This window comes from Brachycentrus maculatus, unplaced genomic scaffold (assembly GCF_059751285.1).
Source record: "Brachycentrus maculatus isolate JH-2025_06_01 unplaced genomic scaffold, ASM5975128v1 h1tg000034l, whole genome shotgun sequence".
Classification (NCBI taxonomy): Eukaryota; Metazoa; Arthropoda; class Insecta; order Trichoptera; family Brachycentridae; genus Brachycentrus; species Brachycentrus maculatus.
In genome coordinates this window covers 458787-570000 of record NW_028280788.1, presented here as the reverse complement: position 1 = coordinate 570000, position 111214 = coordinate 458787, and the positions used below count along the sequence as shown (strand labels likewise).

At 33.9% G+C, this 111214-nt stretch overlaps 6 protein-coding genes and 2 long non-coding RNA genes across 11 annotated transcripts; 5 read left to right on the top strand and 3 right to left on the bottom strand.

Moving 5' to 3' along the window:
• The first annotated feature begins 24379 nt into the window (after positions 1-24379).
• LOC148312739 (uncharacterized) lies at positions 24380-27380 on the top strand. Its single transcript, XR_015838929.1, has 2 exons — positions 24380-24554; positions 26689-27380. It is a non-coding gene; the product is annotated as an uncharacterized LOC148312739 (long non-coding RNA).
• A 1497-nt stretch (positions 27381-28877) lies between these two features.
• On the bottom strand, positions 28878-51292 carry Pep (Protein on ecdysone puffs). 2 transcript variants are annotated; one of them, XM_088274490.1, is made up of 9 exons: positions 51172-51292; positions 48648-48979; positions 45478-45629; positions 42502-42742; positions 40144-40444; positions 36683-37146; positions 35839-35983; positions 33927-34087; positions 28878-31339 (listed from the first exon to the last, which is right to left on the bottom strand). In XM_088274490.1, exons 2-9 carry the CDS (start codon positions 48969-48971, stop codon positions 31217-31219), a joined length of 1911 nt encoding a protein of 636 aa, XP_088130616.1. In that variant the 5' UTR covers positions 48972-48979; positions 51172-51292; the 3' UTR covers positions 28878-31216. The 2 variants fall into 2 exon arrangements, with proteins under 2 accessions (XP_088130616.1, XP_088130625.1); XM_088274499.1 differs by having other exon boundaries at positions 51228-51292.
• A 1503-nt stretch (positions 51293-52795) lies between these two features.
• Positions 52796-70577, top strand: LOC148312737 (erythroid differentiation-related factor 1). The gene is made up of 12 exons (XM_088274475.1): positions 52796-53058; positions 54970-55166; positions 55748-55856; positions 56474-57479; positions 58193-58581; positions 59510-60263; positions 61997-62158; positions 62932-63148; positions 64439-64610; positions 65962-66101; positions 66755-66912; positions 70038-70577. The coding sequence occupies exons 1-12, from the start codon at positions 53029-53031 to the stop codon at positions 70502-70504; spliced, it is 3801 nt and encodes a 1266-aa protein (XP_088130601.1). The 5' UTR covers positions 52796-53028; the 3' UTR covers positions 70505-70577.
• Positions 70578-70744: 167 nt separating this feature from the next.
• Mlh1 (DNA mismatch repair ATPase Mlh1) lies at positions 70745-89981 on the bottom strand. 3 transcript variants are annotated; one of them, XM_088274414.1, is made up of 11 exons: positions 89679-89957; positions 89517-89580; positions 79934-80133; positions 77977-78247; positions 77427-77583; positions 77210-77293; positions 76576-76718; positions 75306-75856; positions 74240-74376; positions 73127-73252; positions 70745-72135 (listed from the first exon to the last, which is right to left on the bottom strand). In XM_088274414.1, the coding sequence occupies exons 1-11, from the start codon at positions 89789-89791 to the stop codon at positions 71834-71836; spliced, it is 2148 nt and encodes a 715-aa protein (XP_088130540.1). In that variant the 5' UTR covers positions 89792-89957; the 3' UTR covers positions 70745-71833. The 3 variants fall into 3 exon arrangements, with proteins under 3 accessions (XP_088130540.1, XP_088130549.1, XP_088130556.1); XM_088274423.1 differs by having other exon boundaries at positions 71997-72135; positions 74205-74376; positions 89679-89933; XM_088274430.1 differs by lacking the exons at positions 70745-72135; positions 73127-73252 and adding an exon at positions 73298-73586 and having other exon boundaries at positions 89679-89981.
• LOC148312736 (uncharacterized) lies at positions 82903-87596 on the top strand. Its single transcript, XM_088274440.1, has 3 exons — positions 82903-83104; positions 84211-84882; positions 86131-87596. Exons 1-3 carry the CDS (start codon positions 82922-82924, stop codon positions 86503-86505), a joined length of 1230 nt encoding a protein of 409 aa, XP_088130566.1. The 5' UTR covers positions 82903-82921; the 3' UTR covers positions 86506-87596.
• A 1375-nt stretch (positions 89982-91356) lies between the features above and the next one.
• S (EGF receptor activation regulator Star) lies at positions 91357-100051 on the top strand. The gene is made up of 6 exons (XM_088274450.1): positions 91357-91699; positions 93944-94112; positions 95077-95303; positions 96273-96479; positions 97347-97565; positions 98599-100051. Exons 1-6 carry the CDS (start codon positions 91622-91624, stop codon positions 98740-98742), a joined length of 1044 nt encoding a protein of 347 aa, XP_088130576.1. The 5' UTR covers positions 91357-91621; the 3' UTR covers positions 98743-100051.
• Positions 100052-102484: 2433 nt separating this feature from the next.
• On the top strand, positions 102485-102831 carry LOC148312733 (uncharacterized). Its single transcript, XR_015838910.1, has 2 exons — positions 102485-102623; positions 102786-102831. It is a non-coding gene; the product is annotated as an uncharacterized LOC148312733 (long non-coding RNA).
• On the bottom strand, positions 102831-107227 carry LOC148312732 (lipid droplet-associated hydrolase-like). Its single transcript, XM_088274460.1, has 2 exons — positions 106980-107227; positions 102831-104671 (listed from the first exon to the last, which is right to left on the bottom strand). Exons 1-2 carry the CDS (start codon positions 107173-107175, stop codon positions 103962-103964), a joined length of 906 nt encoding a protein of 301 aa, XP_088130586.1. The 5' UTR covers positions 107176-107227; the 3' UTR covers positions 102831-103961.
• Positions 107228-111214: the final 3987 nt, after the last annotated feature.

The following is a 111214-nucleotide window of genomic DNA, read 5'->3' as shown; positions in this document are numbered from 1 at the left end:
TACTTGTCGCGGGCAAAAACAACTGTCGTATGTAAATACACAGTTTTAAAATTTTGTTTCAAAATTTCAAAACAACCGTGACTCACTTCAAATCACTTTAAGATAAATCACTTTAAAACACACATATGTATATTTAAAGCTTATTTGAACACTGTTTATAAAGCTTAGTCTAAATTTTCTTAGTCTAAAAATTGAGACGCTGATAGATACAAGGGGTATTAAAAAATGAGGCGGAATTCATCGAAATGCATGTCACAATAGATTTCAATAAATAGTTTTATCAACTAATTAAAAAATATTTCAAAAATGGACAGGTATTACTTATTAATGGATAGATAATCTCATTAAAGAAGAAAAAGAATATGGAAGTCTGGGCATTTATGGGGCTGACGACCGTCATAGGCTGGTTTAAGTGATCACTTTACACACGTGTAACATTCACCAATTCTACCCATTATTGACAACCACACTACTCAAATTCTTCCATATTCTTCTTCATCTTTGATGAGATGTCAAAAAAATGATATGAAAAATAACTCCTATAAATGGATCTCCATTTGTGAACAAGTATTTGGACACACTCGTTGTATATATGAATTCAATTAAATAAATGAAATAATTTATAACAACGCGTAGACAATTTCGTTTTTTTTCCCATATTACAAATAATGTTTTCACTTTCCTTTAGAAATGAAATCACTTTTGTCAAAATAAATTTATTCCCATTGTAGGAGCGGAATTTAAAACTCACACAATGTGAAACGAGTCCTTGAAAAATATGTATGTCCTCGCGGACATATTGTGTTTTTAAATTTTCAAATTTATTCCTTTTTGCAAATTTGAATTTTTAAAACATAATGGAAAAGCATGGTTCGCCAACTTTGTTCTACTAACGCCCTCAAATTATACAATGTACTAAGCCACTCGAACCCCTCAAAATTTGGCATAAAAAATATTCAGCCAAATAACTCCTTAAAATAAAATATTTTAAAATAATAATAACATAATTCCGTATATCGCGGGAACGAACCGTACATGAAAAGTGATTATATAAAGGTTTCTGCTTGATTATACTCGTATTTATTTATTTTATTTATTTATTTAATAAAGTTGCATTTTTAAGAATGATACAATTTCTAAACATTTATACATATGGTAAACTTATAGTTTTAGATTCGCTGTGCCTCTCCAAAAAGAGCTTGGAGAGGGACTTACACTCAAGGTTTAATGTTTTATATAATTAATGGTATAATAGTCTTGACTAACTAACTAACGCACAATCACGCCGCTTCTCCGCAGGGGTAGGCAGAGAGAATAGAACAGCATATTTTTTATTCGTTTTTTGAAAAATCAAGGTTCCCACTGATATATCGCCAATTATTCTTAAATATTTTCCACATTACAAATTTGTTAAAAACGATTTTTTTTATCCCGATTTTTTAGCAATGTAACTATTTTATTTATGAAGATATTGGAAAATACGGTGTTATTATCAATTATAAAATAATTTTTCACAATAAAATATCCTGTAAAAATCTGGATATATAAAAAAATAATGAATGTGGGATAATCAAAGTACATTTTACAAGTATTTATATTATACGAGTATATTCTTATATTTTTGTTAGTTTTGAACAGAAATTTCATACTGGGACTGCATTTTATTTAATAAATCAATATCTATAATTTTTTTATTTTATTATATTTTAAAGGTAACTATTCTTACCAACGTTAAGAACAATAACGGTTTTTTATTACCAACATCATCAGTCTGATGATGTCAGTAACGATGAAACTCGGTCATTGCTTAAATAAAATAAATGTGAAAAAATATTTACTTTTTATTTTATTATACAAAATGCAGCTCCACCAAGAAATGTCAAACTAAAATCTAATTAAAATAGTTTAAAAAACACGGGAATTTTGTGAATTTATTTCTGAAAATCATTTGTAATGTTCCTCCCATATTCTTGTTTTAGTTTTTTAAACAAATATTATACCATGATTGAAAATTCATAAAATCATACCAACTCTTTTTAATTAATATTTTACTTTGTTAATAAAAAATTTCACTAAGAATTAGCTTCACATACGCTGTTTGAAAATGATGCGGAATGCATCGAAACACGTGTCACAGTAGATTTTAAGAAAAAGTGATATTTACTAAGTAAAAAATTAATTTAAAATCGATAGATTTTTTACCACAAAGTGACTGCCGAATCATTCAATGAAATCATACCAACTCATTAAAAAAAACATTGACAGAATCTATTTCTCAAAATCATTTGTAATGTTCCTCTTATATTCTTTTTTAGTTTTTTTTTAAACTAATAAAATCCCATGATTAAGAATATGTTAAATCATACCAACTCATTAAAAAACATGAAAAAAAAACCTTTATAACTTTAATTAAAAACATAAAAAAAACTTTGTCAGTCTTGCAGAATGTTTACAACATAACAGTATAAATGGGCGGAAAATTCTGGTCTCAGACTAGCTGTCAAATAACAAGTTAATTAAGTGTGTTAGTACAAGTTTACGTCATTATTTATATTTAATTAAAATTCACGAAGAAAAAATACGACGAAAAATATCCTTTCACCACCTTGTTATAAATCATTCCCGCCATTTTGGCCAAAGAGAAGCAATCGTATTCCTTTGAATGGCCGACTTTGGCGGGAATAAATGCGAAAATTTATTCTCGGATAAAAGGGACACGTCCAGACTAACAAGACAACAATGTCATTAAAACATTTCATTTGGAATTCGCATAATGCATCAATGTCTTTTCCCTTTTCAAAGGGAAAAATGAACGCAGAAAAAACATCCGCTCTTTCAATGAGCCTTTCCCACTTACCCCGGGCTGTCAACTTACTGAAACGCCATTTAACATTAATCTCTATCAAGGTACCTATTAGATGTACGTAAGTAGGTACTTCCACGTACTTTTTTTTAGCATAGCAATACCCAAATTGGGAGAAAGATCGTTAGCCTGCCCATACACGTGAGTTTTCCGCCGGCGTTTTCGGCTGACGTTTTCCTCTTTCGGAATTCCGATTGCATGAATCGCACACAAAAACGTGGATTGAGCGGAAACTAATATGTACACTTTGATTAACTTATATCTATAGAACGGAAAACTGGAGCTTCCTGTTATTTCATATATTTACGTAAATGATCATATCGTAGTCGTACAGTAGAAAGTGACCAGCTACAAAACGTAAAATGTTTAGCAGGGCATTTAAGTCACTTTTGCTTGGCAAGAAAATAAACATCAATGCAGTTAGTCATTTTTAACAAGTCAATATATTAAACTTCCATGTTAAAAATCCTTTGGGATTTTTTAAAGGCTTTTAAGTAAGATATCAAATGTTTTTGTAAAAAAATGCACTTGGTCACTTTCTCCTTTATGATTACGATATGGTCAGAATACTTTTTGTATTCTTAATAGCGATATAAAACTCCCGTCAATTTTTAAGATTATTTTTTAAATATGTTGCTAAAAATTATAGAAATTTGCTAGAAAGATTTTTTTTAAATACCAGTCCGTTGTCATTATAGCTCTCATTTACCTACGTTTTCTACGATCTTGATTTTAAATTGCTTTTTCTTTTAAAAGTATGCTCCAAATAAATGAAACTCATTCATAGGTACTAACTACCCTACAGTATTGACACATCAAACTAATCATAGGTCCACAGTGTTGCCCGTCGTTCACAAATATCCCACAATCCTTTTTTAATATGCCTTTTTTTATAATTTGGTAAAGCGGTTTATTATAATGGTATTTTTTTAAATATAAATATCTTAATATAGATGAAGAAGAATACAGAAGTCCTGGTATTAACTGGGTTTACTACCTTTCATAGGCTGGATTAAGTAATCACTTTGTACACGTTTAATATTCACCACTCGGCGTAGCCGAATAATGGAACGTTTTTATATCTCATATTATTTTTTGACATCTCATCAAAGATGAAGAAGAATATGGAAGTCTGGGTAATTAAGGGGCTGACGACCGTCATAGGCTGGTTTAAGTGATCACTTTACACACGTGTAATATTCACCAATTCTGCCCATTATTGACAACCACACTACTCAAATTCTTGGAAGTTCTATATATATATATATATATATGAACCAATTTAGAAACCTTGTTCTTGAATCACTAGAACTTCACTAGAGACATCTATTGGTGAGATGTAAAGAAGCTTTTTACTAAGCAGAAACTCTTATATTAGTTTATCTGTTTTATATATGTTTAAGAATAACTCATTCTTACTTCGTTTCATTATATAATGACTTTATGAGTAATGGAAGCAAGTTAGCATATGCACCATTAGGTGCGTGTAAGGATAAGAAGAAAAGAAGAATTGATTCAATGAACCCAGACTATAAAGCAAAGCATGCATGTATATATGTATGATGTACATTCTACCCATTCCAATATATATTTCAAATATGTAGGTATAGAGCCCGAACTCAGGCACTGTGACATCGCTAACCCCCAGATCCAAGTTCAGCGTGTCTGGATGTGAAATTCAAGTGATGTGAACACGTGACCCCTACACTCGGATATCCGGAATCATACGAGTGTGACATCGAATATAGAGGTGCCTCGCATAACGTACGTAATTCGTTCCAGGAGCAAGTTCGTTTGGTGAAACGCGTTTTTAAAAAGCAAAACATGACTTTTTTAAAATCGTTCAAAAGCATAAAATATGGTACTGTATCCGCACCCAATGGTGCATAGGGCACTGCATCGTATAGAAGCAGTGTTATCTTGATCGTTAAATAGACGAAAGAAATGTGATCAGCCTTCCGCTTCAGGTTGGTCCAGGGACATATTAAATAAACATCGTAGGTATACTGGCAAAAAACGTTAACTCTAAAATCCCTTATTATAATATAATTAAAATTTAACTTTGTTTTAAAATCACTATAAATATTTTATTATAACTTAATCACAATAAAATATTTCTAGTGATTTTAAAACAAAGTACCCGCTAAGTGATCGCTGAAACTAGCCTATGACAGCCCTGTAAATATTCAGACTTCTATATTCTTCTTCATCTAAATTAAGATGTCAAAACAAAATATCATTGTTTATGAAATTCAATTCATATCGTATAATAAAAATTTTGTTAAAAAAAATACCAGGAAATCAGAAAATTCGAGGATGGTGAATGACATTTGTACGAGTATGTAAGAGTAAATGAATTTGTCGAAAGGGTGTGTGTTTTAATAGGTTATGTGCATTTCCAAGGAAAATTACTACACTCTTTATCAATAATTAAAGAAAACACTTTGTTTTTTACCACTTGTGTTTTATTATCGACTACATGTTTCAGAAGTTAAACTTCCATCATTCAGGTCTGTATAATAACTAAAATATAAAATATAAAATTTTTCTATAAATAAGGAGAGGGGAAAGTAAGGGGAAGGGGTTAGTCAAGGAACGGAGTTTGAAAACAAAGGAAAAATTTAAAGCAATGGCGAAGAATTTTGAAACAATATATTATTTAATAAATTATTATTAGAATTCAGGTTTTTTGTATTTCTAAATTTTCAAGATAATTCATAATTTGGCCTTTATATGGAACAAGGTGTAATAATTTTAATTTATGAGAGTGAAATGAGTGATTAGTATCTATTATATGATTTGCAAATTCCGAAAAATAATTACTAACAAGACCGCTATGATGTTCTTTAATTCTAATCTTCAAATTTCTCGCAGTTTGGCCAATATATTTTCTATCACAATCTCCACACGAAATTTCATAAACACCACTTTTTTGTAATAAATCAATTTTAGATTTTGAGTTATCGAGGTTTTTATGTAAATTATTATTTGTATAATATGCAGGTTGTATATGGGAGGGTAAGATTTTTTAGGGTAAGATCTTTATCATCTAAATTAAGATGTCAATAAACAATTTCCTTATTCGTGATAATTTAATTAATATCGTAAAAAAACTTCATCATAATTTAACTTTATTCTTTGACTTAATGACATTTGGTAAAAAAAAATTACCAGGAAATCAGAAAATTCGAGGATGGTAAATAATATTTGTACGAGTATGTAAGAGTAAATGAATTTGTCGAAAGGGTGTGTGTTTTAGTAGGCTGTGTGCATTCCAAAGGAAAATTACGCGAGAAACGATAATTAATCTTAATGAGAGCGAGCTGGAAATTTTCCGCCAAACATTCTCCTTGTTTTTGCGCTGATAAATTATTCTCGACATTCATTGCAGAAAACAAAAACCTTTTCTAACATCTCGACTTAGTCACTATTCTCCATCCGCGGTGACTCTGCACTTCCCGCTTATTATTTAGAAATTAAATGTAAATATAGTTTGAGTATATATTGAAAGCTGTCCCACCGCATGCCCAGATCTGATACAGAAGCATCTAAGCTTCCTGACAGATCTGCTCTTGCTAAGCAATTTTTTTTTTTAACTAAGTTGCGAAATTTATTGAAAATGTGAAACAACATAAAATTGTATCCCGATTTTACTGTGAATTTACATTTAAATGCTTTCAATATACCTGTCACTGCCAATCTAAATATATAGTTTGAGTAAAACATTATATGACTTATATGACATTCATTATATGACCGGCACCGTTGGACAGTTGGGTAGACGCTCGACTGCGAAACAGGCGTCGCGGGTTTGATTCCCGCCAATTGGAAAATAAATTCAAGAATGATTTATTTTCAATTGGCCTGGGTGTTTGTGATGTATTTTTCACATTTACCTTCCCTATCCTTACTATCCTACCTGCAGACAAGACTCTTATAGAGGCTTTGCAGCTTATTCCTTTAAAAAAATGAAATCAAGATATTGATCGCTTCATTTGGCTGTTTTTGATTGCATGTTATAAAAAATCTTTCATGTACGGATAAGGGCTAGAAGATGTTAAAAAAAAACATTTTATTAATTCAAGTCTTATCAGAATTAATTCTTTTATGTTTTTCTAAATTGTTTATGATATACCTTTGTTTGTAACTGAGTTGTATAATTTAAGTGTATTTGAGTCAAGTGAGTGGTTAATTTCTATTATGTGATTCGTGAATTCTGAAATATAATTACTAGTTAACCTATGGCAATGTTCTCTGATCCTAATTTTTTAATTTCTCGCAGTTTGGCCAGTATATTTTATCGCACTCTTCATTATTTATTTTTGTTATTATTTATATTTCTTGTATGGGTTTTCACCTATAAAGAATATACGATACTAGACACAATTTGATCACATAATTAAAAGTATATTTTTATTCTAATGTCATAGTGCACGAATAAAATGAATAAAGTACATTCACTAGCGAAGCGCTTCTAGGTGTTATTGTAACCGAAAATCTTTCGACCTATATGAATAAGATATAACATAGAGAGTCCTGTAACAGCCTCCCCACCGCCGGCAACACGGTGTTCACGTTGCACATGAATCAGTTATATCGTGAGATCACAATCTTTCCTCTCTTACAAAGCTCTTTTTCTAACTCACGAATTTTGCGTTTTAAAAATGCAAACCGGGGATTATCGAGACATGTTAAATTCTACGAGACAATTTGCATTGTGAAAGTTACGAAAATTTATAAACACGTACATCTCTGTATTGAATGTAGCGTTATGTACAAAATTTCTAAGCAGTCAGTATATTTAATTATATGGAGATTTAGGATTTTGAACAAAAAACATTGACATTTTTATTAAAATTCAACGATATGCCAAAATTTTAATGCAATCGGTGAGGAACTTTCGGAGATTAAAGTTTTTAAATTTTTGAAAACGTTGGTTTTTTTAAAGTTGAAATTTTTTATACGTAAAGATTTTCTTTTCATATTACTCATTTTCATAGAAATGCTGGGTTCATGTGTTTACAGTCTATGTGTTTTACAATTGTTTTTTTTTATCTGAGAGTTGATTTAGAAGTTAGCGATGATAATCTCGACACTATCAGCTGATTTGGTTCGTAATCCCCTCGCAGCGAGCTGCTATACAAATAAAACGCCTACCGTTTTAATATTCCTTCTCCGCACATCTCATATTCATAATTCCTACATTTGGTATTCCTACTAGAGCCGTTCCACATTCATAAACATATGAACTGAATAATTGTGCCTCACACAATCAATTGCACCAATTTCCACCCTTTTCCTACACAAACCTAAGTATAAAACATAACTGGTAAATAATTTAAACTTATCAAAATAATTAAATTTTCAATTCAAACCCTTATCCGCACCCCAATGGTGCATAGGGCACTGAGTCATATAAACACAGTGGTATTTTGATCGTTAACACATGAAGGAAAGGTGATCAGCCCTTCGCTTCATATCACTTTTAAACGGTATGAACTTTCAATTTCTTTCTACAAAAAATTGTACCTTTTTAAACAAAAAATATTTTGCAAAACCGAAATAAAAACAAAATTTTCCACAAAAAACGGACATTGAGCGCCCTTTAGGTGCTATTTTACGAAAATTGCGCTATTCAAATTGTCCATGTTTATTTTTTTTATTATTATTATTCTAATCAATTTGATGGACTAAAAGTCAAAAATTAGTTAATGAGTGTAATTATTAGTGATATGGAGCAATAAATTACAGATATTTTTTTTAAATGTCAATTAGGTCTCTACCAATGAAATTAAAAACTACTACAATTATACAAAAAGTCATTAAATAACGGAACTAAGTATAAAAGAGCTATTCATAATAGAAAATGGAGGTGGGTAGATTAGAAATAGATACACTGTTCGGTCTTTATTTATTATTTTATTTATTACTTTATTTATTGTATTTAATTGCATGTCATAAACAATTTATATATTAATTATAATCCGCCTTTTGTCAATTTTGTCCGCCTCCGTAATGTAATGGTCAGCACGCTCGGTTACCGCTCTGGAGGTCCCGGGTTCGATTCCCAAGGGGGGTAAAATAAATATAAGTGATTTTTTCACTGTAATATTTATTCAATATTACCATGGACTGGTACCTGAAGCGGAGGGCTGATCACCCTTCCTTCATGTGTAAACGATCAAGATAACACTGCGTTTATATGACACAGTGCCTTATGCACCATCGGGGTGCGGATAAGAGTTTTATTATTATTATTATTTTATTATAATCAATTATTGTAAAATGTGCTCACCGTACGGGAAAACCCAGTGAGGGTACATTATTGTACTTTTTGACATCGCGACATAGATGAAGAAGAATATGGAAGTCTAGGCAAGACTTACGACCGTCTTAGGCTTGGTTAAGTGATCACTTTACACACTAGCATTCAGTTATTCTCCCCATGATTGACAACAAAACTACTCAATTTTTGGAACTCCCTATTACTGTACATTTTTGTTAATTGTAGTTTGTTAATATGTTTTTGGTTAAAAATATATATGAAAAATTTTTATCTCAAAAGCAATTAAAATGTTTTACACTATTTATTCTACATTACCAAAGTTACAATCTGAAAATTAGTATTTTCAGTACAAATGTCTTTTCTGGGTGATTTTAGAGATAGGTGGTGTTCATATTACGCATTTCCATCACGGTTTGAATTACGCTAGTTTAGTGAGTAAATACTGCTGCCATTAATGTAAAATATTCGGTTATTGTCTGAATGTAAACAATGATTATTATAATTCACGGTTATATTCTGCTAATGGGGAATACTATATGGTGGGGCGTCGCTAATAATTACGTTACAGCACTATACAATATGTACTTAAGGGCACGGTACTTACTCTTACCTAAATAGGGACAATCTAAATTTAGATATGAGTTGCATTTATTATTTAGGTACTTACTCTTTCATACCGAAATATGACGATCTAAATTTAGGTGAGAGTTGCATTTATTATTTACCACATCGCTCACTCCTTTAAGAACGTCATTAATTAAAAAACTTGATTTTTAAGGAGAACGTTTATAAAGTTTAAAAATATAATACAATTTATCAAAAATAAATATAAAGCCACTTTTTACTGTGCAACAGATCTTTTAAGATTAAACCTGAAGGTTTTTTCTCCATTTAAAATTTTTTAGTAAATTAAAAAAAATCGTTAAGCAATACCTTTTCTTCAAAATGCAAAAACAACCCTTTCTGCCGTGCAGCGGGTAAATATTAAGTTAAAAATATGCCTCTTTTGCTGGGACATGGTACATTTTCAGGGCATTCCGAAAAAATGCACAACTGAAAATTGTTGATTTTTGATTTATGACGTTCTTAAAAGGAGTGAGCAACATGTCCAAATCATCTCAACACACCTTTCTTATATGTTATATCGTATTTTTAAATACAGGATATATCTATTAAGGATTTTTTATCTGTGTTTTAAATATATGTTAATAAGAAATGACATGAAAAAATATAAATAATTTACTACGATTACTATTACTTTATATTACACGGTTTTTCGCAAAAACGGCTCTACATAAATTCTTTAAAAGAGCCGTACTATTTTTATGTTTGTTAAAAAACGTTATTTCTTAATTTTATAAAAAATTGAAACACTCGATCTTTGACAAAAACTCACTTTGTTTTTTTTTAATGTTGTTATATCGCTCACTCTTTTCAACAACGTAAAATATCAAAAAACTTTAAAGTTTTAAAATATAATAAAATGCTTTAAAAATAAATATCAAGGCACGTTTTAAACTTTTTACTGTGCAACAGATTTTTTTACGTAAAACCTGAATGTTTTTTTTCTCCGTTTGAAAAATATTTAGTACCTATATTTAAAAAAAATAATTAAACAATACCGTTTCTTCAAAATGCTAAAACAACTTCTGCCCTGTAGCGGGTAAATATTAAGTTAAAAATATGCCGCTTTTGTTGGGGTATAGCACATTTTCTGGGTATTCCGAAAACATGCTCAACTGAAAATTGTCAACTTTTGAAATATGACGTTGTTGAAAGGAGTGAGCGATATGTTAACAGTTTTCTTAGAAATTTCAAACATTCTTCTTACTGATATCAATTTAAAATGATGTTATGTAAACCCGGCCGGGATAATAAAAAATAAGATAGGAACAACCATTTATGGGTATGTCACAAATTGCGTTAATTTTTGTTTAACAGAACTAATCATATTTACTTTTTAAAATATGAAAATTCACTCATGCTGGAATTTCCTAAAAAAATTCACTACCCTTGTTCCTTTAAAATTTGGGCAAGCTCATTATAACCTATTGAAGAATTAACGTTTGTGACTATCAGGAGAGTAAAATGTTTTATGAAGTAAGGAAATTAAAGGAATTTAAGCAAGGACGATTTGATGAAGGACCTTCGTAAGAACGCCGTTGTAGATAAAATTCCCCTGGTCTTGAATTTGGGTCAGTCCCCGATGGACTTCCAATAGCGCTACCAAGATTCCATTATACGCAGACCGACGGTATGGACGCTATTTTTGGTAGATTTGACATTGGATCATTTTTTTTAGCTTGTATTTTTCATAGAAAAAAGTCGAACGACCTGTTGGGTAATATATACAAAATTAAACAAGGTTATTGGATTGCATTCTTCTTTTATTTACATACATATGATAATATGTGACGCGTTTCGTCTTATTAAGACATTATCACAGTATTTGATTAAGAAATAAGACGAAACGCGTCACATATTATCACACATATATACGTATGCAAATAAAAGTACAATTCAACCCAATAACCTTGTTTAATTTCAGATATATTACCCAACAATTGAAAATGGAATTCTACCAACTGACTGCAATTACAATAAAAAAAATAAACTTATCATTTTAAATAAATTAAACTTAATTACGTTAACTTTTTCATGTCAGGTTCCCGTGGTCCCGTAGTTAGTGTCGCGGACTCTTCAGTCAAAGTTTCTGGGTTCGAACCCACTCTACCACAATTTGATACCTTTTTTTAATACTGAGCACCTTTGGTTTACAGAAATGGTATGAATTTGAAGCATTTTTGTAAATAATAAAAAACACAAATATTCGCACTCAATGTTGCATAGGGCACTGTAATGTATTGACGCGGTGTTATCTTGAGCGTCTATAGCATCCTGCGTTTAAAGTACTAGGATTAGTACAAGTATTGGACTCTCTCTCTTTCTCTCTCTCTCTTTCTCTCTCTCTCTCTCTCACTCTGTGTCTCTACACTACACCTCTCCTACTCTTTATTTTTTAAAGAAGTTTCACGTATTTTACGTGTTCGGTGCCAGACGCGCATTTTTAACATTCTTTCTTTTAATCCTGTACTGCCAATAACTCGTACAATGCACACAAATGGTCCCGCTACCCTAATTTCATTAAACAGAAGACGTATAAAAAAGCTTGATTAAAGACATTACAAACTGGTTCCTGCAATTACGTAAAAAGCTTTTTAACCCCGCGCGACCTAATCAAAATTGTATTAAAAGCTCATAAATTACTTTTTTTCTAATTTAGTATCCCGAAGAATACACGTACCTATAATAATTATATTAATTTTACCTCGTCACAATTTCGTAGCTGGAATTTAAGCGTCGCATCCCCCTTAATCCTCTTCATGAAGATTAATTATGACGAGCTGACAGCTTGCCAAAAGTCTGGAGTCCTATAAATGTATGTTTATTATCTAATTACTTCCCTGGAACCTTGTCGATGTATGTTTCCGGACGTGACGTCCCACTCTGAAGGTTTATTCGCTAATTACAATCTTATTCTTTGATCTCATCAAAGATGAAGAGGTATATGAAAGTCTGGGCATTTACGGGGCTGACGACCGTCATAGGCTGGTGTAACATTCACCAATTCTACTCATTATTGACAACCACACTACTCAAATTCTTGGTTCAAAATATTTTAAATATGAATCAATTCGAAACATTGTTCTTGAATCACTAGAACTTCACTAGAGACATCTATTGGTGAGATGAAAAGAAGTTTTTTATTGAGTAGGTTGGTGTAAGTGATCACTTTACACACGTGTATACATTTTCTGATTATACCCATTATTAACAACCACACTACTCAAATTCTTGGAAGTTCAATATATATATATTCATTTATTGTTTCGGCATTAACTTTGTGGTAAGACATGTTACAATAATTAAAGAAAACACTTCGTTTTTTACCACTTGAGTTTAATTATAGACTACATGTTTCAGAAGCTAAACTTCATCATCATTAGTTATTATACAGACCTGAATGATGGAAGTTTAGCTTCTGAAACATGTAGTCTATAATTAAACTCAAGTGGTAAAAAACGAAGTGTTTTCTTTAATTATTATATATATTCATATGAACGATTTTTGAAACATTGTTCTTTAATCATTAAAACTTCACTAGAGACATCTATTGGTGAGGTAAAAAGAAGCTTTTTATTGAGCTTTTTATTGAGTAGGTTGGTTTAAGTGATCACTTTACACACGTATATACATTCACCCATTATTGACAACCACACTACTCAAATTCTTGGTAGTTCTATATATATGAATCAATTAGAAACATTGAATCCTGGATTATAATCACATACATGAGAAACGCCAAAAGATATCATTATCATTTTTATCATTCATAGCTTTTATTTTTTCTTCCATATTCTTTTTCATCTTTTATGAGATAAAAAATAAAATGAAAAATAACTCCTTTAGTTGGAGATAATCCAGATTTGTGAACAAGTATTTGGACACACTCAAAATGTTGTAAATTACAATCTTTATTTCACGATCGATTTAATAATATCGTACTCCATTTTATAAATGCGTTTGCCGTCTGTTGAAATTAGAATTCAACAACAATACTGGATTTTGGAAAAGTTTCGGGCGGCATAAATTACCCTCAATTCGTTACAGAAGTTTGCTTGAATTTATTTCACAGGCTGAATATCATATAATATATTATATTTTTTGACATCTCAATATAGATGAAGAAAAATATGAAAGTCTGGGTATTAAAAGGGTTTATGATCTGTTACAGGCTGGTTATATTTGAACCGCCTCCGTGGTGTAGTAGTTAGCGTGTTTAGCTACCATGCTGGAGGTCCCGGGTTCGATTCCCAGGGGGGGTGAAAATAAATTCAGTTGTTTTTTTGTCCGCCTCCGTAGTGTAATGGTCAGCACGCTCGGCTACCGTTCTGGAGGACCCGGGTTTGATTCCCAGGGGGGGTAAGAATAAATATGAGTGATTTTTTCACTGTAATATTTATTCAATATTACCCTGGACTGGTACTTGAAGCGGAGGGCTGATCGCCTTTCCTTCATGTGCAAACGATCAAGATAACACTGCGTTTATATGACGCAGTGCCCTATGCACCATTGGGGTGCGGATAAGGGTTTTATATTATTATTATATGATTTTACACTCTGATGTTTATTTAATATTACCCTGGACTGGTCCCTGAAGCGCATGGGTGATCACCTGGCCCTCGTGTATGTAATGATCAAGATAACACTGCGTCAATATGATCCAGTGCCCTATGCACCATTGGATGCTGATAAGGGTTAGAATATGTGTAAGATTTGAGCTTAACTTTGTGCCAGTGACACAATCACACTTTAACGGTTGTAACTTGTACTAGTCTAAATTTTAGATTTTTTTAATGTGAATTCGCATAAAAAAAGACTTGAACTACGTACAAAAACAACGGATAAGTTCCATTTTTGTTGGGTAATATATCCAAAATAAAACACGGTTTTTGTTGGATTTAATTCTACATTTATTTATGTATATTTTGTTACGTGCCGCGTTTCGTCTTCTTAGGACATTATCAAACACTGACTAAAAATATTTACAAAACTTAGTCGGTGTTTGATAATGTCCTAAGAAGACGAAACGCGTCACGTATTAAAATATACATAAATAAATGTAGAATACAATCCAACAAAAACCGAGTTGTATTTTGGATATATTACCCAACAATTCAATATGGAATTCTACCAACTGTCTGCAGTTACAATAAATAAATAATAATAATAAAACCCTTATCCGCACCCCAATGGTGCATAGGGCACTGCGTCATATAAACGCAGTGTTATCTTGATGGTTTACACATGAAGGAAAGGTGATCAGCCCTCCGCTTCAGGTACCAGTCCAGGGTAATATTGAATAAATATGACAGTGAATTATATTTATATTTATTTTACCCGCCTTGAGAATCGAACCCGGGACCTTCAGAACGGTAGCTGAGCGTGCTGACCATTACTTTACGGAGGCGGACAATAAATAAGTTCCATTATATTTAAAAATCGCATAACTTCAAAATCGCATAAAAAATCCGCATAAAAACAAACCCAAGTGTACAATGTATCAACAACAATATACAATTTAATGTATATGTATAAATTTATTTGAATATTGATCTAGCGATCGTCAAATTTACGAAAGTTGTAAATGTGTCAATTACACACACTTTACGTACAATAAGCTTTTTTCGCTCTCCCGAAAATTCAGACTCTCGTAAATATTCAACTTGAAGTTCGCCCGAAGACTTGGATGCTCTGCAGATTGCCTAGCATCAGAGTGATAGGAGTAATCAATCAGGATTTGAAACTTCTGCAGATTCATTTATCACCGAAAAAAAACTTAAGTGATGTGTGCTTGTATGCATTCCGTTACTCTGTTAAATTTTACACACTTGTATTCAAATATATATATATATATATATATATATATATATATATATATATATATATATATATATATATATATATATATATATATATATATATATATATATATATATATATATATATATATATATATATATATATATATATATATATATATATATATATATATATATATATATATATATATATATATATATATATATATATATATATATATATATATATATATATATATATATATATATATATATATATATATATATATATATATATATATATATATATATATATATATATATATATATATATATATCTATATATATATATATATATATATATATATATATATATATATATATATATATATATATATATATATATATATATATATATATATATATAAGGGCCTATCTTACGCCGAACTGGGGCTCCCAGGTTCTGGCAAAATTTATATAAATAATCATCTTACCCTCTTCAATAAACAGTTGTTGAGGAGGTGCAGGGATGCAGCTCAAAAAGCAAATTTTAAGTATATTTGGGAAAAAAATGGTGAAGTATTTGCAAGAAAGAACGACACTTCTCCATTTTTTAAAATATCTTCCGAAGACGAAATTAAAAAAATATTTCGTGATCACTAAATTTCTGTATTTCTTTTTAATAGCTTTTTATTATGTATTACTATTCGCCTCAATTATTGTAATAGCATTGCAAATTCCTATCTATCCTATACACTTCCTTCCCTCTCACACAAGCTTCCCTTTCTTACACCCTGCAACCCATTTACTTTTTACCATTACACTTATTTTAATGTTAATTTGGGTGCTCAGTCTCATTCTTTTCATAACTAAATTTATTTCTGTAAAGTTATTCTGTTTTGATATAGAGTCAAAATGGAATTACTCACCTAATTCATCAATATTTTACATTTCCAGCGTCAAAGATTTCATCGACTTTGCGTATATTATTGTTTTGTATTTACCTTGCTTTTCTTCACAGGCGCGAGTGACCTAAAAATTTACTATCAAAATTCACGCGGGCTTCGAGGGAAAACTCACGAATGCCAACTAAATATTTTGAATAGTGATTATGATGTTATATGTTTCACGGAAACTTGGTTATTGGATGGTATTCATAATAGCGAACTCTTTGATTCAAGATATTGTGTATTTAGAAGAGATCGTGACTACGCTAATCTTAATTGTAAACTTGGTGGTGGTGTTCTAATCGCAACTCACAATAGACTCAACGCAACATCAAACGTTGTCTGGAATTCCGCAGCTGAAGATATTTGGGTTTCATTTGATATTAACTCCAATAAAAAAATCCACATTTGCTGTTCATATCACCCTCAGGGACGTAATTATACCTCAAGTCTTGTAGCGCATCTCAACAGTGTAGAAACTGCACTTTCTGACAAACCTTATGATATTCTTCTTTTGCTAGGTGACTATAACCTACCTAAAATTGACTGGATTTTGGATGAGGGTAGTAATTCACTCTCACCTACAAATTATGATTCGGATACTAGTAGACTACTTGTGGAATTCTTAGCTTTACACGGTTTACTACAATTTAATAATGAACGCAACAGACTTAATAGGATTTTAGATCTCGTTATGACTAATTTTATCCACTGCCTTACATCTCATTGCACGCATCCGATTGTTCCCGAAGACAGCCACCACAAATCTCTAATAATTGACTTTCAACTTTCATTCTTGAATCCCACAAGATGTCTGAAGCCAAACGCAAGAGAAGTCCAGCTATTCCACAAGGCTGATTATTCCAAAATGAAAGAGGACCTCGCTCAAGTAAATTGGGATCTTGAATTCCATGATATGAACGTAAATGATTCTACGGATAAATTCTATAACATTATTTATAATATAATTGAATTACGTGTCCCTAAAAAAATAGTTTTTAGCCCTAATCAATACCCCCCTTGGTATAGCAAAGCCCTAATAAAGATATTGAAAGAAAAATCTAAATTCCATAAAAAATGGAAGAAATTTAAACAAGTTGAAGATTTTCAAACTTTTTCCCTCTTAAGATCTCGTCAAAAAACCGTTCATAAAATATGTTACGAAAAATATATTGAAAGTGTGGAAGAAACCTTGAAAACAAACCCAAAAATTTTGTGGTCATTTTCTAAATACAAAAGATGTAACAACTCTAATCTACCGTCGTCAATGCATTTAAACAATGTATCTTCCTGTGACGGTTTATCCATATCAAATCAATTTAACGATTATTTTAAGTCCGTTTTTGTACCTGACTCTTCTGGCAGTACATCATGTATGGCGCCTCCTCAAACTAATGATAACGAAACAAGCACTTCATTGAATATAATTGACTTTGATCGACCTACTGTCCTTAAATACCTTAGTAATATTGATGTAAATAAGGGTCCTGGTTCAGACAGTATTCACCCTTTGCTTATTAAACATTGTGCTGTGGAACTTTCCATTCCGCTCTCCAAGTTGTATACACAATCTTTTAGAGAGGGATGTTTTCCCTCCGTGTGGAAGAGAGCACTCATTACTCCTATCCACAAAGGTGGTGACCGATCCGATATCAGTAATTATAGACCGATATCCAAACTTCCACTTTTTGGAAAAACTATGGAAAAAATTGTCACGGATAAAATCAACCCAGTAATAAGAAATGACATTATATTGAACCAACACGGATTCTTAAGAGGCAGGTCGATTGAGTCAAATTTGCTTGAGTTCAATCATTTCATACTATCGGCCATGGAAGAGGGCTACCAGGTGGACGCCATATATACTGATTTTGCCAAGGCCTTCGACAAAATAAATCACAATGTCTTGATTCGTAAGATTCGCGAAATGGGTATTCATGGTGATCTTCTTAGATGGCTCATTTCTTATGTTGAAAATAGAAGCCAAGCGGTAGCGGTTCTAGGATTTACTTCTAATTACATTATGATTCCTTCTGGGGTTCCCCAAGGATCCCACCTGGGCCCATTATTATTTTTAATATACATAAACGATATTAACAAATATATCAATCAAAATTTTCTCATGTTTGCTGACGATACCAAGTTATTTATACGAGTCAAGTCTTTAGACGATTGTTCAATGTTGCAAAACGATCTCGATAATCTAGTGTCTTATTGTAATCTTAATCAGCTTTTTCTGAATGTCAATAAATGTTTTAGCATTACGTTCACAAGAAAAAAAAATAAAATTATGTTTGATTATGAAATTAACAATAGTCGGCTGACCAGGAAAACTGAATTAAGAGACCTTGGTGTTATAATGGACGAGAAACTTTTGTTTTCTTCACATATTGAAGCCTGCGTTAATAAGGCCTACAGAAACTTAGGTTTTATTTTTCGAACCACTAAACCATTTAAAAATACATCATCTCTTGTAACTTTATATAACGCTTATGTTCGTAGTCACCTCGAATTCGCCTCAGTCGTTTGGAACCCTCAGTACGCTATATATATAGCTCAACTTGATCGTATTCAAAATAAATTTCTAAAAATGATGGATGGTAAGCTTCATTTAAGTTTCAACTCTTATGAAGAATCTTTAGCCTTCCATAAATTATCTTCACTTAGTAAACGTAGGAATATATCAGATTTATGTTTTTTGTATAAAGTTATAAATAATATGACTGAGAGCCCTTATCTTCTTGCGCAGATACCTTTTCACTGTCCAATTAGAATCAATAGGCATAGTCATACCTTTTATAATCCAGCACCAACAAAGAACTATACAAAAAATTCCTTTATTTATCGAAGTTGTGGAAAATTTAATGAATGTTGTACCGACCTTGATATGTTCTACTCCAATCTTTTAAAATTTAAAGCTAAATTGTTCGAAATCTTATAAACCTAAAAAAGTAATTCTATTCCCTGTCCTTTCCTTTTCTTTCTTTCCTATCACTGCCATCTCCTTTTCTCTTTATCCCATCCTTGTCTCATGTCTCTTCCTTTATATAGACCTCTCTTATGTATAGTTGTGAAGAACTATAATTGGTACTCATGATTTTATTTTTTGTATTCTGTATGTATCATATATTGTAACTGTTGTTCTTCCTTCCAATAAAATAAAATAAAAAATAAAATAAAAAATATATATATATATATTTATAAATATTTTTTTGTATATTCAAAGCATTACATATCGCTCACTCCTTTCTACAACGTCATATATCAAAAATCGTCAAGTTTAGTTGTGCATGTTGTGTGCCTAGCATCAGAGTGATAGGAGTAATCAATCAGGATTTGAAACTTCTGCAGATTCATTTATCACCGAAAAAAAACTTAAGTGATGTGTGCTTGTATGCATTCCGTTACTCTGTTAAATTTTACACACTTGTATTCAAATATATATATATATATATATATATATATATATATATATATATATATATATATATATATATATATATATATATATATATATATATATATATATATATATATATATATATTTATATATATATATATATATATATATATATATATATATATATATATATATATATATATATATATATATAATATATATATATATATATATATATATATATATATATATATATATATATATATATATATATATATATATATATATATATATATATATATATATATATATATATATATATATATTTATAAATATTTTTTTGTATATTCAAAGCATTACATATCGCTCACTCCTTTCTACAACGTCATATATCAAAAATCGTCAAGTTTAGTTGTGCATGTTTTCAGAATGCCCAGAAAATGTACTATATCCCAGCAAAAGTGGCATATTTTTAACATAATATTTACCCGCTACAGGACAGAAAGTGTTGTTTTTGCATTTTGAAGAAATGGTATTGTTTAATTTCGACTGCATTCAGCTGAATGCAGTCGAAATGCGATATCTCAGAAGAATGTGCGACAAAACGATGTATGATAGATGTGCGAATAGTGAAATAAGGAAGGAATGCAAAGCTGAGATAAGCATTATCGATAAAATTAAGAAAGGTGTATTGAGATGGTTTGGACATGTAGAACGAATGAGTGAGGAAAGAACGGTAAAACAAATTTATGAGGCGAATGTTAGTGGAAAAAGAAGCAGAGGAAGACCAAGAAAAACATGGCACGATCAGGTATGCCAAATACTTGAAAGTGGTCAGGTTAGGAGTCGTAACAATCGGCGGGTATGTATGAGGAGATGCATGAACGTGGAAGAGGCGAAGAATGTTTGCAAGGACAAAGTGGTGTGGCGCTCTATTCTCTCTGCCTACTCCTGCGGGGAAGCGGCGTGATGGTTAGTTAGTATTGTTTAATTATTTTTTTCAATATAATAAATATTTTTGAATTAGAGAAAAAACCTTCAGGTTTTACCTAAAAAGATCTGTTGCATAGTAAAAAGTTCAATAAGTGGCTTGATATTTATTTTTCTAATACATTTTATTATATTCTTTATCTTTAAAAACGATCTTCTGAAAATCAAGATTTTTTATTTATGACGTTGTTGAAAGGAGCGAGCGATATATGCAGGGCATTTTTTCGTGCAACGTGGTGGAACGGCGTTCCGGCACATTTTTCAACGATATTTTTTTAAATTTTCTAAATCAATTAGACGAAACAATATTTGCGCTTATGTAATTACAATCTTTATTTATATAATTTGTCAATATATTAAAATATGGTATGTTAATAAATATTTAAATGATATTGAAATAAATAAAAATTTGTTAGTTCCGGGACCTTTTCCGGGATTTTATAAATGAGTTTCGCGACTTTTTTTGTCAAAAAAAAAGTCCTGCATATATGTGTGTAATATCATTTTATTTCAATAGTATGTTGTTATTTCTTTTTAACCTATAATTCGTCAACAGATTGCATTTAATTTGATTGTAAATTGACTGAATGAGGGTTGCATTTGTGAGTTTTTTGTTAGAATGTGAATTTTAACACGATGCAGTAGGTACTTACTTATTCCTCATCTGGCAACATCAAAGGTGGCAATAGCAAGGGTGGGTAAAAATATCATGGGCATTGAATCATCCTCCAGTGATAGGCGATCGAAATAATAATTTTAAAAATATAAATATTGTTCCTTGCTCCATCTCAACTTATCGTCTTTGTAGGCTGTTGGGATCAGATCTCCTCGTCCTCAGGATGTAGATCATTCTATCATATACAACGTCACCTAGATCATGCCTTCGAATCATGTTATTTTTCTGTCACTTCCATGAATTTTTTGGTCTTCCTCTAGATATTTTTCAAGAAAGATCCATGGCGATCGCCTGTATTACAATTTTTTTAGGTTCTCTGCGTCCTATGTGTCCATACCATCTCAATTGTCTTTCCTTACTTTACTATTAATGTCGTTTACACCCAGGCTTCCGTGAATGCATCATCTCATTATTTTTGTCTCCAAGGGACACTACCTAAATAATAATTTTTTTTAAAAACTAACGAATGAAATACGAATTCTTTAAAATATGGCAGTACTTAATTTTCATTCGATCACTCGATACAAATTGGGCCAATCGGTGTATAAATTCGATTTCTTATTGCGTATTTCCAATGGGTCAACGACAACCGTACAGAGTTCACGTAGGCACCTAAAATGGAACGGATTATACAAAATTACTCAAACATTATCGCGATCATGTTTAATTATGTATTTTGTCTATGGATTGGCCCTTTCCCGCGCCATGACAAATGTTCAGAGGCCCTTACAAATGAGGGTTTGGCTGACCCTCGGATGGCGGATATCTATAAATCTAATACCGCGCCAGACTTTTAGCCATTTTTTCCTTACACGTTATATTCAGACACTTGTATTCTTCCCATTCGGCGAAATGAAACACAGCAAAAAATAATGGCCCCGGAAAAAATACATCATATGAGATATTCGCATTTAGCGTAATGTTTTATACTCGGTTGCGAGTTTTTATCTCATTTTTTGTGTTAGAATAAAACAGGGATTCTAAAAGCTCAGAAGTAAAAGTCACATAAAATGTTGAATTCCATTATTTTTATTGAAAGTGATAGGTAATTTTCTCTGTGTATATAGTTTACACCTTTTATAATATCATCGTGATATTAAGGAATACAAAAAAAATCTTTACGCACGGCGACAGTCATGTTAGATTCTTTTATAAATAAAATAAATTTTTTAATCAATTGTTATGTACCATTTAATACAAGAATTAAGTGTGGTTACACGAAATTTTAGATATTTGTTAGAATCCAAGGAGTTATACAATCGATTTCGAATGTCAATTAGAGCTCACTAAGTACTATCCAATAGGGTTTTTTTTAACAAAAAAGGTCTACTCACTTCATGTTAAGCTTTTTACTGAACAAAATATATTCAAATATGATTTAAATAAAATTCAAAGCTACTTTTCCTATCATTTTGACGAATTATATAAAAGAAGATTGTAATTACTTAAGCGCAAATATTGTTTCGTCTAACTGATATTACAATTTTTTTTATAATATTTTTTATTACAAAAAAGATGCCGGAACGTCGTTCAACCGCGTTACATGGAAAAAATCCCTGCTATCCAATCATTGACTGCGTAGATACGATACAGTGCCCTATGTACGATTGAGTGACATAAGGGTAAGAAGAAGAAGAATTTTGCTTATTTGTTAAGTTAAAATTGATATCTGAAATGAGGGCTGTGCCGAATGAGCCGTTCCATAACTTTGAAACTTTCCTGCATAATTAGCCGTTACTATCATCAGATTAGCAACTGCTATTTCACTAATGAATTTATCCACGATTCAACTAATTAGGTTATATCAAATTCCATTAAAAATTCGGTTGAAACTTTTCACTTAAACATTAAATTTATGTGTATAATTTTATTTTCCTAAAGTTTACAAGAGAATGAAAATGAGCGGGAGTGTCATAACCATTTGGATCTTGAGATTAGTGGTAATTATCACTTAGAGAGGGTTTTTTGTTGTACAGTTCTCGCCTGTATAATGCTCATCCCACACGTCAGTTTACAAAGTCGGATTTCCGAATACACGGAACTACTAAAATCATTTTAGTAATTAACAGATAAAAATTACAATCTGAAAAAAAAACATTTAAGTATATATCGACGTATTTGACGTTCGATTTGTTTAATTTGGAATAGGAAATAAGGTGAATATATTGTCTATAATAATAATAATAATAATAAATAAAAAGATCTTTTTCGATATGCAAATTTTGTTATCGATAATAATGAATGAAATTATTGATATCAAGGTATAGATTCTACGAATTATGTGTGGAATACGTGAATCTTAATACCTCTTCCGGTTTAATATTTATTTCCTGTAAAGAATTTGGAAATAGAATTTCGAAAACTAATGTGTACTACCGGTATACTTATATGAAACGTATTTTTCAAAAAACAGTGATTTCGAAATTTACTTTAAAAGGCGGACATGTTCATTTTAAATTTTTATAAAATAAAGGAAAACATTATGCAAGGCTCTCCGAGTTTACCCAGAATTAAATTTACGTTCACAGAGTAAAAAAAACGGTTTTGTTGTTTTCTGAAGTAATACATAAAAATTCTTGTCAGCGAAGGAAGAGTAATTTAATTTTTTATCGCTGTCATTATATCAAAATAATTGATGGAGTAGTGAATAAAGAATTCGAATTATCTTCCTCGTTTTAAAATTAATTCAAATAAATTTTGAAATTTGGTTAGGTTGTATTTTTTCATTCAATTAATATTTGGTAGGAACCTACCTGACAAAAAAAATCAACTACTAATGGCAACACCGATCACCATTTTGACACTAAACAAAAATTAAAATTGTATCAATTTGAGGTTATATTCCGTTTCCTCGATTGTTAAGAAATACTTATAGGTGCAAATTTTAATAAATTTGTAACAATAAAAGTTTTGAACCTGCAAGCTGACTTGACTATCGCTTCATCCAGACCTTATTAAATTTAACAATATGTAAGTGATTCTTTATTATAAAAAAATATTTATTTACACTACGTTTACATATATTCAATAATTAATTATAACAACTTAAGTATTACGGATTTAAATCCGAAACAAAAATTATGTCAGTAACGAAGTAATCAATGATATTGTTACATCAATATTGTTTCCAATGTAGTATTTGGCAAAGGAAAAATAAATTAAGAATCCATAATTTATCTAGAATGCGAGTTCTTTTCAGGGAAGTTTGCTCTTTGATCGAACTGACCAGAAATTAGTAAAGTAAATCTGATCGAAGCTAAACAAACATATTGTAAATATTATTTGAAAAACAAAATTTGAATTTTTGCTTTGAAAATTTAAATGCGTTGGCAAGCTCATTTCTATGGAGCAAAATTTTCAAAGCAACCAAAATAGTATTCAATGAATAATCATATAATTATAAAAACACATTTTACAGTATATTTTCTGCCTCTGTAGTGTAGTGATTTGTGCATTTGGCTACCATGCTGTAGGTCCCAATTTCAATTGCCAGAGGGCTCAAAATTAATATCAGTGATTTTTAACTTTAACATTTATTTAATGTAACCCTTAACTGACTGATCATCTTATCTTCATGTTAATAATGATCAAGGAAACAATGCATGGATATGATGCACTATCTGCTGTGGATAAAAATAGAAGCAAAGTGACATAGAAGCATATTTATAATATTATAATGAAAGCCTGAAGAGGTAAACGAAATAGGATAGGGAAAGAAGTTGCAATTAGGGAAGTGAAAAAGTATAATTTATATTTGAAGCACTAACTTTGTGATTTTCCATTTTATAATTATACTGATTAACCAGTCTTGATAAAGAAGCGGTTAGCTTCGAAACCGGTAGACATTATAATTAAGTTATAATAAAATATTTATAGTGATTTTAAAACAAAGTTACATTAAAATTATAAAGTGAAAAAGTGTTTAGAAGGCCTGTTAGGAATCTCCGATGTTTCTTGAAGGTTAACACATTGTTGTCGGGCAATTTTTTCATCAACGCTGACCCTAATTATTATACTAATTGGGGTCATAATAACTAGTAACCGCAAACCCAATTCCGATCAGTACAATGTTTTCGGCGTCTCTCGCGTTCTAGTAAGATAATAGAATGCTTATAAGTGTCTCCCGCTTTCTACCCACAATATATAAAAGACACTTTAAAGCGTTTCCCGCAAACAATGTGTTAATAAAGTTGTATCTTTCATAGGGAAAGGTAGTTCACTCCGTAGTCTAGCAGACTGTACAGAAAATGAGATACTAAATAATTAATAGATTTATATTATCCACTGACACTTCGTGATGGAATTGCATTTTTAATTTATTATTAGATTAAAACCAATATTTTTAGCTTTTCCACTTTTTTATAATATAATAACCTAACATGTCCAAAGTTGGAGAAATAAAAAAGGAAACTCCACTTTTGCAAACCACTTGATAGAGTCAAATCATGATTTCGATAAAAATGTTAATGTAAAAATCTTACACAAATGTAGTAAAGGTAAAAAATTAGATAGGCTCGAAATTTTGGAAATAAATAGATTAAAAAATTGTCATTATAAAGACATATTAAATGATCAAGTAACATACATTCACTCTCCCTTACTTTACCCATTAGAAAAGAAACAATAGATGTAATGTCTTGTCGATAAGAAATGACTGCCGGGAAATTTACATTTCAGAGAACTTCGGACTCCCCCCGGACAACCACAGCGTAGTGGAAGGAGCCGTCAACCAGCATTTCCTGATACTTCGTTACATAATTTAAATTCATTTACAAAAAATGCAAATCTATTATAACTTTATATAAAATCGTGCTTTTAATACAAAAAAACCTTTATAAAAAATATTTTTAATATCATACAATACAATGAAATTAAATTCACTCAAATTAAATTAATTTCTCATAAAATTATATCGAATCATGGTTATCAACTCCTGCCTTCTTTTATATATAACATAACAATTTGTATAGCCTCTCACCAGTCTGATGATGTCGGTAACGACGAAACCCGGTCGCTGGTCAAATAAAAAAAGGGAAAAGCTAAAAATATTGGTTTTAATCTAATAATAAAATACTAAATAATTGTTTGATGTTTATTATTTCAGATTATGGGGAAACTCAAGAAACTCCGCGCAAAAAGTAGCACAGCAAGTTCCAGTGGAGAAGTTGCAGCAAAACCCGTCCCAGAAATGGTCCCATCTTTAATGTCACAAATGTTACCTAAAGACTTTGATGTGGCGAGTGTGCGGTCATTTAAATCCATCAAAAATAAATTTGGCATCAAGAAACAAATTAAAAAGACAGACAAAGTGAAACTGAAGAAAGAAATACTGAAGCAGAAAATAGATATCATTAAAGATATGGAATTAACGAGGAAAAAGAAGAAAGGTAAGAAGAAGGATGGCAATTTTTCTAAACCTGACAATCTCTTCTACAGCGCGAATGCAGACAAAAAATTTGAACCTGACGAACAAGAAGAATATGTTAAATTAGGAAAGAAGCCGAAAGGCATTCCGAAAAAAGAGCAAAGAAAAAAACAGAAACAAAAAGATATCAACTCTTTAAAAATGTTAATGTCTAGAAAAATTAAACATTGACTTAATGTTTTAGTGACATTTCTTATTGGAATTCTTAAGCTTAAATAAAAACAATGTTTTTTTGACCAGTGAAATAACAATTTTACCATTAAAAAAATATATAACTTTAATTGACTTGTAAATATGCAGATACTTAAAAAAAATATCATCCTGGGACAGTTCCCAATGAGACAGAAGAATAAAATATTTTAATAAATTAAGTACTTTTATTTTCCATTTTATACCTTTTAAAATTATTTTGCGTGAAATAATTCAATACTTCAGCGGTTCAGTTGATAATCTTTTTTTTTAAACAAACAATACTAGTTCATTTTATTTTCCACGCAAAGACAATATTATAAATCAAAAATTACCTTTTATTATAATAATATCAATATTTTATATTTATCAGGCGAAACACTCTCAAAATACAAGGATTGCTTTAAAGTGTATGATTTTTTTTATGAAATCATATGTGTATTGGAGTTTATTTATTAAAACCAAATGACCGGCGTATACAATGTTTTGCCCATTTACCAATGCTTTGACTCTTTGATTTCAATTAACCAGTTGCCAGTTTATCCCGAGCGTTACTCGTGCAAGGCGTTTGTTTTGCATTGATGAGTCCGAGTGCTGCTTGGGCAAATCGCATTCCAACTTGGTGATATTGATTTGCCTGACCCAAATATATTTATGTATTTGTTTTTATTGACTAACCCGAGCGGTGTTCGGGTTTGGTTCTGTTTTGAGTTGTTTGGTGATGATTTCCTGCACCGACCAATTTTCGTGCCAAAATTCGACTATTAAGTGGTCATTAAATATATTGTTTTCTGGTTGAACTGATGAGCCGAATAATTAGCTGACTTACAACAACTAGATGGTACTCAGTGAGTTCGACTTTCATGATGTTGTGTTTATGTTAAACAGACAGATACCTTCCATCAAATACTTTGTTTTCTGGTTGAACTGATGAGCCGAATAATTAGCTGACTTACAACAACTAGATGGTACTCAGTGAGTTCGACTTTCATGATGTTGTGTTTATGTTAAACAGACAGATACCTTCCATCAAATACATTGTTTTCTGGTTGAACTGATGAGCCAAATAATTAGCTGACTTACAACAACTAGATGGTACTCAGTGAGTTCGACTTTCATGATGTTGTGTTTATGTTAAACAGACAGATACCTTCCATCAAATACATTGTTTTCTGGTTGAACTGATGAGCCGAATAATTAGCTGACTTACAACAACTAGATGGTACTCAGTGAGTTCGACTTTCATGATGTTGTGTTTATGTTAAACAGTCAGATACCTTCCATTAAATATTGTTTTCTGGTTGAACGGATTAGCCGAATAATTGGCTGACATAGGGCGACTGTCCACTACCCGGAATTTGACCGTCCGGCAGTCCGGTTTTGAAAAATGAAAGCGACTACGACAGTTTAGCGTGATCGAATTTACGCGCAACGTGTTCACGCACCAATCCGAAAAGAGATGGACAAAAGCACAAGTCAATCGTCGTTTTAAAACGTTAACTGACGTGCCGGATGGTAAAATTCTGTGTAATTTCGTGTAGTGGACAAACGCCCTTACGCTAACTAGATGCTACTTGGCGGGTATGACTTTTTACAAGATCATCAAATGTCAAGACAATATTGTTAAATTAAGACACAAAAGGGGGAAAAATGGTCTGCTCATGGAAATAAAATTCAAATAAGTGTGCAAGATACGTTTATTGAAATACCTTTTATAAAAGAAACATACATATTGTTATTGATATTACAAATATATAATTGTAAGCTCTCAGGATATTTATATTACAAATAAAGAATTTTTATTCGAACTGCTAGAAATACTAAATTCAAGAAGGAAACAAGATTACTTGTAACTTCAATAAAAAGTAGCTTTGGATACTCCAAAGGCATCATTTAATGCTAAGGCAAAATCGTTTGAGCTACTTAATAGAAAATAAATGAAAATGTGATAATTTCACAATTTTTTTTTTTTAAATTAATAATTTCATTTTAGCCATGAGGTTTCGGGTTTAATTCCCGGGGTGTCAAAATAAACAAGGTGTTTTCATTCTCGATATTGATTTAATACACCCTGTGAATCACCAAAACTGCAGGACTTTGCCTTCATGACCAAGTTATAGCATCAATTGGATGCAATTCCCAATGCACCATTGTGTGTGTACCACCAAGGTTCATCTATTTTAAATGCTAATTTATATTAAAACCTTAACCAATAATTAAAACGGAGGTCTTTAGTCCTTTAAGTATGTTTTCTTTAATTTAGTCGTCATATTTTCCTTTAATAGCAAAGAACTTTTAAAAACAGTGTACTGTTCTTATGTTTATAAACTTAAGACTACACATTTTACAGATCACTATTTGGTAATTAGATTCAGTAAACAATTGTTGCTAGACAAATTACGATCTGATTTTAAGATAGTAAAGATAGAAAACTCGTTAACGTGTAATATTGACAGTAAATGGTAATTTCCACACTATTAGTTAGAAATTCATTATATTTACTTCAGTGCTAAGATCTATAAAACATACTGCGTAATGTGCAAGGTATTTATGCTGTGATTTAACTCATTTAAAAAATATGCAACAGTATATTTGTGGTACATATCGGCACACAATCAAAAGTATACTCTCTTATATGATAAAATTATAATAACAGTGAACATGGCACAAATCCAAATATTCTTTACGAATGTCAAATTGGACCGTAAAAAAATTATCATCGTAACATTTTTGGTGCAAATGAATGCCATCAACCTTACAAAGTATCAGATGTGGTTAAAGACAGCTGTCTGACCATTCAAAAATGTCCTAAGAACACACAATGAAATATGAGTTATGGTTTTTTTTCATGTTCAACTGTATGCAAAAATAATAAATCCCAGACACAGTCAATAAAGGATGTCAGTCTGTTTCCGTAATTGACTCTTTTATTGAAACGTAATCCAGGAATAGAAACATTCAAAATTATCCAATCACATGATTGATCTCGTAATATTATCACACCCCAAAATTAATAATTTGTTTAAAATCCGAAAAGTATACAATAAAGAATAATCTACCATGTCAATTTGCTTAAATTCAAAACTTTATCATTTTCCATCAATGAAAAATCACCTTTATGATAATCGATTTATCACATCAATGGGCAGTGTTCACAAAAACATTAACAGTCATATTGACTATTCCAGGGGCAAATAAGCTTTTAAATCATCTCTGAAGTCATATGCTCCAATAAAACAATCATACCATTTATTGCAAAATCATTTAATCTCGTTTATTTGTTTTACTTATCATTTAGCTTTGTTTGTAATCCCCTAAAACCTTTTTTAATTCAAATTTGACAAAAGAGCTATTTTGGATATATTTTTAAGCGAAAATATATATATTTTTCAAGGTCACCAAAACTATTTTTGATGCACCGTTCGCATTTTAAAATTGCACAACCCTGATTTATTCATAGACCCACAAATGCAAATTTGTACTACTCACCAAAGATAAATATATGGCTCAATGAACTTTTTTTTCATTATGAGATGATCATAAAGTGCTGAATTGGATATCAAAAAAAGAAATTTTAAAAAAGGCACTGGAAAGCAATTTAAGCAAAACTTAACACAAAGAGGTGTTAATTTTCATTTTACTTTAAAAAGACTAATTTGATCCGTTTAATGATAATTCAATAAAAAATTTATCAGATTTTGAAGAAAAATGGTACGTATTCAGTATATGGTTGATAAAATTTGGATCGCAAGAAGTCATCAGCGTCACACGAAACTGTGCATTCGATACAAAAACGCCAGCTCGATCAAAACTATAAATGATTATTTAGCCTAAATGTCACTACGGGCCACTGATTGTCAGATTGCCTGACTATAAAACTGGATTGGATTCCGCACACTGTGGATATTTGATCTAAAAAAACTATTTATAAAAAGCTTCCCAGTGATGATCTATTTAAGGTAAATTATTACATATTAGGGTTTTCTATCTGTGCCGAGAGATGGTGGCTTCGTCAGGGTTAGATCCTGTTGCGGGCCGAGCCGCGGCCCCTGCCGCGCCCGCGGCCCCTAGCTCCGCCCCTGTTCTGGACAGGCGAGGCCTTCGGGGTGGTCTGGACTACTTCTGGTTCCACCGTCGGAGGCTGATAAATAAAATAAAACATATTATATTAGATTACTTACTGTTCAGAGGAAGACCGAGAAAAACATGGCAATTAATATATACATTTCAAACTATAAAAAATTTAAATTATATATATTAAAAAAACAAAATAAAATATGCGCAAGAACTATTGCTAGAGGTGTAGAAGAATCCCGCTTCAGAAAACTCCTTCAGACACATGGAACTGATCAATATCCAATGAGATATTGTTTAATCCAATGAGATATTGTTTGGACATGTAGAACGAATGAGTGAGGAAAGAACGGTAAAACAAATTTATGATCGAATGTAATTGGAAAAAGGAGCAGAGGAAGACCGAGAAAACCATGGCACGATCAGGTATGCCAAATACTTGAAAGTGGTCTGGTTAGGAGTCGTAACAATCGGCGGGTATGTATGAGGAGATGCATGAACGTGGAAGAGGCGAAGAATGTTTGCAAAGACAGAGTGGTGCGGCGTTCTATTCTCTCTGCCTACACCTGCGGACATGTTGATTTTTTTTCAAATAATTAAACACTTGTATAATACCACTTAATGAGTTTTATTTCATTACACAAGACTAGTTTAGAAAACTAACACACATTTTCACCTGTAGATGAAAACATCTGTTGGAAACTAGGCTTGTGTAATGAAATAAAACCCATTAAATGGTATTATACAAGTGTTTAATTATAAAAAAGATTACATTAGCACATCAAGTGTGACCAAAAGTTTATGAAAACCTGTAGGCATTCAACAACTGAAATACTTTAATTATCATATAAAACAAGCCACTTTTTATATCTCAACATAGATGAAGAATATGGAAGTCTGGGTATTTACAGGGTTTATGACCATCATAGGCTGGTTTAAGCACGAACGCTGTAAAGCAAATTTACACATGTGAAACATTCCAATTCTACCCATGATTGACAACCACAACTACTCAATTTTCGGAGCCCATATTCTTCTGTCCGCCTCCATGGTGTATTGGTTAATACGTTTAGCTACCGTGCTGGAGGTCCCGGGTTCGATTCCCAGGGGGGCATGGTGAAAATAAATAAATATTAGTGATTTTAAACTCTAATATTTATTTAATATTACACTGGACTGGTACCTGAAGCGCAGGAGTGATCACCTTGCCTTCATGTAAGTAAGATCAAGATAACACTGTGTCAATACGATGCGGTGCCCTATGCACCATTAGGTACGGATAAGGGATAGAGAGATATTCTTCTACATCTATGTTGAGATTTCAAAAAATGTACAAAACTCTTAAGCGGAGAAAATCCAGCGAGTGTTTTTGCCTAGAATTTTCACTCATGAATTACATGAAATTATAGTAACTTTAAACATAAAAAGTAAATCCACTCACAAGTAGGCATAGGCTATGAAACTTATAAAGTTGCCTGAGTAGGGACATGATAAATGGTGTTGCATAAGCTGTAGCTAGATTTCAGAGTCACTTGGAGGTTAGGTAATTAAAAAAAAACACAGATTTGTGAACAAGTATTCGGACACACTCAAAATGTTGTAAAACAAGCCATATATTTCGCAAAATAAATCCTGGTTTACTTAGTTGACCGGGTGCCGCATGATAGTATAATTGGAATAATTTACGTTTTGTTATGGCCGCTTGCAAATTCCCGTTTGTCTCGTGAACATTCCCCCCTTCAAGCGCTCTGTTGCACCTAGCAATGCATTCGTTGCATTCTATCCGCAATCTGAAAATTGTAGGATCCATGTTCTACAGGCGTGGTCTATGCACTTTGAACCAATTCCCCGGGATAAATTATCCAAAATCAATCTAAACTACTGATGTGATGGGATTAGTCGATTATAAATGGATCAAATGGATGGCGTTCCTTAAACCTTCAAATGATGGGACCCTTAATATTGAGGGCCCAAGAATGATGTTTTATGGCGAGGAATGCAAAGTGTTCTTTCTTGGCAAGAAATTAAAATTCAAGATGAAACCGTTAAACAAAATCCTTTCTAAAATACTTGATAAAGGAATTTTTGATGAAAAACACAGTTTTTTTACTACACATTCAAATACTTTTTTTTTTAAATAAACCAGGATTCATTCTACTTATAAATGGCGGTATGTTTTAAAATGATGAGCTACAACATTGCGAAAAGTGCATAATTCGCTTACTCCTTTCAAGAACGTCATAAATCAAAAAACTTGATTTTTCAGAGTTTTTTAAAGTTTAAAAATATAATACAATGTATTGAAAATAAATTACTAGCCACTTATTGAACTTTTTACTGTGCAACAGATCTTTTTAGGTAAAACCTGAAGGTTTTTTCTCCATTTGAAAAATATTAAGTATGTTAAAAAAGTAATTAAACAATACCTTTTCTTCAAAATGCAAAAACAACACTTTCTGCCCTGTAGCGGGTAAATATTAAGTTAAAAATATGCCTGTTTTGATGGGATATAGTACATTTTCTGGGCATTCCGAAAACATGCACAAATGAAAATTGACAATTTTCGATTTATGACGTTCTTGAAAGAAGTGAGCGAATTAAATACATGAATGATGTGTGCGGCAATCTAAGATGATATCAAGGGAATAACAAACCTCCTCCTGCATCTGTTCCACGGGAGGTGGGTCGTCTATCACGACACTATCTACAATCTCAGGCGGATTGTCGTTCACGACGCACACCTCATCCGAAGTGCCCTTGAGAAGTTCATCTTCTTCTTGGCCGTTCATCTCATTGTCGTTCACGTGAGAGTCATCTGTTTAAAAAGTGGACAGTTGAATACACAAACATCATTAACAGTAAAACCGTTTAGCGGTTATTTTGACTGATAACATTATAACTAAAAAGAAAAAATATTATTTTGGATTAAAAAATTTCAAATTTGAATAATGATATAATTAATATTTATCAAGCACTAAATTTATGACTTTCCATTTTATAACTTAAAAATAAGATCACTGTATATCTTATAATAACTTAATTATATAGTCGACTGGTTTCTTTTATTATTTTTTGACATAGATGAAGAAGAATATGGAAGTCTGGGCGTTTACGCGGCTTACAACCGTCATAGGCTGGTTTAGGTCATAACTTTACACATGTGTAACATTCACCAATTCTACGCATGATTGGCGACCACACTATTCAAATTCTTGGAACTTTTAGATACAATGATTCAAGACCTATGTTTCTCGATACATAGCTCTTGAACTCAATAGACTTCACGAGAGACATCTATGATGGGACGAGGCAAGCTTTTTATTAAGCAGAAACTCTTTCATTTGTTAGACTGGTTTCTTTTAGTCGTTTTAGTTGAAACAGACGGCTTCTTCCTCGAAAGTTATTAAAATTATTTATTATTAATTTGTCGCGGGCTTCAAAACCGGTCCACTTTAAAATTAAATTATAATAAGATTTTTAATGATTTTTTAAAAAAAGTTTTTTTGGGTTATACAAACAATGATAAACATTTATTTTTTAATTAACGTTTTGCTTAGTAAATACCACTATTTCTTAAAATCTACTGTGACACGTGTTTCGATGCATTCCGCATCATTTTCAAACACCATTTATTTTTTATTCAATATTACAAAAAAAAAACATTCTCAAACATTTAATTAACCTTCCCTTCCCGGTGTTGTGTGCCTAGTAGACATTGCTTCAAATAACCATAATATCTCTATAAATATAATAAATACAAGGCTAAGATTTTAGGTATTCCTCCATAACATATTTACGCATTGATTTAAAAAATAATATTAATAATAATCAGAATTTATCGGGTACATCTGAGGTATTATACATATAAGTGCGGGAACCCGACACTATAGTCGCATCTCACTCTTGCATACATGCACTGTGTAAGGACCTCAAAGCTCAATGTTCTCTAGCTAGCGGTCAGTTGCTCTTTAGCTCGCGACAAGAGCACGGACGGACATATGCTTGTTTCGTGAGAGTTGTCAGATTGTTTTTTTTTATGTTTTCAGCAAATAAATATAAATTATTATAATTTTTGACTTCAATTATAATTAATTAGGGGGATTAGCTATCAATGTCCGCATTTTTCCAATTTAAAATCGCTAATTTTTTATTGTGTAGTGCAGGGGTTCCCAAAGTGTGCGCCGCGGCGCCCTGGTGCGCCGTAGAAAGTCAAGAGGGACGCCGTAAGTCGATCATCTTATCATTATCCGAAACCACAAATATTCACGGGTACCTATAAAGCAACAATTTCTATTTTGAAAGCTAGCATCTTTCTACCCAACTTCTATTATTGTAGGTACCTATTTCTTTTGACTATAATATATATACAATTGTATACAGTCACATTATCTATTCCAAATAGCTTACTAAAGTAGGGCGCCGTGACAAAATACTAAACTTGGAAGTGCGCTGCGGGCTGAAAAAGATCGGGAACCCCTGGTGTAGTGACTACCCAATACCAGAACGCGCGTTTTATTTTAACACAGGAGGGGAAAAGTTAAGAATATAAATAAAGCGAGCAATTACTTCCGCCAGCATCCCCATTCTGGTAGTCGGCTCCATCGTCTTCTCCTTCACCGGCGGAGTTGACCTTGCGCCTCTTCCAGTTGCCCACTTCCTGTTCCTGTTCCTCTTCCTCTTCTTCCTTGAGCGCCCCACGTTTCAACGAGTCCTAAACAAATAACGCAACAATATAAATATTACTATCAAGATATGGAATTAAGTCTTGGGGACATTCGACGAAAACAAATTTTAAAATGGTTCAAAATCTGCAATATTCTATAATCAAAAAAATTGTGCCCAGTCATATATATAATCAAAGGGACAATCCAATCTTGATATATAAACATTTAAAATTACTGCCGGTACGTGGAATAATGTGGATGCGTATCATCGTTGAACAACAAAGTAGATAAAAATATCGAAATCCTTTAGTACACAACCATGATACACGATTTACACACAACAAAGGTTTGATAGTCCCAAGAATAAACAGTAAATATGGGAGTCAAACACTGCAATATTTCGTTCCGAACATTTTTAATTTGTTGCCGACGGATGTTAGAGGTCAAAATAAAATATGGAACAAAGGCAAAATAAAGGAATGGGTAAATGATCGAGAGTTAATTTTATGAAAATTGTAAAATGTTTTTAATCTTAATTTTTTTCTCTTTTTTGTGTCTATATTAGGTTAAAATCGTTAAAAACAATAAAAAAACATATTAAAAAAAAACTCCACCGACTAGACCCACAAGGTGGCTTGGTGGGTCTCTGCAAAAAAAAAAAAAAAAGTTCTAAATATTTACAAATTGTGATTTAAATAAATGTATAGAAATAAAATTTAAAAAAAATTAATTAAACTAAAACTGACCTTAGACTTGAAATTCCCCTTGGCATGCAGCACCCCCATGAAGGCCTTGAAGTGCTTGTAGGTGCGCGTGTGCACCTCGGCTGTCTCCTCCGAGTCAAACAGCTTCCTGCACAGCGTGCACTGCTTGCACGTGAAGTCGGTTATATAGCTGGCGCCCAGCTGCCGCTCCGGCTGGTACCGGGGCAGGTTGTCCCGCGTCATCTCCGTCAGGTCGTCGCCCTCCTGGTAGTCCAGGATCACCACGGGCCCGTCCAGCACCGGCATCTCCTCCCCCTCCGGCTTGACGTCAGCTCCCTCGGTCTTGATGTCGATCACCTCGCCGCCTTCGGTCTTGCCCTCGCCGTCGGCCCCCTCCGCACCCTCCTCTTCGGTCTTGAGGCCCGCCGTCTGGTGGTTCCTCTTGGTCCGGTTGCGGTATGCGCGCACCAGGGCCAGCTCTTCGTTCAGAGTGGACATCTGCATCACTGAAAATACATTTTGGATTGTTAACACACTATCTGCGGGCAGATTCGCACTCATAATAGAGATAAACATCTCTGAAAAGAAGTGATAACATTTAGCCATACTGTATACATTGATATGAGCTCAAAAGATGCCGAAAAAGTCACGCGTAAAAATAACTTACACGCAATTTACAATGAGTCGAGTGAAAAGGTAAAATTACCCATCCTGCCGAACACCACCAGTCGAGTGAAACGGTAAAATTACCCTTCCCGCAGATAGTGTGTAACACAGTTCGAGCAGGAAAGGTATTTCTACCCGTTGCACGGTGCGTTATATTGGCAATCTAGCGGAACTTTATTATTTTTTTCGATGGCTTATATTTTGAAAAAAATATTTTATTCCAATAGAAAACAAACCATTTTACAAAACTGTTTCATTATTTTTAAATTAAGTCATTCCGAAAAATACATAATCGTATCGGAAACCCGAGCTTCAGCGCGCCGTTGGGGGTGAGCGGTTTTAAACGAATGTGCATCAGTCGCTTGAGTCATCATATTATAAATTTGTGTTATGTATGTGTAATATTTGTTTATATTTTTATAGTATTAATTTATCAAGGTATACTGTACGTGTTTTTATTTGAGTAAATATTATTTCATTAGCCTGCAAAGTCTTGTTGAACTTATAGCTCGTAAATATAAATTATAATTGGTTTATTCCAATTATAACTAGGCTTTTAGTATGCCATACCCTAAAATACCGTACTATGACAGTATTTTTATAAAAGCTTAACTTATATTCTTATTAGCATATATAATAACTTTTTGCTTTACTTGCCATACCCATACATTTTTTTCTCAATTTCAGAATGACTACGTAAATTTCTCGTCAGGCTATTTTTGACATATGGGTCGTAGATTCGAAACGCGTGAGAGTTGAAGCCATAATTGCATATATTTTGGAGCAATTTAGTATGTTTTCAGTGTTATTTAAGATTTTGACTAGTTTTAAAACAAAAATCAGAAGTGTTTGTCAAAAAAATGGGCAAAAGTGGAATAAATCGGGTAGATCTCGAAAACAATTCTTGAGTTCAAATTCTTTATAGATTATTCAAGGAAATCTTATGTTTTCTAATATTTTTACTCAAGTTCTATCAAGTACTTTGAAAAGTAGCTCAATTTGTAAGCCTTGTAGGCCTTGAAAGGTTTTTGAATCGTGTGCATCGAAGGTCAAAAAACGAAAAATGCAAAATCATGTTAAATTAACAACCCAACAAGAGTTGTCCTTGGCCACAGTAATCAAACTGAGAAAAACTGGAAAAAGAGATTCTGCCGCCTTCATCAGAGAGTTATCTTCTGCCTTCCTAACAATAAAAAAATATTTCAATAAAAAATAAGCCGAATTATCTGCGGATTAAGCACTACCTATAAAATAATCTAAAAACCCATCAGTATGATATCATAAGGCAACAAATGATAGATATAAATAGGAAACAATATCCACCTTACTAAGCGAAAGAATCTGTGAAATTCTCCAGCAATCACCATCAACGAAATTTCAGCTGAAATTCCGCTTTAGTCACTTAACGATCATACTGGGGCGCGATTATCCAAGGTTCAAGAAGAAGTGCTTGAAACTCTTTGTTACTCGAAAAACATTAGTTAAAATAAAATTTTAAAGTAGGTCTGTCATGGTGCCGACAAAATAGGTACCGACAAAATTTTCAGAAGACCATCATACAGACAAAAAATTGTTTAGTATTACTATGATGTCAATACAAATATGTATACTTATAGTGGAACTGTTAAACACAACAAAAAATATATTTGGCAAAATCGTGCACCATTGTCGACTAGATATTGGCACCCCATTTAATTGGTTTTTATTAAAGAAACGGTGAACACAATGACTACAGAAGTTGATGAAAGAAAAAAATTTGGATGAAATTACGACACTTTCTCCAACAAAAATACTTGTGAATGAAATAAAAATGCACGTGAAGCTTACGATGAATTTTGTATGATAGACGGTAAAGTATCCGATGCCATGTGATCATGTTTATCTATTCAAACAGAACTTAAAATATGAGTTTAATGAATCAGAAGAATATTTAAATAATAGTGATTCTGAATAAAACATAACTTGAATATTCTCCATTTTCAAATAATTCCTGGCCTCATATACGAATATATACCTTTCTTTTACAAACATTGGTGATGACGTTTTATGCATATATGCATCTACAACAAATATTTAAATAATATTAATATCTGCCAAAACATTTAAGTGTAATACAAACACATTTAACTGTGACCTCTTTTCATAAAGCATGAAAGTTGTTTTAATACCCATTTTATCATATCTTTCTAGAAATACCATAAGATAAATACAAAATGTTCACTCAATCATGTATTTTATAAGTGATAGTATCCAAAAACCTACTAAAACCGGTATATTTTAAGCGTAATAATAAAGTACCCCTAGATTGCCAAAATAACGCACTGTGCGTTGGGTCGATTGATGCTTAAGGACGGGAAGGGTATTTTTACCTTCTGCGCCGGCCTCATTTCAAAATCAGAAAAGAAGAAATTACATGTTTTTATTTGAATATTGTGTACCATTCTCTTTGTTGAGGTCTTAACTATATGTACATAATTATCAAATACGTGTCGGGTCTTGAGTCAGAATTTCTCGGTTCGAATCCACTCTACCACAATTTGATACCTATTTCTAATAATGAGCTGCTTAGGCTCACAGAAATAGTATGAAATTGAGGTAAATCACAGGCGTAAAAAAAACACTCATCCGAAATGCATTGAAACACTTTAAAGGGCGAGTTGTCGGGAATGTTTTAGGCATTTTCCCGCGTTTTAAGTCTAACATCGCGGAGAGTAGGTGGGTTGGGGGTAAGTACCTTCAGGGCGGACTTCGCGGACAGTATAGACAGTAAGTATGGCGAGCTGGGGGTAGGTAGGACCTCGCGGAGAGTATAGACAAGGTGAGCTGGGGGTGGGTACCTTCGGGGTGGACCTCGGTGTCGGCGTCCTTGTGGCGCTCCTGCAGCACGCGCATGTGCTGGGGCGTGAGGCGGTGCTCCTCGAACTCGATGCGCGTGGGCATCTCCTGGCGGCAGGTGTTGCAGGCGGGGTGCAGGTAGCGCTTGAGCTTCTGGTGGCCGGCCGAGCGCCGATGCGCGCCCTCGGCCGCCACGTACAGGTCGCACATGGCGCAGAACACCTTGCGCTGCGCCTGGAACCCGCGCCGGTCCTTGCGCAGCTCCGAAATGCGCTGCTCCTGACGCATGGCGTCCGCCGTCATCTGCACATTCCATTAAAGGTGTCTCAACTTGATATCAAACAAGTATCATTCTTACTCTTTCCTTCCCGGTAATATGTATTTACTACGCTTAAACTAAATCCGGGACCTCCAGTGCGGTAGCTAAACACACTAACCATTAAACTTTTACTAACAAACTAACTAACTTACTAACCATCACCACGCCTCCCGCAGGGGTAGGCAGAGAGAATAGAACGCCACACCACTCTGTCTTTGCAAACATTCTTCGCCTCTTCCACGTTCATGCATCTCCTCATACATACCCGCCGATTGTTACAACTCCTAACCTGACCACTTTCAAGTATTTGGCATACCTGATCGTGCCATGTTTTTACATTGTTAATTTCAAATCCAATGTAGAATGGTCAATTTATATAGGAATAGGTTAAAAATACAAAAAATACAAACGTGAATAATTTGTTGGCCCGAATAGTCTTCGCGTAGGGTCTTTTGCCACTTTCCCTACAAAAGTATTTGCTTTGATTTTACTTGAATACAGTGACAGTAAACGTAACTTAAATTTTCTAAATAGAGTCAATGCGTATAGCGCAGTTACTCTTAAGTGTAAACTCGTGTCCCATCAGGAACAATTAAATGTAGAATCAGTAGAAAAACAAAAAAAAAAATTTTTGGTCCGCATAGTTAATAGTATATCAGTCATAGGTACAAATACTATAATACGTCAAGAAATCATTATATCATGATACTTGTATGGAGCTGTAATACGTACAATATACTAGCCCTTAGTTAAATCTCACACTGTTTCAAACCAATATAACCAGCGATAACATTGTCACTCATAAAACATCAAAATAATTTTAGCTTATCAATGACTTCCCGGTCAGTCGTTTTGCATTGTATATTATAAAGCTATCTCTTTCTTAGTCTATTGGATTATTAGATACGAATGATGAAAAGAGACAACTAAAATTGTCAATGTCAGTCATGGCGTGTTAAATATCACTCGGCTCAGGACTCGCTGGGTTCGGAAGTACGCAGAGATACAAAGTATCACAGATATTCCGATATCGTTTAGTAAACATCATCATCATCATCATCAAACCCTTATCCGCACCCCAATGGTGCATAGGGCAGTGTATTATATAAACACAGTGTTATCTTGATCGTTCACATGAAGGAAAGGTGATCAGCTCTCCGCTTCAGGTACCAGTCCAGGTTACCAGGTAAATAAATATTAGAGTGAAAAAATCACTTACATTTATTTGACCCCCCTGGGAATCGAACCCGGGATCTCCAGAACGGTAACCAAGCGTGCTGACCATTACACTACGGAGGCGGACAGATAATCCTTAGTAAACAGATATTGTTTTATACATTACCGTTTATTTACCGCTCTGTCAAAACCTCAAAATGAAGCGTGTATTAAGTTTGGAGATATTTTTATGTGCTTTCTGAAGCAAACAAATTAGCAGTGAACATAATGCAATGCAAACAAAAACTATCCTTCAAAACAAGCGTTTCTAATTTAAAGAAACATTTGAAATGTAAGCATTTTGAAACGGTATGCAAAATAATTTAGCGTACCGCGGCGCAAAGTACGAGATACGAGGAGCATGGTTAGCAGACTAGTATCTGGTAACAGGTAGGGTATCCTAGTATCTTGACATGGTGATATCGGTAATAGCGATATCGCTAAGTAGCAGTCTACACTGCGGACTGAGGAAACACATGACAAAAATCTCACTTCATGACTTCCCAGTATGCAGATTTTGTATGGAGGATAGCAAAACGCCAATCCACATTCTTTACAATTGTGACGCACTCGCTCACAAACGAAGTCACATCCCTGGAGGACCTCTACTGGACTCCGAGAAGGTGAAGCTCCTGCCACCAAGACAGGTTGTGAGTTACATGACTCATGTAGGTCTTGGCAGTGAGCTGTAATACAGAGGGAAGTCACAATAGACCTAATATGGTCGCAGTGACATAAGGGATGCAAGATCCCTTAACCCCCAAAGGAAAAAAAAAAAGTAGCAGTCTAATCACACCACTTGCATTGATTAGGGGCATTGCCATACCTTATAGCTCTCGCGGATCTTCTCCATCATAGCGAAGTGCGCGCGGCCCTTGATGTGGTTCTCAAAGGAGCGGCCGTCCCACATCTTCTTCTCGCAGATGTGGCAGACCAGGAAGGCGGGGCGGATGCCGTCGTAGGCCGTCGCGGCCTCCTTCTTGGTCGCGTTGCCACCCTCCTCGTCAGCGGCAGCCTCCGTCTCCTCGCCGCCCTCCTTGGGCTCGCCGTCGCCCTCCGCCGGAGCGCTAACCGCGGAAATTGATCGCAAATTAACAAATATATTCCGTGCACATCAAATGAATTTCAACCATTATCAGCAGAAAAGCTAATTGACATTGAGTTTTTGATAAACTATAATTTATATCGAAATGGCAATGTTTTACATGCAAGTATTTTATTTATTTTATATAATTTGGGCTCGCCGTCGCCCTCCGCCGGAGCGCTAACCGCGGAAATCGATCGCAAATTAACAAATATATTCCATGCACATCAAATGACTTTCAACCAATCAGCAGAAAAGCTAATTGACATGGACTTTTTGATGAACTATAATTTATATCAAAATGGCTATGTTTTACTTGCAAGTGTTATTTATTTTATATAATTCATATTTGGAGCAGTAACTTTGTGATTTTCCATTTTATAATTAAAATGTAACTTTGTTTTAAAATCACTATAAATATTTTATTTTAACTTACTTATTGTGTCTACCGGTTAGCTTCGAAACCGGTAGACATTATATTTATAGTGATTTTATAACGAAGTTACATTTTAATTATATTTATTTACTTTATTTGTTTATTTTATTTATTTAATTTTATTTGCAGGTATTTGAACACATTGTAGTAGGTCGGTTTTTTAATCAACATCAAACCTAATTAATACTACTTATATATAAATTCAGTGGGAGTATCAAATGACTTCAAACTATTATCAGCAGAAAAGCATTAATTGACATATAGGGATTTTGATGAACTATCATTTATATTGAAATGACAATGTCGTGCTTGCAAGTATGCAGGTATTTTAACACATTGTTGGCGGATGGTTTTTTTCATCAACCCCGACCCTAATTATTATACTTATTCGAATCGTATATGTATCACAAGTAACCTAAGCACAAGTAACCGCAAACCCAATTCCGATCTGTAAAATGTTTTTTGGAGTCTCTTCAGGCTACCAAAATTAAGCAAATAGAATGCTTATAAGCGTCTCCCGCTCTCTGCCAACAGTATGTAAAAGACGCTTTTAACCAGTACGAGAGTATGGACGTAAATGAACGTCAGTGCGAATTTTCCTTAAAGGAGTGTGGACGTTGATGAACGTCGAAGTCCGTCTGTCGAGTTAATATGATGTAACTTGTATAGCAATGTTATCTGTGGATATTTGTGTGTAATTTTGACATAATTGAAAAATATTTTGAATAGGCGTTTTTTTTTAAATGTTCTAACATAATTTCTATTTTCATAATAGATTGATTAAATGAAAAAAATATATATTTCATGTAAAAAGAACCTACTCCCCAGAGAAAGTCGGACATCAATTTTGTACTTCCGGAAAGGTTAAGAAAGCGTTTCCCGCAAACAATGTGTAAGTATCAATCTCTGCATCATCACAATTGTAGTTTTGACTAATATAGCAGGGGAATTATGAGAAATACAGTAATTACCCCAATCATAAAAAGTGGGTCTTGAGTGGAAAGTGCCTAATGTTTAACAAATGGTAAAATCCAGCATTATCAGCATATCATATAACAGTATTGAAGAACCGATGAAATGTATTAAAAGATGATGGTATTAAATGGTGAAATGACAGAAATTAACATTTTTTGAAATTTGTGATTACATCAATTAGCTTTTCTCCTGGCGATGACTTTAAGATTGTAAAAACGTATTCAAAAGAATTCAAAATAATCATTTCAAATTGTACAGCATCTCTTAGTTATTTTTAATACAATTACTCCATTTAAATAAAACCAAATGACTTTAAAAAAAATATTGTCTCCTGGTAAACTTTTCGCTTTTCAGTTTTGAGATTGAAGTGTTTTTTTTTTACCTTTTGATTTTAATTGATTTACTTAGATTCTAACTATTCATACATAATTTGAAAAAAAAAATTAATTTAGTTGGAGAATATGTCAGTGCGTACCAACAAAAGAATTATGAATTTTTATTATTAAAAAGTCAAGAGTCAGTGACACATCATCTTATTTTTATTACAAAATCAATATTTGTTTTATTAGTTCACGAATGACAAAATATCGAAAATAATATTTTCTCTGGGAATTAATGAATAAAAAGAAAGGTCACAGGTCTGTGACAAATGTAGTATTGAAATATTGATTTTCAAAATCTCCAAAATGTCAGATAATTAAACAAAAATAAATGCTGCAGAACCGAAAAAAAATAAGTATCCGAATGTGTTGAAAAAATTTCATGCGAGAATTTTTACGAAATTTGGAGATGTTAATTATTGAAAACATTTTTTTATTAAATGTATTGTACTGTTGTACAAAGTGCAACACTAAGTTGTTTTTTGCTTAGTACTGATTTCAAGCGACTATTTTACCTCGTAGAAACAAAAAACATCAGGTAGACTGTGAATGGGTGAAAAATCATTTCCCAACAGTTCTCAATATTTTATTTTATGAAATTACACTTTATTAGTGGAAAAATAAAATGAGAATTGTAATCGCATAAAAATCATTAATTTATCCATTTGAAATTAAATTTAATTTGGCAGAAATGCACAGCGGATAACCGTGCTGGAGAAATAGTTTGCGGCATCGATTGTAAAGTTGGTAATGCTGCGGTCGACAGTGCAGTACTTGGCAGTCGGGTTTGCACGATACGAGATGTCGGAAAAGCTGTCATTCGGACGAGTTCGGACAGTACACAGCGTGGTGATGTGAAACAGAACTCGGCGGGAATGAAGGCGACGAGGAATTTCCGGAGAGCGGAGTTACTTGATTGAAGCTTACCTCTGGGAGTCAGTTTGCTCCTCCTTAAGGACCTGCTTGTTGGCCGGCTTGGGCTTGTTATCCTGGAATTTGCGGCGGGGGGAGCCGGAAAGAGGGTGACGCATCGGCACCGGGCGTCGGTTCATACCGGGGCCTTGCCCCAAGCCGCGCATCTGCGGGGATCACACATGACATGAGGGGCCGGCCTCGCCCGAGAAGGAAACATCGCCACTCCGACACCCGCGGAAATGCGAGAAGGAAATGTTCACTCGGCTCGGGAAGCGATACAGTGGGATTACATACACTAGTGTTTATATACTTTACGAAGGGGGACATTGGGAGAGTACAATACCGCCAACTTCCGCAATGGGAACCTAACGTCTAACAGACTGTTTCAAACGTAAACTGCTGCAAACAAAACAAAAACTAACAGAACTGTTCTCACCTGACTTTCAGATTGTTTTCACATATATTTACAGTCTGTATGCAAATATGTATAATAATTTATAGATCTGGCGTTCAATTTCAAGAACTCCATTTTAATTCATATCGCTCACTCCTTTCAAGAACGTTAAAAATTTGTAAATTTTCAGTTGTGCATGGTTTCGGAATGCCTGGTAAATGCAAAAGCGGCATATTTTCAACTTAATATTTACCCGCTGCAGGGCAGAAAGCGTCGCATTTGCATTTTGAAGAAAAGGTATTGTTTAATTATTTTTTTGAAATATATTGTTTAAGTATTTTTCAAATGGAGAAAGAACCTTCAGGTTTTACCTAAAAAGATCTGTTGCACAATAAAAAGTTCAATAGGTGGCTTGATATTTTTTTTTAATACATTGTATTATATTTTTAAACTTTAAAAACGGTCTCCTGAAAAATCAAGTTTTTTGATTTATGGCGTTCTTGAAAGGAGTGAGAGATATATTAAATATTAAAATCAAACACTGATTTTTATGTCTACTAAATCATATTTTATAATTAAAAACAAATAATAATAAAAAAATTGACAATTGTTTCGCCTTATAATGGCATTTTCTTGGCCTTGTTATGACAACAATTTGAAAATGCCATAACAAGGCGAAACAATTGTCAATTGACAAATTTTATTATGTGTTTTCAATAACAAAATACAATTTAGTAGATTCTAAAAATCAGTGCTTGATTTTGATATTTAATATGTAAATGTATGGTGATCTTTTAAATTGTCAATGATTTTTGTTATAGAAGCGTAAATTTCACATTTTCGAAACCATCATTGCATACAGACTGTGCGTAAGATTAAAAGCAATAAAGAACATAAAAAATATGAACATGGAATATTTTATAATACGAAATATTAAAAATAGACTATATTAAAATATTCCTTGTCCATGGGGAAATATTAATTCCAAATAAACGGGTGGAAAGTGAATGACACTGTGAATGTGAACAGTGTCCCGTTCAAAAGGTAACTTACTACTTGCATAAACCGATTCAAATAAAAATTGACTGCACATAAGCTTTCCTAATGAGCATTTCCATGTATATTTTTTAATAGAAATAGCTTCGAAAGTATAAAAGTAATAATTACTGCATTCAGCTTAATAATTAGATTGATAGACTTTCCCCCATATGCCTAAAATGACTCGTGAGTATATTGCCAGATGAAGATCGAATAGCCGTAAAAGGCAAATCATAACTGGCGATACTCCCGGCAACAACAGTTGGCGCCCGTGAGGTGCAGTGACTGGACTAGAGATGTCGGGCAGCTTCCCGTCTACCATGCGGGCAGCACCAATCAGAGAAGAGAAGGCTAATAACCTGGGGAGATCGCCATGTCTGGAATGATCACAATCTGAGGCCATGTGTACAAAGAAGAAAGTCTATTAAAACTGGACAGTCACATATTAGGCACTTGGCAAATTTGAAAACGTTCATTCAAATTGAATGCTCATGTTTGGGAGAGATATTGATAAATATTAAAATTGCATTTACTGGTGATTTTGGATGATATTAACAATGTTAAAAAAATATACTATTATTATTGAATATTTAATTACTTAAAAACAAAAGTTATTAAAAAGCAAATCCTTCCACCTGGAATTAAATTGTTAGTTACATAATTAGTGTTTCAGATCAAATAATTCCGGAAACGTCGTGTCATTTTCTCGGTGAAAATTCCCCCTATAGTTTCACCATTGATTGCCTCCTTATATGTCCAGTAGTGAAAAATTTAAACACAAAAAACAAGACGGTCCCAAGTGCTTGAGGTTTTTTTTTAATACAAATGTTGTTTCAACTATAAAATTGTAATAAATACAACAAAAAAACTAATTTTATATGGAAACTAATAATATTATTACCCAAAAAAAACAACTAAACAAATCAAAGTTAAAAAATTAAAATGATCGGGTTCAATTCCCAGGGTGGGTGAAAAGAAATATTTGCGATTTTACACTCAAATATTTATATTATTCTCAATATTATTAATATTTAAAGCATTTACTTTGTGGTTAGTCATTTTTACTTATTTATTTAACATTACCCTGGACTGCTCACTGCCTTTGTGTTACGATAAAGATAACACAGCATCAATACGATGCATTGCCCAATGCACCATTGAGGGCGGATAAGGGTTAGAAGAAGATATATACAGGTTTAAAAAAATAATGCAATATGGATGTTCAATAATGGGCAGAACAGTGAATGTGCATAATGTGATCGCTTAAGCCAGCAGGCTTCCATCTTCTTTCATATAAGATAGATGTTTCATATCAAGTTGAGACACCGATGCACCATTGGGTGTTGATAAGGGGTAGAAGAAGAAGACATCTATCATAAATCGTTTTGCCGGACATAAGTCTGAGGGATCTTTTTTTTTTTAATTACCTAACGTCCAAGTGACTCTGAAATCTAGCTACGGCTTATGCAACACCGCTTATCATGTCCCTACTCAGGCTTCAACTTTATAAGTTTCATAGCCTATGTCTACTTGTGAGTGGATTTACTCTTTATGTTTAAAGTCACTATAATTTCATGTAATTCATGAGTGAAAATCCTAGGCAAAAACACTCGCAATTGTCTGAGGGATCACATTTCGATCGTGAAAATACACCGAGATAAAAGGGTGTCAACGGACTTTGACTTTCCGGAATCGTTTGATCTCCCTACGGCGGGCCGTGGACGGCGAGATGTGGGCGCGACCGACTCACCCGGTTGGGCCCGCGCCGGTCGGGCTGGAACCCGCCCTGGTTGAAGCCGCCGAAGTCCCGGCGCACGTTGATGTCGAGCAGCGACGGCACGGCGCCGCGCGACTGCAGCAGGTTGCTGATCAGGTTGCTGGCCAGCGCGATGGTGGTCTCGGTGGAGGCCTGGCCGGTGGGCGCGGCACCCTGCCAGGGGTTGACGCCCCCGAACTGGCCCGGGCCGCGCGGGGGCGCGCCGCCGCCGTAGCCGTCGTGCTGGAAGCGCCCGAAGTCCCCGAAGTTGCTGCGGCGGTTCTGAAACCCGCCCGACAGACGATTCCGGTTGGCCATGATTTAAACTGAAAACAAAAGATTTATTAATTGATTTGGTAGTCTTCTTCTTCTTATTATAGGCCTTGTGGCCTGTTTTAAGAGGGATTAGCTTCCTGCGACGTCGATGCCCAGCTATCAACCCATCTCTTTGGTAGTCTGCCCGGGAGTTGTCTACCATGGGGTTGGCCGTACAGTGCGATGTGCGGGAGTCTGGATGGTTCCATTCTCCTCACATGCGCATACCATTGTCTCCTTCTTTGCCTTCCCCACCTGACGACATCTTCGATCTCGCATATTTCCCTGATCCTGGCGTTTCTTATTCTATCTCAAAGACTCTTGCCTGTTTGCTTCTTAGAGTCTTCATTTCTGGCACTCTAAGCGGCAGTCACTTTGTGGTAAAATCTATTCATTTTTAATTCAGTTTTACTAGGTAAATACCATTATTTCTTAAAATCTACTGTGAAACATGTTTCGATGCATTCCGTCATTTTTAAACACTGTATATGAAGCTAAGTCTAAATTTAAGAGTTGTGTCCTTGGGACAAAGGTTGAAGAGGGGGTTGGAGTTGTTTTTTATTTTTATTTATTTTTTATTTTTAGACTAAAGCCTCCCCCCTATTGTCTTTGTTTCCACTGATAAGAAATAAAATATTTAAATCAAATAAATAAATAAAAATAAGAAACAGCTTCTACCCTCTCTTCAACCTTCAATGTCCCAAGGACCCATCTGTAGAATTATCTTCACATATGGTGTTTGAAAATGATGCGGAATGCATTGAAACACGTGTCACGGTAGATTTTAAGAAATAGTGGTATTTACTGAGTAAAACTGTAAATAAAAATGAAAACAAAATAAAAATGTGTAAGAAAACATAAGTAAATACTGCTCAATTCCTATACCGTGTCGGGTTGTGGTCCCGTGGTTAGTGTCGCGGACTCTCGAGTCTCTGTATTCGAACCCACTCTACCACAATTTGATACCTATTTCTAATAATGAGCCGCTTAGGCTCACAGTATCAATATTTCTCTTTTTATTTAAAAAAAAAAAAAAAACAAAAACAACAAAAAATACCACATACTTCTTCTTCAAATCCTAATGAAATAAATATAAACGCAAAATTGATCAGCCCTCCGCATCAAGTCCTTCGAAGGGAATATTGAATAAATATTAAGAGTGAAAAAATCACTTATATTTACTTGACCCCCTCTTGGAATGAACCCGGGACCTCCAGTATGTTAGCTGAGCGTGCTTACCATTACGCTACGGAGGCTTGATATAAGATATGTATTGTATTTTTTATTTATTATTTACTACATTCACTATCATTTTTAAGACATATAAACTGAATATGGTATAAATCCTTCTACATGATAGGCAAGGAAAATGTTCCTTGTAAAATATATTTCCTAATAAATCTTCCTTAAAAAATAAAAACTAAAAAAAGCTTAAAAAAAAAACAACTATCCTAATCAAAAATCATTTTCAATAATTTCAGTATATCTGCCAATTTCTATTTTAAGTCGATTACGGATATCAAAACGAGACTCAGCGTTAACAACACAATTTTTTGATTATTCGGAAAAATGGAGGGATCATTAATCGAAATCAAGTTATGAATATTAGTCGGCGCTGAAAAAACATACACATCTTAATAATTCCTTATAAACTAGCATATAAAATTTGAGCCTGTAGTTTCCATTTTGAACGCATGGAAACAACGCATCGGTATCGAGCGAAAAGTGCAACGCACTCGATGACAATGTCAAGGGGTCTTCACCTTGAACCTTGTCTAGACATTTCGAATATTAAATAAATTTAAATGTATTAAATGGGGAGCTTTTATATTAAGAGGAAAATGGATCGTGTAGAAAATAAATTTAAAAATATATAACTAAATTAAATATGCTGATAACATGACTTCAGCGTCTGTCCGCCATTGCAACGAAAATGTGACTCAGTAACCCTACAATGTGAAAGAGAAAAATATGTATTTCCTGTTATACAATAAATAAAACTAACAAAATCATAAAGAACGAAGTCCATTTTTAATACATAATCATAACATTGAGCGTCACAAAATGTATATCTCATTAAAATAAACTAGCAAGTCAGTGACTTCAATTCAGCACGTCAGCAGAGTACATAATAAATAATACGGTAATCTTATTTTTTGTCAGAAAATCAGTGGAAATAAATAGATCAGTTGAAAATTCTTACATGTAAATATGCGTTGAAAGAGAAATCGGCAAAATTTGAGAAATTATCGCACTAACACGGTCTGCGAGCCAAGAAGTACCCAAAAACCGGCGTCAACTCCGAAAATAAAATGGCTACTATCAAAGACAATATACCAGAAGCTGCCACTGCTAGAGACTACAGACCAAAACTATCCAAGGGTGCTTATGGTGCTTACGCTTACCGTAAAGCTTTTTTTCTCTTTCACAACAATAAAATACAAAACAAATTTCAAAATTACTTAGATGTTTATTTAAAGTATAAATAACAAGCACAAAAAATCGTAAAAAAATATGGTCTCGTCGCTTTGCGGATAACACTAAAAAAATGTATTGTCAAATAGAAGAGAATGATAAACTTATCGTTCTATTAAAATACACAGCTTCAAAAAATTTATTAACATTCAGACCGTCCATAACAAGATAACTCTGGGCCAGATTACATGACTTTCCCAATCCGAGGGGTGTCACTTCAAAGGGTGTAAATTTTTGGACGTGTTCTTTAATTCTGATCTTTCATTTCAGACCAAAATTAGTAAAGTACGTGTATTTTTGACCCAAGAATTTTATAATGCTACCCGTCAATCGGTTGATCTGGTACGATTTTTGTTTTAATATATATTCTGATCTAAAAAAATAATGAGAACGCCAGACTGGAATCAATTTTAAACGCTCAACAAGGATAATCAACCAGCGCACTTAATTTGATGAATATGCCTTCAGGCATAAAGGCGTGGAATGCTCTTACACTAGTATTTAGAAATGATGATCTTTACAACAACAAAAAAATAATAATGAATTTATTCGCTAAATGATATTTATTATTTTCTTTTTTCCATAATTAAATAACAACGAAGTACGCTTGAGGTAGTATTTAACAAATAACAACGCTTTATAAACTATCCTTAACTATTATTATGATTGGGAATGTCGGTTTTTTAAGTTTGTCTACAAATGTTTCTGGAATTAAGTTATTTCTATCAGCTTTATACTATAAATAAATGTTATATTGGATCCCCATTCACAGGCTAATGCCTTTGTGAGATTTTTTTTATATGTTTTTAATAAAAAGCAAATAAATCAAATCAAACCATTTTCCGCACCCCAATGGTGCATAGGGCACTGCATCATATAAACGCAATGTTATCTTGAGCGTTGTTATCACATGAAGGAAAGGTGGTCAGGCCTCTACTTCAGGTATCAGTCCAGGATAGTATTGAATATATATTAGAGTGAAAAATTCACCTACATTATTCTATCCCCCATGGGAATCGAACCCACGATCTCCAGAACGGTAGCCGAGCGTGCTGACCATTAATTACACTACGAAGGCGGAATATCATAAAATGATGATGATTTATTTTCAATATAAAAAAATGCACATCTTATTTATCCACATTCCAAAAACACTGCACTTAATTTGAATACAGACACCAATTTCAAGGCTTTGACTTTTTTTATTCTATGATGTTCGACAGCCTTCTTCAGTTTTCGAACGTTCCCGAATATTCTAGATTCTACTACACTTCAACAAACTTATCTGGAAAACCCCTGGAAGGCGCTATTGTCGCATCTTCCATACAAAACTGATTTTAACCATGCAAAAAATTACAAACTGGTATGGACATCATTATAGTTCAAACGAAAATCGTTCTACAGATAAGTTTGTAGAAGTGTATTTTGCAATGACTTTACTGTCATTTTTTCGTTAAAATCAAACGTCGTTTCCGCGACTTACTGTCAAATTCACGAGTCGAATCATTTCTGATTTCGAGACAATTGTGAGATTTTAATATTTTCAACAACCTGATATTTTAAAATTTTATTGATATAATTTAAGATGGCCGAACCAGAGGACAAGAATGAAAAGGTTTGTAATGTTACTTCGGTTACTTTCTTTATTATAGGTTATATTTTTATTATGGTTTTATTTATTCATACATTTATTATTTCCACCTTCTTTATTGTTAAATTAACCTGTTAAAATTATCTTAATTTTTTAAAATACATAAATTCACTTGACATAAGTGTTTATATAATATGGATTATGATATTGACTTCAAGATAGTGTAACTCGATGTCTACATTATATATTTTGCAATGATGGCTCTTATCAAATTATTTATTTAATATATAAAATTATTAGTACCTGATTTTGTCACGTTATTTCTGCTAATTTTCGTGACTGATTTTCTGAAACATTGCATTTTTTTTCTTATTAAGTATTTTCATAATCAAACAAAAACATCGGTTAATTCATTCATGCATAAACTGACCATTGATTTTTTGTCCTCAAAACGGGACATCTACCAATTTTTACGTAATATTCTTCAAGAAAATACATTTTTTCATAGTTTTTATGTATTTATAAAAAGAAAAGGAATGTTGATAAAGAAAAATAAGAGCAGTAAATAGTACAAATATGAAAAATTTATGTTGTTTTATATTTTTCTGATGAACAAATTTTCTTAAGTATAAGTGGGTTTGCCCTTAAGTATTTTGGGTTACCGTGTGTTGCTCTTTTTTTGAAATGGTCACATTATTCGTGCACCATATATTCAATAAGAATAATAATAATTTTGGATAACTTGCCATTCCTAAAATACCTCAAGGGCGCCAAGGTTTATTTAGCACAGTTGAATTGAGTTAGTTGAGTTTCTACACTGGCAAGATGGATGGCTTGACTCGTGCCAGTGTCTGTACACTACGGATTCTTCAGTTCTTTGGATATGTTGAGCGTGGCAATGAGGATAGCCTGGAACGATTGGCTGTGATTGTTAGCCTGAACGGGAAGACAGAGAGACGAAGATCCCCACACGATGGACCGAACAAGTTAGGACAGCAGCAGGCACCTCGGTAGTTGGAACGCTACGTGCAGCGCGGTCAAGGGATAACTGGAGAAGAGTCATTCCTTCCACAATTTAATTTTTTGTTCATTTATTAATAAATTTTCTTTAATTTATATTTGAAGCACTAACTTTGTGATTTTCCATTTTATAATTAAAATGTAACTTTGCTTTAAAATCACTAAATATTTTATTATAACTTAATTATAATGTCTACCGGTTTCGAAGCTCACCGCTTCTTTATCAAGACTGATTAATACTAAGCGGCTAGCTTGGGAACCGATAGACATTACAGTTAAGTTATAATAAAATATTTGTTGTGATTTTAAAGCAAAGTTACATTTTAATTATAATAAATTATCTGTTGATGTACGCCAGCATTGATTTTTTGTTCTCTTCCCAGAAGCCATCTATCCATATTAGCACTGATATACTAGGAATTTTATTACAGCTGCACGAATATGGCAAATAAACACAGTAGGAGATAACTCGTAGTTGATGTCCTAGCAAAGAACGCAATCTACGAGTTATCTCGTAGTTGGCAGTCAACGTGTTAACCCAGCTATAGCTACTTTGATATTTTGATTTCGTGGTATAATTCTATTCTGCATAATGTACTCCGTTGTTTTTTTTAATAATTAAAATGTAACTTTGTTTTAAAATAACTATAAATATTTTATTGTAACTTAATTATAATGTCTACTGGTTTCAAAGCTAACCGCTTCTTTATCAAGACTGATTAATACTATTAATAAGACTATTAATCAGTCTTGATAAAGAAGCAGTTAGCTTTGAAACCAGTGGACATTATAATTAAGTTATAATAAAATATTAATAGTGATTTTAAAACAAAGTTACATTTTAATTATTAAATGAAAAATTACAAAGTAAGTGCTTCAAATATATGTAATATGTTTTTTTTAAATTTATTATAGAGCCGCCACACCCGAAGTCCATCTCCCGACGTGAAATCCACTGCAGTAGTCAAGTACACATCCGTCCTTTGTCCAGTGGAATTTGCGAAACTGCAGTGTAATACCGACCTCAACATGCCGCCATCCAATTGGTTGAGCAGTGCTACAGACTCATACGGCTTGAGACATGCCTTGAGTCAGACTGTAGGCTTCTCAAGGTTTGTCACTATGAAATACTTTCTAGGATGTTAGCACTTTTATCTTCTTTCGTATAATAATGATCCTTTGAGAACCGTCATAAATGAAGGATAACGACTGACTGTCCCAAAAAATATTAGCGTATGACAAATATTCTATCGCCCAAAATGATAATCTATTTTTCCTAGATTATATCTAAGTAATGGAAAGTTATATTGAAGAAATGTTGGTTAATTCTATATGTTGCGATGATTAACCGCATTTATCTCAAATATTTTTTGGTAGAATATACTTGGGTGATAGAGAAATCAATAATTAAACTTATACCTGCACCAGGCCAGACATTGTGGCCCACGGAGCTGCCTACTAGCATCATACGGACCAGAATGTCTGGCCTACAGAGTGGTAAGAGTTAATATTTTGCACAATAGAACTACGTTTTCACCACCTCAACTGTTTTTCTCACCTTCACCATCTCAACCTTTTTATACTTTTCCTTATTTATCATTCTGATTTATGTTTAATACCGGGTCAACATTAAACAGTATTCAAAGTTAGATAAAGAAAAATGAATTGATCGCAATACGTTGTCTTATTTCAGTTTCCGCATGGCTCATATGTTTCCAGATTGTGTCGGAGAAGTGGATGTTGTTTCGGGAGCTGAATGTATTAAAACATTACTTAAACTACCCTATCACCCCAATGGAATGGTATGTTGTACAACATAATGTTTTTTACTATGTACCATGCAGGCAAATCATTGGAATATCGCTCACTTCTTTCAACAACGTCATATATAAAAAATCAACAATTTTCATTTGTGCATGTTTTCAGAATGCCCAGAAAATGTACTTTATCCCAGCAAAAGAGGCATATTTTTAACTTAATATTTACCCGCTACAGGGCAGAAAATGTTGTTTTTGCATTTTGAAGAAAAGGTATTGTTTAATTATTTTTTTAAATATACTAAATATTTTTCAAATGGAGAAAAAACGTTCAGGTTTTACCTAAAAAGATCTGTAGCACAGTTAAAAGTTCAATAATTGGCTTAATATTTATTTTTAATACATTGTGTTATATTTTCAAACCTTAAAAATGTTCTCCTGAAAAATCAAGTTTTTTTGATTTATGACGTTCTTGAAAGGAGTGAGCGATATGTGTAATTACATTTACATTAATAATACACAATAATAAGTGTAATTACTGTACACTTACATAATACATACACATGTGTTAGTGCATACCGATGATGTAGCTAGCTGTGTAGATGGTTTCATCCTAAATTTATGTTGTGCTTTTTGTAAACGTGAGGATTTTTCTCCTTCAGATCAGCATGATGGTGCACAGAGTAGAAAATACATTGCTATTGGACGATTTCGACATCTACCGTTACCTTATGAAATCCGAATGGTCATGGATGAAGAAATTCTTTTATGACAACGTCATCAAGTCGCTGAAGAGCAAAGACAAGGTTATGTATATAAAAAACAAAAGCAGATTCGCCTTGCAACAGAAAAGCCTAGTCTCCAAGTTTTTATATCATAGTTTAGTGCCGTCATCGCAAGCCAGAGAATATAAAGACAGCACTGATTTACCCAGTCTGCCCAGTGCAGGGCCGCAACTTCCCGATCCAAATGTCCAGGAAAACATTCCAGATCCCGGTTTCTCCAACCATACTTATAACAGAAACGTCGTGTGGACTTTTGAGGACATTCAAATGTTGATCGGAAGCGATATTCCCATATTCGGAGGAGTCGATCGCCCGTGCGTCAGTCTCCGCCTACGCGACGCGAGCAAACCTATAAACGTCCTAACAGGAATAGATTACTGGCTCGATAATCTCATGTGCAACGTTCCGGAAGTCGTGATGTGCTACCATCTGGATGGGATCGTTCAGAAATACGAACCGATCAAAACAGAAGACCTCCCCAATCTAGAAGATTCTAAATTTTCACCAAAAGTGATCAGAAACGTCGCGCAAAACATCTTGTCGTTTTTAAAATCTAATGCTACCAAAGCGGGTCACACTTACTGGCTATTCAAAGGAACTCACGACGATGTCGTGAAGCTGTACGATTTGACGACTCTCTGCGGAACTTCCGGCAATCCCTCTGACGAGAATCCTTTCACCATTCCGGTGGCCATGTTATTGTACCGAGTCGCTAGAAATATGAGCTTACCTTGTCAGGCGGGGCATATAAGACTGCTGTTGGAGAATTGCATCAAACTGTTACCCGTTGAAAGGTACCCGCAGATCGTGGCATCGTCACATTACATGCTGGCTAATTTATATGTCCCGGCTGATACTAATCCCGGAGATCCACATTTCAAAGGTTTGTAAAAAAAATTCTGTAGTATGTAGCTTTAAATATAGAAATATCTTAGATTTTCTTCAACCAGTTTAAATTTTACTGTCCCATCTTGTGCATTGTAAAATTTATGAGAAAAGGAAAATACTATATAACCTTTTTTATCTGTTTTCCATAAAATATCTTCCATTATCTATAATACATTCTAAAACATGCAAGATGTTCTAATCATGCACAATACAGCTGTCCAAACTCAAAACACAGTAAGGGACATTTTTTTGTAGTACGTTTTTTTTTTGGATTTTTGGACTAAGTAGATTGATTCTACTTAGTCCAAAAGTGCAAAAAAAGTACTACAAAAAAAAAGTCTCTTAGTGTGTTTTAAGTTTCTCTTCTCTCTTTAACCCTTATCACCCCAATGGTGCATAGGGCACTGCATCATATAAACGCAGTGTTATCTTGATCGTAAACACATGAAGGAAAGGTGATCAGCCCTCCGCTCCAGGTACCAGTCCAGGGTAATATTGAATAAATATTAAAGTGAAAAAATCTCTAATATTTATTTGACCCCCCTGGGAATCCAACCCGGGACCTCCAGAACAGTAGCCAAGAGTGCTGACCATTACGCTACGGAGGTGGACAAAAGGTGCTTTTAAGTTTGGACAGCCAAATATAGTAACCAGGAAAGCACATTCTACTCTGTTAAACAAAATTGAGATGACTATCTGACATTACAGAATCGTCGTCGGGAGAATGCGAATGCGGCGATCCGATAACTTGCCGGCGGCGCGACGAAGACGAGGAAGAATCCATGTCGTTCAGCGACAAGTCCCGGGACGACATGCCCACCGGTTCGTCCCTAGATAGCTCCAAGAAGCCGCAGACTCCGAAAGCTGCCAAGCCGCCGGAGCCGGTGAATGTGAAGGCCACCGAGGGGAGCTTCACCAGGCGGGTGGCCGTGGACAGCCTGATGGCCCCCAAGGTGGCTCTGCCGCCGCCAGAGGCGCCCCCGCCGTGCGTGGGGGGGAGGGTCGGAGAGAGGTGCCTCCTGGCTCTGTCGCACGTCAAGGAGGGGCTGGAAGCCCTCAATATATTCCCGGATAGCAGCAAGAAAGAAAACGACTTTGTGAGTGTTTTTTTTAAATTATTTTCTCTGATTGATTTGACAGCCACTTTGTAGTAAAATCTATCCATTTTTAATTTAAGTTTCACTTAACACTGCGTTTATTTGATGCAGTATTATCTTGCACCATTGGGGTGCGGGTGAGGGTTTGAAGATATTAACGCCTCATAGTGAAAAACGATAAATAAAAACATATATTCACATTTTTATGGATCCCTAAAAGAAGAGACATTTATTTTCATTAATTGATTCGGCAGTGATTTTGTAGTGAAATCTACACATTTTCAAATTAAGTTTTACTTATGAAATACCACTATTTCTTCAAATCTATTGTCATACGTGTTTCGATGCATTATGCATAATTTTTAAACACCGTATGTGAAGCTGAGTGACTGCTAAAACAATTAATGAAATTATATTCCTTGTGCCTATATGTACCTACTTGGGAGGATGCAAGGGAGCTGGCAGCCGACAGAAAAGCCTGGAGACAGTTTGTGGACTCCATATGCCACCTAGAGAGCGGATATGGTTTAATAATGTGCCTATACCTAAAAACCGGTTCAATCTCCATTTATATCTTGGTAAAAGAGTTCAAAAGGTTTAACCTCTATCAAGTCAAGTAACCTTTATCAGCACTCAATGGTGCATAAGGCATACATCAAATCGATGCAATGTTAATTTGATAATTTATTATATGAAGGCATGGTGATCAGTCTGCGCCTTGCACCCCAGTCAAGGGTAATATAAAATAATTAGGGTGAAAAAAATGCATATTTTAACACTAAATAACTGAACTATTAGAGCTTTTCTAAATATTTAATTTTGTTTCTATTGCATTTTAATTGTTCATATTAACATTATCCTTATTCCTATTGCTATATGATTTATTTTTCTAGGGGTCGAAATTAATGTAATCTTTTGCATTTTTCAGAGTACTAAAAAGAACAAGCAGTCTGAGCAAAAAGTCAAAGAAGAAGAAAATCCAAAGATGGCCAGACCCTTCGAGCCAATACCCATGAGTTACGAACCATTACAGACTGATGAGGTCCACAAAATGGCTACTTCCGATGTTCCCATCGCTCTCGGGTACCCTAAGAACGAAAACACAGAACCAAACAAAGATTCAAACACAAATAAACAAGAAAAACCAAACAGAAGGAGAAAGAAGAAGAGGCACTCCATAGATGCGGAATACAAGAATGTTGTCACTAAGCAGGATATAGAAAACCTCATTCAGAAACAAGACGGAGTCTTGTTGAGGAAAGACAGCTCGCTTCCGACGTGGCAGGAACCAAACGACGAAGACGATTCGTCGTGGAACGTCCATCTAAAGATATTACTCTACGAGAAAACTTGTTTGTCGTATGCCACACTAGCCGAACAGCACTACAAAGATGGACAATATGGCCTGTCATTCAAGTACATTATCCTGGCGCAAAAATGCCAGGATATTTGCAAGATCCTGAGCAATACTCGCGCCGTCGAAGACACCTGTCTGCTGGGGAGGGCTGGTGACAATCTGTTCCAGTTTTCTAAGAATTGGGAGCAGTACAACAGCTCGTTCTTGAAGCAATTGAATTCACTGTCGGAGGTGGAGTTGAGGATAATGCAAGCCGTGGATAATGATCTCGAGTTGTATGGGAAATCTGAAGAATATGTGCCCAAGAATCCCGACGCTTTGTCTTGTAAGTACCTCAATATAAAGCATATACAACTCAGGTAATTCAAATAAATATAAATCATTTTAAATTTAAGGTTTACTCAGTAAGTACCACTATTTTTAAAAATCTATTGTGTACCGTAGAACGGGGCTACTTGAACTTTGATTTGTTACTTGAGCCCAGTACAAAAAAATGATTAAAATCTGTATTTGGTCTACAATAATGAACGTATCGATATGATTCATTGTTTCCCTGACAGATGACACTTATTGTCACGATACTTGGATTGATACCACGATCTAAATATTTATTTTGTTTTTAATTAATGTTTTACTTAGTAAATACCACTATTTCTTAAAATCTACTGTGACACGTGTTTCGATGCATTCCGCATCATTTTCAAACGATGCGGAATGCATCAAAACACGTGTCACAGTAGATTTTAAGAAATAGTGGTATTTACTAAGTAAAACATTAATTAAAAATGGATAGATTTTACCACAAAGTGACTGCCGAATCAATTAATGAAATTATTTATTTTGTACTGGGCTCAAGTAACACATCAAAGTGTCAACACGTCAAATTACTTTTTGTATTCTGAGCGTGTTTCGATGGATTCCGCATCATTTTCAAATACAACTTAAATTAAAAGTTAATAGATATTACCACAAAGTGACTACTAAATCAATTAATGAAAAAATGTAAATCAATTAACGGATAACTAATCAAATTCATTCAATCATTTTAATGTTTTACTTTGTAATGAAACGTCCACAAAGGAAAGAAAAATCAGGTCAAATGTCACCGCCTTTATCCTACTCTTATCAAGTCAAAATCATTATTTTCTCTAGTGAATTACTGGTGCTCAGGACCTATTTGCCAAAAAATCCAAAGGCATCTCTACCTCTTCTTATGGTTAGTAGAATTTTCTAAAACAATGATTGTTTATTGTCTATTCACTCGCCTATTATGAATCTGTAAAAAGTAAGGTTATGGCATACATTTCAGGCGCTTTTTAAAACTGTGCGTAAAAATTATCCTTGATGGGCATGAAATCCCAGATAGAAATAGCTGTATGTATTATATTTCAATGCGGGAAACTTCACCATTCAACATTTTTTTGTAGTTTAGATACGTATAATTCTATGGTAATTTTATCTTCTTCCTGGCTACATCCCAACTTATCGTCTTTGTAGACTGCTGGGGTCAGCTCTCCTCGTCCTCAGGTTGTAGGTCCTTCTGTCATGGACAATGTCACCTTGGGCCATATCTTCGAATCATGTTTCTTTACAGCATCCGTAATTTTTTAGTCTTCCTCTAGATATATCGCTCACTCCTTTCAACAATGTCATGTATATCAAAAAACTTGATTTTTCAGGAGATCGTTTTTAAAGTTTAAAAATATAATAAAATGTATTAAAAATAATATCAAGCCACTTATTGAACTTTTTACTGTGGAACAAATCTTTTTAGGTAAAACCTGAATGTTTTTTCTACATTTGAAAAATATTTAGTATATTTAAAAAAATTATTAAACAGTACCTTTTCTTCAAAATGCAAAAACAACATTTTCTGCCCTGCAGCGGGTAAATATTATGTTATAAATATGCCGCTTTTGCTGGGATACAGTAAATCTTCTGGGCATTCCGAAAACATGCACAACTGAAAATTGAAGATTTTTGATATACGACGTTGAATGGGGTGAGCGGAGCGGTATATGGTAATTTTATAAAAAAATATATATTTATTTCTCAAAGGTATGACGCCCCCGAAAGACTTGGAAGAGGCAATGATATCCAGCTGCATGTTCTACAGCCAAGCCCTGCAGCTGTCAGCAGAGAACCAAAAAGAGGAACTGCTCCGGAGAATAGCATCTGTCAAGAATGAACTCGGAGTTAAATATATGTACAATGCTCAAGGTGAGTTTGTGTATATTCAGTAAAGCATTAGCAACTCAAAATCAACCTCTCAATATGTCTTAGTCGTGGAAAGTTTTCATTATGAACTCTTTGCCATCTTAGAATTCCATCAATAATGCATTTTTTTCTCACTAAGTCAAAGTAAATTTAATCATATTCATAATCATAGTATGTACAATCTTGTAAAATTTTTAAATTAAATTAATTTAACTCCTTATAAAATGTATATAGCCATCAAGTAGCAGAGGCATATCGCAGTATTCAGTGTTCCGTGTAATGTTTGACATTGTAATGAATAGTCCATAAAAAAATAACCAGATGCTCACCATCATAGTGTTTCTAATCAATAACCATCGCTCTACACCCCGTATGCTTAAAATAAAAATAAACACAACCCAATTTGTTATGTTTAATGAAGTTTCAAAGCCAATAAGTAGAAATTTGGGAAACTCTATAATTTTTGCACTTTCTCTATGCCTTTGTTAAATTGCTATTATCCTTTTTCGCTTTCTTAACAAAAAAATTTCAATCATTTATCACTTTAGTAGAATAGACCCAATGCACTACTGAAAATTAACTGTACATAAGAAAAATTAAGAAAAATGGTTATTGAATACCTTATTGATTTTAAAGAATGTTCAAATAACTTTTTTCTACTTTTAGGAAAATTTCCATCTTACACTAAAACACTTTTTGAATTGAATTTTATGCTTTATTTTCATTGTGAAATTATAACATATAATAGACATTCTAATAAACTTTTATTGTTCCAGAAAATTATGCAGAATATTGCCAAAAGGAAGGCCAAGAGAATGGGTCCAGTAAGGAGCCACCGCCGTTTGAAAGCTACTCCAAGAAGTCCCTCGCTTGCCTCATGGAGTCTGCCAGGATATTCGAGCAAGTCAACGACCTGCCCAACTTGGCCCTGCTTCACTGCAACACGGGGAGGTTCATGCGCTTCAAGGCGCACTGCAATCAAATCAATCACAGGTAAGAGAAAACTATGTTTTTGTCAATCATGATAGTTTTCTCTAGGTTTGTACAACTCTAGCTGCTATTTTATCTACAAACTTATTTTAGGATGAGATAAAACACCGGAAAGATCTTAGGGGGCATTTATTTACTCGGTCAACCCCTTCTTCTTCTTCTTCTTCTTCTATTTAATAGCTTTTCACCCATTTTGGGTGTTATAGCCAGTGTCGAGTTATTTTTTATTTACACATTTTACATTTGACTTTCAAGTGTTAGTATTCCCGTTAGTGGGGTCAGTTTTATTAGTAATTTGTTTAGTGAGTTATCATACACCTTTACAAATTTATACAATTAATTTCAAGATATTTACAATTTTTTTACATAAAAGTTTGTTAGGGGAGGTTAATAAGGTTAAAATGTTAGTGGGAAATGGAACGTTTATGCTGGAGAGGTCTGAAAGGAAGCTCGGGTAGCCGTCATTCAACGGGCATCCAAAGAACATGTGATCTAGATCCTCCTCTTCAAGACGACATTCACACATGGCAGTATCCCGGACATGTATTCTAAACAAGTGAGCACTGCAACAGCAGTGGCTTAATCGCATTCTGCATATAGATCGGTCAACCCCTTTATAAAACACAATTTTTTTTTTTTTGTATGGTTCTGCTTTATATATTTTTTGTTTTACACTGGTAGGTAAGATATTTATTTTCATTAATCGCCACATTTTTATAATTTTGATGGCAACACCACACATGTGCAGAGTAGGTTGTATACAAGGATATTGTTATGTGACATGGTGGTGAAGATGAGCAGTACTTTGACTTGGTTTATCCCCATATGAGTATTACTGAGTAGCTCTTGAGTGAGCGAGTGACTGGTTTCTAAGAGAGACGAATCTAGAATGCCCTTGCCAGACTACAGGGGAATTCATATGATTGCTGCTATGTTGTTGGAGACACAGTGGTAACAATACCTGCATTCCTTACAGGTCAACTTTTCGAAATGTAATCTGAGTATGCATAGAACGGAAGAGATTACATGAAAGTGAACATAACTTATGCCCATTTATACATTTGTTTACCATATTACATGATACAATTGATCAATATGAAAACGTTTTTCTCTCAATTTACAACGATATTTGGTGTTGCTTTTTTCTAAAACAATTTTTTCTGGGACTGCAGTGTATGTACGCCATTACTCAGGAAATTTTTTATGTATTCTTTGTGTGAATACCCATATTGTATTTTGGCAATCATATTTTTCCTCCTGAAGACGATTCACCGAGACTTTGAACATTTCCAGCCCGGAACAGAGGCGCCTGTACAGCCTAGCGGTGGAGCACTACGGACAGGCGCTGCGCTTGCTGCTGGGGCAGGGCTGCGACCCCGTGCGGGACCTGGTGCGCTGGGAGCTCAGCACCGCCCTCTTCACGCAGGCCTGCCTGCTGCAGGACTCCCCGCCCGACACCGCTGATGTAAGTCCAATCAGGCTATATGCATTGCATTACCTCTAATCTCCATTAACTAACTAACTGACCAAGCATCACGCCACTTCACGTCAGGTGCAGGCACAGAGAATAGAGCATCACACCACTCTGTCTTTGAAAACATTCTTCGCCTCTTACACATTCACGTGTCTCCTCGTACATACCCGCTGATTATTTGGGAAACTCCATTAAACCCTCTGTTAAAATAAACACAGTAAAAGCTCAATTATTAGAATATTCTAACAATTTCAATATATGTATTATTCTTTGATTCGGCATTAACTTTGTGGAATAACATTTTGAATATTAATAAAAAATTGCTTTAAATTATTATTATAACCTCCCCCCTCTATATATATATATTTTTTTTTTCTTGTTAGTTTTACTACTCACCTGTAGATGAAAACAACTGTGGTTTACTAAACTAGTCGTGTGTGTAATGAAATAAAACTCACTGAGTGATATTTATACAGCAGCGAGACTAATTTTTGGAATTTCCAAATTCAGTCACATCACCCCACTACTTCACAAACTCCACTGGTTACGCTTTCCTGAAAAGGTTGAGTATAAACTCTGCCTACTCATGTATAAATCAATACACAATATGGCTCCAGAGTATCTTAAGGAGCTGTGTATTCCAGATGAATTGGTTGATAGACGTCTCACGCTTCGATCGGCTACAACATCTGCAATGGGCAAAGTGATCTTACCAGCTCGCAACCAACGCACTAAATTTGGCGAGCGTGCCTTTGCTGTTGCAAGACCGACGACGTGGAATGCTCTTCCACCAATGGTTAGAAATAGTTAGAGTGAGATGATCTTTAGAAAAAGACTAAAAACACATTTGTTTGCTAAATCATTTCCACCATAATATTTTCCCCAATTCATTCACAGTGAAGCGCCCTTGAGGTATTATTTTACGAAAATGGTGCTACATAAGTTATCCAAATTTATTTATTATTATTATACACGTGTTTATTTAAAATAAAATAAAAATTTCAAAATAATAAAAAATGCATTTTTTGACTGGTTTAATTCTGAAGGACATTGGTACCATAACCAAGCTAGGACACAAAATGAGAAATCCTCTCCTAGTGGAATGGAAGGTCAATCAGTCCGGCTTCTCCTGAGGAGTTTTACGTGGTTTCCTCCCAGCAGTGAGCAAATACTGAAAAGATCCTGATTGGCCCACACTAGACGGACGAGTGTGACGTTACATCCTCTCTGCCTACTCCTGCAGGGAAACGGTGTGATAGCGGTAGTTTTTATTTCCCCGATAAAATAAAATAATAACAATAATAAGTATTGTCTCATGTGAATATTTCTCTTCATATTGCAGGCCCCCGAAGAAGCGGTGGAGGCCCTCCGGGTGGCCCTGCGCAGCTGCCCCCTCACGGCGGGCCCCCGACAGTGCCTCTACCAGTTCCGCGCGGCCGTACTGCACCACCGCTTGGCCTCTCTCTACCACAACCAGTACAGGTAACTTGGCATCCACTCTCCGTCTGGGTTCGGCTAGACACTTTCCAATTAAAACATGTCTTTGAAAATTTGACATTCAATTTTGATGTTATGTAATTTGAGAATTAAAAAAAATATTGTTGGCCTATTTAGCAGCTTGGTTGTCGATACTGATTTAGAATTGAACCATTATTTTATTTATTGATTAGGCATTAATTTTGTGGAATGACATGTTGATTTAAAATTTAACACTTATACTAGACCCTCCGTAGTGTAATGGTCAGCACGCTCGGCTACCAATCTGGAGGTCCCGGGTTCGATTCCCAGGGGGGGTCAAATAAATATCAGTGATTTTTTCACTCTAATATTTATTCCATATTACCCTGGACTGATACCCGAAGCGGAGGGATGATCACCTTTCCTTTACGTGTTAACGATTGATCGTTATCTTGAGATAACATTGTGTTTGTATGATGCCGTGCCCTATGCACCATTGGGGTGCGGATAAGGGTTTGAATGAAATGAAATAAAATACAGTATTTTCATTTTATCAATAATAATAATAATTAATTTGGATAATTTATAAAGTGCCATTTTCAAAATGTGATTCATGAAATTTCACATATAAAATTTTGTATACACCATCCTTTCTACATTTCGATCCTTTGTTACAGAGACCAGAAGTTGGAGTTAGCAAAGAGAAAGGCCATGGTTACTCTCAGCAAACTCAACTATGAACAGGCCGTGAAGCTGTTTGCACTCCTGGAGGACTCCTCCATGCTGCTCACCGTGCAACTGGAGCATGTGGCCTTGCTGGAGTTCCAGGCCAATAGTAAGTGTTAACATTATAAACCTATCACATATCCATACTATGTAACTACTTGTTATCGATCTAATCAACAGTTGTAGACACATTAATTTATGGTTATTGCTAATCTTCTTTCTTATTCCTCATTGCTTATTATTGTCTTATTCCTCATTGCTGAGGGTTGTGACCCTTGCAGAAGCAATGAGTCTTATTTTTTAAAATTTTTTATTGGAAAACCAACAAAATATTTCGACAAAAAATAACATAATATAATAAAATACAAAAAAATAACAATTCCAATTATAGGTTTCCAACTAAATAATCTAAAAATAAAACAATTTAAATAAACTGTCATAAAAGTATAACTATATAGAACATTTCTTTATCAACTGGTCAAATAGACATCAACAATATTTCTTTTAAACGTATTAAAAGAAACATTATTGATGTCTATTTCATTAAGCATTTCATTGCACATATTGCAGGCTCGATTTAAAAATGAATTTTGGTAGGACTTGGTGTGCATTCTCTTCCAGTTATCCCTTGCACTGCGCTGCATGTAACACTCCAACCATTGAGGTGCCTGCTGCTGCCTTAATTTGATCGGTTCATCGTGTGGGGATCTTCCTCTCCCTCTCTTTCCCTCCAGGCCACCGATCACAACTAGTCGTTCCAGGCTATCCTCGTTGCCATGCGCAACTTGTTCAAAGAACTGGAGAATCCGTCGAGTACAGATATTGGCCAGAGTCAAGCCATCCAAGTGTAGTTCCTGGCGAATGGACTCATTGGTGCGTCTAGCTGTCCATGGAATTCGGAGCATGCGCCTCCAACACACCATTCCACATCAATTTTTCTCCTTTCTGCTGGTCCATGTTTCAGCAGATAGAGAAAAATGGAGTGGACCAAGCTCCTGACAAGCTTCATCTTGGTTTTGTTACTCACACCTTGGTCTTTCCAGTTTTTTTTTGCTAAACATAGATACATTAAGTGGATAGATGTCATAGTTGTGTAACAAACCAGTAAAAAGTATAGAAATCCTCTAATGCACGACTATGTACCCGCTTCACGCACAACGCAGGGTTGATGGTTCCAAGAGTAAACAATAAATATGGAAGTGGAACACTTTAATACATAGTTTAAATCCCGTAATATGTATTTACTACAACTCGACTTTAAAAATGAGAATATCAATATAAAATAAAATAGATATGCGCTCAGAATTTTTGTATTCCTCCATAATATAATTAAGTATTAAATAAACATATTTTAATATAAAGTTATTCATTTGCAGCAACGGAAATAAGTAATTTGTGAAAAAATGAGGGATAAAACCACCAATACACAAACGTTACTCAGTGTGTGCGTGCATGCCGCGCTTTGCGTATACGCGCATGTCGTAGCGTGTTTAGTAGCGCCAGTAGTGCACAGGTCGTCTCCACTGTAGTCGTGTCGCTACGCCATCTATTGCGGCTACTTGCGATGTATTTTTTCTCGTTTTCAGATACTTACCAGAGCTAACATTTCAAAATTGTTACATTTCTACCTCAACTATGGTCAATAAAAGCAACATTTAGGAATATTCACATTTTTCCCGTTTTTAAATCACATTTTCATATGGTGTACTAAATACATATCACCGTTGCAAGAGAAATTTTTTAGCTTCGTAAGGGAAAAGTTAATTTGTTGCCAGCGTATGTAAGACGGCAAACCAAAATTTGGAAAAAAGGCCAAATAAAGGAATGAGTTTACGATCAAAAGTTAATATTGTAAAAATTGTATAGTTTTAATCTTTTTTTTTTCTTTTCTTGTGTGTATATTATGTTACATATAGAAAATAATAAAAAGTATGTAAAAAATAACTCCATCGATTAGATACATAAGGTGATTTGGTAGGTCTAGTAAAAAAAGTTATGCATGCATGTATGTACACATACTAAACTGTTGCATGTTGATTTTCTAATCTGTTACAAACACACTAATTTGTTTTCATTAACCTTTCCGGGAGCACAAAAATTGATGTCCGACTTTCTCTGGGGAGTGTGTTTTTTACATGGAAAAAAATATTTTTAATTCAATCGATGTATTATGAAGATAGAAATTATGTTAAAATATTTTGTTTTTTAAAAAACACCTATTCGAAATATTTTTCAATTATGATAAAATTACACACAAATATCCACAGATGTCATTACTATACATGTTACATCATACTAACTGACAGACGGACTTCGACGTTCATTAACGTCCATACTCCTTTAAGCAAAATTCACACTGACGTTCATTTACGTCCATATTCCCGGACTGGTTAATGATATTATAATTTAGTCATATGTAAATACATTCATTTATTATTATCAAAGCACTAATGTGATGTTATTTATGCACTACTTTGTTGTAATTGATAGACTCGCTTATTGTTATTATGCACTAATCTGATAAGTTGTTACCACTAATAATTGCACAGGAATATCTTTTACTTGGACCGATTATAAGTTAATGTGATATGTCTCGCATTTATTAAAATGGTGTGGTGTGAAATAAAAATGCATACATCATACGGTACGGTAAATGAGGTATTAAATCTCGTGCTTTTAAAAATGGTAAGGTATGGTAAATGAGGCAACAGTCTCAGGTTGGTTTAAATGGTACACCTCGATATGTAAGGTGATCAGTCTTGTACTTATTGAAATGTTGTGGTACTGTGTATATAAGGTGACCAGTTTCGTATTTCTCGCAATAAACAAAAATTAAACCATCCAACTCCTTATTACATTTCGACCGACAGAAATTTATTTAGCAATGAACTTATTCTTTTTTCTTTTAACCCTCATCCACACCCGATGGTGCATAGGGCACTGCATCATACAAACGCAGTGTTTTCTTGATCGTTAACACATGAAGGAAAGGTGATCAGCCCTCCGCTTCAGGTACCAGTCCAGGGTAATATTGAATAAATATTAAGAGTGAAAAAATCACTTATATTTATTTGACCCTCCCTGGAAATCGAACCCGGGACCTCTATCACGGTAGCCGAGCGTTCTGACCATTACACTATGGAGGCGGACGACTTACTCACATTCCCAATAATGACCTCATGGAAAAACATAATTCATTGCGTATAAAATGATTTATTTATATTTTTTTTACAGATAGTGCTGGGATCAAACTGAAGTGTCTCATGTCAGCGCTGGAATTACTGCAGCAAAGTGAGCCGTTTCTCAAAATAATCGCCGGCAAAGATACAAACGGGAACAATCCCCAATCAGTTGATAACGAAAAAGGAAAAACTGAAGACGTTCCGGGGAAGAAAGACAAAGGTGACGACATCCAAAGCGAAAGAGACATCGAAGATAATAATGCAGAGTTTAAACTGTTAACGCTGTTCCAACAACGACTCCAATTTGTGTTGAAAAGTTTAATTCAGCTCTGTCTCCAGAAACATTCCGGGGTCCCCAAGAGAGATTCGGACAAGATGTCCGCCACGTATAAGAATATGTACAGTCTAACTTTAAGGATAGGGAAGTTTATTCCGGAAGAAAGCAAACACTTGGCCACTGTGCTGTGTGAAACATTAACTAAGATGAAGGAGTTTGGCAATGAAAACTGTGACTTATAGTTGTATATTTTGACGTTGACTATTTTTAATTCTTGTTTACATTTTTGTAAAATAATACAACATTTTCTTTTTATCAATTAGTTTTATTTCGTCATTTCATTCGAACCCTTATCCGCACCCCAATGGTGCATAAGGCACTGCATCATATAAACGCAGTGTTATCTTGATCGTTAACACACGAAGGAAAGGTGATCAGCCCTCCGCTTCAGGTACCAGGTCCAGGGTAATATTGAATAAATATTAGAGTGAAAAAAATACATTTTTATTTATTTATTGACAAACATGATTGATTATGATTAAACTACACAAACAGTAATTATTTCAGGTACATAGATTCCACGTTAATAACATAAAACATACATTTGTATTATTAAATTTCTTGGATTATCATGGTTATTATTCAGTGTAATTGTTTCCTTCATATAAGGGATGTACATATATCTTGTACCACCTAATTTTTGGGGTTTTGCTACATATTTCTTGGACCACCCAATTTTTACATCACAGTTTAATGAAAATCTCATAATCTGCTTTGTACAACACATTGTGACATCTCGCGAGCCCTACCAACAATATGCCAATACAAAAAATACTTGTAAGTATCTTCCGCTGCCTATCAGTGCTCTTGAGGTAGTATTTTACAAAAATGGCGCTAGATAAATTGTCCAAAACCAAAACCGTTTTGACAGAGGCTGGAACGCATGCAGCCCAATATATTCAACAAAATAGAAACAATTTAAAAAAACAACTTCTTTCAGCGCGTACTCAGCTGAAATATATATATTTTTTAAATGATTTTATACAGTGCTGTGGAAGGCGTTTATTTCCATTCAAATGTTACAATAGGGTATTATTATTATTAACACATCAGACTGATGTTTATTTTACGCCTGCGGACCGCTGACGACGGGATTTGATAATTGTGTACACATAGTTAACACCTTAACAGAGAGATTGTTACATAATATTCATATTAAAACTTTAACTAAATTAAAAATGTAATTCTTCTTTTCTAACTTTGAAATGAGGCCGGCGCAGAAGGTAAAAATACCCTTCCTATCCTTAAGCATCAATCGACTGAATGGGTAGAAACACGGGATTTCACTGTCCGGCAGTTCGGTTTTAAAAAATGAAAACGACTACGACAGTTTGGCGTGATCGAATTTACGCGCAATGTGTTTACACACCGATCCGAAGAAATATGGATATGGATTTAATAAAAACACATGCCAATCATCATATTAAAACGCTAACTGACGTGCCGGACGGTAAAATTCCGTGTAATTCCGGGTAGTTGGACAAGCCCCCTCTTAATACACCCTCATAGAATCAACACCTTTCAAAGACTTTATACAAATCAGGTAGACTGGCAATCTGTAGAATAGCTCCATTTTCTGCAAACTCTTTCGGTGGAAGGAAATATTTCCTTATCGCGGAGAAGATGACATGTTCCTGCGTCCAGTGGACCGACTTGACAATCGCTTCCTCCTTGCTCGCGTTCTGCTGGGAATAGAAGATGGCCGTCTGACGGGAGATTGTTCGAAAGCATTCCTTCTCATTCTCCCAATCGACTTCCGTTGCGAGTTGCAGGATAAACATTGGCAAGGCACCCATGAATGGAGAGTAATTTTCTGAAAATAAAAAATATTAGTTGTCAGTAAAATCTATCCGTTTTAAGTTTTACATACTTAGTAAATGCTACAATTAATAATAGTGGTATTTACTATGTAAAACTTAAATTAAAAATGGATAGATTTTACCACAAAGTGACTGCCGAATCAATTAATGAAACATCTATCCGGTCTTGATCTTGCATACATCTAAATAAAGGGTCTCTGTTAAATAAAAACTTTCTCAAACTAACCATGAATGCTGCCTTGAAGCAACATGATATGTGTATGAGTTCCAAAAATTTGAGTAGTGCGATTGTCAATCATGCGTAGAGTGGTGAATGTTACACGTGTGTAAAGTGATCACTTGACTGGTCAAGTGATCACTTTACACACGTGTGTCGAAGGCTGGCCTTTAACATGTCATAATCCCTTTAAATACCCAGACTTCCATATTCTTCTTCACCATATTGAGATGTCATTATCATTTGTTCAGTAAATTGTAACATTATTCATTTCCATTGCACTGTTTTGTTATATTGGAATAAATATATTTTATTTTACCTATATATCAAATTTATTATAATTTATTAACTTATTGTTGGCGGGCGGTTTTTTCATCAACCTTGACCCTAATTAGTATACTAATTAGAGTCGTATACTAATCACAAGCAACCGTAAAACCCAACTCTGATCTGTAAAATGTTTTTTGGCATCTCGCACTGTACCAAATGTAAGCAAAAAGAACGCTTATAAGTCTCCTGCTCTCTACGAACAGTATGTTAAAGATGCTTTTAAGCATTTCCCGCAAACAATGGGTTAACATGATCATAAAAATGTTACAATTCCATATTATACTCCCTCAAATAAAAATAAGCTTCATTTGATGCCCTTCTAAAATTCCTAAAAACATAGACATCTTGCTGCTTTGTCTAATTATCTTCATAAATTTCACACTGGAGTTTTATTTAACATTTTTTTTTAAATTGTATGATAGTGCTAAACAACTTACCAAGGAGTAAAGGTAGGGATACGAGATTACCATCCGTGTCTATTTTAAGAGAGAAATACTCCAGTAACATCGCTCCTTTACTGACCAACAAATCCTTAACTTGAGTAGCCAATTCCTCTTTGTCTCCTGCAAAGTGTTCATTAATGAGGTAATAAGAAAAATCAATCCTTGTTTATTTATTTTTTCTTTATTAACGGCCGTAGCCAATTGGTACATGGTATATTGTAATGTATACATGTAATGTATACTTTATGATAAAATAATATGTTTTCTCGTTTTAAGTATATTCTTGTCTCTTCTTCCAACCCCGAGGATTCCGGCGCCCCGGAAGGCCGCTGACGACCATTCACCGACTATACTCAGCGGAACTTCGAGACGCCGGACTGACCTGGGAGGAAGCCAAGGAGATGGCGCGTGACAGAGTGACTTGGAGACGACTCGTGTTGGCCATATGCTCCACCTAGGGAGCGAACATGGAAAAAGAAGAAAAAGAAGTATATTATGGTTCGAAAAGTACTTATCTAAACAAGGATGAAAATATTTTTAAAAAAAAACAAGGAATTATGCATTAGCCGGAAATATTGTAATTATTATTGCTTTATCGTTAGGAAGTGACATATTCCAGATATGGATATGGTCTGCGAAATCATTGCCAAAGTTTTGCATTCGGTGTATAGGAGTATTGAATCCAGACACTGTCCGGCAGTTATTACAATAAAATAAATAATGATTTCTCGTGCTTTCGGTTGGGGCGTTAATATTTATCATTTCCAAGGGACAGTCTAAAATATTATTTAAAATTTACTAATGACAATATCAAAAATCTTATTACCAAGTGAGCTTTTTGATAATACATAAACTGCATTGTACAAAAAGACATACATAAGATAAAGTATCTATGAACAATTTTGTATTTGAATATCATAGATTAACTTTCATACATTCATCTGACATGTTAAACAAAAGAGAGGAAAATCAGAGTTATCTTTTTCTGTAACACAATCAACTTTTATTTGTTACATGAAGTGATTTTTTTGTTCATGTAATAAATATCACTTAATTGATATAAAAATATTACCGCATTTATCTTCGCCTTAAAAAAAGATGTCTTACCGTCTTCGGGGGTCCAGCCCGAGGTGGGCATGTTCAAAGCCAGTAATGCCAGTTCACTTATGGGCAGAGGATTGGCAAATGTCATGAAACCAAAATTCTGAAAGTCGTAAAGCAAAATCTCGTAAAACAATTCCTCCCTGAAACAAAATAAATAAGCTTTAGATTTGGAAAGTTCATGATTATATAAGTAAACCTTATTAACGAGTTAACAGTTGCTGTAAATTACCTTGCGATATCACCCTTGTACTATTTTTGAAATGTGTAATATTTAACATAATCTTACTTTTTGGAAAAACAAACTCAAAAACCTTTAACTAATTTGAAAATTATTACATGATAACTAATGATTTACTAAAACTGCCTCCATCTCATGTAGTACTTTATACACCATTCGCTCACTCCTTTCAACGTCACAAATTTAAAACACTTGATTTTACAGGAGAACGTTTTTAAAGTTTAAAAATATAACACAATGTATTAAAAATAAATATCAAGCCACTTATTGACCTTTTTACTGTGCAACAGATCTTTTTAGGTAAAACCTGAAAGTTTTTTCTCCATTTGAAAAATATTTAGTTTATTTAAAAAAATAATTAAACAATACATTTTCTTCAAAATGCAAAAACAACACATTCTGCCCTGTAGCGGGTAAATATTAAGTTTAAAATATGCTTCTTTTGCTGGGATATAGTACATTTTCTGGGCATTCCAAAAACATGCACAACTGAAAATTGAAGATTTTTGATTTATGACGTTCTTGAAAGGAGTGAGCGCATTGTGTGTAGATGAGAGTAATAAGAATAAGAATATATGTAAAAATAAATACAAATGTACACACAAATATCAGATAAACATAAGGAATAGAAAAAAAGATCTGGCATACAGACATGGAAAGAATGGAGAATGAGAGATTCGCAAATGTATAATAATGATACAGCTCAAATCCTACAACTGCCATCTAGCCAGACAACCAGCCAAAAGACGGAGGGATGCCGGAAGTCGACTAGCAGGAGGCACCATCAATTTCAAACCAAAAAAAAGAAAAAATAAACATGTTTTTGCTCACATCAGCTTGATAGAATCGACGAGGTACATTTTGGTGGAGTGTTGTATGAGTGCCTTGCTTTCATCTACCAGTCCCACAAACACCAAGTTAGCCAGGATCTCTCTCAGGTTGGAGTTGCATCTCTCTTCCACTTCGACTCTCAGCATCTTCACGCTCGTAAGTCGAGTCTCATTCCTCTGACTAGAAAACTGACGGGTCTTGAACGAATCCCTCGGATTCACGTAAGTCAAATGATCTGGGGTGCTCGCCATAACAGTTCCTTTGTAGCTCTTTTTAGGAGAATCAACCTTTTGATTGCCAGTTTCTCTTACAATGTCTACGTTTGAATCCACATCCATGGCGGGGTCTTCGTTTTTATCTATGTTGACATTTTCGTGATTATTTTCATCTTCTGTACTTTTGCTGGCCTCGTAACCAAAGAACTTATCTATCTTTTGTTCTGTGGCATCCGTTCTTACCAAGTATTTTGCGGACACTGGTTTTTCCCCATTTTTGGTAGGTTTATCTTCGAACTGAACTATGTCTGGAATATTGGATCCTGGCAATCTTGTCTGCAATATAAATTGTACATAAATGTAAATCAGTTGAGAATACAAACAGTTTGTATTCTCAACTGTTGATGAGAATATTTATACTTTTGGAAACTGGTATCTGCATAAATAAACTCAAAAGTGGTCCTTATACAAGTGTTAGAATATATTTGAATCATTGTTATTCCACAAAGTTAATTCATAATCGATAAAAAACATAAATCAGCAAAATAAATTCATATCCATTTATGAGAAAGCTTTTAACGAGAAAAATTAAAGGCAGCAAAACATTTTGTTAAATTTATGCCTGTCAAGAAATTAATTAATTATTTTTAATTGTATTGAATAAGTAAGAGATTAGATTTTATCACATTTAAGACAATTTGGTTAAAACAGGGTGATAGGATGGCAAAGATGGTTTTCATGAAAAAAAGGGTGTTAGCAGTTTTTTTTTTTACTGAACAAGAATTTATTGTTTAATATAATGAATTTTGACATATTTTCAGCGCTTGTGCACTACACGGAATTTTACAGTCTGCAATCCGATTTTGAAAAATAAAAGCGACTACGACAGTTTAACATGATCGAATTTACGCGCACCGTGATCACGCACCGATCCGAAGAAAGAAAGACAAAAGCACAAGCCAATCATCCGTTTATCATGCTAACTGAAGTGACGGATGGCAAAATTCCGTGTAATGCACAAACGCCCTTTGAGTAATTAATTGAGCGTCACAAACCTGCGTGTACAATACTCTGGACGTGTTGCACGATAAAAGTTTAGCTTCCACTATGAGCTTAATTTTCTCGATAATTTGCTCTTCATGCAGAAAGTGGACTTCATGTTTTGTAGGGTGGACATTTACATCTACATTCTGGGGTTCTATAATAAAATAAATGCATTTTTTTCATTGTATGCTTACAAATCGGGTGTGGTCCTGTGGTCAGTGTCGCGGACTTTTGAATCAGAGTTTCTCGGTTCGAACCCATTCTACCACAATTTGATACCTATTTCTAAAAATGAGCCGCTTAGGCTCACAGAAATACATAGTATGATATTGATATATTTGTGTAAATAATAAAAAAATAAAAATTCTCTTTTTTCATTCAAAAAACAATAATTAAAATAAAATACAATTATTATGTATATATTTTTTTAAATAAATATAGCGTTCATACTGATTTTAGACAGTAATATATTTTATTATTTCAGTTTATAGCCGTTTTAACAAAACGGATTTTAGTGTTTTTTAACAATAAAATACAATTTAGTAGACTCAATAAAATCAGTGTTTGATTTTTACATTAAAAATATTAATCTGAATGAAGTTCTACAAATTAAAACGCCAAATCTGTAAACAAAAGAAATATTACCTAATTCCAAACTGAGGTACAAGAATGAATGTCCGTTCTTTGGCAAATATGTGCTGTAAACGGTGTCAACTGCTTTCTTGATAGCTGGAAAAAGATTTTTTGTTGTTTTAGTAACCCAATTGACTGGCAATGACTTAAAAGAGATATTATTGGCTTTGCTGTACATGTAAATTTAAAATAAAATAAAAATAAACAAAAACGTAACAAAATAGGTAACCTGTTGATTCCACCAAGCGGTGATTTATAAACAAAAGCATAATTCCTTTCTTTGTAGAATAATTGACGTTGGTTATATAACCGTGGAGTTTTAGTTTGAGAATCTCATCCTCGTGAGTAATTTCCATCAATTCCCTCGCTATGTTGTTACCGTAGACCTAAAAATATTTCAAAACCAATTAGCCTCCCTCATCCCGCGTCTGCATCAACGGTGCATAGGGCACTACATCGAATTGGTGCAACATTAATTGTTAATTATATGAAAGGAAGATGATCAGTCTTACACTTCTTGTCTGTAATAATTAATACATTATTTGCAGGAAACGCTTAAAAGCGTCTTTTACATACTGTTGGTAGAGAGCAGGAGACGCTTATAACCATTCTATTTGCTTACTTTTGGTAGAGCGCGAGAGACACCAAAACACACTGTACAGATCAGAATAAGGTTTGCAGTTACTTATGATTGGAATACTGAGGGTCGGGCGGCAGGCTATCTGAGTAAAATTGTAGTCTTATGATCGGGGTTGAAGAAAAAACTCTTTTCAACTTACGACTCTGATGTTGTCTACGCAGTTTGATTTTACAGGTGTTCTCAGGTCCGTATTCTCTCCGAACTTCTTCAGCACAAAGCCGACACCAGAATTGTGGACCGCGTAGCAACCGACCACTTCGAGTACCTTCTGGTACTCTTCACTCGGGCTCTTCAACGCTTTCTTTCTTGTGCTGACATTATAAAACAGGTCTTCGACTGTTATCTGTGTCCCCTGATTTCCAGCACAAGGTTTTATTTGACCTTTCAACACTCCGTCTTCGTAAGATGCTCTAAAAATATATGTAAAAAAAATCAAGTGACAAAGAACTGACCCAATCATATATATAATCAAAGGGACAATCCAATCTTGATATATAAATATTTAAAATTACTGCCGGTACAGGGAATATTGTGGATGAGTATCATCGTTGAACAACAAACTAGACAAAAATATCGAAATCTTCTAGCACACAACCATGATACACGATTTACACACAACGAAGGTTTGATAGTCCCAAGAATTAAAAATAATATGGAAGTCGAACACTGCAATATATCGTTCCGAACATTTTTAATTTGTTGCCGGCGGATGTTAGAGGTCAAAATGGAATATGGAACAAAGGCAAAATAAAGGAATGTTTATATTCTTAATTTTTCTCTCTTTTTTATGTGTATATTAGGTTAAAATGGTTAAAAACAATAAAAAATGTATTCAAAAAGAACTTCCATATTCTTCTTCATCTATGTTGACATGTCAAACAAAAATAGGAAGACAAGTCTTCATCCAGTCTTCCGTATCATGCCTACTTTGGATACTTTCATTATATCACGCAAAAACTTAACATTATAACACGCGGAAATAATAGTTTTATCAGTGAAGACAAATGATTAGAGCACTAATGAGACCTGAATTTTTTACAACTAATTTAGTGGGTTTTTTGTACAGGAACGAATATGGAAGGAGTCACTCTGCTTCAAAAGTATTTGGATATAACTGGAGATGTTCAGTCTGTTAGCCTCATTGCCGCAAGAGCCTTCCAGCAAGAACTCACCTGCGTACCACAAGTTCAGGAGTGGATTTCTAGGTTAGTACTAATCTTCTTCAACGACAAAACACATAAGGTGGCTTGCAAAAAAAAAAATTATGTTTAAAATTGTGATTTAAATAAATTCATACAATTTATGTTAATAAAAAAAAGTCAATTAACAAATCACATTTTGATCAAAGCCTTAATTAAAAATTACATTTGAACTAAGCAAAAGAAAGATTTCTTATTAAAGTCGCACCAACAGGAAAAACAGTGAGTCATTCTTATGGTTCTTATGATGCCCCGCACCCAGTGTTATATAGAGCACTGCATTGGATTGACGCATTGTTAACTACACTAAGGCAAGGCAACCAATCTTGTGCTCCAGATTCTTAAATCTAGAAGTAGCGTAGGTTTGTCAAAATACAGATGGTTTAAGTGAAGCAGCTCAGAATGAAGGGTATTGGAAAGAAAACAGGTCTTGGCAAGTTTCAAAAATAGGTGCCTGAGGCGAATACTGGGTGTAAAGTGGCATGACTTCGTCAGGGATGAGGACGTGAGGAGAAGAACCCAACAGCCCCTCATACTGGAAGTCCTGAAGAGGAGAAGGTAAACATGGTTGGAACATGTCCTTAGAATGCCACCTGAGAGCATTAACCCCTCGTGTCTCTTCTTCCAACCCCGAGGATATTGGCGCCCCAGAAGGCCGCCGACAACCATTCACCGACTATATTCAGTGGAACTTCGGGATACTAGACTGACCTGGGAAGAAGCCAAGGAGATGGCGCGTGACAGAGTGACTTGAAGATGTCTTGTGTTGGCCATATACTCCACCCAGGGAGCGAACATGGGGAAAGAAGAAAAGACAAGTCTTGGGCAGTCAACAGTTGACTTGCAGCTTGCAACTAGCGCAGAAAATTAAGGAGGAAAACTTGAATTTGAACTTACTTGAATGCGCATTTCTCACACGCTGTTTTGGTCATGATAGACAGATGAGCTACGTGACTTATGCTCGCGAGGGCTTCCCCTCTGAACCCGTAGGTTTGTATAGTGCCTAAATCTTCGTACTTTGTAAGTTTAGAAGTCGTGAAACGTTCGCATACTATTTCCAAGTTATCTTTCCTTATTCCCGTGCCGTTGTCCTGTATCTAAAAAAAATAAAGGCAATTAGATTATAGAAACAGCTAAAAAATGAGAACATGAGAACATGGAAGGCATGGGCTAGGTGATGTTATCTATGACAGAAGGACCTAAAACCTGAGGGCGAGGAGAGCTGACCCCAGCAGTCTACAAAGACAATATGTTGGGATGTAGCCAACTTGGGAAGTTACTTTTTCACCTTATATGCAGCGAATGGTCAATAGTGCACCACATTGGTTTTATTACTGTTTAACACCTTGACATATCGCTCACTCCTTTCAAGAACGTCATAAATAAATAAAAAACTTGATTTTTCATGAGAACGTTTTTAAAGTTTTAAAATATAATACAATGTTTTAAAAATAAATATCAAGCCAATTATTGAACTTTTTACTTTGCAACAGATCTTTTAGGTAAAACCTGAAGGTTTTTTCTCCATTTCAAAAATATTTAGTATATTTAAAAAAATAATTAAACAATACCTTTTCTTCAAAATGCAAAAACAACACTTTCTGCCCTGTAGTGGGTGAATATTTAGTTAAAAATGTGCTACATTTGCTGGGATATAGTACATATTCAAATACTTGGTTGTGGTCAGGTCAGGAGGCAGAATAATTGGTGGGTATCTATGAGGAGACGCATGAATATAGAAGGCACTGGATTTCTCACACTCAGTGGCGTGCACTGAGTTTTTAATCAGGACACGTAGTAGGGTTGGGTAAGGATAAGACATATTAGGAACTGATCGTGTTTCTATATGGAACGCAAGTAATCCAGGGTAGCATGCAACAACTGAAAATTGACGATTTTTGATTTATGACGTTCTTGAAAGGAGTGAGCGATATACTAAGAATCTAGAAAAAAAATTAAGAACTGATTACCTAACCTAACCTAAACTAACCTAACCTCGACATATACTGGATATCTAGAAAAAAAAGTCTCAAAATTGAAGTTATCCACTATCTTCTTCATTCTTCAAACCCTTATCCGCGCCCCAATGGTGCATAGGGCACTGCATCATATATACGCAGTATTTTCTTGATTGTTAATACATAAAGGAAAGGTGATTAGCCCTCCACCTCAGGTACCAGTCCAGGGTAATATTGAATAAATATTAGTTTGAAAAAGTCACTTATATTTATTTCCCCCCCCTCCCTGGGAATAGAACCCTGGATCTCCAGAACATCCACTATAACTACTTGTAAAACAATTATTGAAAGTCAGAAAGTTTAGTCATTTTTGTTAACATTTATCCATTTTTTATTTAAATTTTACATGGTAAATACTACTTTGTCTTAAAATCTATTGTTACATATGTTTTGTTGAAATAAGCATCATTACCAAACACCATATGTGAGGTTTAGTCTAAATTTTAGAGATGTGCCCATGGGATGTTGAAGGATGGGCTGTTTCTTATTTTTTTACCAGTGGGAGCATGAACAATAAGGGGGAGGCTTTAGTCAATGTCATTTTGTTAATTATGGGTTAATTATTCATCTTGATATTCTTTTTCTAACCCTTATCCGCACCCAATAGTGCATAGGGCACTGCATAGTATGTTATCAAAGAAGTGTTATCTTGTTTGTTAAACACATAAGAAGTAAAGGTGACTAGCCGTATTATTTAGGTGCAAATCCAGGGTTAGGCTGACCAGTCCCCAATATAATGGAAATTTAAAAAAAAATATTAATAATAGGTAGGTACCTAAAAAATAATTTGTCGCCAAATACATTATGGGAAAGAGTTCACACATCTACGAATCTTATTTAATATCTATGGAAAAAGGAAAAATAAAGATTAGTTAGTCTGTGGTCTTTATATAAATTAGTTAGTCTGTGACAGGGGGGGTCGACTCGTAAACGTCAGATTGTTCAAAAAACGACCAGAAAATGACGAGACACACTAATACACTAACAAAAACACCAAAACGGGAACGAAAAATACGAGATACCAACAAGTTGTTCAAATATTTCAAATAAATATATACAGACTATGGTTATAGACAATTATCGATAGAAAAATAGAAATCCGTCTATGAAGAACTTCATAATATTGAGTATTATGCCAAAGTTAAAGTTAAATTTTGCGTATGAAAGTGTAGTTTTTCTTACTTAACACAACGCTCCCTTGAATTTCTGCAGCACCCCCCAAATGCAAAAAAATTAAAAACGCCTAGCCAGACTTCCAAAACGCCCACAAAGGGGCGCTGGCACCCCCGTTAAGAAACATAACTTCAGAAAGTGGTGGGCACTCCTTCCGCCCTTTTAAAATATTGTATTTTCTAGAATTTTAAATATAATATAGTAATTTGAAAATTCTATCGTTTTTGTTTTTGTTGAAAAGCCTTATATTTATACATAGTTTGGGATAATAATTTCAAAAAAGTTACCATTACCATTTACCATTGTAAGGCTGAGTTGAGTAACCATTATTAATCGCCTGAATTCTTTTTATAATTGTCGCGTTTTAGCCGTGACCTTTCTATTTTTGTTTACACTGAAATAAATAAATTTAGATAGTGAAATATCTTCTTTGTAATATTAATATTATAATTTTGAAAATATGTAATACAACAAATTTCAATATAAATACCATTTAACCTGAAAAATGAATGATAAATATTTCGGCGGGTGGATTTGACATTCAGCCGCGGCGAAGTCACGCCCAGCCGGGAGCTTAGTACTTCTAGCCGTTTACGTCACTTCCGGCCACTGGCGAATATCACTTCCAGCCATAAAAAATCGAGGTAGTTGGCGGTCTTTATATAAAATAGTTAGTCTGTGGTCTGTGATAAAGATGGACGTCGCGAATCGAAAATTCAAAACCGAAAGGAAAGATGAAGATTCCTCACAAGAGGATGTGAATATCTCACATAATAAACAAATTTGTCGACTGTGTCTGGGTTCCAATCCAGAATTCAGTATATTTAAGAAGGAATCAGAAGTGGTGACGAAAATACAACGCTGTTGCTCTCTAGAGGTTAGTTTCGTAAACAACTGTCAAAAATGTCATAACATTGCAGAAAAAATATAAAGTAAGAACTCGACTGGAATTGAAAATCACTTGTACAAAGAATAATTCTGCAAAGTTAATTCCAATTAATTAACTAATTTACCATTCAACAATATTAAAAAATGGCTTATTTACACGATAACATTTGTAGAGGTCCTCACCAAAAAGTACATTTCCAACATTGCGTAAAAAAATCCTCTAAATGTAAATCTGTTCTGTTTACTGTATTCTATCGAAATCTTAATTATAGTTGCTACAAAACGTGTCCAATCCCGTGTTAAACCAATATGAAATCATTAAATCTCACCAAAACCTAACAATTTTACAAGTTAAAATTCCTGATTACTTAAAATCATTTATAACGAAAATGTAACTTTTTAAAAAAAAACATTTTTACCTAATGTCCAAGTGACTCTGAAATCTAGCTACGGCTTATGCAACACCGCTTATCATGACCCTACTCAGGCTTCAACTTTTTAAGATTTATAGCCTATGCCTACCCGTGTGTGGATTTACTGTTTATGTTTAAAGTTACTATAATTTCATGTAATTCATGAGTGAAAATTCTAGGCAAAAGCACTCACTGATTTATTCATATAGGAATCGCTTCTAGCTGATTAAAATAGCCTTAAATATCTGAAATCATGAAAAAAAATCATTATGAAACTGGAACTTTATCTATGTATATTTTTAATAATATTTCCAATACCGTAGAACGGGGCTACTTGAACTTTGATGTGTTACTTGAGCCCAGTACAAAAAAAATATTTTGAACTGTATTTGGTCTACAATAATGAACGTATCGACATGATTCATTGTTTCCCTGACAGGTGACAATTATTGTCACGATACCTTCATTATTGTAGACCAAATACAGATTTAAATTTCTTTTTTGTACTGGACTCAAGTAACACATCAAAGTTCAAGCAGCCCCGTTCAACGGTACTCAGTTAAGTGGTTTGATTTTCTTCTGTTTTAACTTTTACTAACCACACTTATTGTTTCAATAATTCGAAAGGTCCATTGCTCACATTAATCTTAATTAATGTTAATCCATCCCTTTCTCCCTTCAGATATATCAAGATGATGGTTTACCCGATCGCATTTGCTCGAAATGCATCAACACTCTCGAAATTTCATCAAACTTTCGAACAAAATGCATAGAGAGTGACAAGCTATTGAGAACAAACCAATATGTAATCATAGTTTCGCGAGATGATTTTCAAATAGAGGGACGCGTCAAAAGCGAAGAGTACTCCGATACAGACGCAGTGGAGCCTCTCGACGCGGACAACGCCGCAGACGAGTTCTCTGACAATCATTTAGTCGACAGTGGCAATAAGGAGAAAAGAAAATCGGGACAAAAAGGGAAAAAACCAAAGAAGATAAAAAAGGAAATCGCAGTGACCAAACGGCCAAAGAAATTGACAAGGAACAACAGTCTTCTCTGCACAATTTGCGGGAGATCGTTTGAGAAGCGATCGGCATACCAGTATCATATCCGTACGCACGAGAACAAGGAATTGGAGTGTAACGAATGCCACAAGATATTCAAGAAGAAAGGCAAATTGAAGGAGCACCTCATTACTCACTTTGGTGTTAAGAATATTCCCTGCGTAGAATGCGGAAAGTTGTTTGCGTCGCGTGCCTACGTACAGAAACACATAGATAAAGTACATAAGAGATTACACAGTAAACAGTGTCATGTTTGCTTTAAAGAATTGTCCGATAACAACACATTAAAGGTGAGTAAGCCAATTCTAGAATTGTGGTCATAATTTTTGAAATGATAAAGCTAAATGCATATCAACTATGAAATTTTGTACTAATTGTCATTATTATTTTCTATTCTTTTTTTGTTTGTAAATAAAAATAATACTAATAATAAAACATCCTTTCACTGGATGACCGCCAAATAAATAATTTTGAAAAAGTAAGCTAAATTTACAATGTAAAAATGGTGGCTTTTTACTATTGTTATCTTTATTTAGTTATATGTATTATAAATTTAGTTTGTCCGCCTCCGTAGTGTAATGGTCAGCACGCTCGGCTACCGTTCTGGAGGTCCCGGGTTCGATTCCCAAGGGGGGTAAAATAAATATAAGTGATTTTTTCACTGTAATATTTATTCAATATTACCATGGACTGGTACCTGAAGCGGAGGGCTGATCACCTTTCCTTCATGTGTAAAACGATCAAGATAACACTGCGTTTATATGACACAGTGCCCTATGCACCATTGGGGTGCAGATAAGGGTTTAAAAAAAAAATTAGTTAAACTTTTTGTTTAAATTTATCATTGTTTTAATCCAAATTCCACATTTATCTATTTTAGTACTAAGCAGTGTTTAAATTATTTTATACAACCACATCAAATGTACAATGCCAAAAAAATGTTTTTTTTTCATGGGAACGGATTAATAATTTTCTCTTTATTTCTTATGGGATAAATATGTTTGGTATATCGCTCACTCCTTTCAAGAACGTCATAAATCAAAAAACTTGATTTTTCAATAGAACGTTTTTAAAGTTTAAAAATATAACACAATGTATTAAAAATAAATATCTAGCCACTTATTGAACTTTTTACTGTGCAACAGATCTTTTTAGGTAAATCCTAAAGGTTTTTTCTCCATTTAAAAAATACTTGGCATGTTTAAAAAAATTAATAAACAATACCTTTTCTTCAAAATGCAAAAACAACACTTTCTGCCCTGTAGCGGGTAAATATTAAGTTAAAAATATGCCGCTTTTCTGGGATATAGTACATTTTCTGGGCATTCCGAAAACATGCACAACTGAAAATTGACAATTTTTGATTTATGACGTTCTTGAAAGGAGTGAGCGATATGTCCTATTTGGTATACCAAATAGGACATATACCAAAAAGACTTATAAGTCACATGATTTAGAATTGATTAAGGATGTATACCGAGGTTCCACTGTATATTTATTTATTTGGCGTTAAATTAGTATATATTTTTTGTTGACAGTATCACATGAAGACGCACACGGGCGAGAAGGAGTATGAGTGCCAAGTCTGCCAGAAGCGGTTCACGTTCAAGCTCAGTCTGCAGTACCACACGCGCACGCACACCGGCGAGCGGCCCTACGCGTGCCAGCACTGCCACAAGCGCTTCCAGGACGCCAAGTCCCGTCAGGACCACGAGATGCTGCACACGGGTGAGACGCCCTACCACTGCCCCGTCTGCGGCAAGGCCTTCGCGCAGCTCTCCAACATGAAGAGCCACTTCCGCTACAACCACAAGGGGCTGGACATCAACGACTATCCCTCGTACAAGAGGAGGAAGGACAAGTTCCGACAGACGCTGGAGCCAAATGTATTCAATAAAATAGAAACAATTTAACCCGACGGCCATGGGCGACTCACGGGTGAGTCGCCATATGCTTACCTCGTACGCGGGCGACTCATATAGGAGCCGCGAAGTTTCTCCTGCGATATTTGAACGAAAATATACTGGCCGGTAGCGAAACTTATACTCTAAAAAATCTTGAATCATACTACTGACATCTTTTGGCATCACTCTAAAATAAGGTTCCCAGCTAACCAGAGGACACTTTAACCCATCCGCATATCAGTTTTTTTTTTTCAAAACATGTATACAAAGACAATAATTGAATGTATCCCCGCAAGTAAGAAAGTTGGGAGGTGATATGGTTCGTTAAACAATGAGGCGCTAATATTTTGCACCTGATAAAACGAGAACAAACATAGAAATAATCTTTAAATGCAGAAAATGGTACTACGCACTGCAGATTGGTTTTTGCGGTACAAATAAGCCCGACCACTCATAACGCTCGCGTGTTTGAAGCGGTGAAAGGCGTTCAAATTCAACCAAGTTATAAAAATAAACTATCTCATCAAATTATAACTTTTACTGTTTTACCAATAAATATGGTACACATAACTATTATGCACGTATTTTATCGTGTGTCTAGATCAGGAATGTGATAAATTAACAAGAAAACTTGAAAAAAAAAAATCAATAAAACATTATACCTGGGATGTAAAGTTTTGATTTCTATCTGATTTTAGTTGATATTTCAATCAAAATGATGATTCTAATCTTACAGGGACATCTTTGGTCAAGTGTCGTCAGTAAATTTGTATAAAAATTATATGAAATAATGCATTACAAAAAGCTTTCTTTACTGATTTGTAGATATCACACTAAAGTATCTTTATAATATGAACTAGCACGGATGTGGGCGTGGCTTAAATGCGGCTGTTATTCGAATGTAAAAACATACTTACCGCCAATGTTCGGCGGCTGATAGGCAGATGGGTTAAAAAAACATATAATTTATATTTGTGAAAATAATATGTTGGTTGAAGCGCTACGTGCAGCGCAGTCAAAGATAACTGGAGAAGAGTCATTGCTTCCACAAGGTTCACAACCCTCAGAAGTGAGGAGTAAGATGGAGAAGAAAAGAAAAATTTATATAAATTATATATAATTTATATTTGATTTTGTGATTTTTCATTTTATAATTAAAATATAACTTTGTTTTAAAATCACTATAAATATTTTATTTTAACTTAATTATAATAAAAATAAAGGACTCAATATATTAAACACATGTTACACAGGACTTATGTAGATTACTTAGAAATATCATTAATTAAAAAAGCAATTAACACATAAAGCCCGATGCCTTAATTATAATGTCTACCGGTTTCCAAGCTAACTGCTTCTTTTTAAAGACTGATTAATACGGAAAAAGTAGCGGTTAGCTTCAAAACTGGTAGACATTATAATTAAGTTATAATAATATATTTAAAGTGATTTTAAAACAATGTTCAGTACGTACTCTGCTGTATTATTATTTTAAGAATGATTTTATATTGTGTTGTAGAAAGCATTTACATTAAATCCTCTACTTACACGATTCATTCGTTCCATTGGTGTTCATGTAAGTCGAAAAAAATGAACAAACGAACGACATTCGTTTGAAAATGCCATAACTAGGCGAAACAACTGTCACAATATTAATTTTTATGTGTTTTTAATAAAATACAACTTAGTAGACTCCAAAAGTCTGTGTTTGATTTAAAAACTAATTCATAAATTAAAATGGAGTTCTACAAATTAAACGCCAAATCAATAAATAAATTTTAAAAAATGAGTATATAAGTGTGTTATATTTTATATTTCTTCTGAGGGATTACATTACACTACACGGCCCACCAAGTCTGGCGACTTGTCGGTGGGCCATAAATTTCTGCGACAGATATTTCCGAAACTTAAATTCAGATGAAAATTTATGTGCAATTTTATTTTATTTTTAAGTGCATTATTTTTCTGTTAAATATACATTATGAATTGGGGGCTCACTCTCCTATATTATAATTTCTCAATATAGCTATCCAACAAACACTTGGCTTCGGATGTATACAATGTGCTGTTATTATTTTACTGGCATGTTTTGTAAAAAAAAATGTAAAAATTTTACTTACCGTATTCATTATTATATATTCTATACTTTGTTAGTCAAAATAAATTTTAATAAATTTTATTTTCTACCTATCTGTTTTTTTTAAACCCTTATCCGCAACCTAATGGTGCATAGGGCACTGCTTCATACAAACGCAGTGTTATCTTGATCGTTTTACACATGAAAGAAAGGTGATCAGCCCTCCGCTTCAGGTACCAGTCCAGGGTAATATTGAATAAATATTACAGTGAAAAAATCACTTGTACTTATATATTTATTTTTTTATGTTAATAATATTAGTATATAACCACTCACAGGTGAGTGATGGTTATATACTGATATTATTAAGATTTTTGTAAAAAAATAAATAAGTAAAAATGACTTACCACAAAGTAAATGCTTTAAATATTAATCATATTGAGAATAAAATCACTTATATTTATTTGACCCCCACTGGGAATCGAACCCGGGACCTCCAGTACGGTAGCTGAGCGTGCTGACCATTATACTATGGAGGTGGACGATTAATTGTTTGTTGGTTGATAATTGTTTTTTTTTTTACCTTGCCTATTTTTTTTAAAGTACTCCAATAAGGTATTAAGTATAGAATAAATTATTTTTGGTATGTAGTGTGGAGGGATTGGTTGAGGGAAATAAATAATACAATATCTGCCTTTATGTTAGGGCGTTTGGCTGTCACTCATTAATTGGGTTCAATTTCCAGATTTGAAAGCAGTAAAAGTTACAATAGAAGAAAATCAAAGCACTTTACCAAGTATTGGAAATGTTATTAAAAATATACATAGATAAAGTTCCAGTTTTGTAATGAGTTTTTTCATGATTATATTTTAAGATATTTAGTTGGCCATTTTAATTAGCTACAAGCGATTTCTACACGAATAAATCAGTGAAAACAACTTACCTGAAGGTACTTCAATCCTCCAGCTTTAACAACAATTTGAATATTAGTAGATTTGGCATCAAGGCTAAAATAAAATAATATTTTCAGAATATAATAAATGAAGTCTATTTTTTTGTTTCTTCACAAAAGACGCATAGTGAATACCATGTAGATTAAACGAACCTATTTTCTATTAATTCTTTTAGCGCATTTGCCGGTCGCTGAATAACTTCGCCAGCTGCAATTCTGTTGACTACGACTTCCTCGAGCTTTTTAATTATCCCTGGTTCTTCCATATTCTACTGTCTTTTGCAGTTGGTTTAAAGACGATTATTATTTATTTTTCCACTTTCTCAACATACAATACACCAGACTTTCACTTATAAAACATAATATCTTTCATTGTGTTGTTTAATAACCTAACAAATAAACGTCAACGACTGACCGCCATTATTTTGAATTAAACCATAGAACGAAAAATAAAAAGAAATATTAATAATCTTCTTCTTCTTCTTTTTAATGGCTTTTCGCCATCTTGAGTATTTGGCAGTCAACCAGTGAAAGGATGTTTTTGCCAGTGACAAATATTATTTCGATTTACAAACAACATAATAATAATAATAATCACTACAAACTTTCATTGTTTAAATGCGTTTAGTTTTATCATTTTAGAATTTTGACCGCTCTTCCAAAATAAGGTTGAGAAACAAGGGTAGATACTTCAGTGGGGAGTTGGATTCCTACCTGTTTTAAGCAATTTAGAAAGCTCTCATTCTCTGTTGTGAGCGGACACTGAATGAGCGTATGGTTTGCATCTCCTATATCTTGTCCAAATTCGCAATATGGTAGTGTAACGCACTCTCTCCATAGAGATGCACAGGTAGTGAGCAGTGCCCAGACCCTAGACGACATAACATGACAAAGATAAGTTCCAGTACCATGGTTTGAATGGGATTTCAGCTAAAGCGTTGTCATCTCATCGATGTTGTTTGGACTCTTCCCAATGTTTGTCCCAGATTGATATATGTATACATTTTAATGAGGAGATTAAGTCCATTTTCAAGAACCACTTTAACGCTCTTCATTTGCCAAACTATCCTCTCTCTTATTTTATTGTATTCTTGTGTACCCGGGAAATCCATACCAGAGTGATTGTAAAAGTAGAAACGGAGCAAATTCTATCTATAAAAAAAAACAACATTTGTGTATGCTTTTAAGGTATTATGCCCCAAGAATCAATTAAAGTTCAGGCCTGTTACATTACAATTTTATTACAGGCATTGATGCAGCAGCCATTATCAAGGTGATGTTATATTTAAAAAAAATACTTTTTTTTATCAGCCATCTCTCCACTGCTAGATGTAGGCCTCTTCTATTTTTTTTATCAGACTTCTTTCGTTTGAGCTTTTTCGATCCACTCACCTGCAGCGGAGACAATGTCATCCACTCATCTTTTTTGGAGCTGGCCTATTCCTTTTTTCATATCCCACGGTCCTTACTGAAAATCTCTGGATGCCAATATAATAAAAGTTGCAAATCAAAATTAAAAAAAACTGAAAACATAAAATGGTTGAAACAGTATTTTGAAAATTTTACATAAAATAACAACTATTATTCTAATTTTTTATCATACGAAAATATTGAAATTTTACGTCCATCTTCATTAATACTTACATATAATTACACTACTACATTTGTTGAAAATATTTTGTTTTTTGTCATATATGTACCATTTGTGGCTATTTATTTCATTTTTATTTTGAGAAGGTAGATACTTTAGTTTTATATGGTACATTTGAGAAAGTAACTTTTTTTTTACTCTCAACATTTGCATTTCTACAGAAAACCCACTAGCCACGATCTTTCGTGTTCGGATATCTGTGCATTCGTGTGTTCGTGTTGTCGGTGTTGTTTTCTGTTTGCATACTAAGAAAAGAAAATTAAACGTAAAATTAATTGCTCTTTCTTAGTAATTTAGCAAACGATAAATAAATCTCAACGATCTTCTTAAAGTTTTACACGAAATAATATTAAGAAATTATCTCCTACGGGCTGAAATCGAGTGTATTTTGAAGAGTGACAGCTGCTGTTGTTTTTTATTATAGCGTGCTGTCCTTTTCCTTCGCATGGAAAAACTCAACATCCGCGCTCTTCGCGCTCTATTCTTTAAACTTAAACAATGTAGCGACACCGGAAATAAAAAGGTAAATGCTTTTCTCGGTATTTATATTTGTACAATGCATACTTAACGCGTCCGAGGGATCGTTAATATTTGTGTCTGGTCGCGGAGCATCAACGAGTCCCAGTGATACAAATCAAATACAAATTTTGAAGAGTATGAGGCGCTTGATAATCAATCTTGTGTTTACTCATGCAAAAATAACAGCTAACTTTTACTGACTTATACGCTGCACATTTTAACAATATAAAATCATTTTGGAAAATTTCCTTCCTATTACTATGTTGGCGAATCCAAAATTATGGTTTTTAAAGGACATGAATGTAGATCTGAGTGTGAAGTATTGGTAAATGGGGAAATTATGGAAGGGGTAGATGATTTAGTTTATTTTGGAAGTATGTTTTCTAAGGATGGAAATATTGATAATGGTAAAGAGAGTGAATGCCGGGAACAGAGTAAATGGTGTGCTAAATTCAATAAAAACTTATCAGCGAAAGCTAAACTGGCAGTACACAACTGAGTCCTGGTTCAACCTTTATGTATGGAAACGAAGCATGGAGTTGGCAAAAGAAGGACGGAAGCAGACTGAATTCAGTCGAAATGCGATCCCTCAGACGAATGTGTGGCAAAACGATGTATGATAGAAGTTCGAATGGTGAAATATGGAAATAATGCAAGGCGAAGATAAGCATGATCGATAAAATTATGAGAGGTGTGTTGAGATGGTTTGGTCATGTTGAACGAATGAGTGAGGTAAAACAATTTTATGAGACGAATGTAGTCGGAAAAAGGAGCAGAGCAGATAAAACCCAATTAAATAATTCCACACGCAGTGGAATCTCTTTAAATGAGTAATTCGCATAACAAGCAACAAAAAAAGCTAATCCCTTAACCTTTTAAACGCGTTAACTTTGTTCCTAAGAGACGCTCGTGCGCGGCTGTATTTCGCCGTTTTTTAAATGATTACTTTTATCATGTATTTAGTTATGAAACGATTTATTTTCCTAAACAAAAACGTTCAATGGGATTCAATGTGCCTTTTTGGTACTCTATAATACACGTGTGTCACATTATTCTTGAAATATATCGTAATATAAACAAATTAGATCGTAACATAAATAAATCAAAGCACGCATCGTGTGTCACTCTTACCCACTGGCGATGCGTAGCGTCGAGAGTGAGACAGATATAGGGCATGATTATGGGGCGGACTAATTACCGACCGCAAGAAAAATCAGGGATCTGTTGTTTTATTTATCCTTGTGATGTTACAAATTATTAGTCAGATATTTCAACAGATGTCATAAGGCCGAGGATTGACGTATTATTTTATCCAAAGTTCCACACCATGAAAAAATCCCTCCAAGTTGAACTGAGGTTCGAAACTTGGAGCAAAGTGAAAACACAAACGCTTATGTCAGCCGCGTATGGGGCATGTCTTGTAAAAACACATACGGTTATGCGAGCCGCGTGGATCCGGTTAACGAGCGACATTTTACATAACGAGTTACAGACAAAGGGCGAGCCCCCTTTTCACGACATTCACTTGTGAGCTGAGACTTCCGCGCTAGTCCAAACAAAAAATATTCGCTTAACAAGAAAGATTCTGGAACGAATTATGCTCGTTTTGAGAGGTTCCACTGTATATGTTATTTATACGTTATAAATATGTTATGAATACTGTTGAATATTAACCTGTAAGCAGGCGGGACGTATAAATACGTCAAACCTAAACAGTAGCGGGTACGGGTAGGACATATCGCTCACTCCTTTCAACGTCATATATCAAAAATTGTAAATTTTCAGTTGTGCATGTTTTCAGAATGCCCAGAAAATGTACTATATCCCAGCAGAAGCGGCATATTTTTAACTTAATATTTACCCGCTACAAGGCAGAAAGTGTTTTTTTTTGCATTTTGAAGAAAAGGTATTGTTTAATTATTATTTTAAATGTACTAAATATTTTTCAAATGGAGAAAAAACATTCAGGTTTTACCTAAAAAGATCTGTTGCACAAAAAAGTTCAGTAAGTGGCTTGATATTTATTTTTAATACATTTTATTATATTCTTAAAACTTAAACGATCTCCTGAAAAATCAAGTGTTTTGATAAATGACGTTGTTGAAAGGAGTGAGCGATGTGTTATGAATACTGTTGTTAATATGTTATGAATACTTATTTATGCTAAGAGAGAAAAGAGAGAAGAAGGAAAAATTTATGAGATATAATTGAATTATGATATGAATTGTTAATTATTTATTGATTTTAGGCTATCACCATGGGCCCAGAGGCGGAGTTACCCACTACTACAGTCCCCGATGTGGCCGTAGCGCCTGAAACCCCCTCGGAGTCCTGCAAGAGACTTCTACCAGCTTCTCTTTTCCTCCTGAGTTTCTTCTCCGTCATGATAGTCCTCTTGGTTTACATGGACACCACAGGTGAAAACAAATTTTGACAAAAAATATTTATTTTCATCAATTGATTCGGCAGTCACTTTGTGGCAAAGTCTATCCGTTTTTAATTTAAGTTTTCATTAAAAAAAATCCTCATCCACACCCGATGGTGCAAAGGGCACTGCATCATATAAACGCAGTGTTATCTTGATCGCTAACACATGAAGAAGGAAAGGTGATCAGCCCTCTGCTTCAGGTACCAGTCCAGGGTTATATTGAATAAATATTAAAATGAAAAAATCATTCACATTTATTTGACCCCCCCTGGGAATCAAACCCGGGACCTCCAGTACGGTAGCTGAGTGGCTGACCATTACACAACGGGGGTGGACAATTTATATTTTACTTGGTAAATACCACTATTTCTTAAAATCCATTGTGACACGCGTTTCAATGCAATTTTCAAACACCGTTTGTGAAACTTAGCCTTAATTTTAGAGTTGTGTCCTTGGATGATCACAAATATAACAACAATAATTTAGAAACAATATAAATTCACAAATATATAAATAATAATAAACCCTGCTGTCCAGGATATCAATTGAATATTAAAGTGAAAAAATATCAAATTTATATTAATTCATTTTTAATTAATGTTTTACTTAGTATTTTTCGTAATACGAAAAGCCATAAACCGCAACTAAAACAATAGAAATTCTTAAAAATATAAATAATAATAAACCCATAATTAACAATATGACAATGATTAAAGTCTCCCCCTATTGTCTACGTTCCCACTGATGAAAATGAAATAATATTAAATAAATATACATAAGGAACAGCTCTTACCCCTTCTTCCTTCAAATGAAAATATGTAAATCCATTTTGCATTTATCAATGAAAATGTCAAAATTGTATTATATTTTTCCGATGGCCAAAAAATTGGTCTCCACTTATGAGTAAATATCGGTTCCGTATTGTAAAATGTGAATGCTTTTCTGCGCCACAGCGATGCGTCAGCAGCAGTTCCGCCTGAACATGTCCCGCGAGTACGAGCTGTCGGGCGTGGCGCAGGACGCGGCCCTGCTGGTGGAGTACATCCGCGGCTGGCAGCTCAAGTCCTGCGCCTCCCCCTTCCCGCCGCACGCGCCTCCGCGCGCCGCGCCCGCCGCCCCCGCGCCCCCCGCGCAGCCCACGCAGACCGAGAGCCTCGTGGCTCAGCTGCTCAACTACAAGGTGAGTAACTCATGGTGCTGGTTTGCCCGTGAATACCGCTTTATTCCTTTACCATGTACGGTGAAACCACTATCCATTGTTCCTCCAATAATTGTTTTCCCAGGTGTGCTGTTTATTTCTAAGAATCTGTGCCGAATGAACACATGTGTCAATCGGCGTTAAAAGTGCTTACATCCCTTAAGGGTACGTTATGACCATAGTGTATTCATCCGAAACCCCTATCTTCTCTGGGATGACTGCAATAAAAATATGCAGTAGATAATAACGAACAACATATGCTTAAACGGTTTAATTTTATAATATCGAACTACAACCTTAAATACCTCAATTACCCCAGTTCCTATTCGTATGCAAGCGAAAGCCAAAAACCTCAGACAAAACCATCATGTTGGATCATGGAATGGCGGCTAAATTGGATAAAGCGAAGTCCTGTTTGAACTGTGCTAGTCTGGAAATTAGAAGGTGCAACAAGCTGCTTCTCAGCGGGACCATCGTTCAGGGTGGCGTCCTGCCCAACACTTTGACCATTCTCCAGCCCATAAGGATCAAGAGGAGGCGTTATACTTTGATTGCTCATACTTTCCCCGCTCCAGACACAGCCCACTTAACATCCTGAGACCAATTGACAACGTTTTATTATATTTATTTTTTGTGTATTATTATAATCATCATTTTATTATTATTATTATTATTATCCTTTTTTATAAGCGCTCTAGAAGTAGTATTTTACGAAAATGGCCCTAAACAAATTATCCAAATTTTTATTATATTTTTCTTATTCTTTCTGGAAATAATTCAAATTTCAATCTTTCTTTTTAAAAAATTGGACATACCACGCTAAATGAGGGACACTTGTGTCTCATCACATTCACAAGTAGAGTTTTGTCTAATTTTAAGATGAAAGAGGTTGGGTTAGATTACATGGAGCTCCTCTTGTGTAACTGACCGAATGTTTGCTTTGTGTTCCAGCGCAACGGGATGTTTGTGGAGGCGGGGGCGTACGGCGCGCACGGTGGCGGCGGGTCCCGCACGGAGTGGCTGGAGGAGGCCCTCGGGTGGCGCGGGCTGCTGCTGACCCCCGACGCCCGCGACTACTTCCGCCTGCGCGCACGCCGCACCAGCGCCGCCACGCAGGCCATGCACGCCTGCCTGAGCACCTCCACCCATCCCAAGGAGGTGACCTACACTCTTACTCTCGCTTATAATATTTTTTTCTTGTAACTTTTTTTTACGCTTGGATGGCTTGACTCTGGCCAATGTCTGTACCCGACAGATTCTCCAGTTCTTTGGAACGTTGCGCGTGGCAACGTGGATAGCCTGGAACGACTAGTTGTGATCGGTAGCCTAGAGGGAAAGAGAGGGAGTGGAAGATCCCCCACACGATGGACCGATCAAATTAAGGCAGCAGCAGGCACCTCAGTGGTTGGAGGGTTACGTGCAGCAACGTCAAGGGATAACTGGAGAAGAGTCATTGCTTCTGCAAGGGTCACAACCCTCAGCAATGAGGAATAAGACGGAAAAGAAAAAAGAAAAAGAACTTTTTTTCTTTAATCTTTCCCTCCCGGTGATATGTATTTACTACAACTCGATTTAAAAAATCAGAATATTCATATAAAATATGATAGATAGGGCCTCGAAAATTCCTCCGTAGTATAATTATGTATTACACGAAAGTATTATAATATAAATTTATTCATTTGCTGCAACGGAAATAAATAATTTGTAAAAAAATCGGAGATAAAATCACAAATACATAAAAGTTTCCCAGTGTGTGTGTGTGCGTACCATCCTTTGCCTATACGCGCATGTCGTAGCGTGTAGATCGTCCTAATTGGCAGTCACGTCGCTATGCTAGCTATTACTTACGCTGTATTTTTTTTCTCGTTTTCAGATACTTACCAGAGCTAACATTACAAATTTTATTTCAACTATGGTCAATAAAAGCAACATTTAGGAATATTCACCTTTTTTCCGTTTTCAATTCACATTTTCATATGGGTTACAAAATGTATGTTGAATTGAATATTGTCTCTGGTTGCGCAGATCACGTACCAGGAAAGCTACATAACGCAGGAGACATACATAGCGCAGGAGGTACGCGTGCTGGCGCTGGGCCGGGCGGGCGAGGAGTTCAGCGCGCGCGTCAAGTGCTTCCCACTGTACTCCACGCTGCTGGCGGCCGGCACGCGCCGCGTGGATTTCCTGTCACTGGCCTGCGGAGGCTGCGAGCTCGCCGTCATGGCCTCCCTGCCACACCACCAGGTACGAAGTCCTCGGCTCTTTACAGGCGGATACTGTAGCTTATACTGAATACTAGTGGCATGCACAGAGAATTGATTAGGGCAGGTTGTAAGGTAAGCTGCTACTGCTACTACTTACTAGGGTAGGCAGTAGAGGTAGGTAGTAAGTAGTAGGTGTTTGCTGTGTTTTTTCATTTTTAACGTTTTCATTTTCATTTTTATGTCCGCCCCCATAGTGTAATGGTCAGGACGCTTGGCTACCATTCCGGAGGTCCTGGGTTCGATTCCCAGGGGGGGTCAAAGAAATATATGTGATGTTTTCACTCTAATATTTATTCAATTTCACTGTGGACTGGTACCTGAAGCGGAGGACTGATCACCTTTCCTTCATGTGTTAACGATCAAGATAACACTGCGTTTATATGGAGTGCCCTATGCACCATTGGGGTGTGGATAAGGGTTGAATATATCATTCTCCATAGGTTTCTAGTTAAAACCATAGTGCAATATGTGTGCCTATGTAACAGAAATAGTGCTTGTATAGATTTCATGTTGGTATCATTGTCTTGGAGTTTATTTCAGACTATTTATTGTGGCGATGTGCACATGTCGGGATATTTATAGGTTATCTGTATCTTAGTTTATCAACTTCGTAAGGTTATTGAATGAAATAAACAAAATGACAAGTGAGTTATAGTCATAATAATATTAAAAATAAGTAGTGTAATATGTGACCTCATATTTTCAAGAATAAATGCTTTTATTTATACTTTATAAAACATGGTCTTTGTTGCTAACTACCAGGCACACAACGTGTATTTTTAATTTTGTTGAGGGATAAATATTGTATCAATCTGTGTGCACAATTTTAAGTCAATTTTCAGTTGCTGTATACACTTATTTGTAAATAATTTCTAGAAATAAAAATGTGTTAAGTAAAATATTTTTTATTCTGTCCTCAAAAGGTTAAGAGATTGATTGTGCAGAGGAATTGTCTTTCAAACTGGCGCCAAGTATTAAATGTGATGTTAAAGTTATTTTTTGTTTGATTTCAGGTCCACATCTCGGTTGTGGAGATAGTAAACAAGCAAACTCCCGAATTGGATGCTCTCATGAAGGCCAAGGGCTACAACATGGCTACCAAGACTCCCACTAGCGTTATATACGCCATGCACAACATCCCAACTCTCAAGATTTAGCCATATATCCGATCATACTAGAAATAATCACTCAGAATCTCATTACTCGATAAATATAACCATTGTTGGGTAATATATCCAAAATAAAACAAGGTTTGTTGGATTGAATTCTACATTTATTTATGTATATGTTAAATCGTGACACGTTTCGTCTTTTCCTTTCATTTTTCGTTTCGTCTTAGGACATTATCAAACACTCAAACATGTGTGCAACAAACCTTGTTTTATTTTGGATATATTACCCAACAATTCAATATGGAATTCTACCAACTGTCTGCAGTTACAATAAATAAATATAACCATGGCTTTTTTCCATGTAACGCGGTTAAACGGCGTTCCAGCACCTTTTTTTACACATTTTTTTTTTGTAATTTTCAAAATCAATTAGACCAAACAATGTTTGTGCTTACGTAATTACAATCAATTACGTAAGTACAAACAAGTAAAAAGCTTTGTCTCGCAATTGACGTAAAAGTATCTTCTCTGGCACAGGAATATCCACTTAATCAGCCGTGTTGTAAGAAGCGCGGGAGGGATGAGTGGGCGTTCGGATTACAGAGATGTTTGGATTAGCGGGTGTTCGGATTATAGAGGTCCTGCTCTATATGGAAATTAAATAGATTTTTATATGGTTATACAAATAATCCTTATTTGATATCGCAGCTTGATATATATTGTTGAAAATATAAAAAGTATAATCAAAGTTAAAAGAAAAAGCATCAACACAAAATTCATGCACAAGATAATACAAAATTTAAATTTCTTTGAAGTCTCGCTCCTATCAATTTCAAATGAATGAGCTTTTACTATATACATATGTTTATATATATATATATATATATATATATATATATATATATATATATATATATATATATATATATATATATATATTCAGCTATCCACAACAGAGTAAAAAAATCACGCACCCTTTGGTTACATATGGTGTGCATTGTTTTGAGCTCAATGCAGAGTGTGATAGCTTAAATAAGCAGAGAGAAAAGACATATTTGTTTATATTAATTTGTGACCTATAAGTATGAAATTGGTTATTATAAATTTAAAGATAAAAATATTATAACACTCTCTTTGTAATATAATCCAAAAAATTTAATTTTTCTATCAAACTTTTGAATTTTTTTTCAACTTAATGTTACTTTTCAATCAAATTGTTTTAAATCTATAGCAGGCTGTCGATTTACAGGATTGAATCAAACGGGATGTGAACTTTTTCAGAGTTTTTTTCAACTTTTTCTTTTTCTTTGTTTTTCAAAAATAAAAATCTAATAAAAATAATAAAAAACAAAAATATTCCATGGCTTTGTGGTCAAACGCGTGATCCAGTGCATGAACAATTATTGTCATGTCATTTAAAAGAAAAAAACTGCTATTTTACATTTTTATAATCATTTTGTGATACAGTTTGTTTTTCAGGCAGAATAAAACAATATTTTAATTTTTTTTTGACAATTTGCAATATCCTCGGGTTAACTGGAAAATTTATTCTCCATTCATCCAGGAAAACCGAGAGTCTGCTGTACTCCGTCATTATTTATAAATATAATTTTTCGCATTGTTTAAAATGAACGCTCTCTGCAAACAGTTAGTGATATTGTTAATTTAAAATGAATCCCTTTTTGTTAAGTATTAATTTATTATGTAAGGTTAAGAGTCATCGAGCAATAAATGTTTCAGAAAGACTAGTTTATTTACGGCGTTTACGAAATCTCGACTGATAATTGTCCCTAATTATGTGCATTTTAAAATCTCAATTATGTTTTGTATATGTTTAGTGAACATACCCTGTGTATTATTTATAAGATTGTAATTTTAGCTCAATTAAGTTATTATTAAGACAAATTGCTTCATTTTTTTAATAATTATATTGTCTACACATAATTATTATACTCATAACCAGGCCTTCTCACCATTACATTAATTCTACGAGCAATAAGCGCTCATATATAATTTTTTAATACATATAGACAGTAGTAACATTTTTCATACCCAAGAGTGGATAGGGCACCGCATCAAATCTATACAGTGTTGACTTGATTGTCAATTACATGAAGGAGTGATTTAGTCCTGTGTTTCAAGTGAAAATCAAAATTTTCCTTAAAAAATTCATCCGGGTACAATAAACAAAAGCGCTAATAACTACACTAAGAGTTTAATTTTATCAAAATTATTTACATATTTTTTTTGTTATTTAATGTCCATTTTCATTCAATTCAATGAAATAAAGTATGTTATTTGAATTTAACTTTTAATTATTAATTTTTATATAATTTTTTTCTATATCTAAACATTCCAAATCGTTAAAAATGTAACGTGTTAAAAATAAATAAAATATAATCAATTTAATTTCTAATTTGTCGCCAATATCTTTTGTGGTAATCATATTATTATCATTATTATTATTTATTTATAAATCTCAATATTTCATAATGATTATTATTATTATTATTATATTTAATTTTAATTAATAAATCTGATCAAATAATTATTTTTAAATAATTTGAACTGAAATTTCTTATGTTATACATGCATATTATATATGTAGATGAAATATTATTATGTGCCTTATTTAATATACCGAAGAATATAATTGTATAAATTTGGTACGCATTTTCAAGATTATGGATAAAATATGTATTGCTGTAAAATAATGAATTGTATATGCAGGAAAAAAATACAAAATCATATTTAAAAAAAATAGATGTATGTATTTGTATTCTTATATGTACAAATATTTCAATCCAATATTATTTTAAACTAAACCTAAGCGGCTTGTGATTGAAAATAGGAATCACGTTGTGGTAATTCTTTGGGAATCGAACCAGGGACCTCCAGCATTGTAGCCAAACGCAGTAACCACTACACTATGGAGGTAGACAAAATTAAATGCTATATTTAAAAAAAACAGGCATTTTTTCTATTACCTCTGTTTAATAAAAAAATATATATATAATTGACGTACATACATAAAACGTCTGTTTTGTATTTAAATAATAAATTTGAATGTCGCAATTATTTTTGACAAATATCCTTTTTTTATGTAATTTAAAAAAATATTGAATGAAAAAATATTAACAATATGTGATCAAAGTGCCTGAAAATTTTTGAATCTTTGCCTGGATAATACATCAATAAGCTCGTTTATTACCTAATTGTGTATGTGAGTCAATATTTATTTATCATATTGACAATTACTTTGCAGAATTTCATTATCTACTATTGTTAAAATAACTCAAAACATAATTTATGAGAACAGATTTTCGTGACAGTCGTTTGACCCTGTAACGATATTGTCAATCTGCGTTGGAAAAAAAACATTCTGACATACATATATATATATATATAAATAAATCTGATGTATTCTGAAGAAATATCTGACGAAACAGCTGTCACAAAACATTAGTAAATAAATTGTGTTTGGGTTAATTTAATGAGAATATTATGTCTAAAAAAAATACAAACAATGTATGTGTAAAAAATATATATTTGAATAAACATATTTTTCCTTAATTTTGCAATATACAAATGTAAACTGACATTGTTCATAGTCATAGCAGATACATATTATATTTAACTTATGCTTTGTAAACACCACTTCATATGAATAAATCGAATGTTTTAGCTTAAATGTAAGTTTTTCAATTCCACAAATCGCTCACTCCTTTCAAGAATGTCATAAATAAAAAATCGTCAACTTTCAGTTGTGCATGTTTTCGGAATGCCCAGAAAATGTACTATATCCCAGGAAAAGACATATTTTTAGCTTAATATTTACTCGCCACAGGACAGAAAGTGTTGTTTTTGCATTTTGAAGAAAAGGTATTGTTTAATTTAAAAAATATATATTAGTTATTTTTCAAATGGCGAAAAAACCTCTAGGTTTAATCTAAAAAGATTTGTTGCACAGTTAAAAGTTATTTAATAAGTGGCTTGATATTTATTTTTGATAAATTGTATTATATTTTTAAACTTTAAAAACATTCTCCTGAAAAATCACGTTTTTTGATTTATGACGTTCTTGAAAGGAGTGAGCGAAATGTTTAATGATATTGAATAAATAAAAAAACGGGTCACATTGCATTTTATTTTATTTTATATGTGGTGGTATTTACAAAATATAAGCTGAATATAAAATGGATAGATTTTATCACGAAATAACTTTTCAATTAATGAAACCTTTTTTTTAAATTCACCAGGAAAACAAAAAGTAAAATTAAGAATTCAAATGCTCATTTTAATAATTATGATGTTCAATTACATTATACATACGGGTATTACTTGCGAAATATGGACTCTGCAACACAGGAGCTTAGTGTGTGACAACTAGAATATTTCATAAAATAAACAATAGTATTTAATGCGTAACTAAATTTTCTTATGAATATACGATCATGACATTTATGAAAACACAATAGGGAGTCCTTAGAATCCAAAAACAAATTTAATAATTATTATACACTTGTATCGACTGTTCCTAAAATTATTATTTGCTTGATTAGGTTGCAAGCAGTTAAATTATGAATTAATAAATGAAAAATTAAAATACAAACGCTTTTTTTTTCTTCCCAGAGTGTAATGTTTTCCCTGTTCAAAATATGTTAGTAAAACACTTGATCTTTTTTCTTATATCAATGCCTAAACACATTTATTACGGCATTAGTATATTTTTTTTACATTTTTACAAAAACCAAATGTAACTTTATTAGTATTTAACAATGGAATTCTCGTATCGACCTTAAGGGTGGGGACTAACTTTCGCATTTCGTCGTAACGTAACATTCGCGGCGAGCATCTGACATCCGATGGAGCATTCGGAACGCTGTACCATACGAATACTATACGAATGCTCGCATCGTAACCTGTTACGTTACAACGAAATGACTCTGGTCGGTCCCCGCCTTATTGCATAGATTTGGCAAAAAAAGGATGAAAGTAGACTGAATGCAGTCGAAATGCGATCCCTCAGAAGAAAATGCGGCAAAACGATGTATGATAGATATTTAGAAGTAGGAAAACTTGCATGATCAAGCACTTCAAATACTTGAAAGTGGACATGGAATAATCGTGAATGTGGAGGGGCGAAGAATGTTTGCAAGGACAGAGTAGTGTGGAATTCTATCCTTTCTGCATACCCCTGTCGAGAAGTGGCATGATGGTAAGTTGGTGAGTGTTTATTGGAAATTTAGATTTTTTTAAAGATTTTATGATTTTATTTTCCCAGTGATAAGCTTCGCTGTTAATTCTGATACCTCAACTGATGACCGTAACATGTAGTGTCCGTACGGAACCATCTCGGCTTTAAGTTCTGGAATTATTTCTTGCAACTCTCTGAACACCTTTCCCGGCACCCAACGGTCAAATTCTTCATACAAAATGTTCACCTTCCCAACGTTTGCCCTCAAGTTCTCAACATCGGACTCATTTATAGTTTTGAGCGTGTCTCGAAAGAGATGCGAGAATTTTTCAAAAGCGGATGGTTTTGATACCTGGAGCGTCGCTTCGACATTGTGAGGAGAAAATTTAAACAGTTGAAATATTCCCGATATCAGAAGCTTTCTCAAAGTGAACGGAATCAAGTTGAATATCATGATAAATGCAAATATTAACCAAGACACGTGTCTCACGTAGTTGTAATACAGCGTCCCGTTTGCGGTTTGGGCCATGTTTGCTATAGCGGGATAAAGCAGCGTAACGGAGACTATGTTCCTATTGAGGTGCGGTTGCTTGAGGAGTTCCATCGCCATCCAGCCCCCGAGTGAGTGTCCCACTAGATGTATCCTGCTATAAGGACCCGTCATATTCGTGAATAACTCGATCTTCTGAGTTAGTACTCCGCTTAAATTGAAGTAATCTTCCCTTCCTCTGAGAGGGCCGATGTCTACTCCATCAATTTCTTCTATTCCACCGTGTCCTGAAATTAAAGCAAATGTTTTCACTATTTTGTTTTATTTTACTTGTTCGGGAATTGTACAGCTTTACATTTAAAAAAGTATGTAATAAACAATAGTTACATTAACAATAATAAACATTACATTACATTAATAAAAATAGTTACATAATTAAATAATTAAAATGTAACTTTGTTTTAAAATTATTATAAATATTTTATCATAACGTAATTATAATGTCTACTGGTTTCGAAGCTAACCGCTTCTTTATTAACTGATTAATACAATTTTTTTTTTTTTTTTAGTATTAATCAGTCTTGATAAAGAAGCAGTTAGCTTCGAAACCGGTAGACATTATAATTAAGTTATAATAAAATATTTATAGTGATTTTAAAACAAAGTTACATTTTAATTATAAAATGGAAAATCACAAAGTTAGTGCTTCAAATATAAATTATAAAAATAGTTACATTAATAAAAATAAATTTAATTAAACAATTCCACATTTATGTTATAATAACTATTAAAAACATTAAGAGATAAAACAAAGGGTTTGGTATAAAAAATAGATTTAGCAGGAAGGAGAAGGAAAGGAGACGAATTAATGAGATCGGTTAAAGGATTTTTTTTAGGTAAGAAGATTTGATCATCTTTAATACCTAGATATAGTAAAAACTCATTAATTCAAACAACGTATGATAAGAATGTTGTATTTTTTAATTCTGGCCCCATCAAAGATTCTTTTTACATAACTTTTGGTAATTCGGAAAAATACAAAATTTACAAAAAAAAACATTTAAAATTTAAAATTAAATTATGAATTTTTTTGTCAAATTGACATATTTTTAAGGTTTTTTTCCCATTAAATTAATTGCTTTTCTTGACAACAAAATCCATATTACTTTGAAAACATTGCTGATCATCAATATGAAAAATGGGTGAATTTATAGTTAAAACATTTTTTGGATTTTAGTTTGTTAAATTCAGAATCAAGCTTTTACCGTTTTTCCAAACTCCATGCATTTTGTGAATTAAATACAGTATGTAAGTCCTCTACTTATGCGATTTCGACTTACAAGAATTCGAACTTACACGATTTTTTTAAATGATTTTCATTCTGATGTTTTATTTAGATAAAAACTATAGTGTTGATGGGATAGTGATAGAGAGAAACTGCACTGACACCCCCCCTCCCCCCTCCGCCTTTACTATCTACAGGATGAGATTGAGGACTAAGTAATAATTTAGACTTCTTCCTTTATTAGTTACATGTTTGTTGCGCCGGGCATTATTTCCACGTTTTCATTAAAAAAGTAAACAAGCCCTTTACTTTCTTAATGAAAACATGAAAAGAATCCCCGGCGACCCCTAAAGCCTTTAAAGGCAGGTAGGATACTTAGGATTGGGAAGGTTAATGTGAAAAACACTACACAAACACCCAGACCAATTGAAAAAAACTTTCATGAATTTATTTTGCAATTGGCGGGAATCGAACCTGCGATGCCTGATTTAGAGTCGACTGTCTACGATGTCAAACAAATGTAAATTTGATTCCCGAATTGATAATAAAAGAAGACGTGCCATAACAATAATACATATTATATTGTCATTATAATTAAGTACCTACTATATATTTAAATAAATCGCAAAAACATTTGAAACAAATTAATCACGTAAGTAATCACGACTGACTCGGCTGAGAATGTTTAGTTTCAACATTTAGTTTCCCTATTCGCGATTCTTCGTAACCCCGTCAATGATGAGTGATGACCGGCTTTAAATTACTATATTTGCGGAATGAATATGAATATAAAGCAAAAAGACGGAAACATATTTATATAATTACACTTACCTATAAGGATACATATATCGTTATCATCAACGAAACTTAAGATGTTCCTACCTGAGTGGTCTGTATAAGCACTCCCCCAGCTGAGAGAATGTACGTTAAAATCACCTAGTATGAAAAATGATTTGGGCAACAATTTTACTATATTATTCCAGCCAGACAGATCAAATGGGATGTTAGGGGGAATATATACTGAAATATAGGATACATTGTTTATACAGGCTGCAACAATTTTTTTTTTCAACCAACTCTGGCCCCGCTTATTCCCCTCCCTACAGATATCCATCTCATCCTGGCGAGCAGGAACCCAATTATCTACAAACTTTAGGTTATTTTTTTTTTAATTTAACGGATTTAATTTAAAGTTTAATAATACGTCTATCATATTTTATAATTAAGTAATATTAATTAATTAACTTGACATTGGCAAAAGCAATATACATATTTTTTATATGCAACGCCATTATATGTCAAAAACTTACCTATAACCCATACGGGAAGATTAGTAGACTTGTGAAGATGTTCTGCATACAATTTATAGAATTGAATAACGCCTCCTACACCAGGTAGAATGATAATTATCTCTTCCCATAAATTAGAACCTGTTTTAGGAAGCTCCCAACAGGCAATTCGTGTCAGAACCCCATTCAGTTCAACTATTTTAAAAGTACACTCCATTTTGCAATTCAAAACACTTCTAAATAACTCTGCATGAGATGTATTATTGAACACAAATGAATAAATATTTTCATATTTATTTCCTTATCATAATAATAATATGCTGTATCATGCTATACTTTCCAGTTTTATTTATGTTTTTTTATGTGACAATGAACTCTTTCAAACCAGATATGTTTCAGCCGCAGAAAAGATGTTTTTATTGTGATTTTATTAGTGCAACTCTTGGATCCACATAAATTACTTTCCAATAATAAATACGCTTCTTCTTTGAGGATTACAATCTTTATGATAATTGGATTCCTTCTTTCATAGTCAGTCTCTTCAACTCGGCGTACCTGCTACAATGCATGTTGGAGAATTTGGTCCATAATAATAATAATAATAATTAGGATAATTTGTATAGCGTCATTTCATAAAATACTACCTCAAGGGCGCTTATTTTATTTTATTTATTTATTGGAAAACCAACAGAATATTAAAAAAATTAACATAATATAATAAAATAAAAAAATAAAAATTCCAATTACAGGTTTTCACTTAAGTAATCTAAAAATAAAAATAAACTGTCATGTACATAAAAGTATATCTATAATATGTAATAAACTTACATTACATGTTTTTATCAAATAATAGAAATTTTCTTTATCAACTAGTCAAATAGACATCAACAATATTTCTCTTAAACGTATTAAAAGAAACATTATTGATGTCTATTTCATTAAGAATTACATTGCACATATCGCAGGTTCGATTTAAAAAATAATTTTGGTAGGACTTGGTGTGCATTTTAGGGATTTTAAATAAATTTTTGTTTCTGGTCTGTGCTCCCGAGACTCTAAAATTGATGAGTGATAAAAGCTCTGGGCAATCTACATAATTATTAAAAAATGTATACAGGAAAATAAGGTCAGCAGTGTTCCTATGTGTTACGAGCTTGGGTAAATTCATAAATTCATTGCTTATAAAGTAAAGACGTGGATAGTAATAATAATAATTATAGAATGATGATGATAACAATACACAAAAAATAAATATAATAAAATGTCGTCAATCGGTCTCGGGTTGAGTCTGGAGCGGGTAAAAATAAGACGACAAATTGTAACGCCTTGCTCTCGATCCTCATGGGCTTGAGAATGGCCAAGATGTTAGGCAGGACGCCTCCCTGAACGATGGTCACGCTGGAGAGCAGCTTGTTGAGCTCCTCGTCATTGTGGATGGCCAACTTCCAACTTCCAGACTAGCACAGTTCATGTAGGTTAAGCGGGGACGTCCTCTGCAGTTTGTGCCTTTGCACATGCCTCCCGCAATCGTAAGAAGCAGGCCTGAGTACACTTAACTCTGGAGTGTCGGGTTGTGGTCCCGTGGTTAGTGTTGCGGACTCTTAAGTCAGAGTTTCTCGGTTCGAACCCACTCTACCACAATTTGATACCTATTTCTAGTAATGAGCCGCTAAGGCTCACAGAAATAGTATGAAATTGAAATATTTGTGTATATAATAAAAACACAATTATTTCTTTTATAAAAAAAATATATATGTATATATTTTTTAATAAGGTTCATCTGAAAGGTGTTGATAAGTATTGGTTCCTGTTGATAATTTGTATAGGTTAAAGTCTGTTCTCTTAAATCACAGGTTCCCAAACTTTTTTATTCTGGCGCGCCCCCTAACAAAATTTCTCATCAAAGGGGAAAATAAAATAGCCAGAATGTCCCATCAGAGAACAATGGAAGGAATAAAAATATATATCTTACTTCTTAGCACTTCTATCTGTCTCTTTGGGATTCTTATGCTCTGTAAAAGTCTTCTAGAACAAGGGGGCGTTATCTCACCCACTTTGAAAAATACTGTCTTAAATTGACAAATTCACTCATAAATCATGTAAAAGCGTAGGTTGATTGAGTTCTCACTCGCACTCTTGATCTATACCAGGGGTTCCCAAAGAGTGCGCCGCGGCGCCCTAGAAAGTAAAGAGGGGCGCCGTGAGTCGATCCTCTATCATTATCCGAAACCACAAATATTTTATTTTCTGTTGTTCTCTGTTTCAATTCTTAATTCTTATAAATATAATAAAACTCAATTTCACATTGTGGATGTTTTAATTTTTGTGCCTATCTACCCAAATATGTACTATTATTGTAGGTACCTATTTCTTTCGACTATAATATATACAGGATCTTTCATTAAGTGCTTTCTATCTCTAAATTTTTATAAAACAAAATGTGCGTCAGAAATGTAGCATCAACAATATGGTCGCTATTAACTGTGAAAGTTTGAAAGTCTTTATTGAACGACCCTATATATCACTATATCTATTCCAAATAGCTTACTAATGGAGGGCACCGTGACAAAATACTAAGCCTGTAAGTGCCCCGCGGGCTCAAAAAGATTGGGAACCCCTAATTTATACTATAAAGTATTGGCTGTACATAAGATGGAGTGACATCACTGTTATAATTTATTTAAGTAGTTTTTTACGAAAATGGCGCTATATAAATCATCCAAGATTATTATTAAGCAGTTCTCACTAAAACCCTATTATTAAAAAAATAAATGTTTTATACAATACTTCTTCTGATCCTTATTTGTACCCAATGGTGCAAAGGGTACTGCATCGTATCTAAGCAGTATTATTTGATCGTTAAATACATGAAAGAAAGGTGATCAGACCTACGCTTCAGGTACCAGTCCTGGGTAATATTAAATACATATTAAGAGCAAAAAAATCCCTTATATTTATTCTGACCCCCTTGGGAATCGAACCCTGGACCCCCAGTACAGTAGCCATGGTATTATAAATGATAAAAATAGTGAGACATTGGTAACTTAAACCAAGCTAGGACATAAAATGGCGAAATCTCTTCTAGTGGAACGGAAGGTCTGCTGATGACAGTCAACAGTCCGCCTTCTCCTGAGGAGTGCAACGTGGTTTCCTCCCAGCAATGAGCAAATGCTGAGAAGTTCCTGATTAGCCCATACTAGATTACCCCTCCTGTTCCCAACACAGATTCAAATAAAAACATATTGAATTAGTTAGAAGAAACAAAAATCCACTTAATGATCTATAAACCTTGTACACAATAAGCAAGGTAAATAAAAAATGCAATTCCCATTTAAAAAAAAGTACAGTAGCCAAATACGCTAACCACTACATTATGGAAGCGGAAAAAACATTTTTTTTACTGTGACATTTCAATTATCAATGAATATTCTTGTTTTTTTTTTTATTGTTTTGCATTTATATTACGAATTCCAAGAATCATGCTCGGTAATAAAAAATATCAAGTGATTTTTTTTATATTAAATATTCGAGGTTTTATGAAATATTTTATTAAATTAAGAGAGACTTATAAAAATGAGGATAATGGATTCAGGATAGGGAGCAGAATAAAACAATCTGTTATATTAATATCTGTATTGTTTTAACGACCTAAAACAATTTCATATTCCATTTAACAAAGTAACATGTATATAATTAATAAAAGATCACATCAAAATTCTTAAAGTATCAATTGACGCTGCAGAAAATGGTATTTATCAAAGTTCAACATTCACTTATCCTGTTTTATTGTTGTTCACATTATGTTAGACAGAAAATAATATATTTAAATCGGTTGAGATTACTAAAAGGTGAAGAGTCATGTGCATATTATTTGCGTAAGAAGTAAATGGAATGCATATTAGTGGAAAAATACATAGGAATGGTTTAAAAAAAAAATCAGCACCTATTTTAAATGTTATACCATATAATAATCTTAAAAGATATAATTTCGATTATTGCTTCAACAATTTATTAAGGGTTATTCTACAACCACATCCGTTAATTCTAAAAGGTTAATAAATAAACGACTCAGCTACAGTGTTCAAATTACATTTTTTTCTCCCAGTAATATCGCCAGGCACTAAACTCACGTATCGCCCTTCAAGGAAACCCTGAAGGACGCAGACTCCCAGGCAGACCTCCAAAAAGGTGGAAAGACAGCTGGGAGTCAACATCCCAAGGGCGACAAGCGGAGGCACAAACAGATCCTTAGGATG

Excerpts from the sequence above, each read along its gene's own strand:
- Pep (XM_088274490.1), bottom strand. The coding sequence starts at position 48,971 with ATGGCCAACCGGAATCGTCTGTCGGGCGGGTTTCAGAACCGCCGCAGC. Across the intron at positions 35,984-36,682 it reads AGGGGAATTTCAAGTCTAAG|GACTCGTTGAAACGTGGGGC; the intron begins GTCAGTTTTAGT and ends TTATTTGTTTAG. Across the intron at positions 31,340-33,926 it reads TGGAACAGATGCAGGAGGAG|CCTCCGACGGTGGAACCAGA; the intron begins GTTTGTTATTCC and ends TTTATTTATCAG.
- LOC148312737 (XM_088274475.1), top strand. The coding sequence starts at position 53,029 with ATGGCCGAACCAGAGGACAAGAATGAAAAG. Across the intron at positions 62,159-62,931 it reads ATATATGTACAATGCTCAAG|AAAATTATGCAGAATATTGC; the intron begins GTGAGTTTGTGT and ends TTATTGTTCCAG. Across the intron at positions 63,149-64,438 it reads TGCAATCAAATCAATCACAG|CCCGGAACAGAGGCGCCTGT; the intron begins GTAAGAGAAAAC and ends GAACATTTCCAG.
- LOC148312736 (XM_088274440.1), top strand. The coding sequence starts at position 82,922 with ATGGACGTCGCGAATCGAAAATTCAAAACCGAAAGGAAAGATGAAGAT. Across the intron at positions 83,105-84,210 it reads AACGCTGTTGCTCTCTAGAG|ATATATCAAGATGATGGTTT; the intron begins GTTAGTTTCGTA and ends TTCTCCCTTCAG. Across the intron at positions 84,883-86,130 it reads CCGATAACAACACATTAAAG|TATCACATGAAGACGCACAC; the intron begins GTGAGTAAGCCA and ends TTTTGTTGACAG.
- Mlh1 (XM_088274414.1), bottom strand. The coding sequence starts at position 89,791 with ATGGAAGAACCAGGGATAATTAAAAAGCTCGAGGAAGTCGTAGTCAAC. Across the intron at positions 89,581-89,678 it reads AAAGAATTAATAGAAAATAG|CCTTGATGCCAAATCTACTA; the intron begins GTTCGTTTAATC and ends ATTTTATTTTAG. Across the intron at positions 77,294-77,426 it reads CCGCTTGGTGGAATCAACAG|CTATCAAGAAAGCAGTTGAC; the intron begins GTTACCTATTTT and ends ATCTTTTTCCAG.
- S (XM_088274450.1), top strand. The coding sequence starts at position 91,622 with ATGGAAAAACTCAACATCCGCGCTCTTCGCGCTCTATTCTTTAAACTT. Across the intron at positions 95,304-96,272 it reads CTCAGCTGCTCAACTACAAG|CGCAACGGGATGTTTGTGGA; the intron begins GTGAGTAACTCA and ends TTTGTGTTCCAG. Across the intron at positions 96,480-97,346 it reads CCTCCACCCATCCCAAGGAG|ATCACGTACCAGGAAAGCTA; the intron begins GTGACCTACACT and ends CTGGTTGCGCAG.
- LOC148312732 (XM_088274460.1), bottom strand. The coding sequence starts at position 107,175 with ATGGAGTGTACTTTTAAAATAGTTGAACTGAATGGGGTTCTGACACGA. Across the intron at positions 104,672-106,979 it reads TCTTCCCGTATGGGTTATAG|GACACGGTGGAATAGAAGAA; the intron begins GTAAGTTTTTGA and ends CTTTAATTTCAG.